At 36.2% G+C, this 123,498-nt stretch overlaps 3 protein-coding genes across 7 annotated transcripts; 2 read left to right on the forward strand and 1 right to left on the reverse strand.

Moving 5' to 3' along the window:
• The first annotated feature begins 764 nt into the window (after positions 1-764).
• Positions 765-14,703, forward strand: LOC138375057 (UDP-glucuronosyltransferase 2B17-like). 3 transcript variants are annotated; one of them, XM_069458400.1, is made up of 7 exons: positions 765-1,115; positions 1,467-1,528; positions 2,856-3,004; positions 6,144-6,275; positions 8,315-8,402; positions 9,269-9,488; positions 13,501-14,702. In XM_069458400.1, the coding sequence occupies exons 1-7, from the start codon at positions 805-807 to the stop codon at positions 13,778-13,780; spliced, it is 1,242 nt and encodes a 413-aa protein (XP_069314501.1). In that variant the 5' UTR covers positions 765-804; the 3' UTR covers positions 13,781-14,702. The 3 variants fall into 3 exon arrangements, with proteins under 3 accessions (XP_069314501.1, XP_069314500.1, XP_069314499.1); XM_069458399.1 differs by lacking the exon at positions 1,467-1,528 and having other exon boundaries at positions 765-1,276; positions 13,501-14,703; XM_069458398.1 differs by having other exon boundaries at positions 765-1,528; positions 13,501-14,701.
• Positions 14,704-19,068: 4,365 nt separating this feature from the next.
• On the reverse strand, positions 19,069-80,284 carry LOC138374276 (transmembrane protease serine 11E-like). Its single transcript, XM_069456985.1, has 15 exons — positions 80,139-80,284; positions 67,876-68,075; positions 62,343-62,506; positions 39,525-39,635; positions 38,390-38,445; positions 37,692-37,802; positions 37,394-37,518; positions 33,172-33,293; positions 30,989-31,056; positions 27,311-27,474; positions 24,473-24,511; positions 22,998-23,175; positions 21,367-21,626; positions 20,632-20,774; positions 19,069-19,230 (listed from the first exon to the last, which is right to left on the reverse strand). Exons 1-15 carry the CDS (start codon positions 80,282-80,284, stop codon positions 19,069-19,071), a joined length of 2,049 nt encoding a protein of 682 aa, XP_069313086.1.
• On the forward strand, positions 80,250-117,343 carry YTHDC1 (YTH N6-methyladenosine RNA binding protein C1). Of its 3 annotated transcripts, none has more exons than XM_069457191.1 (18): positions 80,250-80,596; positions 86,523-86,558; positions 91,703-91,804; positions 92,139-92,467; positions 92,584-93,001; positions 96,301-96,390; positions 96,856-96,909; positions 97,512-97,606; positions 99,443-99,551; positions 99,634-99,751; positions 105,726-105,810; positions 106,781-106,947; positions 109,514-109,596; positions 110,857-110,893; positions 110,966-111,029; positions 111,137-111,199; positions 112,519-112,653; positions 116,368-117,343. In XM_069457191.1, the coding sequence occupies exons 1-18, from the start codon at positions 80,569-80,571 to the stop codon at positions 116,590-116,592; spliced, it is 2,238 nt and encodes a 745-aa protein (XP_069313292.1). In that variant the 5' UTR covers positions 80,250-80,568; the 3' UTR covers positions 116,593-117,343. The 3 variants fall into 3 exon arrangements, with proteins under 3 accessions (XP_069313292.1, XP_069313293.1, XP_069313295.1); XM_069457192.1 differs by having other exon boundaries at positions 110,990-111,029; XM_069457194.1 differs by lacking the exon at positions 86,523-86,558.
• Positions 117,344-123,498: the final 6,155 nt, after the last annotated feature.

Raw genomic sequence — 123,498 nt, forward strand, 5'->3', positions numbered from 1 at the left:
TAAATGAAGAAATAAAATATTTATATCCATACTATGGAATGCTATTTGGCAATAAAAAGGAATTAAGTCCCTGTATTAGGCACACCATGGATAATCCTCTTTAAACATTATGCTAAGTGAAAAATGCCAGTCACAAAAGACCACATATTTATGATTCTATTTACCAAACTGGCCAGCAAAAGCAAATTTGTAGACACAAAAATTAAATTAGTGATTGCCTAGAGCAGGCAGGATGGAGAAATGCAGAATGGGGAGATAAAAGCAAAAGTGCACAGAGTTTCTTTTAGGGAGATAAAACTATTTGTTGTAGTGGATGCACAATTCTGTGAATATACTAAGAAATATTGAATTTTAAACAAAAATGGTGAATAATATGGTATGTGCATTATACATCAAAACAGTTTTACAAAAAATATTTGAACCATGTTATGTGAGAAATACTGACTCAGCTGTATGATTACTTTATTTCTAGTTCTGTGTCAAGGGACTGCAGAGACAAAAGCCTCTCACTTGCCACTATTTTTGATAGTGCTCTAAGATATATTACATAGGACATATTACTTGCACTTGCCAGGTCACCAAAATTAGCTGGATTAATGCACTTTTAAACACACTTGAGTAAACACGAGGTCATCTGCCTTTGTTTTGTCCATTTGCCAACCACATTCTCAGACTGCTCAGAGAATGTACTTACTTTTAGTGTAGGAGTTAAATTTTACCTTGATTGATTTATCCTTACTTATAAGCATGAGAAATGACAGAAAGGACCAGCAACTGGAATAAAAAGCATTGCATTTCACCAAGATGGCTACGAAATTGGCTTCAGTTCTCCTGCTCATACAACTGAGTGGTTACTTTAGCTCTGGGACTTGTGGAAAGGTGCTGGTGTGGCCCACAGAATACAGCCACTGGATGAATATGAAGACAATCCTGGATGAACTTGTCCAGAGAGGACATGAGGTGACTGTACTGGCATCTTCAGCTTCCATTCTTGTTCATCCCAGCAAAACATCTGCTATTAAATTTGAAGTTTACCCTACATCTTTAACTACAAAGGACTTTGAGGATCTTTTTATGACACTGATCAACAGAATGATATACGATATTCCAAAGGATGTATTTTGGTTATATTTTTCACAAGTAGAAGAAATCACGTGGCAATATTCTGACTTTATTAGAAAGCTTTGTAAAGATGCCGTTTTAAACAAGAAAATTATGACAAGGCTACAAGAGTCAAAGTTTGATGTGGTTCTTGCAGATGCCGTTGGTCCCTGTGGTGAGCTCCTGGCTGAGATACTTAAAACACCCCTTGTGTATAGTCTCCGCTTCTCTCCTGGCTACACATTAGAGAAGATTAGTGGAGGACTTCTATTCCCTCCTTCCTACGTACCCACTGTTCTGTCAGAATTAAGTGATCAAATGACATTCATGGAGAGGGTAAAAAATATGATGTATGTGCTTTATTTTGACTTTTGGTTCCAAACATTTAATATAAAGAAGTGGGATCGGTTCTACAGCGAAGTACTAGGTAAGTCATGTTTTTAATTCGTGGTTGTTAATTCCTATCTTTCCTTGTGAATTGGAAGGTGAGCTTGTATGAATATGAAGTCAGAGGACTGCATGTTTTATAATTAAAATGATTAATGGAAAATATAAGATGATCTATCAACCGCACAAACATTATGGAAAGATTATAGGATCACTTAGAACCTTGTGGCCGGCACTCCTATAGGACAATCCATGAAGTCATAAATGTGCAAATTAAAGCATTTAAGATTTCTTTAAGCAATCCCATATCCATTGTACTATTCATTTTTTTCATCTTTAATAAAAGTTCATAGATACACCAAGAAACATCTTGATGAAGGCAGATGTGTAGACTGAGGAATTACACATTGTTCTAGCACAACTATCAATGTAGCATTGAAGAAATTGTTTCTCCTTGTATACCTTATTTTCCTTATTTATAAATTAAAATATTTTTCAGTATATCAGAAGAATTCCTTCACAGTTGAGAGATGGCTGTATCCCAGAAACAGACACCTAAAATTTGAGGTTTCTAATATTTCTACATTCCTTCACTAAGATCTTGGAGATTATTTATTTTAAGGCCTAAAATCTTATTGGCACGTGAACATCCAAGTTTTTATCTATATTTTATAAAATATACCTCTACATTGTGAAAAATAGGAGCTAAAAGAAGTGTGAGCAAAAATTATCCATTTCTATAACTTTTGAAAATTTCCACCTGTCATTTCCAAGTATATTTATTTTTAAAATACTAATATTATTAAGATCTTCACATGAACCAAAAGCAGTAATAGGTACAATGATTTCAACCATATTTTCGAAAAACTCTTGGTATACTTGGAGAAGCAAGGATCATGAGACTAGCTTCATAAATTGAAGAGAAAAAAATGAGTACTTATTAGAAGGAAGTTTTTATCAGTTTGGTAGGAATAATTGATAGTGGAGCTCAAAGAATTTTTAAATGTATATTTGTTCCTATGGCAGCTTTAGAAAATAAACAAATGCATGGGTAATTCTATAGGGGCTTATGTTACTAATTACTGATGATTGTGAATATACTGATGTGATATTAGAGACATAGTCTCCTCTAAAAATTCTCTTAGCACTTTGCTTTTCTTATACAAACCTATGAGCAACATATATAGTACATGGGAATTAAATCATGCCTATGTATTAATACATGTATATGTTTGCTTTATCAAAGCACAAACACTTTATATATCTTTGGCTACATTATTCCAACTCCTTTCAGAAAATTACTGTTATATTCTCATGACAACTCTCTTGTGTCATCTACCTTTTGTTTTCTTTTTTCTTCCATTTAGGCAGACCCACTACGCTATATGAGACAATGAAAAAAGCTGATATGTGGCTTCTTCGAACCTACTGGGATTTTGAATTTCCTCGCCCATTCTTACCAAATATTGATTTCGTTGGAGGACTCCATTGCAAACCTGCCAAACCCCTGCCTAAGGTGAACATATTCCTATTTGTTTTGTTTCGTTTATTTATTGTAAGAGTTGAGGCTCTTCACCATTATTCTAGCTTAAAAAGAACACTGTTCCTCACCAATAAAAAGGTGTGCCCAAATATTGACAGCAAAACTTGTTTACTTGTTTCACTCCAGCATTTAAATCATTCCTCACTGAGATCCCAGAGTTTTACCTCTTAGAGCATAAAAGGGATGGTTTACCTCATCAGAGCAGGTGTTTCCTGCCTTAGGCCAAGTCTATAGGATACCTCAATAAAGCTCCCCAGGAAAACTTTTGTCTCAACATCATAATTGCCTAACAGAGCAGCACAAAGAAAATGTACAGTCCACATACGATAAAGACCAACTAAATTCTATTACTTAGATCTAAAAAGTGACCTTAGATTTGATTTACAAAAGAATTCTGCCAGCATTTAAAATAATATTCCTTATGATGGAAACTAAGAATCTGATATATTTTACTTTAATATCATACTTTTAAGATTAAAGGAGAAAATGGGCTTTTTACTGCGCTATTATATGATCTTTTACAAGATCTTTTTTGTCTACCTTCTTATTAGCACCAACATAAAACTGAAATCTTATTCAAAGATAAAACTCAATATCTGTGTTGAATGCAAATTGTTTATGATAACTTTCACAAGAGACAAAAGGAGAGGTAAGATTAATGAAATTCTATTCAGCCTAACCATATTCTCAATAAATTCCCCCATTCACATTAAGGGAAGGTGACAGTGTCTGTAGGAGGGGGAAGAGAGTAAGAGGAGGACAAGAAGCAGGATGAGTAGTAGTGCAATAGTGATCATTACTAATACTAGCCGTTGCTATTAACTTGCATAATGATTTGAAGTCAAGTCAATAGTTGTGAAATCTGTTCTCTAATTATTATATAAAGTAATTGTGACCCCAAATTGCATACTTTTCCACTAAATATTAGATTCTCAGATAATGCCTGTGTATTTTATTAATAAAATAGTAAGACATTTGGCAAAATAGATCAACTGTTTTAAAAATGCATACAGCTGTTGGTTTCACAGTATACTTACATGAAACTATACAGAGAAAAAAAAATAAATCAAGATGGGCATATTTAATATTTGTGGCAGATATTCATAAAATAAACACTGGAAGTAATTTAAATATCTTACATAAAAATGATTAAAAACTCATACAATGTGCATACCATACCAAAACAATAATTTTACCATAAAATAATTAATCAGCAGAATGCAAGATTAGTTGGAAACTGAGGGGCAAAACAATGAAGAGAACAATATCACACATTTTTGTAGGATGAAAAGAATATAAAATAAGATGAGAATTTTCTAAATATATGTCACATAAGTATATTGTTATATGAACAGAATAAAAACCATAATCAAAGAACACGCATTTAATTGGGAATATCTCTGGAAAGAGAATATGGGTGAAACTCATTATCTTTGTTCTACATTTTCATTCCATTACAAAATTTCTTACATTGATCTTGTATTATTTTCATAAAGATATCACAGAATGAAATCAGTAATGAATCTGTAAAAAGAGGTTGTATTACTTCGATACTGAACGGATGGATGAATAATGTTTTGGGGGGCAATTAGCCAGTAAGACAAAACATTAAACACAAGTTACATGAAATGTGGAGTCAGGGAACTAGAATTACACAAAATACCCTCTTTTCCCATGTATTATGTGGAATAGTAACATGCTGATTCTGCTATAAAAACCGATGTCATTTGGTTAAAACTATATTTTTCAAAATTGGAATTTTTTTTTTGTAAACACAATTGTACACAGAACTTTTACTCCAGGATTAATATATGAAAGTTTACTTGTTATGTTGAAGGAATGACTATTTCACAGAGAAGGAAAAACAATATATGAATTTAATATGAAAGGAGCAACAACAAAAAATGAGTATATGATTTTGATGTAATATCCAGGAAATGCTTGGCTCTACGTTTATTTTTTTTTTCTCTTTGATTTGTTTTGTGTTTGTTTGTTTTTTTCTTTTGCGGGAGAATACATTGAGCAATTTGGAATTATTCCTGTATAGAATGTATTTAAATTTAAAATTTGGCACACAATGGAAAAGAGCAGTCAAAATAATTCTCAACCAACTCCAAGCAAGCACATAATCACCAGGAGTTTTATAGAGTGCAATAGAACTCCTCAAGACAGTAACCAGATCTCCATGATACAAAGCTTGGTGGTTCTCTCCAGTGTGGCAAACGTGCTCTCTATGGGACACAGTGAGAGAACAATGACAGTCTCTCCCAGACAGTTATAATAGCACATCAATTTCAAGTGTAATTTCAGGATAAAAAATGTCTCATACCTAAACAATGAATTGGGAAATATGATCATTCAATTATGTAACTATATACCATCTACTTCTATATATAAATGGAAACTTGGGACTACTTCACTAAAATTCTAAACCACAATATCATAATCCTGAATATCAGTGATTATTAACCTTCACCTATTGTGTGTGGGGGGGGGTGGCGAGGGGTGGGGGGCGGGAAAATGAGAAATCCTGACAAACTTTAAGTGAGGTAGAAAAGATTACAGAACTGAAGAAATGTAGATGTAAAATCATTCCAACTGTTAGTAAGATTTCCTCCTTGTAATACTCGGAGAATGACTCCAATGGCTCCAAACCAAAGAGAAATCTATAGAAAAATACATGAAATGAACAAAAGTGATTTAGAACTACAACCATATAGAATTAAAGTCAAGTGAAGCCACCTTTAAAAACGTATACTATAATAGTAAATATAATAATAGAAATGAAGAGTCCGGGTATAATATTTTCTAGCATTATTTCTCCCAACTATGTTGTAATAGCTCTACTTCATTTCTTCCTCCCACACACATACATACATGCATACACATACAAACACATATATGTAGAAATACCCACAACAGAAGCCATCTATTTCATAACACATATTGCTTTCCAAATAAACTTAGTGATTAGTGCAATTAAAAAATAGTCCTTGCTCTAATAATTCTTGATAATACTTGATTTTCTCTTCTTAGATGTTTTTAACAATCTTTTCAAGTATGTTTCTTATACTGGTACCCGTTTGTGATGGAACACATTCTTTCTTCACAGGAGATGGAAGACTTTGTCCAGAGCTCTGGAGAAAATGGTGTTGTGGTATTTTCTCTGGGGTCCATGATCAGTAACATGACAGAAGAAAGGGCCAATGTGATTGCCTCAGCCCTTGCCCAGATCCCACAAAAGGTTAGATAAAGTGCCTGATGGTGGACAGCTACTGAATCACTCTGTTAAACTTTGTAAAGAGTACAGCTGCAGAAATTTTCTGTCCTAAAGGTTATCTGTTAGGGTAGCTCTACTTATCTCAGATATATCAGCTCAAACACTAAAATAGATATGGAAGGTGCTACAATAGTAAAGAGGAGGGATTTCATTTGTAATAACTTTGACATTAACATTGTGATCATAACAAATATACTGAAAAGGTGCAGTGAAGTTTTGATATTATTAAATCTCATGATATTGAAAGCATGTACACAGAAATCACCCAATTCCACCCTGTCATTCAATCCTATTGTAACAGACTTCCTGAGGGCACCATATACACTACAGATATTATCAGAAAGGAGTTAAATTTTAGTGAGTGTTTGCACTAGCACAAAAACAATAAGCAGGTATTGAAAAAAGTCTGCACTGCATTGCAGTTTAGCCTTCCCATGTGATCTGACCATTTATACCTCCTATAAATTTGGAATAAGCCTATTTGGTGTGCTGTTCAGGGTTCTACTGAGAGAAAGGATGGCTTGGGCTGAGAAATCACTACTCCAGGTACCTGCCTAGCCAAGTAGAATCAGAGAAAGAAAAACTTGCCTGCCTTGCTGGACAGGGCCTGGATGGAATGTAAAGATGCAGATGGGATCCTGCCCTTACAGTAGAACCTGTGCATTTTAAAACGTGGCCCCACAAGACTCTGATCAAACCACTAGACAAACACCTCTTTTGGATTGAGGAAGGAGAATGCAATAAAGGAAGGGGTCAATCAGAATGAAGGCAGGAATGGGAAGAGGTTCAGATAACTCTTCCATAAGATATATAGTAGGAAAGTATTTCCCATTAATAATATATACAATACATTTGCAGTCTATGTGTATTTGTGAATTACTTTTTAAGTTTTCTATCTGACATAGAATTCTGCTAATGATCTGTGCTACTTTTTTGCTGAAAACTCAAAATACTTCAACACTCAAATAGCAAGTGGAAGGTAAACACTTCTACATTTTCTTCAGGTTTATAAAGATTGCCTTGCAAGTCTACAATAAGCTTATTTTAGTACTGGGCATGGAAATGGTTAGTTACAGCAGACCATATGAATCACTGCTGTAGCCTATTATCTAAGTGTTAATGATCTATGAAGCAAAATTTAGCAAAACAGAATTTTAGACTTTTTCAACAGCTGTGTTGTTATTCATAAATTGACCACCAGCTCTATTTTTCTACATTGAAAGAATTTTCAAGACTACAAATAGTAATAACACTCCAAGATTTGTCTAAAATTGCCAGTTAAAATTTTGCTTGGGAGAAGTGCTTGATAACTTATTTCTAACAGTAGTTATGCATACTACCAATGAAGCACTGATGTATTTTTGACAAGTAGCTGATCTTACTGATTTGCTTTTTTGTTAATCAAATGATGTCTAACGCTAATGAAATTATTTATAGGACAAGTAAATATAAACAATTATTCATATCACTCAAATGCTTGATGTGACAGATACCACAATTACCATGATTTGATTATTACACATGGTAAGCCTGTATCAAAACATCACATGTACCCCATACATATTTTGTGTCCAAAATAATTAAAATAAAACATTTAGAAAAACAAATAAACAGATTAATATTAACTTTATAAGATGACAGCTAGTATAAAATAACAAAATAAATGTATAGATCATTACTAATGTATGTTTTTATACTAGAATTACCTTGATTGTCAAATGATTTCTTAAATATTTGCATTTATCATTGAAAATATAATTTTCTAAGTTACTTAGAATTCCTTATATACCAAATTAATTATAACAGTAAGCACAAGAAATCTGGTTATTCTATTTACCTCAGAGTTTTAGTAGTTCTCATTACTGAACCACCTTGTTCTCATTTCTTCATCTTTTATATGGAAAGGGTTTAATAGATGACTGATAAAACTCTTTTTCAAGTTCTAACATGCCATAACTTTGGAGTTCCACTCACATAACAAGGTATTTTCTTTACCTTAATAGGTTCTTTGGAGATTTGATGGCAAGAAACCAGATACCTTAGGACCCAACACTCGGCTGTACAAATGGATGCCCCAGAATGACCTTCTCGGTAGGATACTGGAGAAAAAAAAAACTGAATATATGTGCAACAGTCGATTAGAGTGAGAGTAGGTCAACAGCAACTAACATATTCAATATTGATTTTTGAAAACACAAAAATAAAACCTAACTACTTTATATTTATTTTCTATTCCTGAGGGAAAGAATAAACTATAACAGTTAGCATTTTGTTACATGCATTCATATTCTTTATGTCCAAAAACAAAATATCTTTATATGAGGTGTAATTGCCTCTTAGAGAATTTTTCAATAGCTTGCTGGGTTGTCTCTCTGTCTCCTATTTCTACAACTTCACCCTTATCGTTTCCTCTACTGCAGGATTATTTCACATGACACTGAAAAATAACAGTGCCTCTTCTATTACTGGTGACTGCATTTTCTATGGGAATAAATATCCAGTCCTTATTACAGTGTGACAACAGCTCCACAGTGAAGTGTGGCCTGTCCTTCCTCTGATTTCAGCGCTGCTCCCATCACACTCCCTGCTGCCTTGGACACCTGACATGTCACATTCAGTGACTGCACTGTTTCTTTAAGAGAACATGTTCTTACATGCCTGACCCTTTACTTTTTCTTTTCCATTTTTTTATTTGCACATTTTATTTCTTTTATCCAGAATGTGCATTTTGCCCCCCTGCTAACCTTGTATTCATGTTTGCATTCTCAAGTCACACACCATTTTTCCACAGCCTTCACTTTCCTCTGAAATCTGAATGCAATTTCAGGGCAGTTTCATGGCTATTCTAATCTGTTATCTAGAAAACATTACCCCTGTCAGTGTCCTGTAGTGTGCATTTCTCATTTTATTCCTAAGACTTGTAATGAATAATTTTGCTGAACTTCACCCAATTCTAGGTCATCCAAAAACCAAGGCTTTTATAACTCATGGTGGAGCCAATGGCATCTATGAGGCCATCTACCACGGGGTCCCAATGGTGGGCATTCCTTTGTTTGCGGAACAACCAGACAACATTGCTCGCATGAAGGCCAAGGGAGCAGCTGTTAGAGTGGACTTCAACACAATGTCGAGTACAGATTTGCTCAGTGCTTTGAAGACAGTCATTAATGACCCTATGTGAGTATATTAATTTTTTTTACTAGGTGGTATTTATAGATAGGTTCTCTTGTCAACAATGAATGAAATTCATCCCTTTTTTAGATTAACTTTGAAAGAATTTCAATTATTTAACCAATGTAAAATCTGCTTTTATTTCCACTAGACTGTTATTTCACAGTTGTGTTGAACCTAATAAATTTAATGGGTAACTAATTAGTACAACAATTTGCTACATAAAAATACCCGTAACTTCAGATATACAAATAAGTATAAAATGATGAATTTTTAAAAATAAGACAGAATCCACATAAAAGGAGTAAGGAACTTAGAAATATGATAAAATATTTTAAGTCAATTCCTAAAATTTCTGAATGTATCACTTTTTCTTGCTCAAAAATTTATTTTTATATTGTCATTATATTAATAGATTTGATAATGAGATATAATTGACATAGAATAAAGTTCATATATTTAAAGTGTAAAATTTAAATATATTTATTATGTTTACAGATTATGAAGCCATCACTATAACATAATTTTAAAACATTTTTATCACCCCAAAAGAAACTTTATAAGGCATTGTAGTCTCTTCCCATAAACACTTGACCCTTCGCAAATACCAATTTACATTTTCTTTATGGATTACCCTCTCTAGATATCTGATATAAATGGAATCATATAATTTATGGTGTTTGAGAAATAGCTTTTTTTCACTTAGCATATTGTTTTTTAGCTTTATCCATGTTGTTGCATGTATCAGTATTTTGTTCCCTTTTATTGCTGTATAATAATCTTTAGTATGGATATACCATAATTAATTTATCCATTTATCAGCTCATGGACATTTTCCTTGTTTCAAATTATGGAGACTGCTATACATGTTTTTGCATGAAAATATGTTTTGATATTCTGGGAGTAGATATTATTAATGGAACTGCTGGGCCATATGGGAACTTTTTATCTATGAAAACTGCCAAATTGTTTTCCAAAGTACATGCACAATTTTGCATTACCATAAGCAGTATAGGAGGATTCCAATTCCCTCACAATGTTCCCAACACTTACCATATGTCTTTATGTTACAGCCATTATACTGGATGTAAAGCAGTCTCTCTTCAGTCTTGATTTGTATTTCCCTGTGGCTAAAAACATTTAGCATTTTTCATGTGACTACTGGTCATTCGCATATCTTCTTTGGATATAGTTCTACTTTAATCTTTTGAACATTGTGCTATTTTTTAATTTATTTTATTAATGAATTATAACACTACTTTATATATTATGGTTATAATCCCTTATCAGATGATTTTCAAATATTTTCTTCCATTCTGGATGGGTTGATTTTTATACATTCTTGATGATATTCTTTAAAGCACAAAGTTCTTAATTTTGATAAAATAAATCTTTAATAATTAATTGTTTCCATACTCCATAGGAAATAATTTGGAAAATTCTATGCCTAGTCCAGCTACTATCAATTTAGCATTTATTACTACTATCAATAACATTGTTATATAAGGAGGGATCACTTAAAGAGATACTTTAAAAACATTTAATCAAGAAGAAAATAGTAGGACAATAAATGATAAAAATACTTTAACAGAAGGCAGGAAAAAATTAGAAAAGTAACATAAAACACATTGAAAAAATAGAAGAATCAATTCAGAATAAGATGTTAGATATGAATGTAGATACACTAGTACTTATATTAAATTTAAACAGATAAAGAAAAAACAAAACAATGATTAAGGACATAAAGCATTTGGAGAACACAATTTAACCAAAACCTTTGTGGTTAGGGCTTTTTGTAACCTGTGTAGGAAACTTTGTATTCCCCAAAGTTATGATATCCTCCTATGTCTTCTTTGGAAACTTTATAGTTCTAGACTTTAGATTTAGGTTTATAATCCATCCTGAATAAATTTTTGTGAATGGTAAAAAAAAAAATTATCTATGTGATATACATACACATAATTATGTGAAGCAAATACATATGCAATATATATATGTACACATATATGTGTGTATGTTTTATGTATATACTGGGAATATATATTTTTCAAGAGTATATAGAATTACATATACTCTTGAAATTCAGTTATCTGAATAGACCATATAATGGGTTGTAAATCAAGAGTCAATAAATTTTAAAAGATTCAAAATCATAAAGATATATGATCTAGCCATACTATATATATGAGTTAGAAATAGCCAAAGAAATGATCATTTTTTTACATTTTAGTAATTAAAAACAGACTCTGATAAAATTCAGTCAACAAGAAAATCATAATTATACATGTACCTTCATCTCAGTAATTCCTTCCCAAGTATATAAGAAATAAAAATGTATAAACACATAAGCCTGATAATATATATATTAGAATTTTTATACCAGAATTATTAGTAGTATTCAAAAATGTTAACATCACAAATGTCTATCAATGATAATATGAAGAGATAATTTGTAGCATTTGCCAAGCAAGGAATACTACATGGCAATGGAATTAGCTAGTAACTGCTATAAAAAAGACAGACACAAATAAGGACACACTATGACTAAATTACAGAAATAAACAAAGCTAATCTATAGTGTTAGAAGTCAGGATAATACTTAATGTGAAGATGGGGGTAGTGACTAAAATGGTCTACGAAAAGGGGATACGACTAAACAGGTGTGATACCAAATATCATGATCTGAGTAATATGTACATGGTGTCTTCATAATAATTTTTGAGTTAATTTTGAACATTTGAGCTGTTTACTTAGAGTATGTACATTTATCTTACATATTTCACATTTAAGGGTTTATTTGAGAGGATATACAACATATTTTAAAATTCTAAGATCTAAAAGAAAAATAAGCATACTAAAAAGCAGGAAATCCTAAGGATGGTTACCATACCAGGAGAAATCTCTCTGAGAGATAACATTTAAGTGGAAGTGTCAAAAGAGATAGAAGCAAAGCTTTTGTTGTTTCAAGGAGGAATGCACCAAGACAGAGAGAGAAGGGACACAAACCTTACAGGTGCTAAGGTGAGAAAACATGTGGTCGCTTAAAGGACAATAGAAGGCCAATGTACCCAGAGGACAGTGTACAAGGGGAAAGTATTAAGAGAAGATGTTCCAACGAATGGTGATGTAGGAACCTACAGGTTCCTAGAACAGAGACCAAAGAACAGAGTTGGATTTTATTCTTCATGTGATGAGAGGCCAGATGGAAATCTTAATCAGGGAGCATAATTTATATGACATTTGTTTAAAAGAAATTCATTCTGAGTACGAGGTGGGAAACAGAGGGTAGAAGACAGAAGAGTAGAGTAGAAGCAGGGAGATTGGTTAGGAGGCATTTCAACCACCATGACATGATTCCCTTTTAAAATCAAGATGACCATTCTCAGATTGCATTTCCGCTACCTTACTTATAGCTCTTAGAATGGCCCATAATATTTTCTCTGCTAGAAAGATATTAACTTTCCATTTTTGATCTTAAAAATATTTGTTGGCTGGGTGTGAGGGTTCATACCTATAATCCCAGCACTTTGGGAGGCTGAGATGGGAGGATCACTTGAGGCCACAAGTTTGAGACCAACCTGGGCAGCACAGTAGGACCCCATCTCTATAATAATTTAAAAATAACCTAGCCTGAATATGGTGGAGCACTCCTCTAATCCTACTACTCAGGAAGCTGTGACAGGAGGAACACTCAAGCCCAGGAGTTCGAGGTTACAGTGAGCTATAATCATGTCAACAACTGCAGCCTGGGCAACAGAGTAAAACTTTACCTCTGTGAAAAATAAATAAACAAACAAATATATATATGTATATTCTATATGTTTTTATGTATATATTTGTTAATGAGAAAATTTCTATTTAAAAGCCAAACTTTCCATAATCACCCAAGTATAACTGTACTCTTCTAAGGCAATTCTATGGCATTTATTTTGATCCTTTTAAAAAATCTTTCATGGATTTTATATGTTTAGGCAATAAACTTACTTTTGATGTTGGAATGTTGATGTTTTTCCTTCAGGTATAAAGAGAATGCTATGAAATTATCAAGAATTCAACGTGATCAGCCAGTGAAGCCTCTAGACCGAGCAGTCTTCTGGATCGAGTTTGTCATGCGCCACAAAGGAGCCAAACACCTTCGGGTCGCAGCCCACGACCTCACATGGTTCCAGTACCACTCTCTGGATGTGATTGGGTTCCTGCTGGCCTGTGTGGCAACTGCTATATTCATCTTCACAAAGTGTTGTCTGTTTTTTTGGCGGATGTTTGCTACAGCAGGAAAGAAGGAAAAAAGGGAATAATTAGATTTAAGCTTGAAGCTGTAATCTCTGATAGATGGGGGTCCTTCAGTTTATTCCCGCAAGAAGGGATTATTACGGAGAATTCTCTTCCTCCTGTGACAAAACATCTTTTCAGTACTTACTTTGTCAAGTTAAAATTTGTTTTCCAGAGATTTAGTACCTATTTAAAAGTTAGAAATGTTCAATGTCAAATATTGAAAAAAAACTAGGAAAAAGTAAAAAATAATGTAAAATATATGAGTTTATAGCTAAATGTATTGTTCTAATTCATAAGTTGTAGCACAAAACATTTATTGAACTTAACTATGTTTCACACATTGTACATGGACAGAAGAACATTGAGAAGCCCGCTCACAGTATCAAGACTGTTTTGCTAATACTCAGGAAACTTTGGCTTCATTTTGAGCAAAATTTTGTTGTTTTAATTGTTACTGAAGAAACTATTCGATGATTAATTTCTGTAAAAGGTCTCTTCTTTTCTTTTGATATTGTGACACCAACGATGCTACTTGGCTTTTACTGGACATGCAACCTCAGTATATCTTCTTTCCTAAAAGACCTTAGAACTTAAGGTATTTCCCAGGGGAATGTATGTGGAATTAGAAATATAGCGACTACTACCTGTTTACTACAGTAAAATTGAACTATTTTATAAACTCTTTGTTTTCATAAACCAGTTTTTAAGGCCATTTTAAAAGATGTACCAGAATGGTTTTCCAATTCAAGGGTCTACTCAGAGTCCACGTGGATCCTTGGCTGAAGAATTTAAGAACAAGTAGACACTTAGAAAACACGTAGGTGAGCCCAGCTAACACCCAGACTGTGAGAGATGATAATTAAATAATTATCATTCTTTTAAGGCCCTACATTTGAGGGCAATTTGTTATGCAATAGTACCAATATTTCTACATATTTTAAGTTATACATTTACAATAAAATTATAATTGATCAACACTTATGTGCACATATGGGAAGTAACATTCACAGGATGTTGGGCAGGTGGGAGGGGGTAGGAGGGGATGGGTAAATCCATACCTAATGCTAGCAAGTTCACTTTAAAATATATATATGTACAGTTACAAAATGCAAACTGGGGGGGGGGGGCGGGGAGGGGGGATGACAGATTAGTAGCAACCTCCTGGCTCTCTGCTCCCAGAGTAGGAGGTGAAGTAGACCTACCATTTGACCCAGCAATCACGTTATTGGGCATATACCCAAAGGAAAAAAGGTCATTCTGTAACAAAGACACATGTACCCGAATGTTTATAGCAGCACAATTCACAATTGCAAAGATGTGGAAACAACTCAAATGCCCATCAATACATGATTGGATTAGTAAGCTGTGGTATATGTATACCATGGAATATTACTCAGCTATAAGGAATAATGAAGATACGACATCTCTATGGTTCTCCTGGAGAGAGTTGGAACCCATTATATTAAGTGAAGTATCCCAAGAATGGAAAAACAAGCATCACATGTACTCACCAGAAAATTGGTTTCCCTGAACATCACCTAAATACACATCTAGGAAGGACACCAATCGGATATCAGACTGAGGTGGGGGGTGGGGGAGGGGATGGGGGTATGCCTACACAATGAGTGCATTGCACACGGTTTGGGGAATGGTAACACTTGAAGGTGCTAACTCGGGAAGGGGGGCGTGGGGGGGAGGGACATATACCTACATGATGGGTGCAATGCGCACTACCTGGGGAACAGACACGCCTGGAGCTCTGACTTGGGGGGAAAGGCGGTACATGGGCAACGTATGTAACCTGCAATTCTGTATCCCCCATAACAATAAGATGAAAAAAAAAAACAAAAAAAAAAGAACGCGGACAGCTACACACCAGTGCATCGCTCTCCCACGCGAACTGCTTTGTGAATCTGCAGAGAAGCAGCGCCGGACAAGCAGCACTGGGGAAAAAAAAAAAGAGTGAATTGGAGAATCGACCACTAAGTTTGGAGGGTGTGAGATACACAATAGGGAATACAGCATGGGATGGCCCCGCTGGCTGGCGGGGGCAGTGTGGTCTGACCCACAGGAGGACGACTCTTCCTCCATTGACCTCCACATCCACTTCCGGCAGGGAAGTGTCTGAAGTCAGTGGGAAGTTGAGGCACGGGCTGACGGGCAGTGTGGAGAAGACACAAAGTCAGGGGACATTTTGAACTCTCCGGTGCGCAATGCTAGGACCGCACTGGGCGGGGGAGGGTCAGATCTGAGCGGACACTTTCCAGATCCGCAGGAGGGAGTTTGGAGACAGGCTTCTCGCCTGGGCGCTCTCCCGGGTCCAGACCGAGGGAGGCGAATGCCAAGGGAGAGGCTCTGCCCCTGGAAACCACCGAAGACTCGGCCAGCGTAGGGTGGGACAGGGTTTGTGGGACTCTCTACTGGATGGGCGTGAGTCAGTGTGTCAGGGAAGCGGTTTTGTCGATATGCTTTATTGTTTTTTATGCTCTATTTAGGTTCTTGCAACACTAATTTATTGCAGTATGCATTAAATTAATAAGATTTATCATTTTTTAAAATTGAAATGAAAAATTAGAATAAATCCTCACGGAGATCACCTGGACAAATTTGTTTTGGAATGATCCCAATGAAACTTCTTTTGTAGAATCAAAATTAAGCAAGAAACCAGCACATTCTGTAGGTCTAATTTTCTAGTCATTTCAAAAAAAATCATTAAACTTATGATCAAGTACCGTATTTTTGAAAACAAGACTATAGTTTCATTACAGTAACTGTCATAACAGCTACCATGTCTTGAGTACCTACTGTGTTCCAAGAAAGTGCTAAGCACTTTTGAAACATTCTCAGTTTTATCCCAACAACAATCATTTGAGCAAATATTAATATTATCTTTTTCATAAAGGTGAGTAAATTGAGGCTTAGAATATTTAAATCATCGATCTGGTTTAAGTCACCCAGTTAATGTAACATCTGAGATTACTTTTTAAAATCAATGTGTAAATAATAATAAAGCTATGTTTTCTGTGTAATGCAAAGATAAAAGTCATTTAACAACATTTATTGAGAGACTTATACACAGACCACTTTACTAAGTGCTATGGAAGAAAGATAAAAGATACAGAAGACGAACTGCCTGCCTACCCTCTTGTACAATTAATAAATATCACAGTCATGTCTTCTTAACCTTCTCCAATGAAATCGTTACCACATAATGCCAACATTACAGACTACTTTTCAAAAGAAGTTACCATTTTATAAATATGATAGTGTATTATCTATTTCTATATGCACATAAAGTCTAAACTATTGCTTATATGTTCACTGTGATCCAAACCTTTTATTTCTCAAATCCTTTGTAAAATCAACACGAATTAATTTTTAAATGCCATTTTCAAAGATGAATTGTATTCTTTGGCTTTGCAAGATCCTTATGCAGAATTTAGAGTACAGTTTTCATTATTACTTAAACATCCAAACATCCTTCCTGAATCCAGATGGCGGGCATCCCTTTATCTTTCTACAGCTTGAGGGTTCCACCTAGAGGCTCAACTGCAGAATATACTGAAACAAGGGAAATTAATTTTTAACAGAACACTTAGAGTCATTTAGTTTGAAATGTACTTATATCTTTACTTAAAATTCAACATTTCTCTCAATATTGTTTTTTCTCAAAGGATTTTATTAAATGGCACAAAACAGTTTGTGCAAAATATTTAACACTGTCAATTCATGTCAGTTTTTGTATCTTATTTTAGCCAAGTGCCTAAATTTTATCAGTTTATATGCCAATGTTATTCAGATCAATAAAAGTCAAATTTTTCCTGCTAATATTGGTTTTCAAAGTGGCTGTTGTAAAAATACAGAACTTGTATGAGTAGCTATATACAACAAGGAAAGGGTAAAAGACTCAGTAAAATCTACACCTGCACATGCTATATGTCTTGGCACCAGTCCTAACTTCGCTAGGGCCTAGATCATTTGAATGTTGTGTCTCTAATAGCTCAGTCATAATTTGCCAAAACCAAAATTATAAAGATGGCCAATATTATGCATTTACTCTTCAGTTTTGTATCCAGGCAGTTAGCAATTCAGTGTCATACTAGAGTCAGCAGGGAGGCAGCTTCCAGGATATCTTCCCTATGATATCTTCCCATCTCAGCTCAGATGAGTCTAACAGGACCACTAGCCATGTGCAGACTGTAAACACAGCAACAGGGGAAGAAGAATATCTGCAAGCATCTCAAAATGGAGGTCCAAGACCCAGCTTCAGTTGCATGACTACAGCTACACACTGACACCTGGACCTTGTTCCCTTCAAGGATTTGCAGTTTGGGAAAGCGTTAGCTGCACAAACACTTCGTGATAATCCCACTGCAATCAATAGTTTGGACTGGTCCTCTCTTCATTCCCTGCCATTCAATCGCACAATTATTTTACTACATGCTGATTGTTCTTAAATGAATTTTCATTCTAGCCTCCCATTTTAAAAGAATTTATAATAATAAATTAACTAGTAACATTTTCCCCATCTTCCCTTTCTTCGTGGATTATCATATTATAATGTCAAGCAAATGGGTGATTTATGTATCTTTTATTGTTGCATATTGACATCCTCAGCAGTGCAATGGTAAATAAATATGGTTTGCTTTAACCTGTTTAGAGCAAGTACATTACATGGAGTTTGTATAATTATTGTAGGTCACAGAAAACAGAATCTTCCTTACATTTTCCTCAGTAGTTCTTTGGAAATAAAAATAAAGCTAAATCTTAGTTTCTCTCTGGACTTCCTTAACTGGGTTTCTATTCTTTCTCCATCGTGAAGCAGTTGGAATTCTGCTGTCTCTGTCTTCTTAACCTATCCTAACAAATATGATCATTTTTCACATTGCACTAAGAAAAAAAGCAATGCTTTTCTGTACACAAAAAAATGTAGGTTTTTTTCTTTTCATATTTTCTTTTACTCCTTGCCCTGTATCTTGAAAGTAGAAATTTACTAAGATGAGAGAAGCCTAAGGAAATCAAGGAAGGGATTGCTTCAAACTGTACATAGGCATGAGAAATTTATATCAACAAGTCAAAACTGTGATGACAGAAATCTTCTAGAAAACAAATGAATGCAGGTTGGGACAGACGATCTGGAGAAAGCAAGATGCTCATATATAGAACAGAGCTAAGAAGGAAATATATGCATCAAGCTGACAGTTTAATGAGATCAGTCAGATCCGGGTGATTTGCAAGGCTTCTTCTGCAATTCTGTATCTCGAAGAATGGACGATACACAAAAAATGTGTTCCGTTCTACTAGGTTTTTCTTAGATACCAGTTTTGGAAGCGATCCAGTCCCGGAAGGCAGTGACTCTAGTGTAAACACCAGGCTTATTGGGTTTTGCGCATTCATCTCCCCAGCTCACTATTCCTGCGAGGTACCAGATATCTCTAACATCTGCACTGACCAGTGGTCCTCCAGAGTCACCCTAAAGGAGAAGGGAGAGATTAGGAATTCATAATTCAATTCATCGCAGAGAAATTTGCTATTTTTCTAACTTAAAAGTGTAATAAAAGGAGTGATTTTTAAGTCTTCAGTGTGTTCAAACTCAGAAGTGATTCTGTCCATCTGTGTCAGTTATCCAACTAATGGAAGAGCTCTAATACCTGGAAAATTGATTTAGCCTCAGGGTTCGGTACGCTGAGATTGAAGGCCCTATCTCTTTGGGGAACAGTACTCTTAACTTATCTGATACATCTGACAAAATAACTTCCTATACAAGTTACCTCTTTATTAATGTGACATAACTCTAAAATAAAGGTGGGAGGAGCTGGTAAAAAGTCTATTACTGATAAGAAGCACAGAAATTAGAGTCAGACACCTGGATTTCTATCTCAAGTTTGGCCCTTCCAAGCTGGCAGACCTTTCATTTACATACTTGTAAATACTCCTAATTTGTAAATCCTCTGATAATTACTGTGACGATTATGTAAAACAGTGAATGTAAAGTGCTTAGTCCAGCACAAAGCAGAATTTAGGGAATGTATATATAAAAAGATAAATTCTAATTGTTTCTATCCTGCAAATAACAGAAGTCTGTTTCTTCATACAGGTCATACAAACAAGGTATTGACTGATCATTACTGGGACGCTAGTTATTGATTACCCATTTAAGTACTCAGCACTCTATGAAGCTCTTAACTAATATATTATCTCATTAATTCATATAATTCTTGCACAAAAATCCAGAGAGTTAGATTTAATATTCTCCAGTTTAGCAATAAGGAAACTGAAACTCACAGAAATTAATTAAATTGCTTGAGATCACATGCTAGTCAGTGGCAGAACTGGAATTTGAATCCAAAGCTATCTAACTGAGAAGCCCATGCTTTTTTCCCTATATTACACTAAATTCCTTGTGAATTTTCTTTTGTCCATTTACAAATATCATAAATTCTATGAAAAAGTGACTGTGTAATTCCATTTATATAACATTCAGAAATTACAAAATTATAGAAAGGTAGAACTACTTAGTGATTGCCAGACATTAAGGGTGGCAAGGGGTGAAGAGAGTTATTCCTGAGGTAGATTTTTGTGGTAATAGAATAGTTCTCCATCTTAACTACAGTGAGGATTACACAAATCCACACACATGACAAAATGCCATAGAATTAGACATACACTTTATACCCCTGTCAATTTTCTCAATTGTGTATTGTACTATAGCTATGTGAGATGTAACCATTGAGGAAAACCGGGTAAAGGGTACATGTGACTTCTCTGTACTATCTTTGCAGATCTGTAAATTTATAATTCTATAAACCTATCATTATTCCAAAGAAAAGTGAACAAAAAGTTATGCAGCATATTAATAGGTAAAAGCATTTACCTGGCATGCATCTTTTTTTCCTTTTAAGAAGCCAGCACATAACATTCTAGAAGTTATAGCACCATTGTAAGCTTGAGGTTCATTGCAGGTTTTAGTGTCTATGAGAGTCACCTGTACCTGCCGAAGGTGATTTTGACTAGTACCTAAAGGGAAAAAAGTCTTTATATTTGTAGATATACATATATTTTACAAACCTGAAGAAATTCTTTCATAATTATTGGATAAGATAGTAATATAAAATCTTAGAATATATATATTTTTAGATACAGTAATATTTCAGAAGAGAATTCTTTCCTAACTACTTTAAATGAAAAGTTAGATGCCTAGGAAAGAAGCTCAAGTTGTTTAACTCCATTCTTAAGATTAGAAGGAAATTTTGGCAGGGGAGAATGGTGGCTTTATGATTCTCTGATCTTCACAATTGGATATATTAAAGATCTCTAATCTCTTAAGTGGCTAATTCCCTAAAAAAAAGTTCAGTGGCTAGAAGACATATTTGCTCTTTCAGATACCTCATCAGCACCACTGTTATAGTACTAATGATGCACTGAATAGTATCCTAAGGAGGAAGGAATTCATGTGTCTTCTAAATGACTTACTTCATTGGTAGGACCTGACTTGGCCTGAGTCCATATGACCAAACAACAAACATATTTTGGCAGAATGGCGTTTCATTCTTTAGATGCCATAGGATAACAAATTAGATTTGATTTCAGTTTCTTTTCAGATGCTCACCATCATTTTGCAGTGCTCCAAATCCTGTCACAAACATCTCATCACCTGGGTGGAAGTCATAGGATGCATCAGGGAGACAAACTCTATGTACTGCATTTGTGTAGGACACAGGGCTGGAAAGCTCTGCAAGTGAAATGTCATAGTCATGTGATGGGTATTTGTATTTTTCATGGACAATTATCCGCCGGAGACCTCGTTTCATTTTCGCAGGTCTTAGCGTTACTCCAAAGGAAGTGGTCCATCTGGCCGGGTCCTTATATCTGGGGAGAAAAAATGAAGAATAAATTCCAGTCTACCATGCTACCAATCAAATAATTTATATTAAATAATTTAGTCTATAAGTATAGAGGTTTTTTTTTTTTTTTTTCTTTTTAAAGTTATAGTTTCTGGCCGGGTGCAGTGGCTCATGCCTGTAATCCTAGCACTCTGGGAGGCGGGAGGATCGTTTGAGCTCAAGAGTTCGAGACCAGCCTGAGCAAGAGCAAGACCCTGTCTCTAATAAAAAAATAGAAAGAAATTAGCTGGACAACTAAAAATATATAGAAAAAATTAGCTGAGCATGGTGGCGCATGCCTGTAGTCCCAGCTACTTGGGAGGCTGAGGCAGAAGGATTGCTAAAGCCCAGGAGTTTGAGGTTGCTGTGAGCTAGGCTGATGCCATGGCACTCTAGCCTGGGCAACAGAGTGAGACTCTGTCTCAGAAAAAAAAAAGAAAAAAGAAAAAAGAAAAAAAGAAAAAAAAAAAAGAAAAAAAGAAAAAAAAAAGGAAAAAAAAGAAAAAAGAAAAAAGAAAAAAAAAGAAAAGATATAGTTTCTATGTATAGAAACAAACTCTTTCTAAACTGAGAATCAGGCTCAGGGGTCAGATCAGGTGGAAAAGCCACTGTTTCCTAAGACATACATGCTACTCCTTGTGCCAAGTCAACCATTCCACATCCTAGAAACTTTTGACATTTCTGTACACCAGTGATTCTAAGGGACATATGGAAATAACATCCTTTACAGAATGAGAGAACTAAACATATTCTATGTGCCTCATGTCCCCTACTCAAAAATATATACATATCTCTGAAAACCATAAAGGCCACACAAAGTAATTTAACAAAGTAATAATGTAATTTTATTACTCCATATTCTCCTGCTGCTGCCCATGGTCCTCCATTTCTTGTACTATTAATATAACTATTTACTCTATTCAGTTGTACAATTTGCTACTTTCAAATTTCTTCATAATCTATTATCTTTCTTACCATGTAGAATTTCCCCCTGGGCTCAAACCTACAACCTACTCAGCCTCCATCTCTGATGGAGATACTCAACAGAGAGATACAGCGCTTCTCTTTGACATCAAGCTCAAAGTGCAAAGATGATTTTAAAATTCCTGCTTTCCTTGACAAACTATTGTGTATTTACCAATAAATAATTTATCTACATGTACTCTGATGCTGTTTCCATTTCCAGACTATAAAACCTCTTAGTAAAGTTTATGAGTTTCCCATTCCATTTGTGATGTACACATTATCTTTAATTTATGCTAAACTCACCTCTTTCAAAATTCATGAGGTATATTCTTTTGGCCAACACCCAATGCACTTTGTTAAGCCCCAGTCATTCACAAGGTTCAAGACTTACGTTCTAAAGCAGTGAGCGGCGCTCACAAGCCACGTGGCATTAATCAAAGTTGCTCCACAGCGATGAATCCCATCCCACTGCAGGCTAGCTTGCCACGGCCATTCACCCTCTTCTACCTCTGTCCCACCAACGATCCTGAGACTCTGTCCTGAAGATTTACTCCTTCGTGTCCCACAGCCTGCCAAAGAGAGGGTGCATTAATTAGCTGTTGTTTTAAGCATCAGATTGTGTTACTTGGCCCAAAATTGTTTATATTTTGTGCTTCAATAGTATCAAACATTTTCTCATGCTCTTACTTTTCCATAAATTGTAACGTTTCATTTAGTTGAATCCTATGCATCTTGTAAGACTCATATCAGTTGTTTCCTCTTCTAGGATGTCTTCTCTAACAATTCCTATGTCTCCAAACTGGATTAGTTATAACTTTCTTGATGCTTTCATAATAATGACAATAATAACAAATATTCTCTCTCTCTCTTTCTCTCTCTCTCTCTATATATAGACACATACACATACACACAAAATGCAACAATGAAGCATCATATCTAGGGTATCAAATTTGAGCTTGGTTGAGAACAGTTATTTTAGAATTACATGTTCATGCATCTAATCCCATTAGGGTATCAGCTGCTTTAGGCAGGGATTATATCTTGTCTATTTTGTATCCCTATTGCTTTACACACTACTAGCACACAGTAGGTTCCCAATAAATATTGGTGGTAAGAATATATGCCATTTAGATAATGGGATTATCTCTGGATTTTTGTGTTTAGTTGAGTTTATAAATTAACCAACATTCTGAGCTGATGGGTAGCACATTTTCTTCCATCTTTTAAGATAAATGTAGTACGAAATAATCCTGTAACTATTAAATTTATTTTCTAAATCATGATGGGGTACTCTGCTATAGGGGAAGGAAAGTACTAGGCCTAGAGTCAGCACTTTTAAAATGCAGGTAAAGATATTATCTAGATAGACCTTCAGTAATTTCATCAAAATATATCCAACCCCATAATTGCCTGCAATTTCCACGACATGGGATTAACAACATCAAGAAGATTTTATTTAAGGTAAAGCAACAATCAAGTTTCTGCCCCTAGCTAAAAAAAATCAACATACAGATTGCTTTTATATACTCTTTACAAAACTTTTATGAGAGTATATTATAGACATCTACAAACAGAACATTGATAAGTGAACATTTTTTGCCTCTTTTTTAACAGTTGCACAACTCACTTCTACTACACATCTGCCACAGGCACCTATATGTCCACTCCAAAGTTCTCCCAATTTTACTATTTTTTACTAATAAAGGGTGCCTCAGAGACCAGATAAAGCATTAGGAACTTTGCACAAATAAATCAAATTTTATTTGTTCTGTCCCTATAAAATCAACACAAAGTATGCCTAAATGATCTAGAGCATTAACTTTTTATATTCAGGTAATGCCATTTTAATAAATATATTAAACTTACAATTGTTCAGGTAGTTGTCGGTTTCTGTCTTGTTGATTTCTGAAATACACAGACACGGTGAATAGAACAGGGTCAGCACATCAGAACTGCACTATGCCTCTGAGTATTTCAAATACTAAAAAGCTGCTTGATTACATTATAAGATAATATCTCCAGATTATAAGGAAAACAACATGGTTAGTTTATCATACACATAGTATGTTTGTTGTCTTAGGAAGGAGGGTATACATGAACAGTGTTCCTTAAACTCCAATGTGGGTAAGAGTCATACAGGGAGTATATTTATAATGCAAACTCCTGTCCCCCTTCCCAGTAATTCTAATTCAGTAGTTTTGTACTGAAGCCCAAGAATCTAAATTTTACACCAGGAAATAAGATACAGCTAGTTCAGAGACCCTCTTTAGGAAATACTGATCTAAACCATAGTATTCATTACCTAAATGTTTACTGACCATTATTTTTACTGACCATTACTTCAGATCATTTCACTAAGCTTATAAACATAGTCCCATTTGTATAACACATGTGGGTCGCATATCCATAAATTAGTCCTCACTCATATTTAAAAACAATGCTATATCTAAGTCTTCTTTATGTTACGTTTTAGGACAGTCTGTCCTCAAACTGTCATTCAACTCCAGCCAATGACTTCTTAGCTTGTTGACTTCTCAACAGTCAGGCCTACGCAAACACTAACTCAGCCAATAGATACCTCAAACTCTAAACTCAAACTTTACCAACTCAGTAAATTTCCAGGGACCAAACTTTTTTCTTTGAACATGGCAGGTTGGATGTCCTTAATGCACAAATAATCTGTCAATTTTTCTTTTAGTATTGAATAGTATGGATTTACTCGAAATCTGTATTCTAGAAAGTATTCTTTCTGGCTTTATGTATTGTGGGCTATTTGTGGGAAAAATGGCAAAAATAAGGAATAATTGGCCCTTTATTCTCAAGTAACACTGAAAGAACCACCTCCGTTCTCTCTATTTCAAATAACCTGTTCTTCTCTATCTCAAGCTCTTCCTAGGGAAAGTTCTGGCTTTGCATGTCGATACAACTGAGAAGGCTGACTTCACGTAAGTGTGACTTATACATCCACAGGGTCCCACAGGCATAATTTGGCCCTGTGCTTGGTAAAATGTTCTGCTGTGGCTGACTTGAAATTCTCAATAATTTTATCTTCTAACTTCTGAAAATGAAGTCCACTAGGATAATGGAACATGATGTGAGCAGAGGAGATACATACAATATGTGTTTCCATGATTTCTCGCCACCCCGTTTTCATATATCATTCACAATACCTATGAAATCAGAATTCCAGTGGACCCACAATGTGTGAGAGTTCCATAAGACTCAAAACAAATATAAGACCAGTCTGTTACGTTTTCCACTGAGTGAGCAAGGGGACTCTGACAGTCTCAGGAGGCCATGTTTTCTGTTTGAACCAGAGATTGCTTAGAATCCAGAAAGAGGTCAATGGCATTCTAATAAACACAAATGAATAAGAGACACTATCACATGCTTTCTTGCTCCTGTGACTTCCTATTAGCCAACAGCTTTTGCTGAAAATAATGACATAGAAAGAGAGAAATAGGGAAATCTAGAGCTCCTTTTTATTTCAGTCTTCCTCACTCCTCAGTAAGCTAAAGGTAGAGAGCATTGGTAGAATGTGTCCATGTCAACAAGGGAAATATTATAAAAAGAGTCAAGTTGGCCTTGTGTACTATTTCCATTGATCTGGCAAAAATGAAAAACGTGTTTGAGCTATGAAATACAGCTCAGTAAGTAGGGTGGCTGACCATCACTTTAGGCCTCCACTTAGATGTAGCAGGTCTTATATTAGCACTTTATATTCATCGTTTCTACTTGTCCCCTATTCTCTAATTTCTAGTGTGCCATATCTGTCACCATATCCATCAGCCACATGTGGCCAGTGAGCTCTTGAAATATTGCTAGTCTAAATTGAAATGTGCTATCAATATAAAATGTACACTAGATTTCAGAGCTTTAGTTCAAAAAAACAATGTAAAGTATCTAATGAATAATTTTTACATTGACTACTTGTTGAAATAATACTTTGGATATATTGGGTTAAATAGACAAATTATTGGAATTAATTTCACATGTTTATTTTTACTTTTCTAATGTGACTACTAGAAAATGTAAGATCATACTTGTGCCCACATAGCATTTTTATAGACCTGCACTGTTCTATAGCACATGACTTGGCCCTTAACCACACCTTTATTTCCACTGAGGGTCTCGTATTTCTTACTTTCTCATAATAAGAACCTATCACCACTTATTTTGTCCTCTGTGGCTCCACAAACAAGAACAAAAAACAAACACCACAACAAAAATAATCTACCTCCAAATTTTCACTTATAGTTGAAAATATATCAAAAATAAATATAAGTAAATTATAAATTTTTCATTGGTAAATGATCTAAGGCAAGAAGCTATAACAAAGTATATTAATGACATTTGAAAGCAAATGTGTGGATGGCATGAACCTTTCATATATCAAACTCTCAGAACATAAAATGAAAGCAACAAGAAAAAGAAGAGGAATATACAAAGCCACTTCTCCATTCATAATTGGATTCTATAGCCAAAGTATAGGGCCCAATATAGAAGAACCTGTCCAAGAGTTAATGAAACTATACCTCTCATACGATAGTTTTAAAAATTAAAATACTTCATTAGGACCAATTTAGTCCCAAAGAAATATTCAATTGGTGGCAAGACCCCAGAACTCAAGAATATTTTTTTAAAAAATTAAAAATAAGCTGTTCTATGTAAGAAGAATAAACTACATAAGGGCAATCAACTTACTTTTAATTTCAACTGATTCAGGATCTACTTTAGGGGGTCCTACAGCATCTCGCAGCTTTTCATGTAGAACATGTTGAACAATTTTATTTACTGTTTCAGGATCTTCAGTAGTGCGAAATTTACAGATCAGCAGCATATGAGCCAACACTCCATGTTTTTCTTGACTGTGGACAAAAAGGAAGGAAGGAAGGATTGATTTATGGTATCACAATCGGGTTTTTTTCTTTGTCATTTATTTGAAGCACATAAAATCTATGAATGCTTCTTTCTATATTTCTATTGTTTAATATGTACAGAACCCCAAACTCAGCCGCCCTGATTGTAATCTAGTATGTTCATGTGGTTTCCCTCATCACCAACGGGTCTCATTAAGGACACGGCTATTCATATAAAAAGACATTTATCTTGTCAACCACTCAAAATTACTAAATATAATGTGTGTTAAATATGAAATCAACTGTGCTTTTGGCTTTCAGGTTTCATTCCCATGACTCAAATCCAGTGATCTCTCCTAAGCAATCTTCCGGTTCTCCTATACAACTCCTAACCTAAGGATATGAGAAAGCTTGACCAAATTGTATTGACCTCATGTGACTGTATTTTCAAGATAGAGTATTAATTAGCCATAATGTTATTTTTACGAATTGCTACCTTGGAATCATTCTGCCAGCTATTTTACTCCTGCCTTTTCATAGCCAGTTTTCAAAGAATCTTACCACTCACTATACACTGCATCAACCCTAACTCTCATAAACTTTAAAGGGGAATATAAATTGGTATCTTATTTTTAGAGGGCAGTTTTGTTTATCTATTATAAATTTGAATCTCCATCTTCTCTGACAGAGCATTTCCACTTCTAGAAATTAAATCTTCAAATGTACTCTCAAGTGTGCAAAGAGTATAAACATGTTCATTATGACCTTCTGTTTATAACAGGAAAATAAATAACAACCTAAGTGTGCATTAATAGGGCAAATCAACAGTGTCTAAATCAACACTGACACATACTTGTAGTGAAATACTATACAGCCAGCTAAAGAACGAAATAGATCTATATGTAGTCATTGGAAAGATGTTCAAAATAAATTAAGAAGATGTGTTATTTGTGAGAGTGGAATTATTGGACAGAAGGCTTTCTTATTCTACTTTACATAATACTGTGTTATTTGAATTTTGTATAGTTTTGTATTACTTTTGTAATCTGGAAACAATAGGGCTTTAAAGACATTATTATTATGTATCTCAAGTCTTTTCACTGCCTCAACAACTCAGTACCATCAATTATGTATTATTCTTTCTCTTAAACTAGTCCTATACCTGCTGGCTGATAAAAATAAAAGCAAATAAAACCATCTCTCAATCTTGCTATTCTATTCAATGCAAACCTTCTTATCATAGAAAACCTTCTTGAAATGATGAATTACTCTCTACCTCACACTGGCTTTCTCACAGTCTGCTTCTCTCCTTCATTTTCAGAGTTGTTTCTCTGCTCAGACACCAATAGCCTCCTGGTTGACATACCCAGTGGATTGTTTTCAGTATTTATATTACTTGGTCAGGAGTATTGGTCAGTGCTGGCCAATCCCTCCTAGAAACTCCTTGTCTTTAGCACAAGTGTTGCCTCGCTCATGATTTTTCTTTTTTCCTGCTCCTTTCCTGTTTCTAAGGTCCCTGTTTTTCTTCCATCTTCTTAAATATTCTTGTTCTTCAAACTTTCTTCATCATTCTTTTTTTTTTCACCTTGCATTACCCTTTTCCTGAGAAATTTACACCCATGCTTTCCAAAATTTTGATTTGATGATGAACGTATTTATGTCTTGCACTCATTTCCCTTTCCCTCCACCAAGTCACATTCGTTTGATAGTCCCCTAGTATCTTAGCTCAACCTGTCTAAAATGGACTTCATCTTTCCAATAAACTTGCTTTTCTTACTGTTACAGCAACAGAAGAAAGAATAATGAGTAGCAGTGGCAAGATCACTGGGATGAAGAGGTAAACAAATTACAAAGTGATTTGGAAAACAGAACTGGTAGAACTTAGTTATTCATAAAGGGGCCCAGAAAAGGGAGAAGTATATGATGATTTCCAGGTTTCTCATTAATGTGACCAACTCCCTTGAGTTAGGGAATTTTCCCTGGAATTTGCATGTGGAGATGTGCATGGGCAAGCATATAATTAGAGAAATTGAGAAAATAATCCAGACTGGAGATAGAAACCTGGATTTCAATAGCACATGAAGCCACGTGTGTGGAGGAGGTCCCCTTGAGAGAGTGGAAATTTAAGGATGGAAGAAATAGATGTAGATCCAAGAAAGGATACCATCTCAAACATCAGAGAACACAGAATTTTCAGGAGAAAGTGGTATAAGTAATGCCTCAGATGTCAGCTAAATAACTGACTGGGAAGTAACTTTCAGAGTTTTGTCTTTAGAATAATATTGGTAACAGTTCTTATCTTTTTGAAAAATACAAATAATTTGTATTAAGACAATATATTATTTAAAATCCTTATATAGTATTTTGCTTAAAATGTTAAGTTATGAGCCTATTTATTAATGGCTGATTAACAGAGGAGATCTTCTTAGCTAAATATTTGAAATGTAAAGAGGTGGTATAGAGAAAAGTAAAGAAAATTGGTTGGAGCCAGGCACGGTGGCTCACGCCTGTAATCCTAGCACTCTGGGAGACCGAGGCGGGTGGATCGTTTGAGCTCAGGAGTTCGAGACCAGCCTGAGCAAGAATGAGACCCCCGTCTCTACTAAAAATAGAAAGAAATTATATGGACAACTAAAAATATATACAGAAAAAATTAGCCGGGTATGGTGTCGTATGCCTGTAGTCCCAGCTATTTGGAAGGCTGAGGCAGAATGATCTCTTGAGCTCAGGAGTTTGAGGCTGCTGTGAGCTAGGCTGATGCCACGGCACTCTAGCCTGGGCAACAGAGTGAGACTCTGTCTCAAAAAAAGAAAAGAAAAAAAAAGAAAACTGGTTGGGTGCAGTGGCTCAGGCCTGTAATCCTAGCATTCTGGGAGGCCGAGGCAGGAGGATCACTTGAGTTCAGGAGTTCGAGACCAGGCTGAGCAAGAGCAAGATTCCATCTCTATTGAAAAATAGAAAGCTTAGCCAGGCATCATGGTGTGCACCTGTAGTCTCAGCTACTCAGGAGGCTGAGGCAGAAGGATCACTTGAACTTAAGAGTTTGAGCCTGCAGTGAGCTATCATGACGCCACATGATGCCACTGAGCACTAGCCCAGGCAACAAAGCAAGACTGTGTCTCAAAAAAAAGAAGAAGAAGAAAGTAAAGAAAATTGATAAGGAGGAGAACCAAGGGCTCAAGACAAAACCCATCTACCACACTATTTTACACAGGGCACTACTTACTATTAAACCCAGGATGTGTGTAAGGTCCCTATTCGTACTAGATAGAATTTCCCAAAACAATATTATAGGATAGGCACTAATTATACTTTTGTCCCTAGCAGTCATCTTGCAAATGCTTACTTTTGGATTTAAAGAATGAATAAGAGACTTTGTAACCTGTGACTTACACAGAGCATGTATGTTTACTGAATTGAATTACATCATGCCATTAACACTTCAAAACATGCTTATTGCTGACCAGGTTAACAGCTTCAGCTTTAAATTAGATCCAGAGGTCTGCATTTTAGATTTACATACCTGAACTTGATAACATGAGACTTGACAAATTCTCTCCTTAATGGAGATTTATAAAATGCATTTTTCACCTGTTTGAAAAATAATGAACATATGTCAGCAAGAACAACTCTCTGAAATTCCTCAAGTTAATTCAAAGCTCTATGGAAAATTAAAAAACAAAACAAAAAATGTTGACCAATATTTCACAATGTGCTGAACTTGAGGAAGATTGAGGAATCGTTTTTGGTATTCTCAGGGATTCCAACTGAATTCTGCCTTAGGAATGATAAGAGCTGGGGAATTATAGTGGGGCCAAAAGAAACATGTGCCGTTCCACACTAAGAAAGAGACCAAAGGGAATGAACATGCTACGTCTTGAAAAGTAAGAGTGACCACTTACGCCCTGAGATAAGGATGCATAGCCTTACACATCTGTGTTACTTTGATAAAATGAAAGGAGGTATTTTGTAAAGCTATTTCTTACTATAATGAAATAAGAATAAGAATTCTAGCCAACTTAATGTCTTAAATTAGGAGTTTAAGTAAGGAAACACTTCAGGTGTTTCTTGTTTTCAGTATGTAGATATTTACCAAACAGTTACTACAAGGTGGTGATTGATTAACAGAAGCAATGAGCCTTTTTATTCTTTCTTATGTTTTATTGACTCCTGAGTTTTTATATGCAAGCGTGATGCCTATAGTTATGAGACAAATCAGCACAGTTCAAGTAAGTCCTCTAAATAGGATGACAGTATTCACCGGGCAATTTTTATGTAAGGGTTTATTTTTATCAAGTAATTTAAAAAGTATTATTAACTATAAAGGTATTAAGGAGTCCTATCTATATTCCTTTAGATTTAAACTCATCTGGCTTTCACTTATTTAAATAAATAAAATTTATTTGGATGAATGGAGCCATGCACAATGGCTCATGCCTGTTATCCCAGCTACTCAGGAGGCTGAGGCAGGAGGATAGCTTAAGGCCAGGAGTTCAAGGCTGCCATGAGCTATAATCATGTCACTACACTTTAGCCTAGGTGACAGAGTAAGATTCCGTCTCAAAATATATATATATATATTTTTACCAAATATATATAGATATATATATTGGTGAATGGTACAAAGAATTAGGAAAATAATTGTATGTTTTCTTGAACCTTTTTGGTTCCATTTCCTTTCCTTTATTTTGCATATGTATCTATCCTTAGAGAAGGGCTTCTTCACACATTTCCCTGATTTGGTGTTTCCAAGTACAATGTAACCAGAATTCGATCTCTGCCTCAGCCAGGTGGCCAAATCCTCAGGCTTCCAGTGTACTAGGCAATCTCTGGGAACAGAGGGATGGGCAGGGGGCACTTACACTTTGTTATTATCCTGAATATTGGAACTGGAAGACAATTTGGAAATTAATCTAATTTCTTATTAATTTTCATATTAGGAAATTTGTCTAGAATGATAAAATGATATGCCAAAGGATACACCCTTAGCTAGTAGATGGTACTAGAACTAGGTGTCCCTCCCAATTCTTAGCTCAGTGTTATTTATAGCACATTATACCGCTAATTACCTCGCAAGCTATCAGAAAAAGTTAAATATTCTTTAATCTGACCTTGATGACAAGTCATCACTCAGGCCCTTGCTCTTTTGGCCTATACTGCTAATTTTTCGTTTGTTAAACATTTGATTCATACCTTAGGATTAATGTTGTGATGCCTTAAGGATAGAGATGAGTATCCATGGATTTCCTATAGACTTTTGCACCAAAAACTGGTCGAAGGTTAGATATTTAAAAAAAAAAAACTAAAATGCCATTTAGGTATGTGTCTGAATAATTTCAATTTTGGCAATCTTTTGCTTGGGGTCTCTTTTTTAGGACGTCTAGGATACAATAACCACATTTGGGGCCACCTTCACAGTTCTAAACTTTCTGGACTCTGCTGATCAAGAGTGTAGCACTAGCTAAGCGAGAGTCAGTAGGAGGGACATCAATGAATGGCTAAAATTGCCTTCGTTCAGTCTTGCGAGGCTTAGGCTTCTAAGCCACGTAATTGTCAGTTTTGCTTTACATCCCTTAGACAGGGCCTCTTCCCATTTTGCAAAGATACACAAGGATAAGTCTAATGGATGTGTTAGATGCTAGGATACTAAAAAACATGGTAAAAAGTGACAGCAAATGCCCTGGAAGTAGAGGGAAAATTGCTTACCATTAATTCAAGTCTGTGGCTCATTTCTGTAAAATTTTTAGAAGCCTCTCTTCCAAAGTCAGCATACAGTTTGTCACTTGTGAATGACAAGGTGCTATAGTAATTATAGGTCTTCCTTTGGTCTACAAAGAAAGGGACAAAATCTCATCATAATTTTTATCAGATGTGTGTAAAGCATCATTATTTCTCTATTTGGTGGTTGCTAGAAATATTGAGACAAGAAAGAATACTCCCAGTCCAGGTCATCATCTTCATCATCATCCCGCCCCAGGCTTCATAGTTAGCTCAAGATAAAGCACAACAACATTCATCATGATATAATTTAGGGTATAAAATCTATAAGAAATGCCTGGTGTTCCTGCAGCATTGTTCAAATACTGCGGTGGAGCTGTGGGCTGATTACTCACGTGTTATCCATTCCCGAATATAAGCCACAGGGATAGCAACTCACGCTATCTGAGCACACAAACAGGGACGGATTCAGAAGCTTCCCAAAGGTGAGTGCATTTTTATATTCCAAAAGTAGATTTCCCTCTTCAGTCAACTACACATCAATTCTGGCCACTTAGAATTCTAGTATGAGAAAATTTATTTTGGCTAAAGAGGGAGATCAAGGTGGAAATTAAAATGCTAGGGATTCAGTAAGTAGAAGTTTCAGGAGCTAGAGCTGCCACCTGGCATAAATTCCAGGGACACTATGTCATTTCACCAGGCTTCCTTGTTACTGCATTTATTTTTTTCCACCAACCACAGGGGTTGGTTTGGTTTGTCTGCTCCTTAGCCACTGTCTCCACTCTCTGCATTCAGTTTAAGCAACCCACAGTTTTGGCAGGCTGAAGAGTTAATGCTATATACTTCTAGCCTCTAGCCTCCTATTCCTGAAACAAGAACAGAGCCATCAGAAGATTCATTTATTCATTCAACAGATATTAATGCTACTTTTCTGTGAGTGACACTGTGCCAATCATTAGGAATACACTGGTGATCAAGACAGTTGTATGTGGTTATTATCGGAAAATGGAACATGGCTCATCCAATCTTAATCTCCCTTCCTTCTCGTTCTTTCCCTCTTCACCTAAACCCCAGAGGAAAAGGAAACTAACACTGAGCGCCAGCATCTCAGGCATATACACATAACTCCTTTAAATCACAATAGCCCTATGGAAAGGCAGTATTACCCAGATTTAACAGACTACATTCTCAGAAATATAAATAACTTGGCTAACCCTGACATGGCATAGCCCAAAAAAAGAGTTGAGCTTCCAGCCAAGGCCTAACTTCTAAAGCACAGACTAATCTTTTACGTATTGCTTCTTGGGATGGGGGGAAAAAAACACACAGAAAAAAAAAAACCAAAGCCACTGATTGAAGCTATAGGAGAAGTCTTTTGTTATATAAAAGTTATGCAAAAAATTACCGGTAAATTTCAAAAGAGCACCCTGGACATCCAGAGGCCAGAGGATTTGGTGGGAAAAGAGGAAAGTTGCTGTCAGACTCTAACAAGGCCTAGGGAGGGGTTGGTGATGAATAAAAGATGGATGGCAGCCTGGAGACGCTGAAAGTTCAGGGTATCCTGAGCATTAGGGACCTAGGTGGGGAACTAGGGAGGTTTTGCCCTTCTATCTTTTCTCACCTCCCTTGCCCTGAATGGCCAGGGTGACATAAAATGCAGGCAGGTCCCTGGCAATATACATCATTTCAAGTAAGGTTTTAAATTTATCGAAATATTGAAAAATAACTCATAGCTATCTTTGTAAATGACTGTTCTATCACATTTGCATTTTTTAACATCTATCTAATGGTTAACTACAACTTTCTGTGTGGTTGCATCCATTGTTATAGAATGCAGCTTTTCAAACTTTAATGTGCAAATGAACCACCTGGGAAGCCTGTTCAAATGCAGATTCTGTTACATTAGGTCTCAATGTGGACCCAAGGTTTTGCATTTCTAACAAGTTCCCAGGTGATGCTGATGCTGTTGGTATCTAATCACATGATGACTAGGAAAGTTCTAGAGAGGAGAATAATAGACACTTTTATACCCTTAGACCTGGTTTTTTTAAATTATTATATTGATTCATTTGAAATTGCCATCAGTATAGGTCAAAAATGGTCAAATATTGGCAATTTCATATAGTTCAACCAAATTAACAACTTATGATTTATATTCAATATTTTACTTAGCTCTATAGACTTAAACAGGCCACTAAGTGTTGAAACATATTCCCAGCTGCCAGAAATATATAGTATGTATAGTTACTGAAAAATATTATTGGAGACACTAACAGAAAAGTAAAATAAATAAGGATGAATATGAGTTTGTTGATAATTTTCTAACAGGTTTGTGATTCTATAATCTGCAATGATGTTGCTCCTAAGAGATTCACCTTCTGACATCCAAATCACAGAGGAGCAGAAATGCAGCCCCAAGGCCCTAGACACAAACTACACATAGAATTCTATGCTATCTCAGGCTTTATGAAATGACAGTCAAAATGATGTTTTGGCCAAATCCAATTACGTTCATCTGTATCTATCTCTGTGACAGATTTGTTTGGTTGTTTTGCCATGCTGGCTCCTAATTGCTCATGTGCTTCTTACCTCCCCAAAACAGAGGGCAGGTCACAAATATAAGACAGAAACACACATCACAGCAATCACTGTTTATTCAGGTGTACGGTGTAGGCAGTAGAAGTTGTGTGTTCCATATTACTCAACTGATCATCACAAGAGGATCCAACAACAGGTTACTGGAAAAATTCTGTCAGGTTTTCACTGTACACTTATGAGTAAGATGTATAAACCTTATAAAACTTGGCTCGGGAAGAAGTAAAGGAAAAATAGTAAGGAACATTTTCTTTCACTGAGATAATCAGGCCGCTAGCAATACAGGAATTCCTTGTGAAGTCAGACAATGCCCCAGGAAAATATCATGAATATGAGTCATTCATTTATATCACCCAGTATTCAATAAACATTGATATAGAACTTAACAGGTGCCAGAATTCTGCTAAGTTCTGGAAATACAGAAGTGAGTAAAACATAGTCCTAGGCAGCAATAATGATGCCTAAAACACAATGGGACTCAATATACTCAACAACTGTATAATTGTAAAATTATTTCAGCAATTCTTTTTTATTAAAAGCATACTCAAGAAAAATCTGTCATCAAAACGCAGATACCCCAAATTTAAAGAATTTAAAAAATTTAAAAAAAAAATCTTTGCTTTAAATAGTTTTTTAAAACTACCCAGGAGTAATCCACCTTGCTTTGGAAATCAAGATTGAATTTTTATGGATAGTGGAGGAAGATAATCAGTTTATGGATCCCTCTTTCTCTTTACAGGAAAGCAACTTCAGCAAATTCCCCATTAAATTAGAATCAAGTGATTAGTTTCTATGGTTACAGGGCCTTGAACATCCAAGTATAATCTAGTCACAGAGGGAGATATTAAACTAACAGGTCATAGTTGAGTCAACTAATTAAAGCTGGAGGCAAAGTAGAAGGAAACTTCAGAAGCTTTGTTCTACCCTAAAGAACAGCCTGAAGTACCCTGGAGACCTTTCTAATAACATAGCAACTAGCAATTCATCTAGCAGTGAAGTAGCTGATAACCTCAGAGTGAACCTTGTTATAACTAACCTCCTCAGCATAACCTATCCTCTTTAATCACTGACAACATATCCCAAGATGAGCTTTAAATAACAGAAATAGGCACTTATTCAATAATATGTCACTGTGAGCATTTTTCCAACTTACTCGTACAGAAGACAGCCTAGTTCTCTATGACCCTTGATTGTGTAACTGATTTCTGGGAATGTCAGGATTTCAGTGAGTTGGCATTATTTTGAATCAAGGTGATTGCCCTGTGACCTCAAACAACTCAAGACATTAGGTTCTAGTTATCCTATGGTTTTCTCCTATTTACTCTTGATTATTGCTTATTAATGAATACGAAAACTAGCATGCTATTATTCCCAGCAGAAAGCAATGCAACATCAAAGACAGAAGAAAGAATCCTCCTTGGCTTATTAAATAAGATTAAATAAGAGATTAAATAAGGATTACATAAGAGACAAAGCAGGTAAAGCGTTCTTTGTACCACCTATGCAAATGAATCATAGTGATGAATAAACAAGCCGGAAGCAAATCAAAACAGGAAGGTACAGCGGGAAATATATTTGCAGTAAATCACAGGACAGCAGAGCAGTTCCTACTTACTGTATCTGACATAATGAACAATGAGTCCGATGCACACTGCCAGGACAATCAGGGATATAAAGGTGATGAGGCCAATTACCCAGGGCTCCAGACACACTCTTCTCCTAGCCCTCACCACAGCTGGCCTACGGAAGAAAGTAAATAGATGGATTATATCAGAGCTCCCACCACGTCCACTGCTTAGGCAAAACATATTTCTGGGGAATAAACATTCAGTTAGATGGTAGTGTACTATCTTGATTTGGAACACACCCTGGTCCCAGGCTGCTCAAGCCAATCCTGGCTCTGGCTGTCTGACCTTGGGCGAGAAACTTGACTTCTCCGTGCCTCAGTTGCCTTCATCCGTAAACGGAAGATGATAATGATAGAATTATTGTGAGGGTTAAGTAAAGTCTTCTGTGTAAAGTGCCTGTACGTGGAAAGTGCAATGTAAGTGTTAGTTATCACTTGCCGAGCTTGCTATGAACCTGGAACAGAGTTAGGCACTGTAGGAGCTACAAAAATGTTTCAAGGCTGTTCTAACACCCTGGAATCTTAAATGGCCTGTGAAATGTGTTATAGCTCGAATCATATCTGGTTCCAGCTAGAGTCCGAATTCTATTCTTCTTTTGCTGATTTATTTCCAAACCAAACTTTGAGGATATACGTAAGAGATAACAAGAAGCCCCCTTCTAAATCACCTGCGTTTTTGAGCTAATATTTACCTCTAAGCGTCAGGAAATCCTTTCTGCCTGGGATTCCCTTAACCCCTTCCATTTGTTCTGCCTCCAAAAACACATGTTACTGAAAAATATTGATCAACCTGGTTTTCGTTTAGTTGTTGAAGCTGTTGTTCCCTTGGGTTATGATCATTGGGAAGCAAACTCAAAAACAAGAGAAAATGAAATATGTAATAATAAGTCAGAACTAAGGAGCTCAAATATGATACTGTTATTTTAAATTTTTTTGAGGCATTTACCATGGTGGTATGTGCTGTACTTTTTTCCAAAGCCCTACCTGTCTGGTCCATGAGGACTTGGGGGAAATGTGATGTTCCCCTGGAGGAGCACTGGCTGTTGAATCAGAATAAAGAGGACTCTATAAGTCCAGCCCTTCCATTACCAGCTCTGAGACTTAAACAAAGCATTAAAACTCGGAGTTAAGTTTCTCCATCTATCAATAAGGGGCAGGATACCCATTCTGAGATCGTGAATGTGTAAATTTCTTGCAAACTGCAAAGCATTTCACAATAATTATTTTTTGCTTATAGAAATCAAGAATGTTAGATCCGGTTCCCCTTGGCCCCAGGAACAGAGAGGCAGAGTCACTGAGGCTGCAAAAAGGCAAAGGAGTTTATTAACTAGCCCCGGGCCAGGGTCCAAATTCCAGAGCACCAACGCAGTGGCCTCTCCAGGAACTAGGACCCCGCCCTGGGGTAAAGATTAGGCTTTTATACTTTTCTGTATGCTAGTTTTCACACGACACGTTATTTTGTACATAACACGTTAGTCTGCACATGACATACCAGTCTGTACACAACACACTAGTCTGCACACGACACACTAGTCTGCACTTTATCCCCCTTCAGTTTATTTGTTCCTTTTGTTTAGAAGTGGCTGATCGCGTTGGCTTTAGGTTTGTTGACTCTAAGTTTCGGACTTTTTGCACTGGCGCCAGTTGTAGTTAACATCATCCAGGGGAAGAGGAGGGTCTCTGACGGGGGAGGGGGGCTGTTGTTGCATACCTTCTAGTTTTTGGTTACAAGCGATACTGGGAACACACGCCCTGCACAAGCTATTCATGTGCTGATCATGTCTTGCTCTTATTTACTTAGTTGGTTGGAGGGCACCTGGATTCTCCAGTCCTTTGTCAGAAAGCAACTTGCAGTTACCTCCCCGGGGCTTTGTTTTCCTTTACTTTAGTGAAGCCTGCCATGGCTCCACTTACGCTAAGCACCAAGCCAGCAAGCCATATATACAGAAGCAGAACTAGGCTTCTCACATCCAGGAAGCCTAGCCTATCATGGAGTTACCTTTGTTCTTATCTCTGTTTTTCATTCTGATTAACTATATTTATTAAACAACTAAAAGCAAGCATAGTCACAGAAGCGAATAGCATCAGTTAGAATCAAAGAGAGCACATATTTTCCTACTATCAATTCCTGTTCTTCAAAGAAGACTCTGTTTCCTGGTGATATAGGACCAGGAACTGATGGTATTATCATACTGGTCCCTGCCACGCCATCATTGCATCCTGGCTCTGCCTGGACACAGAACAGGAAACATAGTCACAGAAGTTAATGGTGTTATCATTGCTACATGACTCTGCCCGTGCTAAAGGTGCTAGGATGTAGTGGAAGACTCCAGGGACTCTACTTGGTCTCCTCCCTTGTTTCTAGGATTTCCCCATTGGGCTGTAGCCAGGGAAACCTCATCTTCCTCTCCCCAACCTTTCCTATCTCCAGTTTTCCCTTGAGTGGGATTCCAAACACCTGTTCCTAGAATGGCAGTCACTGCAATATAAAGAGACTTATCCATGAGGAGGTTATTTCTTTATGTGGAATTGTACCTAAGAAGCTCTCAAAACTGACTCCTGTTTCTTCATCCCTAGATGCTTGCTATTCATCTGTTGGAGAAGAAAGGAGATGTGTATAGCAGACGTAAGCAAAACTTTGGGGGGAAACGGGGAGGGAAGGGTTTCTCAAGTAATGTCAAAACATGCCATTTGAAGAATATGAATGTGTGCTTATAAGAAATAGGATAATATTAAAGTATATGATTGCTATGTAAACTTGTGAAATGCAAAACAAATTCTATTTGTTCTTTAATAACTTTTTTCCCTAAAAAAGTATCAACTAGGACTGATATAATAGCTTTTAATCAAGACAGTAAAGTAAACAATGCAGTCATTAAATTGAGGAGGTAGATCTCATGTATTAATATGAAAAAGTTCAATGATACATTTTAAGGAAAAAATTTTCAGATAATATGCATTTTATGTTCTAGTTTTTATAAACAATAAAACTACATATATGGGTGTACATTAAAAATATATAGAAGGAGACATACCAAATTGTTAACAGTAAGAAGTAGAATAAGAAATAAGAGAGAAACTTTCATTTTAATTTATGTAATTTTTTGGTTTCATGGTGGATTTTTTTTTTTAACAGCAAGCATCATAGCTTTTGAATTAGATGAGAGGGAGAGAGAGAGAGATTTTTAAAAGAAGAAAAAATAAATGAGGAAGATTAGACATGTCTTTTCATGGAGTTCACATCACCACTGTGTTCAAGGTACCACGGTGCCCTCTCTCCTGACTCCCACCTCCCACAATTATTTTAATGACATGCTCTTCTTGGTGGCTTAGAAGCAGACAGGAGGGACAGCATAGAATAAAGAGAAAAGAGAATACAATCAAAAACACTTTGAATAAACAATTAAAAGTTTACATTTCTGAGCCCTGTAACCAAGTTATTTATCATATATTCTTATACCAGCAGATTCAGTTCTCTCTCTTATTTTCTCCATATGAAAAACAGGGATAATAATTCCTGACCCCTCCCAACCTAATGAGCCATGTAGAGATAAAAATGACAAGGTGTTTTAGTACTTGGAGATCCCAAGTAGAAAAATCACTATACGAATAATAAGGATGATTATCATCATTATTTTAATTATTAATAATAATGGTAATGCCCACATTACTAACTTGTTTGTCATTTGAAACATTATCTTCTCCTTACCCAGTCTGTATAGCATTGCTTTTCAAACTGATTCACTCTATTCTTTTTCAGCTTTATTGAGGTATAATTGATCCTGTTTCTTACTTTTTTTTCTTAGCAAGTGATTCAACACTGAGTAACTGCAAATTAGATGTGGTAGGCAGTGTGCTCCAAAAAATTCATGAAATGGAGGAACAAATTAATGTTATATATCAATAGATACTTGTGTAAGTAACCTTCTCCTGAACATAAACACTTATCCAATGATTATTTCTACCTGTCTAAACTGAACTGAATCTCCTCATATAAAATTACCTTCATATAGACTGGGTGGATTTTAATAGCTTCAGGGGTATTAAATTGCTTTCTATGATCTTTTTTTCCAATTTTGGGATGTGTGATTAGTGACAAGCCAAGTGACTATAGCAGTTAAAGTATATGTACGTGTTTATTGGCCCCAAATTGTCAGAAGAGAAGCAATATGTCCAGACATATTAAATCATTATTATTTAATATGTCATTCTTCATAGTAGTGCTAAAAAGGAAAAGCAGCAACAATAACAAAAAGGCAAGGGGAGAAAGGTGCTAATGCAAATAAACCTTATGGCAAGTACTGGAAAATGCTAAGTCAAGGTGCACAGTACTTCAAAGGAGAATTTACCAGAACAAGCCCCTACACACCACCACCACCGTGTACTGACCAACAGTGGGTCGTCTCGAACTCTCCTCGTTCTTCCTAATGATAAGCAGCACTGATATTCTCAGTTCTCATGTTTTACCAGCTTAGTCCAGCTGAGCTGTTTTGAATGAACACATTCACGATTTATATAAAATTGGTGGTTCCAAAGCATTTTTATCAGCTACTTAGGGGATCGGCAGACTTTTCTGTAAAGGTCTCTCTTAGCCTAAGAGTCCCCTCTTCCTGAAGAGCTCTTTGCTTTTGTTCCTGCTGCCTCCTATGTGTAGTAACTTGGAGTCTATTTTTCACTTGTATCATCAAGCCCTGTGTGCACTTAAGAACCAGTTCAAAAATCCCCTCACTCTAGTCAGGTCTATTCACTCCTGAGCATCATGTTGACACATGCATTTTGAGCTCCTAGAGGATGGGGTCTGAGCCTTATTTTTCTCCATATTCTTTGACCACATGCTCAAGAAATGTTCTCAGAAGAAAACTGATTTGAAGTTGACTAAACCAATAGAACTGACTGTCAATACCACAATACGGGTCAATCTCTCTCAATGCACTTGGAGTCCACTTTAGTCCTAGTAAAAGAACTTTGACTGTGGGCCGGGCGCGGTGGCTCACGCCTGTAATCCTAGCACTCTGGGAGGCTGAGGCGGGTGGATCACTCGAGGTCAGGAGTTCGAGACCAGCCTGAGCAAGAGCGAGACCCCGTCTCTACTAAAAATAGAAAGAAATTATCTGGCCAACTAAAAATATAAAAAAAAAAATTAGCCGGGCATGGTGGCACATGCCTGTAGTCCCAGCTACTCGGGAGGCTGAGGCAGTAGGATTGCTTAAGCCCAGGAGTTTGAGGTTGCTGTGAGCGAGGCTGATGCCACGGCACTCACTCTAGCCAGGGCAACAAAGTGACACTCTGTCTCAAAAAAAAAAAAAAAAAAAAAAAGAACTTTGACTATTACCCACAAGGGAAGACAGATCAGGCATGATGAAGAACAACTGATATTTAAGTAAAGCCTGATGCAGTAAAATACTTCATGCAATGATCAATCTTTATGGTTAATATTTCTATTTAACCAGTATTTAAATTATACAACTTCCCAACTATGTGTTCTGTCTACTGCGAAAATGTTATAGCACAGAAAGTGCAAATGCATATAAGAAGACATTAATTTCAGGTGACACATATTATACGGGGTCATTGAATGTATGAACAAAAGCACAAAGAAAGAAAATCATTAGAATAGAAAAATGAAGTAGCAGCATACTACTTTATGATATTGCAAGTTTCCTAAGTCAGTGCTTAAGATTTAAAATATCAATTAATAAATATATTCAGTATTTATTATGCATTTGACACTAGCTTTGCTCATAGGATTGTGCCTGCTTGTGCTATCCACACAAATTTTTTTTTTTTTTTTTTTTTTTTTTTTGTTGAGACAGAGTCTCACTTTGTTGCCCAGGCTAGAGTGAGTGCCGTGGCGTCAGCTTAGCTCACAGCAACCTCAGACTCCTCGGCTTAAGCGATCCTACTGCCTCAGCCTCCCGAGTAGCTGGGACTACAGGCATGCGCCACTATGCCCGGCTAATTTTTTCTATATAGATTTTTAGTTGTCCATATAATGTCTTTCTATTTTTAGTAGAGACGGGGTCTCGCTCAGGCTGGTCTCGAACTCCTGACCTTGAGCAATCCACCCGCCTCGGCCTCCCAGAGTGCTAGGATTACAGGCGTGAGCCACCGCGCCCGGCCTCACACAAATATTTTAGATGTTTTTTACTTTGTGGAAATCTCATACCAGCAGACATTGATGAGATCTTCAATTTTTCTCATACTTTCTAGAACAAGACTATAAAAATACCTACAGTAGAAATAAAATATAATTTTGTATATGTGTGCATGGACCATGTTTTCATTGCTGTTATTTAAAAAAAGAAGAAATACAAGCAAATTACTCCTCATAAAATTACAGGGCAGGCATGGTGGCTCATGCCTGTAATCCCATTGCTTTGGGAGGCCAAGGTGGGAGGATTGCTTGAGGCCAGGAATTTGAGACCAGTCTAGACAACAGAGTGAGACCCCCATCTCTACAAAAATAGAAAAATTAGTTGGGCATGGTGGTGCACACCTGTAGTCCTAGCCAGTCAGGAGGCTGAGTTAGGAGGATGGCTCGAGCCCAGGAGCTTGAGATTGCAATGAGTTATCATTGCACCTCTGTAAGTGCAAGACTCTGTCTCTAAAAAGAGAAATTACAAATAACATATTTCTTTCCTTTCCACTGATAAACAAAACACATTTGTAAAGTATCTAATAGTATCTGCCAGGTCCTTACAATGTGCACATCCTCTAAAATAATAATTATGTATAGTTCTCATACAGAATTTACAATTATAGTGGCTGGGAGTGGTGGCTCAAACCTGTAATCCTAGCACTCTGGGAGGCTGAGGCAGGAAAATCACTTGAGGTTAGGAGTTCAAGACCAGCCTGAGCAAGAGCAAGACCCCATCTCTACTAAAAATAGAAAAAATTAGCCTGAAATTAGCCTCGCGTGGTGGCACATGCCTGTAGTCCCAGCTACTTGGGAGGCTGAGGCAGGAGGATTGCTTGAGCCCATGAGTTTGAGGTTGCTGTGAGGTAGGCTGACGCCACAGCACTCTAGCCTGGGCAAGAGAGTGAGAATTTGTCTCAAAAAAATAAAAATAAAAAAGTTACAATTATAACAAGATGGGGGTACCAGACAATTATTTCCATTTTCTTTTTATAACACCAGACAAATGATGGGAAATTCATTGTTTTTATTATAAATGTTTCTATTTATATCCCAACTTGTACCAGACTAATTTAAGGGTGGCTTATAAAGACATTATACACACACACACACATATGGGAGTGTGTGTAAGGTATTAAATTAAATTTAGAAATGTAAGATGAAAGCAAAACATAAGTGAAAACGTAAAATGGGAATAGTGCTAAAACCACATATTATAATTCCCATCTAGACATTTACTTAAGTCAGGCCACGATACTGGTAGGTAACCTTCTAGTAGCCAACTCAGAAACAAAACTAAACAAAAGCAAACAATAAACAATGCTCCTGAGCCAAACCCTGCTCAGGAACATTCTTCATGCCAGACATAAGATAAAAACAGCAATACAATTATTTTAGGTTGTTATAAAAAGAATACTATGTAATGTGACAAACTATATTCTCTACAATATTCTTAGCATGCAAACAAAATGAGTTTTTTAATACTCTTAGTATATTCTTAAATACTGGTCAATGGCATCAATTACTACTCAGTCAAAGCAATTTGCTGTCGGGGTGGGGGAAGGGGGTTATGTGAAATCATTGAGTCACCAAGCTCTGTGATAATTTTTTTAAAATATCTGATTACCCTTTCTTAATTACTGTTGAAATGGCTCCAGAAGGCATTTCCACATTATAAAGATTATCTAAAGAATATTGAAATAGTAGGCATAAAACTGGACTTTTAAAAATATGGTATTACTTAGCATAGCAGTAAGTTCTTGGTAAATATTGTGAGTGAGAGAACATCCCACCACTTATTAACTGTTAACTTTGGCAAAACCCAGAGTTTAACTATTTCTCTATTTAACCAACCGTAAAACTCAAGTGATGGTATCTTTCCTCCCACCTTCTTTAAAAAGAGGTTGTGAAGACTGCATATGATATCATCAGACTGTGTTAGGTAGGTGTATTATGTAAATATTAGTGGCAACTCAACAGCAAGGAATGTTTCTCATCTTTTTTGTGTAATCATCTAGGTCTTTGTTAAGTTCTCAACCAGACACGGTGCTGCATAAGTTACTACAAACTGATATTTAAGCTGACACTTTGACCTCTAGGAACTTACAATTACAGATAGATGGGGTGCATAATACTTAAAGTTATGATTAAGTAATAAGGTATGGATTTATAGACTTATAAATTGAGCTATTGTGAGTTTTAATTCCACTAATATATTTGCTTTGTTTTCTTCAAACTCTTTGCAGTTTGAGATATAATAATAAATTGGTATGATCTGAGTTAGCAACTTTATTTTAATTTTTTTTTTTAGACAGAGTCTCACTCTGTGGCCTGGGCTAGAGTGCCATGTCAAACTCCTGGGCTCAAGCAATCCTACTACCTCAGCCTCCCAAGTAGCTTGGACTACAGGCACCTGCCACCATGCTTGAGCTAATTTTTTCTGTACATTTTTAGCTGTCTGGCTAATTTCTTTCTATTTTTTTAGTAGAGACAGGCTCTCGCTCTTGCTCAGGGTGGTCTCAAACTCCTGAGCTCAAACGATTCACCCACCTTAGCCTCTCAGAGTGCTAGGATTACAGGTGTGAGCCACCACGCCCAGCCTGAGTTAGCAACTTTAAAAGCAGCAATATCCTACAGAGAAGTTAACGAGGGATGCCAATGCAGCCAGTCTTAGACATTTGAACACACTTAAGAAAAATGGTTAAGAAACCTGAGCTAAAGACACTCTTGTGACCGCTAATATACAGCTTCAGACTTTCAGAAACTTTTTGTAATGTTAGCTGTCTTCCTACGAAATCTTGCTCGTGACTTTGTCCCGATGTGTTCTATGAGAGTTGACATGATACAGTGGAGATAGCTCTGAACTGCAAGACCAGTGACCAGTATCTTAGTCTCAGTTTCAACATCACACAAGTTCCAGCATCCCCTGGCCCCAGTGTGTATGATGGCATGTGTTCTCATTTTCTTCATTTGTTAAAAACCCAATGGAGATTTGAATTGATCTAGAGATGCACTTTAATTTTTACCAAAACTAATGTCCCATGCCTCAAATAACCCAGAATGCTTAATATAATAATTAAAATTCAGCATTTATTAAACATTAGCCTTCATGTAGTTTTTCAAATGCATCATTTTTCTGTTGACTACAATGTTAGAAAATTTGGAATAATTTGTAGTCAAACTAAGGGACTGCAAGTTATTTGAAATAATCCAAGTATACTCACTTTAACTGAATCATATTCTAATAAATTGTCACTTTAATAACATAGTGAAATAAGCTCAGGTTCATATTAGAATAAGGTAGAATTTTCTGTGTAAATTAGCACCATAAAAATTATAAGAAAAGTAATTATTTTATCCAGAAGAACCAAATATTTTTAGTTATCAATGTCTGTGGATTTACTTCATATCTATATGCTGATGGCTACCAAATCCATAACTGCAGCTCAGCTCATTTGCCTAAACTTCAGACCCATATATCACCCACATACTGTTCATCACAATGGGATGTACCTCTTATCATTGATATTTAATATATCCATGTTAGAGATGTTAGAGATTCCCAGATGGTTATCCCAGATATTTATTCTTTTTTTCTTAAGAATAGAAACTTTGACATTTGGTTAGGCATGTTGACACCTGGAAAATAGAATAGTGTCCCTTGTTCATACGAGTCACCATATGATTAAGTTCTGACCAATGGAGTCTCTATTTTGGTGGCTAGAATCCTAATGTGCACTTCACATTTGCTAACCACAGCTCAGACAGCCACATTTCCCCACCAACAAATAGAGACAATGATGGGACCTAACTCATACGGTTCTTTTGAAGGTTAAATAAAATAACACAGAGCATCTGGCACCATGCCAAGCACACAGTACTCCACAAATGTTGGCTATTGTCATTATTTCCTCCTTCCTAATGAGAAATTAATTTTCAAGTGAGTTGAAAAACCTGTCCAGATGCCTCACGTGTGCCCGAGGGGTAAGAGGAGGGAGGGAAAGCAGAAGAGGTTTCCAGCCTCTGTCCTACCCGCTCCAATAGCAATTCTGCTCCAAACATCAGGGGTTTGTGTCAGGCCTTCTGTGCAAAAAGAGATTCGACTAGTAAACAAACTGTAGAAAAGCACTCATCTTTGGACCCAGCTGGCTCTAAGAATTTATGAGTCAGGCAGCTGCCGATTGTCAGCCATGATGTACATAGTTCAGTGCAAGGATTTAGAACACTTCCTAAAAGGCCACATCCAGCTTTGTTGTTAAATCCAGCAATTTATGTGCAAGTGCTTAATAATGGCTTGAATGTACCATATAATTTGAAAGATTAGTGTGAAACATTTTAGATGTCTTCGTTTATCATCGGTGGTATTTTCTTGATTAGAAAAGTTGAGATATTAAGATTAAGCCTAGTTGTCTGAAGGTCAAGGGAAGTTAGCTCTGCTTAACCAAGGGAGCGTCTGTGATTCCAGGGATCATGACCTGGTATAGGAAGCAGAGACGTCTAGAAAGTACAGGGCTGAGGTGAGAACATGTGTGTTCAAACTCAAGCTCTATCAACAACTTACTCAGAGATTTGGAAGTCTGTCTTCCTAACTTTTGGTTTTCCTACCTGTAAAATCAGGGTAATATTAAAATTATCTGCCTCACAGGGTTATTGATAAATATCAAATGAGAAAACATATGCTGGAATTGTATATATAGCATATAGATACATACATACATACATACACACACACACACGAAAATATGCATACCCACACACATATATATCAAAGAATATTTTTATTCCTACTATATGTACCCTCTCTAAATTTTACTAAATGTGACCTGACAAGCTTTTAATGTGAAATAACTAACTTTAAAAGGACCATATTTTTTATACAGGCTCAAATGATCATAAGTAATAACAATATTTCTTGGGTCATGTAGTCCTCTGTGTTAATTTAACTCTTCACTTTACTATATGGGACTCAGTAGACAGGTGCACTGGGAGGACAGATTCTACGTCTGGTATTGACTGACTCACCCATTCCTGTGGCCACATGCAAATTATCTAATCTTTGAGCATTTTAATCCCTTACTTTATAGAATGCACATGGCAATGCTTCATGTCTACCAGCTCCAGAGGTCTATTTCAAAGATTAGCCATTGAATATAACATTGTTCCTTGAAAATATAAATTTTATATATTTTAACACAATAAGACAGTTAATCAGAGTAGTAGAAGAACCAGCTAGGCAGACAAAGAAGACATGGTGGGAATGGGATAGCATTGTGATTAAGAGCATAGGACAGGCTTTGAAGTCAGGTGAACCTGTGTTAATTACCAGTCCTGCCATTTATTACCTCTGGACAAATAATGTTACCTGTCTGAGCCTCAGTTTTCTCATCTGTAAAATGGATATAATAATATAACCATAGGTTGTTATAAAGGTTAAACACACATGATGTTTTAGGACAGTAGTTGGCACATAGTACATGAGAAACAAATGATAGCAATTACTATTTTGTCTTGCACTGACTCATAGTTCAACTTTTAACAAAGTGCTAAATCCTCTGTGGCTGCTTTTGCAGCTTCAAAAAGGAGATATATCATTTGGCATCTTCAGATGAAAGGTTACAAGATAGTATGGTACTTTGGATTCCCCTAAGATTTGTTCTGTTATCTTAGAATCACCATCCTAAAAAATCTCAAAAATTAACCAACCACACAGGCCATGTACGTACCTGGGAGAAGAAGGTTGGGCTTGCAGGTTCTGGCATGAGTTGGTGTCTCTGCAGCCCATTTTTCTTTCTCAACCTTTTAAAACCTTCCCACTCTCTAATCCAGTGATTTCAAACCTGTTCAATTATGTCTGAATCTCTGAGAATATTCTTCACAATTCTCATACATTATCTTCAGTGAGAGCAGGTCCAAAAGAGTGTACTGGAAGAACTTCTTAGTGCAGTTCCTCTAAACCCTAACCCTGATAGAGCCATGAAACAAGCCAGAAAACTCATTTCATCACCTACCATCTCAAAAGACCTGCTCCACAACTGCTCAACCCACCCCATTCCCAAGCTCTAAAGCCATCAGGCACAATTACAAACCTCAGTGCTGATATTGAAGTACACGATAGTGCTATTTTTCTTGAACGTTTCTATTTATTTACTCTTTATGTTGAAGCAATGACATATTTTTAGAAGAAATCAGACAACAATGACAGAATTATAAAGGTCCATTTGACAGTTAGTTACTACAGACCAATATATAAATTAGTTCCCTAAAATGCTGCACTAAGGTGAACTTGATTTTCACAATATAACAAATGTAATCCTTTTTAGAAAACAGAGATGATGCAATTGAAGCATGACACTCTCGGTCACTGATCACCTTTTAAATAATATGGAAAAATTAGGTCACTGCTTATCTTATGTAAATACAAAGACAGTTTTAAGAAAATTAAATAATGGTAGCCAGTGAATTCTTTAAATGTTTCTAAAACCTATAAATAAAAGCAAAATTGTATCTCCACCCTTCCTCCCTCAACATAAATGTGCATGATTTCATATTAATCTTTATAGTACCAGGCGTTTTTTGCCAATACAGTCACATTTTCTCCATATGTGTATATATGTGTGTGTGTGTGTGTGTGTGTGTGTTTCATTTCTGTATTAGAGCATAAACTTTCCAAAGATTCTGCTTTGGAAATGCATTATAGGGAAAAGAACATAGACTCTAAAGGCAGAAAGACCAGGGTCAGATTATAGATCCAAAACTTAATAGAAGCCTGGACAATCTGCACCACAGTGACTTCATCTTTTAAAAAGGAAAGAAAACAATACCCATTTCTCAAAGTATTACCAAAATTCAATGAAATTGATTTTACAAAATGCACAGTATCTAGTAGGTACTCAACAGATAGTTTTCTTCAACAGAGGACTTATTACACAAGAACTCACTAATAGTTGTTGTATGGATCAGGGCTGGCCTTAGATGAAGGAGAATTGTGAGCACATGTTAAATACTTGCAGAGCAATCATACATTAACTCAAAGCCTAAACTTCAATGGAGTGTCCCTTCAGTATCACAATTGACTAATATCAGGGGGTGACATGGGTAGATTAATTTTGCTATGAACAAACAGATTTTCAAGATTCAAATAAAAGCACCTTCTCTATTTGACACAAACTACCCCAAAAAGGTCTGTATCCTCCCTTTATTTTCCCATACCTTCTTACGTTATCCTGTCCTCCTGAATCATCGCTCTGTTGCATAAATGAGTACTCTTCTACCTCGGAGGGAAAGGTGACTCGGGAGACAGCACCTCCCATTAAGATATAATTATACCAATTTAAATAAAACAAAGGGTCACCTCTTTTCAAATGACCTATTTCATTTATGCTTTAATTTATTTCAGCCTCACAAATTCCTTTCTTTTTTGTCTTTGCACAGTCAGTGCTCCTCAAACTTTAGGGAGAATAAGAATTATATTGTGTAAATTTTCTCATGCCTCAAATTTTCTCATGCCTCATGCCTCAACTAGAGATTCATTAAAATTTCTAGGATGAGAACTGGCCTTACCTATTTTGAGTAAGCACTCATTGACTCTACTGCAGGGGGTCCATGGGGCACCCTTTGAGAAACAGTGCTTACTCTATTAAGTAAACATTAAAATTGTCCATCTCGTTTCATTTCAATATTACTCATCGCACCTTCAGCTACCTAAATGTGTATAGATGTGAATGCCTATAAATTCAGTCTGCTTACCTTTAATTCTAATCAGTTATGCCATTGCATATAGTGAGCATATACCCCCAACAGCAATAAATATATTTGATAAATATGATGTATGGTCTTCTCTTCCCAAACCTCTTCCTGATAGTTTTCTTTAACCTTCTGGTGTGTGTCTGTGTGTGTGTGTATGTGTGTGTGTGTTTACAAAATTCATGTGTTGATCATTCCATGCTCAAAGAATAGTATAAAAGAAGAGTATGGAGAAAATGGCAGCATCAGAAGAATAATGTTTACCTGCTCCAAATTTTTCTTACCCTTAAATTCTAAAAAAGTGATTCTCATTCAGGTGAAATGGGGGAGGAAGCTATCAGAAATGTGACTGAAGAGGGATGAATATGCTATTTAATAGAACTTCCTGCCTGTTTCTTATATGTTTTCCCAGTTATAAACACAACATCCTTAAAAGGAAATTATCTACTTATATACCATTATTTCAATTATAACTCTTTTCTCGAGAACATTCCTGTTGGCACATTTACATCAGCAAATGTGCATAATAAACTTAATCTCTTTTCCACTCTAGCCCATTTTCTTAACATTGCATCTCATCTAGACCTACTTGAACATACATGTGCTTCATCTTTTGTACAATCTTCAGATCAGGAAGATGCTTTTGTTCGTTGGTTGGTTAGTTTTGTGGTTTTGGTTTTTTTCCCTGAAAGGTAACTTACATTTTCTCTGAAGTAGGACTTTGAAAATTAGGCACATCATTTGCTTCAAATTAGAGCCTACACTCAGAAAAATTCACTCCGATATCTCTACATTATTACTCCTCTATACATTTAGAATTAAATTCTGATTTACTCAGATCTAGCATAGACAAAGCTTGGAATCTATTTAGCATGTTGAGTTTGTTGGAAGCTTTCTTGAAGCACTGTTTTCTAAGTAATATTCTCAAAGAAAATGAGGGAAAGAAGGTAGGATACAAAACCATCACGGATTGTAAAGAAATACTTGAGATGTCTGACTAAATTTGTTAATATCTATAGCTCTTAGTGGCTTCACTGACATTATAGAATAATATTAAACTTCTCATAATAAGTTTGTAGAATGAACTTTCTACCAATGATAAAACCCAACTGTTTTTCCTTATTAGATGAAGACCACAGATTTTACTGGAAGTTTAATATTTTTCAAACTTTTCTTCTCAAAGTAGAAATTAATCAAAAATGAGATGCCAATATGTATATCAGAGAAAATAAATTTTAATCTGAAGATAAGATTGTTTTCAGAGTCAAAACTGGTACCCTGAAACCCTGTTACTAGTTGGTTTCAAACTCTGAAAGAAAACAACCTAAAAACGACTATGAGAAGTTGATTGTGACCAGGCACATCACTGGATTTATTTTGAAAATCCTACTATAATAATTTAGTCATACTAACTTCTTAAATTGCTTCTGAGTCTTTAAACACATCTACAATTTTTAAATTTTAAACCACTTATGGAAATAAACATAATTTTGATCAGCATAATTTCACATTTTTTTCACTTGTATACTTTCTGAAATAAAAGTATTTCTCCATAAGAAAGATAAAACCCAAGCTAAAAATACATTCTGTTTTTCTTGAAATAAACAAACTAACTCAAAGACAGCTGTCAAACACCAGGTACATTTACATTTTGTAGAACTCCTCTAACTAACAGTATACAGAAAAACACTGTGGGCTAGAACACGAAAGGACAGGGAGGACTAATACAGAAAAGGTACAAATCTATGTCTTGACATAACTTCATGTAAAATCTCAAACATATTTCTCTGTATTAAAAATACCAATAAATTGAAGATGTACACATTCCTAGGTGGGGCTTATGCCACTTTAAACTACAAGTTACCTTAAGACAGAAAGGCAAAGGGACTCACCGATACATTGCTGACCAGCAAGGAAGAGTCTCGTGAAGACTGAGGTCTACCACCAAGCGTGTGCATCCAGGTCTATCAGTGACTTCGCAGGCTGGACTGAAGTGAAGAAAGAAGTCACTGATGATCTGAACAGAACCAGTCTGACAAGTCTTGACTAGTGTGGTGGGGACTGTTTGTGTGACTATTAGGACAAAGACAAATTTTACAGGGAGCCAGAGCAAAAATAAATGATAAGCACTTTCTAGGAGTGGAGACTTAAAAACTTTTGTCTTAAGATAATTTTTTAAAAAAAAAATACTAGCATAAACCAGATTTTTTAGAAGTGAGATGTATAAATCTAGAAAGAAATTTTAAAACTATCTTGCTTAGCCTCCTCATATTTCCAGTGAAGAAAATGAGGTTTAATTAAGTTAAATGGCTTGGACAAAAATCACATGGTTAATGAACTGCCAAACCAGAACTAACACCCTTATTTTTTCAACTAATCTGACACATTTTCCACTTTATCTGCATTATAATAAATGTTTTCCTTTGGTATTAACTATGTCAGCTCTTGAAAATGCATGAGAGATTAGAAAAGCATTTTCATCTTAAAATTATGTGGCACCATTTTTTCTAGAAAAGTCAAGTAGTTCACAAATATTAAGCCTCAATTGAGACAGTATATTTCTTTCATTATATGGGAGACAGGCATATCAGCTAACATTGGATCACTACTATCTTATTTCTGGAAAGTAAATAATGCATATTTTTTAAATGTGTGTTCACACACTGTATGCAAATATCTGTGTGTTTGTGTTAGGTTTAATCTTTAAATTGCCTTCTCTACTCCCCATAAACCAGACTAGGTGTTTCTCCTCAGTGCTCGCATGGTGTCATAACATTTACCTCATTATTCTGTAATAGAATTTTTGCTTAATTGTATCTCAACTCCACTAGGCTGTGAATTCTTGACAGACAGGAATTCCTAGCATATATGGGCTCTCAAAAATATACATGAAAGGGACAGAAGGAAGGAGGGAGAAAGGAGGGGTTATGTGTGATCAGTCTTAAGAATCATCATAAAGAAAACAAGTAAATCCTATTTAATTCCACTACACATCCATTTTGCCAATGGCTCACCTGAACAGATGAAGAAGTTGGGATTTATGGTAAAGTGTGGGATTAGGCTGCCAAGAATTGAAATCCATCACTAGCAGTAACCCAAGAAACCTCTGTGTTAGGGCAGATTGTGCTGGGCTCTAGAACCATATATCCTTTCATTCTGGTCAATATATCATTTAACAGTGATGTATAGCAGGTATATTTATTCACTTGGAGTTATGCAATATACAGTTCCTGTCTACTCACTTGAAAATTACAATTTAGCCAAAAATAAAGATGTAACAACATAGTAAAAACTTCCCGGTTATGAGATCAAGCTGTTCTTCTTATGCAGCCTTAAAAAAGTGAAATCTCTGCCAATGAAATCTCAATGTGGCTTAATAATACTATATTCTATTTTATACTCACATTCTATGAAAATACTGATTTTTCTCTTGCTTTCAAAGGAAAATAGATTGTTCTTCAGTGTAACTTTGGGCTAAGACTTGTCAGACTCATTTTACAAAAGTCTCAGGAGATTTTGTTTTCTTTTACAAAATCCAGTTTCCAAATTTAGGGCCATATGGTCCTGTGTACTTAGGCTTACGTATAACTTAGAAATGTAGATGCAGAAAATGAGATGGCTCCCATGAATTTTTTTAAAAACCCTGTGAGTATAAGCTGTAATTTGCAGAAAACCAGAGATTAAGGGTGTGTAAATAGAGGATAAGTGGATGTCAGCCTAAAGATAATCATGTCTGTCTTTTAAATATTAATGGCCTTTGCTCCAGGTTGCTCAAAGGTTATTACAGTATATGTCATTAAATTTCATGATATATCTCACACTTTAGTAGATATTTCAAGAATGATGGGGAAAGACAGAGGAATGAAACATCAGACTAAATTATACACTGAGTAATTCATGTCATGTATTTAGGCATTTCTTTGATAGTTACTCTTGGAGCAGTAGGATATAAAAGCAAAGTGAATCATTTCAAAATTAATTGATCTATAAGAGAAAAAAAGAGATTTTAGAGTAAAAGTTTGTCTTTCATTCAAATATTTTTTCCTTTGCTCTTTTGTTGAAATTGTAAATTTTTTTTTCTTCAATCCTTTTGTCCTTAACTATGGTGCGAAGAAAATATCTTCAAAAAGTTACCCTTCTCTCTTGTTCATGAGTCAATTGGTCTGTCTTCCCTGTGCCATTCTGCGCAATGCTAAGAGCAGAGTTAAGAGAAATATATTTGTAGACTTGAGTCTCTTGGAAACCCATAGTTGATATGTTACACTGCATAACAAGGAAAATAGCAACTTGACCACAGGCATTTTTATCAGCCAACAAATTATTCCTTAGTCCTTTCTACACTTAGCAACGACGTCATAGCAATGCGCCATCTGATGGCCTTAAGCTGCAGAAGTATAGCACCAGTGTGGCTAGTCATGAATGATTTTTATCATTGTTTGAACATCTCCTAGCTTGTACCAAGTTCTTTTATGCCTGATAATACATAAATGCCTATGTTTAATAATCTGATTAATTTAAGGAAGCCCTTAAAGTTATATCTGGGTTATGTCTCTATAATGCTAAAGCAATCATTTTATTGGTCAGTTTATTGGTATGTACATTACAGACTGGCCAATGTTGTTAAACTAGTGAATGAACTAGTTGCATAAATACAGCTTTTGTCATTGTGGATCCATTTCCTCTTATCATATACTGTTTTGAACGTATCCACATACCTTAATTTTTTTAACCTGAGAAAACAAAGAGCATCAATATAATTATTAAATAATTACCCTTTGTCTTTATCTCATCAAGGAGAGATGGTGTAAAAGTGCTGCTGGAGAATAAGCCATCACTATTCTGTCATTGACTCTGCTTTTCTTTGTCTTTGATTCTTAGCTAAAATGTGATCTGTTTTCTCTATTCCTTTATAAGAGGTTCTGCAACTGCTATAAATGTCTTCATGATGCTGTGTATAATTTTTCTGGACATTAATGTGAGGATCTGCTAAGCTTACAATACATTAGTGTTATATATAATAAAAACCAGAGATAAGGCTTTTAGAATTAACTGACAATCATAATGCTAAAACACTTCCTTTATTGTTCAATTTACTGGAATATACGATACAGACAGGTTAATGTTGTTAAACTAGTGAGTGAATGAAGATAACACTTTGGACCCATTTTAAATTTCAGTTTTTTGCAATTAGTCTTGAAAACACTTATAAGATTAATCAATTTCTTTTTTTTCCTTATTATCTTTAGTCCAAAGTCAAGATTAATCAATTTCATTAGGATGTATCATCTTTCATTCTTTGAAACAGACTCTTAATGTGATATGAAAAAATTATTTACATATATTTATCTCTTTACAAATAGACATTCCCCCACAATATACAATAAATTGGTAAAATAGGGATCAAACTCAAGAAAAAGTAAAAATGCAAATATCATCGACATACTGTTTAAGGCACTTGCTCTAATAGATCTGTAAATTTGGCTTTGAACTTCCTGGCAGCAAGGATAAAAAAGGAAACTTAGAAAGTTTTACAATTATCATTATTGAAAAGAAAGGAACATATCAAGAGAGAATTCTTCCTGCCACTAAGTTGAGGAAGAAATTTCTCAGAGATTACACCCAACAATGCATTGAATAATCAGCAATATGTTTACCAAAAAAAAAAATAATAATTTTATATAACTATTTCTCATGAATACAGTCATCCTTTTGTGTACTCAGGGGATTGGTTTCAGGATCCCCTGGCATATACCCAAATCTGTGTACCCTCAAGTCCAGTAGTCAGCCCTGTGGAACCTGTGCATGTGAAAAGTCTGCCGTCTGTATATGCAAGTTTCACATCCCTCAAATACTGTATTTTCCATTCACATTTGGTTGAGAAAAATGATTTTGATTACAATAAAGGGAAAGGCTGAGATTGCAATCTCTTTTTTAAGTGATATATCATAGTTGTACATATATTTTGCAATCTCTACGAACTTTCCTCTCATTTATCTTTTATTTCTCATAGCATCTGGCACAATGCCTAGCACAGCAGGGGCACTCAAAAGTTGCTGCAGAATTGCTGGAAACATTGCTGTAAAATATGTTGTTCTGCTTGTTTAAAACTGGACCTATGTGAACACCTTTTTGGTTTTCCTCTAAGACCATAAACAAGACTATTTTGATCTCTGGAAGCCACGATTTCCTATCTCTATCCCAAATCCTAGTTGACTACAGTAATCTGTTTTCCTACCTATTAGTGGTTTTGTTTGGGCCTGGTAATGTTATAATTAAATACATAAGTGATAATAAGACCTGCCCTATGTGTGGAATATCCGGAAATAGGAGATACAAATTATTAAAAACAGAATCCTCCAACAGTCTGTCAGAATGAACATGCCATTTCTTTATCATTGGAAAAGATTTATGGGAGAATATTCCATACTGAGTCACTTTCTATAGCATTTCATATATACCTGAAAAAGAACAGAAAGGATGGCTAAAGCTGGGAAAGAACAAACTCAGATAAAACAGGCTTTTGTTTCAATAACTCGAGGTGCAGAACTACGTATCCATAGGAAGACATGTGAAAGATCAGCACAGGCCCGTCTTCATCTGTTTTCCCATCCTTCTCCATTACTCAGCCCTGATGAACTGTGTGTCCTCTATCTCCACCTTAGAGGAGTTCACCAGTGCCTGGGTGTGTCTGTTTCTGAATTACTCAGTGGGAAATGAGTCTCACATCACGTTTCATCTTCTAGGAGAAATGCTAACATCACCACCACTATCCCATTCTTTTATTGAGAAACAAGAAAGAAAAAATAAACGTACACTTTCTGAAGACTGAAGAGTATAATCTTTTAATGATTAAGTAAGCAAAATAATCAGTTGAATCCGAAAATAAAATTAAATTTTAATCAATTTAATCTGTAGATTTTTTTAAAATATCTATTATGTTTCAGTACAATAGAGAGTTCTGAGGTAAGGAGGTGGAATGGTTAATGTCCTTCTGCTAGTAGGAAGGCGTAGGAAGAGACACACGTAGGGATGTTCTGCATGAGCTGTGGAAATGAAGGACTAAGAGAAGAGAAAGAATGGGGCGATGGTTCTGCCCAGCAGAACGACGGGTTTCTGTGAAGGGAACACAGTTACTGTCCAATCCACAGCCACAGGTAATCAAACTCTTCACACTTGTCCCCTCTAGATGCGTCAATGTAACAAGCTCCCATACTGAATGCTGTTTTTGACAATCCCTTTACTTCTAAGAAACCATCCTTCGTGGTGGAACAAGAGTAAGATTTTATTGAGATGTAGAAAATTACCACCGTTTCCTTTTCTTTGTTCTCATACTGCATCACATTCTTGGAAGACCTCCCTAATCCACTGAAGGGACCCTGCATTGTACTTCACAGGAGGCAGTACTTCACCCAACTGAGCACTTATTCACTCATTTAATAATTGTCTAAACATTTTTTTTGTGACCTTCATGTCTTTAGTCTCCTTAAAGAGAAGGTTTCTGTCCTTTTTAACCCATGTATCACCAAGGCCTAGCTAATTGCCAGAAACATAGTTGGCACTATATAAAGATTTAGTCAATGAATGAGTACCTTACTCCTTGTGGTTTATGGATTCGAGGCCCTCTTGCAGGGTGCTGGGCCAGGCCTGGCCAGGGCAAGCGTCTACAAGGCTGAAAAGTGAGGATTAGTTCTAGGGTAGGGCATACGAACTGAGGAGGTCTCAAGTGGAAAAAGCAAGAGGATTGAATTCAAAGCAAAGTCCTCAAAGATAATGGGGTTTCAAAGTCAAGGAAACGAAGCCAAAGGGCAGAAGCAGGGTCTTAAGTGGGGAAAAAATCTCTAGGCTGTGCCACTTAAACTGGGGACCTTGTGTTCACAGGGGTGTTTGTGCCTCGGAGGACAGGAAGCCGTAAGACCAACATGGACCGTCTTCCTACAGTGTCAAATTTATTTAATGGTGAGTAATTTAAAACATCCTATTTCTATTAAACATTGGTAGATAAAGTAAAATGAAAATTTTACAGATTTTAAAATAAAAATGAGATGTTAAAACAACTGCATGTTTTCAGTGAGCCACTTTATTGCATACATACAAGCCCCCAGGTTTATATGCTTGTTTCACTACAGTACAAATTTTTGAAAAGCATAGGTAGGGTAAGAAACTAAGAACAACCAAACTTTCAAAGAAATATATGTCTTTGCCGGTTGCAGTGCTGTGTCCCTGTAGTCCCAACTTCTCGGGAGGCTGAGGCCAGACGGTCACTTGAGTTCAGGAGTTCAAGTCCAACCCAGACAACGTAGAGAAACTTCATCTCTAAAAACTGTGTGTGTGTGTGTGTGTGTGTGTGTGTGTGTGTGTGGAGAGAGAGAGAGAGAGAATACTATTTGAGAGGAATCTTGGGGCAACTGACAGAAATGATATTGGGCTATCCTTAGCTAAATTCTACTGATTTGCTTTAAAGATATCCTATGGATAAGAGAAAATGTTAAGCAGGTGACTAGATCTTAGCTTCTTTTTGACTAAAAATCAACTGTTTTTCTTATTACAAAGCAATGCATAAAACAATCTTTTTTTACAAGTTGATAATGGTTAAAGTCAGGTGATTAATACTTGAGGGTTAATTATATTATTCTCTTTATTTTTGGATTTACTTGAAATTTTCCCTACTAAAAGGTTAAAGAGACAAAAATAATGCATGCTTATTTACAGAAGACTATTACACACAGGAAAGCAAAAGGAAGAAAATTAAAAAGAAATGTAATTCATTGTCCAGATAAAATCATATTATAGTATTAATTTTCTAGAATGTTCATAGATAGAGATTTTTAAAATTATGTTTGACTTGCCAAATGCAGTCCACCCTATTCTCCATAGAATGGCAGCACTCTGATTTTGGAAACTGATCTTAGCTCAATGGGTGAGACTGGCTGATCTAAAGATAATCCCATTCCCTTTGTCAACTATCAGTTGAGAAATCAGTATATGATGCAATTCTAGCAAATAATAAATGAGGAGATGGTTGCTGCAGACTTCTGGAAAAGTTCCTCTTTGATCTTTACAGAAAGTGATAGGAAGCCATTCTCTCCTTCTCCAGCAAATGAATGAAGAAGCAAGTAGTTAAAGCCAATTACACCAGGAATGTATCTTACAGTTATTTGGAGAACCAACTGCAGGATAAAGCAAATATTTTAGGTGACAGAGCAGAGAGATGGAAAGAACCTGGTTCTCTGATAACATTGTTGGGTCACTGAATCAACCAACCCTGAACCTGCCCTACCTTTGCAATCGATTAATTAGATTAATAAATATGATAATTATAGTTATAAAAGTAAATGTCTTTCTTTAATTAATTGTTAATTGGATGCTCTTTTATTTGCTCCCTAAACTGTCCTGACACCACATATTAGTTGACTCTTTTTGACCACTCCATGATATATCGTAAACATCTTTCCATGTCAATAAATTCAGTTCCACAGTCTCATACTGAATGCCTGTGTACTCCGCTGTGTCCAACGTCTACTCTTGCACAATCTTGTCAAATGAGTGAAATTTTTTAGTGGTGAATCTGCTGAAGACATGGTCCCATTATGAGTACTCCTTCGATGACAGAACTGTTCCTCCATAAAATGATCACTATAAATAAGATAGCAATTATATGTTCAAAACCATTTTATCTAGGTTCCGATCTAACATCAAGATAACCCTTCATTCTGATGAACCTGTGAAAAGTTTTCCATAATACTGTATTCTCTTCCACTTCTAATTAAGGAAAAGTTACTACAACCTGATACTAAAACAATAGGATGCTATGCAAAGTATCTCCTCTCTGAGCTCCAGGCAAAGGTAGGGCTCAGTGGCAAGAGATTTGTTATGATTGTTTTCCTGGCATACTCATGTGTCACTCAGAAGGATCAGAAAGTAATGAAATTCTGGCTATGGTAGGGAAAGACAGGTTTTGAGAGATGCATTTAGGGGTTTTGAAGTTTAATATGCCATGTTAACCACATAACTTGGGCTGCAATCTTCTCAAAAAGGATATTGTAGGATTAAGAGTAGGGTTATATAAGGAGAATGCACAGTGATTTTTCTTTTAGCTATAACATTCTTATCTGTTACTGAGGAGCCTCAATATGGGTAGAGAAAATGTGAAAAAGGTCAATAATTCATATATGTATAGTCATTTCAATAAATAGCCATAGAAGATACTATATCATGATGAAGCGAACATGACTGTGTCATAAATATCACAAGTATCAGTGTTTTACTAATTACAACTGCCTCTGCATTACTTTCCTGGCTACTGGCCTCTTCTTAAGGTGAATTTCATGTCAAAATCTTAAATATGCATATCATTTTGTATTTCATGCAGAGGCAAGCCTATTTGTTTTCCATTATCCTCATCTGTCATGATGAGCTAATTGCTGCTGAATTGGTAAAGGTCCTAATCCACATTACTTTATGAATGGAAACTTAAAAGAAAAATTACGGGCATAAAATAAAACCACGGTGGATACTTACTGCAATCTACTCTTCAATTATTAATACCTAGCACATATCCAAAGACATACCTACAGTCTAAAAATTCCCCCACCCATCATAATCCATGTGCCACCTAAAATCCCCACCTCCCAGTTGGACCTTTTCAGATAATGTCTGAGTGCGATGCTGCAAGCACCTGGATGGAAGGGCTTGAGGCTCTGACTGGGGGGGTGGGGCAGGAGGGGGGGGCAAGAGCAATATATGTAACCTAAACTGTATTATGTTGGGAGACTCTTAGAACTTGACCCTTTGGGCCCATCATGACAACATTCAAGCATTTTAACAATGTGCATATTAATAACTGGTCGCCTGCATAATTTCTCTAGGACTTTGCCTACTAATCTCACCACTCACAGAAACAGTTGTGAAACTGTTGATGTGTGTAGGTCATTTTTTAAAAGCCCCAAGATAGATATTAATTATAGTATAAAGGTGAGTGGATGTATATAATTTGGAATTTAACTTGGAGATCCCTATCTAGAAACTCCCTGACGACGAAACTTAGTGATGCCTTCGCACGTGCAGAGAGGACTCAAATGCCTGGAAAAGAAAGGGTGTAGTAAGCTGGGTGGTGCTTTGGTTGCAAAGCCCTGGGGCGATGCTGAACACTGGTGTTCGTCTTTGGCTTTCCTTCCTTTGCTTTTCATCTTCTAAATGCTGAGCAAGCTCATTCACAGTAAAGTCTGAAAATGTGAAAGTGCTTGAAAATAAAATTGAAAAATTAGCAGTTTCTCATTTTCAGAAAGCAAAGAATCTCATCGTTGCAGGGAAGAGGAAGTTATTTTCCAGTGGATTGGGAAATCCTTCCATTTTTCCCTGGAAAAGACCTCTTAAAAGCTGCTTGATCTTCTATACCTTTTTAGCTAAAATTGTCAGTTGAAAGTATGATGTGTGATTTAGAAATCTTTTGTCCTGTCATTAGAGTGGTGTCATGGACTCGTTTCTAAAAGACTATCATGAAACCCTCATTTGAGGAGCCACTACTTTTTATCACTAAGTTGAGCAAGTTTTAAAATTAGTGACATGGAGAGACAATCTTTGAAGTATGAGTCAGGCCTCTTCTTTCGGATGAATAAGGATTTAAACAATGTAACTATTACAGGGTGCATCTAACAAAAAGAAGGGAGGGAGAAAGAGAGAGGGAGAAAAGAGGAACTGGCTTTCTAGACCAAATCATAATCATTAAGACATCACCTCCCCCGCCCCCCCCCACACACAGGCATAAACACTCATTTGGGATAGAGTCATCCTTCAAATGATGAGTTAATGCTAAAGAATTGTTAACTAAAAAAATTAACAAGTTTGATACTTTGGAAAAAGGAGAGCTTTATTTCTCATAAAGGGTGCAGCCTGTTATGTCCATTCCAACAGGTTAGGAAGCAGTGGCCGACCAAAAGCCAGGCACACATGCTTCAAAGGACAGAAAAAAGGAACAAGATTTTATACTGAGCGGGGTGGTCAAATATTCAACAAGCTATAGGAGGAGTCACGAATATTTATGAAGGAAAATCATGCCCATCAAGTCCCATCATGGCTGGGAACTCAGTTTTAAGGTGTTTCTGGCTCTCTTTGGCCATTTCTAAAAATGGGCCTCTTGGCCCTAACAGGGGTCCATTCAGTTAGCAGAGGGCTTAGGATTTTCTTTTTATTTCACAGAATTTATACAGACCAGGATTCATGGGGACCACACTGTTTAAAGACTGACAATTTCTAGTGTCCCTCAAATATGATTTAATACCCATCTCTCCTCCTTGTTCTGCAAAGTTCAGCTCTCTGAGGTCCTTCTGCACCCTGCAGACTAAGTTAGCTACTCCCTTCTCTTTGCCCGCAGAGTACTTTATAGATTCTTCTATTGCAATCAAAGTATGTAATTTACCATATGCTGGACATTGTTCTAGGTTCTTTAAATATGTTAACTCATTTAAATGTCAAGTAACCCCATGCGGAAGGTTCTATTACTATGCCCACTGAGGCACACAGATGTTAAATAACTTTTCAAAGGTCATGCACACTTTAAATTGAATAACTGATTGTGAACGAAGGCAATCTGGTTTTGATTTCATGTTCTTAACTACTGTACTATTTCATTAAATTGGATCAGAATCTTTACATATCTATTTCCTCCTTAGGGACTGACTCTTCACTCATTGAAGATAGGGTTTGTAACTTACTCATCTTTGTATCTTAAGTACAGTACAGGAGCTTAATAGTTTTTGTTGAAATGAATTACAAACTCTTTAAAGACTGGAATCTTTATTCTTTCAACACTCATACTATTCAGTGTAGTTTGAATGCTCTGTACACTAGGAATAATAAACATAGTGTTAATGGGGAAAAAATATCAAGCTCTGTAAAATTATTCAAAGAGGTTTATTCTGAACCGAATAAATTGATGGCCAGGAGATTCATAAACCCAAAAAGCCCCTCGAGGTGGTTGGGTTACAGTTTGGTTTTATACATTTTAGGGAGACAGCAATTGCACGTAAAATCATAAATCAATACAAGGAATGTATACATTGGTTTGGCCAGAAAAGAAGGGACATGGGGCATCTCAAAGCAGTGGGGGGCAGGAGGGCTTAGGGGACTGAGTGTACTTACAAGTCATAGGTGAGTTTAAAGATTTGATTTGTAATTGGTTAAATAAATAAAGCTTTGCTTGAAGACTTGGAGTCAGGAGAAGGAATGCTTGAGTTAAGATAATGGGGTCTGCTACCCGTCATGTGATGCTTGCTATGCCAGAGTGAGGTTGCAAAGTGAGCCACATTACACTGGATTAATTTTTTAAAAATTCGTTTAACAGGCTTTTATGGTTTGTAAGGCCCTACTTAACCTTTGCCTTGCATGGCCTTAGGTCCTGTTTGCAATTTATTATAGTACCTATTGCCACAAAGAGTCTGTTTTGTCAGTCTTACGGCCTCTGTTTTATCACTGATGTTGGTGTGTCTAAACTCCAAAAGGCAGGGAGTACAAGGGGATGTCTCTGACCTCCCTGTCTGTCACGGCAAGGAACTCAGTTTTAAGGTTTTTCTGGGGTCACCTTGGCCAAGAAGAGGTCCATTCAGTCAGCAGGGGACTTAGGATTTTATTTAGTTTACAGTAGATAAAGGAACGAATTTCTCTCCTTATGAATAAGATAAATCTTATCAAGGGGAAAGGTAGCAAATGCTGAAAATATAAAATATAAATACAATTTTTTTAAAGTGGAAAATGTTAAAGATTAAAAAGTCAGCAAATCTGACTCCTCTTCAAAAAATTCACTTTTCTTTCTTCTCTACAAGTTTCGCAACAATTCACTTCTCTTAAAACCAGATTTGCATCATTGTGTGCACTAAGTTTTTCCTTGGGAATTCTTAACCACTTGTCTTAGATGAACAATCCTGAGCCTTTTTTCCTTCTTGACGCAGAGGCTGTTCTTCCAATAATACAAGCTGTGTGTAACACATAATTCTCATACACAGGACTAGCTAAAACTTTATCCTTTCCCTCCATGATGTTTATTCATATCGCTTGTATGCCTCCCACTCCTTCCTAATATTCTATCCTAGGTGAGCATCCAAACTCCCATTCCTAGGCTTGGAATACCACTTCTTAACTTCTTGTTTGTTTCTGGGTTTTATTCTGTTTTGAAGAACTAGTTATTCATTCCCACTTTTCACCTATTTCTTCACTAATAATCCTACTTAGGTATGGAATATACTTTGCTTTTCAAGAATTCCTTTTTATATGATCCCCTCTCTTTTCCAACAGAACAACAGATAAAAATCAGATTGTACAGGAGTATTGATCAATCATATATACAGATTTATTTAATCTAATAAACATAATTTCTTCTACATAGTATCTTTGAATATGATAGTTATTTTATTTGCCATGGTAGGACTTGCTAGCCGCTATAAACAAACATCCCAAAATCTCAATGACTTAACAAAATAAAGTCTCAGTCCAAAGTTGGACTGGCAGCTCTCTACAGCATCTCTCTTGCAAGTGTTGACTCAGAAAGTGCCACTCTCCCAGAATCCTTTGCTTATACTCATAGGACAGTAGACAAAAACCTCCTGTCTGAGGACCCGATTCTTTGTTTTTTAATTTTTAAATTGTTATGGGTACATAATAGTTGTATATATTTATAGGGTACATGTGATGCTTTGGTACAGACATGCAATGTATATTAATCAAATCAGGGTAATCACCTCAAGCATTTATCATTTCTGTGTGTTTGAAATATTCCAACTGTACCCATTAAGCATCCCCACTTTATGGCCTCTCCCTGCTACCTTTCTCAGCCTCTGGTAACCATCATTCTACTCTCTGTCTCCATGAGATCAATTGTTTTAATATTTAGCTCCCACATATGAGTGAGAACATGTGAGATTTGTCTAATGACCCAATTCTGATGTTGATTTGATTGAAATCGGTTGGCAACACAATTTCTAAATCTTCTCCCTGCAACTATTAAAATATAATTAACGTTTTATTAATATTTAAAGATAATATTTTTATGATCAGAAAATAATTAAAATAAGACAAAATACTTCCCACAAAAGGCCCGATGTGAATATTCTGTTCACTGTCCAGCATGGGTATTCTTTTTCATTTCCAAATTAGGTAACTTGACACAATTTTGGATTGTTTTACATAGTTTGTTTATATATAAAAATTTAACAAAACAATGGTGAGATGTGTTGATATTATAACGTTGTTTTCTTTTTAAATGAGTACATTTCGGGGTCAAAATATTTCTTCTTTGGAATTTGCTTTCAATTACCCTGTGTTGCCACTAGATGGAGATCTATGACAATTTACAGTTTTGTGGTCTACAGTGCCTTGGAAAATAGCTGTTTAATTATAATACGCCTGTACAGGGTCTTGTCTTAATGAGGTGAAAAATTGATATTCTGGTTTAAAAAGTGAATTTAGAAGAAGCCTTTTTTCCTCTAAATCACTAAATATGAGCTTTTTAAAAAGCCTTCTTTGTAATGCATCCTCTAAATCTCCCTTTTCTTATTTGGGAAGAAAAAGGAAGACCTTTAGCCCCGGGAATAGTAAAATAGTAATAATAATGAAATTCTCATGGGCTGGGTGCTGTACCTGCTACCTGCTAAAAGAAAAAGATCTGAAAGATGTTACCCTGACAGCCTGAGGGGACCCTAGGAATTCATTAGGCCTCATTAAACCAAGGAAGGGATTCCAGCAGGTGGAAGGCCAGCTCTGGATGTTTGGACCTTCCTGGCTTCCCTGAGTCATAGAGCTCTTCTGTACAGAACTTACTTCTTCCACGGCTCTTACTGTGAGCAGCCAGACATTCAAAGCCTGGGCCCACGCACAAGTAACCCTCAGACCTCATAAAATTATACTGATAGATATTCAGAGGCTTACATTTCAAGTGTAGCATTTGCACCTAAATTCAATTTGCCGCATTATAATCAAGTTACATAATCTTGCTCATAAGGCCTACAGGCTTCAACTAAGTTTGATTTTAGGGATAGTAAAAAGAAAATTTCCTTGGTATTTACTTGAAAGACCAAGAGAGTAATGTCCTTTTATCGATACAGGGTTACAGTAAGAACTCCCTAGATTTTAAAGTTATCTATGTTACTAGTGATAGTTTTACATGTATGAACAAAACAATCATAAGTTTCCCACGATATGAGATAATTTATAAATGCATTGCTGAGAAATACTGAGAAACAGGTAGCTGAAGACTTGCAAAAGAAATTCAAAGTTTTTAAGTGATTTGTCATTTTCCTTTTGAAAATTACTTACAAATGTGTTAATCATGATTGACACTATGGAACGAGGATGGCTGGAAGGAGTATAAACTGGTATTGGTTTTCAAGAGGGCAATTTTGCAATCATTATCAGAAACTTGAAGAATAGTCATACTGCTTGACTCAGTAATTTATTTTATTTATCATAGAGAAAAATATGTAACAACCTAAAAGTCTAAAACTCAAGGAACGGTCAAATAAATTATAATACATTGCTCTTTTTCCGTTCCAATATACAACTAATGCGCTTTCTGTGCCTTGGAGGTTGGAAGGTTAAAAACTACGTTTCCCAGAAGCCTTCACCACTAAAGTTGCGGACGGGCCTGGGTTCCGCCAATCAGATGCACGGGATCCTTGCGGACCGGAAGAGCCGCGGTGGCCCTTTTTGATGCTGCGAATCCAGGCGGAGGTTGCTTTGTTCTGCCGGACGCAGCCTCGGAGTTTGACGGCTTCCCAGGGGCAGCGCTGGCTTCGGATCGCGGGACTGGCGGTATGATTTTTGGAGAGTGGAAGTTGTTCCTAGACGCTCACTTAGCGCCGGCTCCTACCATTCCAACGAGTTTGTAAGCCATCTCATAGCCAGTAATAAATTCTTTTATGCGTAATTATTTATACTCTAAGACATGTCTCTAACTGAACCATATCCAGTTGAGTGTCCAAACGATAAAATAGGGCAAACCAATTTAAAAAATCACATTGTAAATAATATTTAATGATACAGGAATAAATTCTGTAACTTTTTTTACTGACTCTATTTTTCATTGATGTATAACTTGATCATGATTTGATGCCAAAAACTATTTATTTTCTTTTCTTTCTTAATTTTTTTTTTTTTTTTTCTTTTGAGACAGGGTCTCTGTCACCCAGGCTAGAGTGTAGTGGCTCCGGATCATAGCTCATTGCAACCTTAAACTCTGGGCTCAAGCAATTCACCTGCCTGAGTGTCGGGAGTAGCTGGAAGTACAGACACGCGCTACCAGGCCTGGCTAATTTTTAAAATATTTTGTAGAGACCAAGGGTGTTGCTGTTTTTCCCAGGCTGGTCTGGAACTCCTAGCCTTAAGTGATCCTCCCACCTGGGCCTCCCAAAGTGCAAGGATTACAGGAGTGAGCCACCACAACTGGGCCCAAAACTATTTTCATAAAGGGCCTCTGAGTTTGTTAGATCAAACACATATGAGTAGTTCCAACTCTTTGTAGGGAAAATTAAAAATTATTTTTTAACACATCACTAAAAGGATTTCCCTCCTGGGCTTAGCCACGATTTTGTGGCTGTACTAACCCAATTTTCTTCAAAAGCATTTTTTTTTTTCCTAGGTGTAAGCCATGTATCAACTAAGGTAGCCTGATTTAGAAATTGAAGCAAATTTGACTCAAACCTCTTTCATGTAAATAGTAGACTTCCTGCATTCTTTGTGGTTTCAATTGTTCAACCTATTCCTGGGAAAGAGAAGGAAGATGAGAGGGTGATTGAGATTTCTTTTCTTAATTAATTGAGTGATTTTTTTGCTTGCTGTCTCCATTTTTTGCAAAAGGGGAAAGGAACTCTTCTTTTTTCACCTCCGATGTGAATTACAACACTTCCCATAACAGGTAGAAGCAGCACAATTTTAGTTTCAAATGATTTTTTTCTGCCTTCATTTCACAAGACTACTGAGTCATCACCTTTTAATTTGAAAACTTTGTAAATCTGAGTACACACCAACATGTTCTGCATATGTTTGGAATAAAGAATTTTCAATGTGGAACAAAGGTACGGTTAGTCATTTAGAGAAAGGACTGCAGGACATTTTCTAAAAATGTCCTTTTTTGTATTTTTTCTCAAGATCTTATGAAAGAATTTTAGGAAGAAGCATGCTTCAGACTGCAGTTTAGAGCTAATTGTGTGATCTTTGTTGCCCTACTTAATCTTCCCAGGATGCCACACTCACTTTAGACCCCTAAACTGCAAAGTGTCTGGGAGGCAGTTTAACACATTAACTGCCATGTAAGTTGTATTTAACTCATGCTAGTTTTGAGCCTGGGGCCTCATGAAGCATATGTAAGTCACACATCTCTTTAACTTGGGAGCCATGTGAACTATTTTTCAAGTTGCATATAACTCACACCAGAAAACAATAAAAAATAACAAATTGTTCATTAAATTAGAAAGGATAGTTTTGTTTTCAAAGTTTTTATTCTATTTTTGTAATAAAACACCTTGGCCCCAATGAAAAAAAATCTTTTTCTAGTGTGGCAGTCAATGTGTTAATATGCAGGCTAAAATGGGATTTAAGATCAAATAGTTCTGGATGCAAGTTTGAGTTCTTCCACATACTTTTGCTTGGGTAAATAAGTGAACCAACATTTCATTTTTAAAGACATCTTTAAAACTGGGCTTATACGTAACTTCCTTATAGGATTATTATAAAGATTAAATGAGATAATGAATGCATTTAAATTATAGCATGTAAGAGTATAAGGCTCTAGGTATATGTAATTGGTAAAGAAATTGACCCATACTGAATTCCATATCTCCCTTCAATGCTGATTCTTTTTCTATATTCGTTACCTGTGTTAATAACATCTTTTAGATGCTTGTCAAGAGCAGATGCTATTTCCTTCTCTGGGCTGGGTATAATTTTGGTTCTTTTAAAATAAGCAATGAGAAGATTTCAGAACAGCAATAATAATACCTACTACTCGGGGATTTAATAAGTATTAATGAATACATGGAAAGTGTAAAATGATCATTACTAACACAACACTTTCTGCCTCAGAGGAAGGAATACAAGCAGTCAGAACACTTCTCTATTTTGAAGCAATCATCTAATCATTCTCCAAGAGCCTGATCACTTACTGTGGGCAAAACTTTATGTCCTGCCTCTCTTCCCTCTAAAAAATGGAGCCATGGTAAAACTACTGCCAATAATAATGATTATTGTATTATAATAATTATACAATTACTATTTTTATAGTTACTTTTTTTTGAGCACTTACTGCCATATGCCAGATAACCCACATGCTTAACTTGGTAAATCTGCATAGTATCTCTCTGAGGCAGATACTGTGATTCCCATGCACCCTAACAGATGAGGACACAGAGTATGATGAGGTTAACTTGACCAATACAACCAGCTGAATAGCTCCTAAGTGGCAGAGTTTGGATTCGAACAGAGAGCCCAATTCAAGAGTTTTTAAAGAGAGACATAAAAATTTTCACAGTTGGGTTGCCCACCAACCTAATCACTAAGCATTCTCTTTATTTCATAGAGGTTAATGGAATTATCATTTAAAAATATAGGCAGGTACGGTGGCTTGTGCCTGTAATCCCAGCTACTCGGGAGGCTGAGGCAGGAGGATGGAATGAGGCCAAGAATTTGAGACCAGTCTGGGTGATATAGCCCAATTCCATCTCAAAAGAAAAAAGCATATGTGTGTGTGTGTGTGTGTGTGTGTGTGTGTATATATATATATATAAATCTAATCATGTTATTCCCTGAATCACTTGAGTTACTTGTTAAAATGGTAGATTTTCAGGCCCTACAACAAGCCTCAAATCTACTTAAGACCAGCAATCTGCCTTTTCAACAAATTTTCCTTGTGAATCGTATATGGAACATAGTTTGAGAACATCTGATCAAGAGGATCAGGTTCAAACTCTCTATTTTGGCATAAAAAACAATGGCTTGGGCAGCGCCTGTCTTACAATAGATGTTCAACAAATACATGTGGGAAGAAACCCAAGGAGGCAGAGAGGGAAGGAAGTGAGGATGATTGATTAGGCTACTTAAGTTTTGGGTAAAATTAAGCCTTAAGAAGAAGGAAAGGAGGACGGACTAGATCCTCTACAGAGATTCTGCACATACTAATTTCAAACTTCAGTTGGCTTTCTGCCTTGTTTTTCTTTTTTCTTTCTTTCTTTTTTTTTTGGAGACAAGTCTCACTCTGTTGCCTGGGCTACGAGCTAGAGCGCCGTGGTGTCAGCCTAGCTCACAGCAATCTCAAACTTCTGAGCTCAAACAGTCCTTTTGCCTCAGCCTCCCAAGTAGCTGGGACTACAGGCGTGCACCACCAGGCCTGGATAATTTTTTCTATATATTTTTAGTTGTCTGGCTAATTTCTTTCTATTTTTAGTAGAGATGGGGTCTTGCTCTTGCTCAGGCTAGTCTCGAACTCCTGACCTCGAGCGATCCTCCCACCTCGGCCTCCCAGAGTGCTAGGATTTACAAGTGTGAGCCACCGTGCCTGGCCTCTTTTTTTTTTTAATATTTGAAAATTATTGTTGTTTATTTTGAGCATCTGGGTATAGATGAGTGGAGGCCAAAAAAAGCAGTCCACCTCTGCCTTGTTTTTCTTTCTCCAAAAGGTTAGGTAGCCTTTGAAAAACAAATGCAATGATTAACTAAGTATAAATTTAACTACTCAGCTTTTAAATGCCTCTCATTCTTTCTCTCTTTATTACAGCTTTCTCCACTTGCACTGGCACGTAAACTGGTTGTGCTGGGCAAATGAGTCAGTTTAGATGAGTGTATTATTAATAGTTTATAAGAGTGTACTTGCATTTGACATCTCTCAGAGGGATGCACAGTTCCAAATGTACAAAAGTAGTGGCTGTGCATCTGTGTTCCAGTTAGACCAGATAACTTTTTTTTTTCCTTTTCTTTGAATAGCTCAAACAATTTTTAAGATATTCCTAGAAATTTGTCCTAGAAGCTGCTTTAGAAAGTCTGGCACAATTAAGTCCATACTTACCTAAATGAGGAGTTTCCTATTGATTTTTCAACCATGTCCCACCCTTCAGCCCCACCATTGTTCAAGAAAAAGAAAAACAACGATGCATAATTCTACCACATACCACATTAGAATAATTGGAAATTAGAGCTAAAAAGAAACTTGAAAATACTAGGACCCATACTTAAAATTTTTTATCGCATTTTATACTTGTAAATGTACTTTCACATGCATAGCTCATTTGACCTTCACAATAACTCTATGAGGTTGACAATATCTTTATTTTATAGATGAGGAAATTGAAACTATGCAATGTAAGAGCAAAGGCCCTTGGCCCCGTTTGCTGAAAGTTGCTGAAGGTTTGCTGAAAAATCACTGGTATGAGGCAGATTGATTAATAGCAGAAAAGGCATACAAATTTATTTGACTTGTGTACACAGTAGCCTTCAAAATGAAGACCCCAAAAGACAGGAAATTGTCCATTTTTATGCTTAGTTTCAACAAAGTGTGGACAGTCGTGTAGAAATATGATTGTACAAAAAGGGTATGATCTAAATGCTAATAGGCTGAGTGGGGAAACCCAGCAAGACCTGTATGTCTAGATTCTTAACCTCTGAGCATGCCTTTATCCCCTCTGGGTATGGGGCAGGACCTTTTCTGGAATGGCGGGGTCTTATGACCTACAGACAAACAACATAAGTCAGATAATTTCTTTATGGCCAATGTTTACACAGAAGGGCAGAGGGAAAGTTAGAGGAATATTTTTAGGTTTTATGGCTGGCTTTGGGGAAAAAGGATTCTGGTTTCTATGACCTGCCTTGATTGAGGAAGAGGGATTCTAGTTCCTGTAGGTAGGTACTGGGGAGAATGGGACTGAGAAACAGGAAGGCAGGAGAAGGTCAGAGAAAAACTTTTGCTGCTGAGGCAGCTGCTGAGGCCTTCGTTATGGGTTGTTTTTCTTCTGAGCCCCAACAGTGACTTTCCTAAAGCCAAGGAAAAATTCAAATCCAATTTCTTATTGGACAAATGAGAAAATGAGGGCAGAAAGAGAACTTATACAGAGTGTTGAATCTCGTCACTGGCAGAATCCAGACTTCCTAATACCCTCTGTTTATTCTTTTTCTTTTCTTCTCTTCACTGAATACTTGTTTGGTACTTATGTGCCAGGCACTCTGCTGGGGCTCCATAATAGCTTATAATTTATCTGTAATTACAGTTGTTACAGTAGAGACATGTGCAAATGTAGTGGGAACAAAAAAGGAGCACCTAATTCTGTTAGGGAGAGGTTGTCAAGGAAGAATTCCTAGGTGAGATGCAGAATGAGCTGAAATCTGTAAGGTAAAATACTGTTTTTCAGGTAGTAAGTACCAAGAGAATATTCTAGAAAGAAGGTACACATGAATAATTGATAGAGTTATTCCCCTGTTTTATGTCTCTGTAGTATTGTATATTATTCCTGTTGTAACTCTTGCCACCCTGAGGAGTAAATTAGCCATTATCCATATCTTAGCTCCCTTTCCCCTTCATTCCCACTCTCCCACTGTACTGCAAGTGCTGCCGGTGTGAGTTGAGGGAGGATAATTCCCAGATCCCTTGCATGAGTAAATTGGTGGACAGTGGGGGGTGGTAGGAGATTAAGCGGGTACTGTTGAACTTTTAAAACTTGAGCTACCCATGAGACATCTAAGAAAAGATATCAAGGAGACAGTTGACATGAGATGAGAAGTATGGCTGAAATAATCGTGACTACATAGATGACAATTAAACCATGGGGGCCACTGGGCTTGCAAAGGACTTCTTCCTTCTTCAATCAGTGACATTGGCCATAAGGCAATTGAGAGGGGGTTGTGGAGGCCATGTCTCATTGGAAAGTGCATGCCCTGATTAAAAACTTTTTTAAAAGACCCCAATAAAAGCACACAAAAACCACCCTGTGTTAAGGAAAGTCTTAGGTTAGTGGGCACCAGTTCACAACCTGTGATATGACCTGACCTTTGCCAGATTAATAATGAATATTGTGAAACACATGTTTCATAAACTCTAGATTTTCTTGTTTTCTTAATTTGTTTTCTGCTGCTATAATAGAATACAATAGAATAAAATAATAGACTGGGTAATTGACGAAGAAAAGAGATTTATTTGGCTCACAATTCTCGAGGCTGGGAAGTCTAAGACCAAGGGGCAGCATCTGGTGAGGGCCTTCTTGCTTCATCATGACATAGCAGAAGGGCCAACAAGTACCTGAGACAGGGAGGAAAAGAGGGCCGAACTGCCATGATAACCAGCCCCTATGATAACAGCATTAATCTAGTCATGATGGCAGAGCAACAACCACACCAACACAACCACAAAGGTAATCAAGTTTCCATCACATGAACTTCTGAGGGATACATTCAAAGCATAGCAGTTATCTTCTTTTGAGGGGTGCTTATCACCTCTTGGAGAAGGCTTCAGTTTACATTTCACAGGTGTGGATCCGTGGGAAGCTGGAGGTGTTTTCTGTTCCCATCTTCCAGTGGGCTCAACCTCTAAATTCTGTCTCCCTGAAGATCTTGTACTGCTTTTGTTTTAAGTCAGGTCATAATTAGGTCCTTACTGCTAAGGTGTGCCTTGTCTCTCAAACATTATCTCAGCCACTTGCCCTCTCACAAATTATCTGGGTTCCAGCTCACTGGTGTTCTCCTTGGACCCTTGACCACATCAAGGTCTCTTTCTCTCTCAGAGACTTTACGTGTGCTCGTCTCTGTCTGGAGGACTTCTACCTCCACCTTTACTAGATAGCTCCTTTGTACCTTTATGTATCAATCACAACTTCTCCTCATAAGGTCTTTATTAGTTTGTCTACATAAAGAGCCTCTCCTCTCACTGTATCAGCCTCTTATTTGTTTCTTTCATAGAATCCATCATGATTTTTCATTTTCTTACTTATGCCTTGCTTTCCTAACTAGAATGTAAACTCAAACTTCCTTGAGGACAAAGATCAGATCCTATATTTATATATACTATTGTTTTAGTCCAATTTGTTCCTCATAACAGGATACTTGAAACTGGGTAATTTATAACGACAAGGAATTTATTTCGTGCAGTTATGCAGTCTGGGAAGTCCAAGGTTGAGGGTCTTTTTGCTGGGGGGTGGCTCTGTGGCATCCTGCGGTGGTTCAGGGCAACACTTAGAGAAGGAGCTGAGCATGCTAATGTGCTAGCTCAGGTCTCTCCATCTCTTCTTATAAAGCCACTAGTTCCCCTCCCATGATAACCCACTAATCCATTAATGGATTAATCCTATTGTTAAGGGCAGAGCCTTCATGATTCAATCACCTCTTCAAGGTTCCCTCTCTCAGTATTGCCACATTGCTGATTAAGTTTCAAAATGAGTTTTGCAGCGGGCATTTAAACTATAGCAACTATATAAAATATATTTTTATATATTTTAACCCCAGAGCCTAGAGCAGTATTTGGTACTAACTAGAAACTTAATAAATACTAGTTGACTGAATTAATAAATAAGTAGATCATCACATAACAATACTCTTCTTCATTCATCCTCTTCTTACCTAAGCCAGGGGTGGGGCATATTTTCATGTTGGAAAGATGAATTAATTTAGTTATAATCCAATAAGACTGCATTCAAGAAATTTCAACTAGATATACTTAAAAATGTACATAATTTTGTAAAAATCTAAAAAAATGTAAACTATTTGTTAATTTTAAAGTTAACTAACCTTCTAATGACTTTGTCATGTCTGCTTTTTGTTGGAAAGCATTTGAATATTTGGTTGCAGCATGGAGGTCCACAGTTTCAGTTGATCCTCTAGATGGGTGTCAGTCATTTGTAACCTTCAGGGCAATCATGATTTGGGTTAGGTAGGAGAATGTAGATTCTCAGCAGTAAGTGGCTGAAAAGCAAGAAAGCATTTGTCAAGCATGTTGCTGAAGTCATGGGTATTCTACTGCATTTTTCCATATTTCAATTGGAACTTTCTTAGCATCAAACAATGACTTTAAAATGTCATCTACTGAGAGCTCAATGAATTCCATCTGTAGTTCTTTAGGTGCCTTGGTGATATCGACTAAGTGAGACCAAAATGCTAATTTGAGTGTGATGTCATGATTCTCAAAGTCAGTGAACCCTTCATTGTATTCTCCAATTAATAAGTCTACAACAGGTGTGTATTCTCCAAATGATTCACATGTATCATCCTGCTCATCAATGACCTTTGCTAACTGGGGAAGATGATCATCCAAATTTCCTTTTGAAGAAGTATTTTGAAAGAAAGAGAGCTTTTTTCAAAATGCTTGGATTTTTTGGCCACATATCATATATAGACCTAGTTTTACCTTGCAAAGAAATATTCAAGTGATTTTGATTTCACATGATATCACATAGAAGTGCTGCATTCCTATAGAAATCTTCTTTCAATAATTCACATTGCTGATTATGTTCTTCATAAAACTTAACTATCTGTTCTTATAGAGATAAAATTTTGGTTAACATCTGTCCCTGCAGTAGCCAATGCACTTTAGAATGTATACAACAAATCCACACCGAATACTTCGTTGTTCAACTTTAGCCTGTTATGAAACTGACAATGCTGTGTTGCATTTGCTCAAACATGTTAATAGTTAACAATATTTATAACTTGTTGCAAAGTATCACTTAAAATTGTAGCTTTAGCAGAGAGAGTTTTCTGACGCAAGATACAATGAAAAAAATGAGAACATCTGGACCTGTTAACATTTTTCTTTTTTTTTTTTTTTCTTTTTCTTTTTTTCTTTTTTTTTTTTTTTTTTTGAGACAAGAGTTTCACTCTCTCTGTTGCCCTGGCTAGAGTGCAGTTGCATCATCATAGCTCACAGCAACCTCAAACTCCTGGGCTCAAGGGATCCTCCTGCTTCAGCCTCCCAAGTAGCTGGGACTACATGCATGCACCAACATGCCCAGCTAATTATTCCTATTTTTTTTTTTTTCATAGAGATGGGGTCTTGCTCTTGTTCTGGCTGGTCTTGAACTCCTCAGCTCAAGTGCTCCTCCTGCCTTGGCCTCCCAAAGGTGTGAGCCACCATGCTCAGCCTTCTTAATACTTTTTTTAAAATCTGTGCAATAAACCCTTCATGTTTTCCTGTCATGGAAGGTGCACTATCTATACATACACTTACTAAATTTACCAAATTCAGTCCAACTTCACATTTATCTTGAAAGTTGTTGAAGATATCTATTCCCCATGTTTTGTTTGCAAGAGTGCCCGAAGCAAGTAACTCTTCATAACAATGAAAACCTTCTGTTATGACCTGAATGAAGTATAAAACCTCTGTGGAGTCAGTAGTATCAGTTGATTTATCCAAAGTGATTGAATAATATGTATTTTCCCTTTGAAGTATTATTGCATGAAGTTGTTCTCTTAAATTGAAAGCTAATTCATGCTGCTGATCAGTTATGGTTCTCCTTGAAAGAGGCAGTTTGTATTACTTTGGAACATTATCAGGGTCTAAGCATCCTACAACTTCAACAATGCTTTCTTTCACAATTTCTATATCACTGGATGGCTTCCCTTTTCTTCCTGAGTATATAAGTTACTTTATAAGTTGCTTCAGTGGCATTATTTCCAGGTCTTATTGTTGCTTGAAAGAATTGTCTTTGCTTTTGCTTTTCATCTTTTAATTTCTGCAATATGACCTTTCATGCCTCTCTAATTTAAAATATTTGTGTTCCTTACGAGTGTTATAATGCTGATGAGCATTGAATTTCTTTAATGTTGATATTGCAGTATCACAAACCAAGAAAATCATCCTATCTATAGCAGAACAAGATAATATTGCAATTCCCAATCCTTATTTTAAAAAAATCTGTTTTTTTCCTTTAGCATTCTCTTGGTCTTCTTTGACATGATGGGCTGTTAAGCAGACAGAATTAAAAAATACCGTGGAGCTATGCAACTATTCACAAATTCCACTTCAAACAGATACACAGTGCACTGTTGTCAAAAGCTGATAACAGACTGGCATACTCAACCCCCCTAAACTCTCACCAACCAGCCTTATGTGGTAATGGCGCCAGTGAGGTAAGGGGAAGTTAGAATTAAATCACGAGTGTAGCTGCCATCTATTTAGCCCTTCTGGCTTACTAATGTTCTAATTGTGCCAGTCAATCTGGAAGGATTATTTGGTTGAAAGTTATTTTATTCTTTGGTATTTTAGATACGTTCATTTCAAAAATAAAATAAAAATACAAAAGGCGAACAAAAATGTATTAATACAAATAAAAGGATTTGTTCTATAAAATGTGGATTCAGTCAAAAGGCTGCACTTGAGGACCTAGATAGCCACAAGTGGCCTTAAGGCTTCAGGTTCCCCACCCCTGACCTGACTATTCAGTATCAGTCTGAATTGAACCAGGGGCAGCTCTGCCAGTTAGGACCTTTTCACTTAAAAACTATCCCTCTGCTTTCCCTTCTTGTCATTTTTCCCCTTCACCTCAGCTAAGTCTTTTCAGTTTACAGTTAGGGTTTATTTCCCTTTCTGCAGAAAGCCTTCCTTGACTCAGCTCTTTATCCTCCACCAGTCTAAGTGACATGCCTCTCTGGGTTCCAGTAACACCCTGACCTTACTCCACAGAAGACAATATTATCAAGAGTAGGCAATATTATCAAGTGGGTGGGGGCTGGAGCCAAGTTACATGGATTTGAATCATGCCATGTTACTTACTACCAGCCCTGTGAAGTTGAGGACTTTAATTTCATATTACTTCTCTTTCCCTTTATGTAAAACAGAGCAAATAATATAATAGGGTTTTTGGAAGATGAAATAAAATTGTGGAAGCCAAGTATTCAGAACAGTATCTGGCACCATTATGCCAGTATCTGGCATAAGAATACACCATTTTTTGCTACTATTCTTACACAATAATTTCCTGATAACTTGCCTCTTCCCTATTTTACATTGAAAATTCCTTAAAAGCAGATATACTATCTTGTTCACCCTTGATTCCCCAGCATCTGACACATGGCTGGTTGTTTTATTTACTTAATTGTTTTTCCTACTCTCACCCTTTCCCTCCAAGCCAACCTCCCCATGGCTCCAAACAAAGCTCTGTGTTTTTCTGCTGCTTACGATCTTCTCAGTCTTCAGTTTGGCCTCAACTCTTGGCCATCAATGACCAACACTCTAGACTACTTGTCTTTCTTTGAACGTGAAGTTACCTTGTTACCTTTCTTCCGAATTTTCTTTCCCTTGTAACTTATTATGCAGTGAAGCAAAATTACATCTTCATTCTTTTGGGCAATGAACCTTATGCAAGTTTCTCTTATGGGCTTTACCACATTATATAGTTACATAACTATTGGTCCACTTCTGTAGTTTCCTCAATGATGTGTTTAAATCAACAGTGTACCGTAAGGCCTCAATAAATGTTTACATTTTTATGTGAATTCCAAAGCCATATTAAAATGCAGTATAATTCCTTTCCTCAATTACAAACAAAACAAGTAGGCTTTTGTGACTACAGGTGAGTCGGATGCATGCTGCACTACCTTTGGGTAAGCCCTGGGACCCCAACTAAGAAAGTACATCTGGTACACAGAAGGGACCACCCCAAACCTGTCCTAAGTAAGACCCGGATTTCCAGAACTGAATCGGGAGTCCTGTAGAGCGACACGAAGCATGTTTGCCTCCGGGTGACAGGGTCTCCACGGCGTTTCAGATGGGAAAGCTACGCCATCTGCGCGTGCACAACACAGCAAGCCATTCAAAAACAACCTGGGAAACCTAATCACACAAATTAAGACTGTTCCAAGGACGTCTGGGCTGGGGGGCGGGTCGACGTGCTGACGTCACGTCACGTCCCCTTGGCCGTCCCGCCTCTCCGCCTCTCCGCACTGTGACGTTCCCAGAGAGGAACGAAGCGTAAACAGCGCAGGGCATTTCGGGAGCAGGATTGTTTCACGCAGGAAGCAGGCTCCATTTTAGCGCCGCCCGCCGTCGCCATCTGTTTCCCTTCCCTCCCCCTTACCCTCGCCCGTGGCTGAGTCCCAACGGGAAGGCTGGGCCTAGGTTTCTGGGGGCTGGAGTGAAAGGAAGGAAGGGGGAAAGGGAAGAAACGGGAAGAGTCAAGAAGGGTGAGTGTTAGAGGCCAAGTGCGAAGCGCGCAGCCGGGCGGCCGGACTGACGGACGGGCCTGTGCTACTGCTGCCGCGGCTGCAGCGCCCGCGCGAGTCGCATCTAAGCGGCGGCGGCGGCGGCGGCGGCGGCAGCGGCAACCGGAGGGGAGCAATGGCGGCGGACAGCCGGGAGGAGAAAGGTTAGTGCGGAGAAAGGTGACGGGCGGAGGCGGGGCTCGGGAGTGGGGTGGTGGAGCGGTGGTCGTCGTTGCGGGGCGGGGTTGGGGGTTGGGGAGTTTAGCGTGCCTCGCGCCGAGCCGGTCGCCCCCACCAAGACACTTGGACTCATTGGCAGAGACCAGGCCTGTCCTTTCGTCCTCGGTCTCCATATGGCCTAGCGTTTCATCTCGCCTAGGGTTTTTCTTTGATCCAGATTTCACGCTTGACTTTCCGTTTAGCTGGCGAGAGGGCCTGTTCTGAGTTGCAGGGCCCTAGATTTATTTCCTGGTAAGATTATGCGGATGTGATGCGTATTTTGAGGACCTTTGTTGTTAGGCTAAATTTTGGAAGCCTTTAATGTCGCGATTAACGCTTTTAGTCTGCTGACTGAGCATGTTTAAGCAGTGGTACAGGTAGATTATTAATCTCTAGAAATACCTACAGGTAACTTCTGGCTGTTCCCATTAAAATGGCAAAGTGACAAGAATTGCCCATTTTGTTACTCGAATACTTACTTTGGAGCATGGTATTTGAAAAGAATTGTGACTTGGTCCTGGCAGAAAAATCCTGGGTACTGTTCTGCCGCATACACGTTGTGTGTAGCTGCTAGAGTGTGCAAGTTGTGGAGAATTGGAGGAATAAAATTTCAGTGAAATATGGGAAGAACTGATGTTATTAGAATGGAATGTCTTTTGAAATATCGAGCTCCTGGGCTCTGGAGATGCCACTGTAGATCCTGGATCAATACCTGTCTGGAACGTAGTCTAAATTGGATGCTACCTGAAGATCTATGTCAACCCCAAGATGAACATGATAGTCTTGGAAAGGTTATAGTTGATGAAAATATGACACAGTTGCTGCCTTGCATCTATCTCACAGATCTCATCTGTATGGCTAATTAATTTGGAGTGAGAATCTGTTAAGTGGGCTGCATTAGGCTTGTAATCTTTTTTCCTTCAATTTTTCTGATTTCTCCATCAGGAGAGTCTTCATGCTTCGGTGACCTGCTGTAGGGTAGGGGCAAGCTTGTGAAGTGGAATGGGAGGGGGAATATGCTTAAGATACTGCCCTTATCCTAAAGCAGTCCGTTGATTGGGTTATAGCAGTTTTATTTTCCATGCTTAAACTGAATCCTAAAAATCTCCCCCACCCTTTTTTTTTTTTTTTGAGAAATCCAGAAGGAATGTGGACGTAAGGTTGTGTGGTGTTAGTGAATAAAGGAAAATGCCTTTAATTAGTTGTAAGCTTAGTTATTAAAATACATGATCTTAATCAGTAAGAATTCAGTAATAAACATTTGATTGTGTAATTTATGAGCTGTGTGTATGGGAGTCTAGTGGTTGTGACAGGTGAGATGAACCAGATACAAAAATGAGTGAAATTCATTACTTCTCAAGAATTTATTGTCTGTTACGATGAACATACTTAGAAGTCAGGTAATTAGTAGCGATGCAGTAATGCACATGAAAGAAGAAAACTAGATTTAAAAGTATTGTTTTTGACATGGATTTAGTGATGATAATGGTTGGGAAGTGGTAATGTCACCTATTAGTAATACATAGGATAAATTTTCCAACTTTTGAAAAGTTGTTTGGTTTTTTTTTTGCCTCACATTTGTTTAGTTTTTTAAAAAACTTAATTTCCATAACTGAACTTCTCTGTTTCAAAAATTATGATGTGGGCTGGGCACAGTGGCTCACACTTGTAATCCTAGCACTCTGGGAGGCTGAGGCAGGAGGATCACTTGAGATCAGGAGTTTGAGACCAGCCTGAGCAAGAGCTGGATCCTGTCTCTACAAAAAAATAGAAAAAATTAGCCGGGTACAGTGGTGTGCACCTGTAGTCCTTCCTGCTTGGAGGCAGAGGCAGGAGGATTGCTTGAGCCAAGGAGTGTGAAGTTGCAGTGAGCTGTGATGACTCCACTGTACTCTAGCCCAGGAGACAGTGAGACCCTGTCTCAAAAAATGAAAATAAAAAAGTCCTGATACAAGTGCTTTTCTTTATAGTTTAGAACAGAAATTGTCTCTGGGCTACATGGAAAGCTAGCAAATACCTACTGGAATTGGTTTATTTAATTTTGGAAGAGTTCTGGAATAACCCACAGAGTGTATCACTTGCTTGAGCGTTGTCATTCCCCTAGAATTGTAGAATTGGAAACAATACTTGCCGATGCCTCTCTTAAATAAGTGGGAATCTAAGCACTTTATTCTCATCAGTTATTTTATATGAAACATTAGGAAATTATAAAGATAAACTGTTAGAATCGTAATCATGTCACAAACCTTAAGTCCCTTTTTATTAGGATAATATGAAATATCTGATTTCCTTAAGTATTAAGTTTGACAGTTGATACCTCTGACATTTCCCATTGACACTTCTTGTTTTATTTTTATTGTGAAGATACATCCTCAGTCTCCCAAATGCACATTTGGCTTTCAGAGTTTGTTTGTTTGTTTTGGAGCAATTTTTGTGAAGCCATGGATAAGTCAAAAATTCATGTTATTTTTGAATATGAGTTCCATCGTGGAACCAGTGCAGCACAGACAGCTTGAAATGTCAACGAAGTGTTTGGGAAAATGTCTCTAATAAACACATAGTACATCGATGGTTTGAGAAGTTCTGTTCTTGTGACTTTAATCTTGAAATGGAGCGATGTGGGTGACCCAAGTCCAAAGTTCAAAGTAACATGCTTTCTACCTTACCAGACTGGAAGCTGATGGGCATGAAGGCCAGGAGTATGTCTGTCTTGTTTATCAGGGGGTTTCTGGTGTACAGTAATTTTATCTCAGTGCCATGAATATTTATAAGGTTGAACTTCATTAATAACTGACTATGCAATATGACATCCAAAGCTAAGAGTTTCTCAGTTTAAGTTATACAGTACCCCCCCACCCCAATCCTTGGGAGATATGTTCCAATACCCATGGTGGATGTCTGAAACCATGAATGTCACAGAACCCACCCTAAATATACTGTTTTTTCCTAAACATACATACTTATGATTAAATTTAATTTATAAATTAGGCACAGAGATTAGCAACAACAATGATAAAATAGAACAATTATAACTATGATAACATGCCAGCATTCCTACTCTTGTATTTTGGGACCATTATTAAGTAAAATAAGGGTTACTTAAACATAAGCACTGTGATAGCGTGACAGTTGATCTACTAACCGAGATGGCTACTAAGTGACTGATGACAGGTAGCATGTATAGTGTGACTGTACTGGACAAAGAGATGATTTCTATCCCTGGTAGGGCAGCGTGGAACAATGCGAGAATGCTAGGCAGAATGGCATATAATTTAATATTTACAGGTTATTTATTTTTGAAATTTTTTATTTAATATTTTTTGATCATGGTAACCTAAACCTTGGAAAGCAAAACTGCAGATGAGGGGGGGACTACTGTATGTATACATACACACATACGCACACACACACACACACACACACGCAGTTACATGTATACATACATACACAGTTAAGTGTTGCTTAACCATGGGGATACATTCTGAGAAAGGCGTTAAGCAGTTTCATTGTGTGATCGTCATAGAGTGTGTTTATGCAAACTTAGATGATACAGCCTATTATAGACCAAGGCTGTATGGTATATATAGCCCATTGCTACTATCATATACTACAGCACATGCTATATAGCATGTTGCTGTACTAAATATTGTAGGCATTTGTAACACAGTCGTAACTATTTGTGTATCTAAACATAACTAAACGTAAAAAAGGTGCAGTAAAAATATGGTACTATCATCTTATGGGACCACGATTTTATATGCAGTTCATTGGTTCATTGTTGACCAAAACATAGTTATGTGTACTATACATATTATGGCACTCACAATAGTAAGTGTTTCAGATAAAATAGCTTTTTCTGATTTATTTTAGTTAGGACTCTGTAAAGCATAGAGTATGTAATTGGTATTCCTATGTGTTTGTTTTACCTATAATAGAAGTAAGGTAGAAAATTAAAAATGCTATTCTTACACACTTCAATTGTATGCTTTTTGGAAAACAGGGAGTTAGACTGGACTGGGAACTCCAAGTCTCTTAACTTCATTTAGAGCAGCAGTCCCCAACCTTTTTGACGCCAGACCATTTTCATCGAAGACAATTTTTCCAAGGGGGTTGGGGTGGTGGGGTTGGTTTCTGGATAGTTCAAGTGCATTACATTTATGGTGCAGTCAAACCTCTCTGCTAATGATAATCTGTATTTGCAGCTGCTCCCCAGCTCTAGCATCACTGTCTCAGCTCCACCTCAGATCATCAGGTATTAGATTCTCCTAAGGAGCACGCAGTCTAGACCCCTGGAATGCACAATTTACAGTAGGGTTCGTCCTTCTGTGAGAATCTAATGCCATTGCTGATCTGACAGGAGGTGGAGCTTATGCAGCAATGTGAGAGATGGGGAGCTGATTGGGGAGTGGCTGTAAATACCGATGAAGCTTCCCACTGCTCACCTCCTGTTGTGCGGCCTGGTTCCTAACAGGGTACAGATCAGTACTGATCTCTGCCTGGGCTGGGGGTTGAGGACACAGATTTAGAGAAATGACAGTTTTGAATGACGAAAAGTAGCCGAGAAACTGGTAAAATGTACATTGGAAGATAACAGAAGGGGAAGTTCCAGGAAATCTTGCACCATTGCCAAACCCCGCTAAAACTATATTAAGTGAATTAAAATAATAAAAGTGTAATGTACTTTATTGCCTTGGCTGTTGGGAAATAAAATGTGTAGTATATTTAACCTTTCTTTAAATACTAAGTCTGATGCTGGACCCTGAAATAAATAATACTTTATATCTTCTGACCCAGAGGCTTCTGGGATCAAAAAATGACTGATAAAGTTTAATTTTCTACACTGATAACCCTGGAGTTAAGGTTTGTGACCTTCCTGGGCCTGGAATTTAAAGATTAACGTAGATTTGGGTATAATGGAAAAAGCACTGAATTTGGATTCAGAATTTGGAGATTTTAGTCAATTCACTTGAATTCTGTGGGCTTCATTTTGGAATTTTTGCTGTGTACATAACCTTCTATGGTTAAACTACTTTGAAAGCCAGTTAGATTAAGTTCCCATGTTTACCTAAAACAAAAACCCCAATCAAGCAACAAAAAATTAGGATTGTTACTTTTAACATCTTGTCAGTTTTTGAACAGGCTTTAAAAATAATGACTGTCATTCTTTTTATATCCCTCTTTTACCTCATATACCTTGGGAATCTGTACCTTTACTTCAAAACTCAGTTTGTGGTGATAACTAAGATTGTGCTAGTTTACATCACTGACAACATTACAGTCCATATACAGAAGATAATGTGAATGCAAAACATTCACCCATGATTGTACTTTCACAGAGGAATCAAGCTAGCAACCAATTGTTTTTGTGTGTGTGTGTGTGTGTGTGTTTTAATTGAAGCAACATTTAAAAGTTAGACAATTCCAAATAAAAATTAGTTTGGGAATCCTCTTGAAAACTTGGAAGATCTGACAACACTGTGCTTGCATCTGGAGTTGAGTAGGTGTGTCCCCTTTAGTGTTCTGCCTTTTTTACCTTACAAAGTAGTATATACTGAATTCAGAAACTGGAGTTTGATATCTCTGTGCCTCAGTGTCTATTGAACTGAACCTTTATTTATATGAAGTTGTTTAACATCATTGTTATTCAGGGATTGCAGACATATATGGATGCTAGGGTCAGACAGATTAAGTACTTGCTTAATATAATAGGTAGTAGTATTATGGGTTTGTTTGTTTGTTTTTTTTTTTTTTTGAAGAGCAGGCATGGTGTATGTTCAGGCAGTAATAGTAAATACACTGATTCACCAGGTATAAAGTCAGATTGTCTCATGCAAAACCTTGACATATGTTACCTTCTCTGTGTCTTGACAGAAGACTATCAGGACTGCTCCAGCTGGTTGTTTCCAGGTGAGAATCTGGGCCCCTTAATGGTCAAATAATCCTTTTAAAAAGTGGGGTTTTTTTAATATTAAATCCTTGGAATTTTCAAAAACAAAGCATCCAAGAGCTGGATTTATCATGTAAGTTACTACTGTATAACTTTTGGATGGATTTGAATTTTGGCTCTAAATGGAAATGAAGTATTGTTTTATTGAGCACTGGCACATTACGAAAAATCTACATTGTTGTGGCATCTTAATTTTGAAACAGTTTTAGAGATTTAAAAATGATTTTTAAAGTCTGTATAGTTCTATATAGACATCAAAAAAATTTTCATTGTGAAGTACCTTTTTTGTTTTTTTTGGAGGCGAGATCTCACTTTGTTGTCCTGGCTGGAGTGCGGTTGTATGATCATAGCTCTCTGAAGCCTCGAACTCCTGGGCTCAAACAGTCTTCCCACTTAAGCCTCCTAAGTAGCTGCCACCATGCCTGGCTAATTTTATTTTATTTTATTTATTTATTTTTTTTTGTAGAGGCTAGGTTGCCCAGGCTGGGTGTTTAAACTTCTGGCCTCAAGTGATCCTCCTGCCTCAGCCTCCCAAAGTGCTGGGATTATAGATGTGAGCCACTGCACCCAGCTGTGAATTGCTTTATCCTATAGAAATTAGGATTATTTTTGTAGTCATGAATTGTATGTTTATAGAAGTTTTCTTAATCTGGCATTTGCTAACCTTTGCTCATTATACTATTAATATTCTTTGATTGGGGTGCTGCTGCCAACTACTGTGAAGTAATTGAATGTATACATACCTTTATATAGGATATCAGTAGTATTATATTTCAAGACAAAGAAAGTGATTTAAAACATTTATTAAGGGAGTTTTAAAAAGTCACCCTAGAACTAGCAGATGTTACTTTCTTTCTTAAAGAGATAATTATTTCTTTCCAAAAAAGATATGCCAACGATAATTATACTCTTTAACAGCAATAGCTTGTGAGAGTATTAAAATGTTTCCTTTTTTTTAATAACTAATTCATTCTAAATTGAAAAGTGAATTAAAATGTATGTAAAGTGTACTTTTTCGAGCCAATGAAGGAAGTGGCCAGAGGAAGCAGCTTATGTTAACTTTATAATCCAATACTATAAGCACCAACATTGGCCTTTGATAGCCAGTTTTTGGTTTTTAAAAATGCACCTTACATGTATAATTAAAATTGTTACAGTTAAGTAAAACTAACTATATTTGGTAGCTGTGAAAACCTCCACCACATATTGACACTTCTCCCAATAATAAGTGTAATATGTGTTCCCTTTGAGCCTGGGTGGGCTTTTGTGATTGCCTCTGAATAAAATATTGTGGTAGTTGCTGAGTTTCTCCATGGTCCTTTGTCTGGAAACACACGTTTAAGAGTCCTAATCCTCCATGTAAGAGGTCTGCCTAGCCTGAAACTGCTGTAGTGGCGAGTGACCACAGAGAGGTCCAGTGCCTCTGAAGCTCCAGCAGCTTTGAGTCTTCCCAGCCTAGGTGTCAGCCAGGCTTGTGAATGAACAAGCCTTCAGATGATTTCAGCTCCATGCATTTTACTGCAACCACATGAGGGACCCTAGTTGAGCCCCAGAGCCAAGAGCCATAATCAAAAATAATTGTTATTGCTTTAAGCCATCAAATTTTGGGGTGATACACAGCAGTAGCTAGTACTTGTTTTGTTGAAGAAAGGATTGTTTTAAAAAAGGATTTTGTTTTATTTTCTGGACCAGATTTTGTATATTAGGTCGCCTAGTCATTAGTAAAAGTGCTGGGGCAGGTAGGGTTTATTAGAGTCTGTTAGTCATAAGAAAAGACTTAAAGTTTGAAAAATTCATCAGGAAATTCAAATAACTGTCCTCCTTTTTTTTTTTTTTTCCACTAACACTCATCTTTCTATTCTATAAATGCCTGTGATCAGAGGTGAAGAAACTTGAGCTCAGAAAAACTCCGACTTTCCTAATACCTAGCTCTTAAGCAATAACCTGCATTTTCTTGCCTCCAAATGTCTTTCCTCTGTTTATCGTATTTCGGTAAATATATAAATACTTTCAGTGGTGGAGAAAAGTAACTTAAAAATGTGATCATTTATATCAGGGTTTGGCAAGGTTTTCTTATTATTTTTTTAAAGCCTTAAAAATATAAAAGCCATTCTTAAAGCCATACAGAAACAGGCCGTGAGCCACATTCTGCAGGTTTTAGTTTGTCTATTGTGATAAAACCAACCACACAGTTTATTGATGTCATGGACTATAATATAGATGAAAATGTGTACATCATCAAGTGAGGATATTGTAGTTGATCTCAAATATCCAAATAAATTTAAGACGTTTTAATGTTGGAAATACAGAACTTTCTAGTGCACTAATTTGAAATTAATCTACATGTATACGATCTTTTAATGTTTTGCGTTTGTGTTGTGTTCTTTATGCTTAAGGTGTTTTTAATGTTCTCCATCTAATTTAACTGTAGATTTGGAAAGCCAGAACGCCAGACAAATATCCACTGTTATTAGACAAATGTATTTGGTCAACTTGAACTTATGTTTCTTTATCTTCAAAGTAATGGGTGATAAGACATGCCTTGTTTATTTCGTATCGTATGTATATATAATACATGTGATGGTGATAAAATGTTAAAGTGGCAAGGTATTTTATTAAGGATTGGTTAATATTTGTCTTGCAAAAGTTTGTAGGTACTTTTATAAAACTGCAACTAATATATAAATTTGAATTCATTAACACTTTTAAAATAGTAATACCCCTTTCTATAGGGAAACCATGATTTAGACATGTTTTTAAAATTTAAATTGATTTAAATTTACCTCCTGCATAATTCCTTTCTATATTTATTAAATTTGGCACATATAAAGTATGTAATTTCATGTAAATATTCAGGCTTAGGAGTGATATTTCTAATTAAGATCTAGTGACTTTATGAAAAGATTTGTGTAGCACTATATTTACTTAATTGCCTATTTTGTTGTGATAGGTTTATATTTTTTCTTTTTGTCTTCTGCAAATATATTTGATTCTGGCCAGGCATGGTAGTTCATGCCTATAATCCCAGCACTTTGGGAGGCCGAGGCAGGAGGATGGTTTGAGGCCAGGAGTTTGAGACTAGCCTTAGCAACATAGAGTGAGACACTACCTCTACAAAAAATAAGAATTAGCTGGGCTTGGTGGCATGCGCCTGTAGTCCTAGCTACTCTGGAGGCTGAGGCAATAGGATTGCTTAAACCCAAAGCTGCAGTGGCCTCCCAAAGTGCTGGGATTATAGCCATGGGCCACCACGCCCGGTCACTGTTCAGATCTTGAGGGAATTTTGTCTTTAGTGAAAACATAAATCTAGAGGATGAGAGAAGCTTTTTTGGTTGGCATATCTTGATTTTAAGTGACATTTAAAAAAATAGGTAAACAAAAATAAAAATCCGTTATAGTATATTTTCATTTTAGGAAAATGGTAAAGTACAGATCAGCATTGATACTACCTAACAAAATTAATTGTTATGCCATTCCAGGCACAGTGGTTTTCAAATATCCTTCTTAAATAGAAACTGTGTCTGTCTCCAAATACAGAGGAAAATGTTACCCTTTCCATTTCTTGTTAAGTTTATTTCCCTTCTTACGTCCTATGTTAACTGTTTCAGTCTTGTTAGGCACTGATTCTTACCCTTTTGGGAAAATTTGAATCCCATCTAACCTGTTTATAGACCCCAGATTAATTAATAAACTTTGCTATACTTGGAGTGGGCTTTGCTTTTTGCTTGGAACCATAAATACAAGTTTTCTGTCTCATCAGTTTTCATGACTTTGTACTTACCCTTTGCTACATCTTAAATTTGGAAAGACATTTTTGGTACTGGAATACTTTGTGCTTAAAAAAAGTACAAAGCTTTTAGTACATTATTAAAAAATGAGCTTTTTTTTTTTTTTCTTTTTGGAGAGAATCGAAAGGGAAAAATCTAAGATTTATTTTGTCTTGTTGGACAGGGCGGTGGTAGGGAAACAAAACTTTGCTATTTACATGATCCTTGAATGTCAGTATAGTCATAGTTACCTTTTCTGAACAAGTTAAACTTCTATAGTCCATACCAGCAGGTTGCAACTTTTTTGATTGTGTAGCACATCAGTGATTTTTTTTAACTTTTTATTTTGATGTAATTTCAAATACACAGAATAGGTACAAGAGTAGTACAGAGAATTTTCTTTTACTCTCCAACCACATTCTGCAAATATTAACATTTTATTGTGTTTTTCTTATCCTCTTTCAATCTATGTGCACATGCACAATTTTTTCTTTTTCAGAACCATTTGTCAATTGCAGACATGGTGCATCTTTGCCCCTAAATACTTAACTATTTCCTAAAAATAAGAACTTTGTTTTACTTACCTGTAGTATTGTCAATTCAGAAAATTAACATTGATACTCTAATCTACAAGCCTTATTCAGATTTCACTAGTTTTCCCAGTTATATTTCAGATTATGGGTTGTGTTCAGTTATCATATCTCTTTATTATGGAATAGTTTGTTAGTCGTGTTTCATGACAGTGACATGTTAGGATGCTCTTTAATTTGGGTTTGTCTGATGTTTCCTCATGTGTGGGGTTAGATTTTGCACTTTGCATAGGAATATCACAAAGGCATTGTTCTGTTTTTCTTAGATCATCATAACAGGAGTTCTGTGTTACTGATTTGTCCCATTATTGATGATGTTAACTTTGATTACCTGATTAAGCTAACATTTGCCTTATTTCTGCACTGTAAAGTTACTAGATTGTCCTTTGTACTCTTGTGGAGAGTACACATTTTGAAAAATGTTATTTGTAAATTGTACACATGTATTTCTAGACTGATTTATTGTGTACATTTTAAAGCCATCACAAGTTAGAAATTAAAAGTTGAAATAAAAATCCTTTTGTGTGCCCCAGTATATCTTTTTATAGCCTATGGGATGTATACTCCTAGCTTTGTAAAAGATCTCTGTGTATATCCTTTACCTTGTATTGTTTCATAGAAATGAATCTTGTGTCATAATTCTGAAATAAAAACTCTTTGGGGCTTATGATTTCACACAGTAAATACTTAAAATAAATGCATAATGATACTGATTTTTTTCCTATTAATTCTTAATTTTATTTGCAGATGGAGAACTTAATGTTCTAGATGATATTTTGACTGAAGTACCAGAACAGGATGATGAACTGTATAATCCAGAGAGTGAACAAGATAAAAACGAGAAAAAGGGTATGTAAGATTTCTACTATTTTTGTTAAATGACTGTAAATAGAGGAGATGCAGTTTCTTAAGAACTGTGTTTCTACTTGTTCCTTGAAGGTGGTTAACACCAAACATGTAACAAACTGTGTTGTTCTTTTTTTTAATATATGAAACTTATATGGATTTGTTCCAGTTGTCAAAAGCTATGTTTTCTTTCAGATTAACTCTGGAGTAAAAATACTTCAGAAGACATTTTAAAGAAATGAGGCTTTATTCTCCCTGATGTATATTATCTGTTAATCCTTGGTGAAATAAGTGGAATATTACAAATACTTTGTGTCTTTTAAATTGTATTTTAAAGGATCAAAAAGAAAAAGTGATCGAATGGAATCTACTGACACCAAGCGACAAAAGCCTTCTGTCCATTCAAGACAATTGATTTCTAAGCCATTGAGCTCATCTGTTAGCAATAACAAAAGAATAGTTAGTACAAAAGGAAAGTCAGCCACAGAATATAAAAATGAGGAATATCAAAGATCTGAACGAAATAAGCGTCTAGATGCTGATCGGAAAATTCGTCTATCAAGCAGTGCCTCGAGAGAACCTTATAAGAGTCAATCTGAAAAAACTTGCCCCCGGAAAAGGGATCCTGAAAGGAGGACCAAATCCCCTACGCCAGATGGTTCTGAGGTAGTAATATTATTGCAGATATAAAACAGCAGTTCTTTTTGATGCTTTAGAACTATTCATTCACTCTGACCTTGTCTGTTACATGACTGCTGATTCCCTTTTTCTTTAAACATCAGAGAATTGGGCTTGAAGTGGATAGACGTGCAAGCAGATCCAGCCAGTCTTCTAAGGAAGAAGTGAACTCTGAAGAGTATGGCTCCGACCATGAGACTGGCAGCAGTGGTTCTTCGGATGAACAAGGCAACAACACTGAGAATGAGGAGGAAGGAGTGGAAGAAGATGTAGAGGAAGATGAAGAGGTAGAAGAAGATGAAGAGGTGGATGAAGATGGAGAGGAGGAGGAGGAAGAAGAGGAGGAGGAGGAAGAAGAAGAGGAGGAGGAAGAAGAAGAAGAAGAATATGAACAGGATGAGAGAGACCAGAAGGAGGAGGGAAATGATTATGACACTCGAAGTGAGGCCAGCGACTCTGGTTCCGAATCTGTTTCCTTCACAGATGGGTCTGTCAGATCTGGTTCAGGCACAGATGGATCAGGTACTACTTTTTATGTAAAAGTTTGTCTTTGGGGGAGAAAAACTTTGATTGGTTTAGTTCTTGAAAATGTTCAGGTTGTACAGTTTTTGAGAGATGGGGGATATTAGTAGGATTGTCTTGTGATCTTTTATAGTTAATTATGTGATATTGTGTGTTGTAAATACATGTGAATAATTTGAATGAGATTTGCGTATTTCAGTAAAGGTATTTCCCAGCTTCAGGTTGATTGTGTGTGTTGTAAATGAACACAAATCCAGGCTGGGTACAGTGACTCACACCTGTAATCCGAGCACTCTGGGAGGCCTCGATGGGAAGATTGCTCTACCTCAGGAGTTCGAGACCAGCCTGAGCAAGAATGAGACCCCATCTCTACCAAAAATAGAAAAATTAGCCAGGTGTCATGGTGCGCACCTGTAGGCCCAGCTATTCAGGAGGCTGAGGCAGGAGGATCGCTGGGGCCCAAGGAGTTTGAGGTTTCAGTGAGCTACAATGATGCCACTGCACACTATGCGGGGAGACAGAGTGAGACTGTCTCAAAAAAAAAAAAAGAACACAAGTCCAGTTGTTTCTCTATAAGGAAATATATTTCAGATTTTTATGTTGTAAGTTCTTAAGTTTCCATACCAGGCAACAATAGCTTATTTAAAACACTGATGTACTCGAAGTATATTCATAAGAAACCTGTCCACTAGGTATTACAATATTTTCATGGGAAAATGCCCCTAGATTTCTGTCATGTGACAGCAGAACCAAAACAAATTCTTTCTTTTTTACTTGGGAGCACAAACTTTTTTCTTAATTCTGTACCTGTGAGTTGACTGGCTGAGACAGGGTCCACAGAGGGCTGGGGTGAAAAGTTACAAGATGGAAAAGAAGAGTATAAATAAGATTCTTGTGGAAAGATTGGATAAGAGCTTATCTTGGGTCATTTTTTTCAGTACTACATGTCCTACCTCTTTTTCCCTGTCTCATCCATGAGAAAAAAAATGTATGATTATTGGGTAGTTGCAGTCACTAGGCTGAAGGACCCTCTGGTCAGAGGAAACCCAGAGAGCACAGCAGAGAGACTTCAGGGTACTTACCGACCACTGGCTACTTTATGGTGATTATAGTCTCATAACTGTCTTATGTAAAAGTGCTACCAGATTGCTACATAAACAAAATGTAGTAAAATCAGCCTTTTGTTTACTAGAGTTGTAGGTTTGGGAGTTGAAACAAGTTTTTTAAGGACGTTAAAGAGTTAAATAGATGAGTAGTTAGGTTTGATGTAAAACCTAGATGCTTTAATTTCATGCTCCCATTATGCTTTTTGCAAACTGATGGGACATATCTTTTATAATTTATAATCATGGTTAAGGAACAAAAATTGCATTGGCAATATGGATTGAATGTTCATTTACTGTGGAGGATGTGTGAAACCACCCATTGGGGAAGGGAACATTTTGTTATAAGAATCTTCTTTTTGATATCTGTTAGAAACATTCTTAAACTTGAATGTTTGTGTAAGTCAAAGGGGACTTATTTAAATGGATAGGGCCTGAAATAATCTGCATTTTTAATAAGCTAAATGAGATGATGCCAGTACTGTAGTACTTGATGATACTTTATTTTTGTGGAGAAGACATTTCAAACTGAATGGTAGCCTGTATTTTTAAATAAATTTTGATATCAAAACTGTTAATAGAAGTTGTTCATTGTTTTAAAAGAGATACCTGGAACCCTTGTTTTCCTTATTAAAGGAGAATTTCTTATGTGGAACATCCTTTCAGGTACTGTTTTTAGTGTGCAGCAAATTATTTTTTTCATCTGGTAGTTTGTTTTTATAATTCATGAAAGAAAAATGGGATGGATTTGGAACTCTAATTAGGAGATGTCAGTTTGGGGTTTTCTTTTTTTAAAATAGAGGAGTCTCATCACCTAGGCTGGAGTGCAGTGGTGTTATAGTTAGTTCACTGCAGCCTCAAACTCCTGGCCTCAAGCAGTCCTCCTGCTTCAGCCTCCCAAAGATCTAGGATGACAGACGTGAGCCACTGCACCTGCCTATGGAAATGCCAGCTTTTAAATACCAGGGATCTCACAGTTTAGTTAGTAACATCTTTATAAAAGCAACATGCTGGTTGATAAAACTTTTATTAGATGACTTTCATTTTTTTTGACCCAAGGGTAATAGTTGGGGGAGGGGACAATAAACTTGAGAGCAGTGGGAGTTATTAAAAAAAGAAGAAAATTCCTTTTAGATTTTTCATACTAATGCTAGGTTTAGCATTATATAAAAACAATTGGGCAGGATCTCTGCTTCTATTTTGTTCCCTGCATTATCTCAGTGAGAGATCTTTAGTACTTTGAACCATAAAGTAATCTTTTTTTAACAGCCAAAAGAGATGCATTATCTTTTTTTAAGACAGAGTCTTACTCTATTGCCCGGCCTAGAGTGCCGTGGTGTCAGCCTAGCTCACAGCAATCTCAAACTCCTGGGCTCAAGCGATTCTCCTGCCTCAGCCTCCCACATAGCTGGGACTACAGGCATGCGCCACCATGCCCGGCTGATTATTTTCTATATATATTTTTAGTTGTCCAGCTAATTTCTTTCCTTTTTTAGTAGAGACGGGGGTCTCGTTCTTGCTCAGGCTGGTCTCGAACTCCTGAGCTCAAACAATCCACCCGCCTCAGCCTCCCATAGTGCTAGGATTATAGGCGTGAGCCACTGTGCCCGGCCAAGATGCAGTATCTTTAGTGTGATCAACTAGTAGTGCTTAGACTCCTGAAAGGAATATCCATGGAGGAAAGTTTAAAAGAGACATGTGAGAACTTTTGAAGGAAATAATAATTAAAGCCTCAAAACTAATTAGACATGTAGTCCCCTTTCAAGGACAGTAGTAAAATATCTTTTGCATTCACTTGATAAGAATAGAGCTCAGGGCTTGTACTCTCAACCCAGGGGACCTGCCTTTGAGTCTAAGTTCTGCCAACCAGGAACCTAGACCCTGGCCAACTTGGGACCCTGGCCAAGTTGCCTAACCCCCCTATAAGCTGAGGTTTCTTCATCTGTAAATGAGAATAGCTCATGAACTTGTCCTGAGAATTAAGGGAGAGAATTTATTTAAAGCTCATATAGTTTTTGAACAATGTCTTTAAAATGGAACACTTTCTGAGAAAATTGAGGGATCAGGAGAGAGGTAAAGATTGACTAATATAAGGACCATGCAAAAACCAGGCACATGTTAGTACATTCTTGTTTGATTACTTGTGTTAATGTCTGTATTGTGATATTTGAAAACTGTTATTTGGTTTCTCTTTAGATGAGAAAAAGAAGGAAAGGAAGAGAGCTAGAGGCATATCTCCAATTGTTTTTGATAGAAGTGGAAGCTCTGCATCAGAGTCATATGCAGGTATTCTCATTTTACCTTTATTTGTGATCATATCTGACTGATTCTAATGTAATCTGCTTTAGAAAGTGTGGAGGCTGTAGTTTAGTGTGAACTTGTTGATGTCCATTAGTACTGATTTTGGCATGTTCAGTGTAATAATTCTAGAGGAAACTAAGCTTTTTCTTATTATTTTAATCCTGTTCTGTTATTGCTTAAGTGGAATTTTTACTTTTTTTTTTTCTTGGAAGATGATGATTCAGTGACTAGTTTTCTGAGTGGGAAACTGTTCAAATATATTTTTTAAAAAATCCAAACAACCCAAAAAGCAAAACACTCGTACACATTGAGAAGTATTTTTTTGTGTGTGTGGGTGCGCCAGGAGGAATAATTTGTCTTGAATGAGAATTTTATGTGACAAGACTGTAGAAATTTTGTCTTATCTCTATTAAAGCTCAATCTGAACAAATGTACTTTGGCTAAATACAGGTTCAGAAAAGAAGCATGAGAAATTATCATCTTCCGTTCGTGCTGTCCGAAAAGGTATCATTTAAATTTGAAATTGTTTCCATTGCATGCTGCATAAAGTCATTATTTTGCCTTATTAGTTCTCCATTAATAGTTGGTTTTAATGTAGTAATGTTCTGATATATTAAGGGAAAAAATTAATACGGTCTTACATAGAAAGCTCTGTCCACTTCTTATTGCCTATTTCTTAGAGCCATACCAAACATTTCAGGATATTTTAGTTTTTGGACAAAATGGGATGGGGGGTGTGTGTGTGTATATATATATATATATATATATATATGTATGTATTTTTTTTAATAGCATAATGGTCCATTATCACTCTTTAAATTAATCTGAGACAAATTCTATAAAACTTGTAGCCATTTTCATTCCTAAATATGGATCTGATATATCGGAACATCACTAGATTAGATTTACCTTCTTGCAAAATGCTGATTGTCTTTTTTTAACTTCACTTTATTACATGTTGTGGCTTAGCTTTCCAGGTTGAATGGGTGATTGTTGAGTTTTAAAAGTTTAGCTGGGTTTTGGAGGGCTAATTTCAGTTAATACAGTTTACACCCCTTTATATGGTAATGGCCTATGATTAATCGATTTGGATGTCTTTTTTTCAGATCAAACCAGTAAACTCAAATATGTCCTTCAGGATGCAAGATTTTTCCTCATAAAGAGTAACAACCATGAGAATGTGTCTCTTGCCAAAGCTAAGGTATTATGAACATCAGTTCTGTTGAAACTGTCCTAATCTTGGGAAATTTTTAAATGGGAAATTGGACTTGAGTTATTTTCAGTAACACAAGATATTGTGCTTTTCATTGTAACTTTAAAGATCCACAACCCAGTTGCCACTTAGAATCTGGTTTGTGGCCAGTTACTACTAGGCAACCTAGTAGGAATTTGGGTTTTCTTTTATTTTATAGATGGATTTTAGGAGTCAGAATATTCAGTGTTGAAGACTATATAGTTTATGCTGTAAAAGATCTGCCTCTGTTGATTTTTGTTTCTATACTTTTCAGTTGCTAATTTATTGTGCTAATAGTTTTAAATTTCTTTAGGTAACCAATTTTTGTTTTATGTTGATGCTTGTTTTACACTTTAAGATTCTTTTGAAAAGAAATCGTTCCTTTGTGGAGAGTTTCTTTTATTTTTTAGAAGTAAGATTACTTGGGGTTAAGATTACTTCTTCTTGGGTTTAGAAGAAAAGGGAAGAATTAGCTTACTGGTCCACTCCAGACTTTACAAAAAGGATATGCCCAGTTGCTGTAGGATGTTGTAAGATACTAATTTTCTTTTTATGTTTTTGCTACAAAAATAAATTTGTGTGTTACACCAGCTATTATAATGTTTTGCTATTCTTGGTTTAAATTGAGTAACTGGTATAGTTTCAACTGATTTTCAAAAAATTAAAACTAAAGTTAATTTTTTTTTAACCATATTTCTGTCAGTATGCTATATTTCTAACTTAAGTCAAGGATTACCAATAAAACTTTACAAACAGAAGGAAACAATACACCAAATAGCCTATGTAGTGGTAACTTATTCTGTTATCCAGCTGAAGTGGGTGTAGGCAGAAGTACAGTGGCCCTCTGTATCCATGGGTTCCACATCTTTGGATTCAACCACAGCTTGAAGTGTGAGGGGAAAAAATAATGCAACAATAAAATATAACTCAAAAAGCCAATACAGTGTAACAACTGTTTACATAGCATTTAATATTGTATGAGGTATTGTAAGTTTTCTAGAGATGATTTAAAGTATACGGGAGGATGTGCATACATTATACACCAATACTGTGCCATTTTATATGAGGGACTGAGCATCTGGGGGTTTTGGTATCCACAGTGGGTCCTGGAACCATCCCTCACAGAAACTGAGGGATGCCTGTAAATTACAGGCATGTAATTACAGGTAAATTACAGGTAAATTACAAGCACTTAGTGTGAATGAGAAGATGTAGTTTGTATGAACAGATTGATGTGAGCGCAATTAGCTTCTGCCTTATCTTACTTACTGTTGCATCTCTTTTTATCTTTTATGAATAAAGAAATTGATTAAAATGCTTTAGAAATTATTAAATTACTATGTTCTAGCTCTAGGTAAAACACAGGCATCTTTAGCCAAACATACTTAAAAATTTGAACTTAAATAGAAAAATTGCTTAAAAAATAAAATGAACTTAACTATAGAAAAATGCTAGAATCTTGACAGAAATTTTTCACTTAGGAGTTTACTAAAATAGTAATTTTTGATTATTTGATTAGGCACTGTTTCTCAGGGAGATAAGCATACAACTTGCGATTAACCTTCAACCAGCATGTATTTATCACAGTAAATGGTTGATTTTAAAATAATTTTAGCTGATTGGTTTTTTATAAATTATTACATTATTTTGACAGCTGATGAATTAGACCTTTCTTCGTTATAGCTTACTGAAATTTAAAGCATACTGAAATCTTTATGTGGCCTTGCTCCTATGCAAATATTAGTGGAGATATGATAGATTTGCAGTTAATTTTAATTTGTGGTCTTTATGTTATTTGTATAGGGTGTATGGTCCACGCTCCCTGTAAATGAAAAGAAATTAAATGCTGCATTCAGATCTGCAAGGAGTGTTATCTTAATATTTTCTGTCAGAGAGAGTGGAAAATTTCAAGGTAAGAATAAAAATAATTTGAACATATAACAACATTGATTATATTAGCATCTACGTATAATGTTGTGATATGATTCCCTTAGGATTTGCAAGGCTTTCTTCAGAATCACATCATGGAGGATCTCCCATACACTGGGTGCTTCCAGCAGGAATGAATGCTAAAATGCTGGGAGGTGTCTTTAAAATTGATTGGATTTGCAGGTAAGTTATACCCTTCAGTATAAATAAAGTTTCCCTTGTTTTGAATGGGCTACCAGTTGGAAATAATGTATTAAAGTAAAAACGACATCATATGCTTATCTTATCTTGTTCACTGTCTTTATAATCTAATATAGGCTGCAAAGGGCAAAGATTTATTTAGTCAAGAGTTTTATGTATTCTGTGTGTTAGTAATATAGCAGTAAATTGGACAATTGCTTAGAATGTTGTCTGGCATATCTGTGTAATTTTAGTGTCAGTTACTGTGGAATGGGAAAATAATTACTCTTTGACTTGGCTAACAGTTTTGGAGGTATTTACTTAAGTTGTGGACAGTTAGTGTATTTTAAGGAGGTTAGCAAACAACATTTAGTTGGCATTGTGATCTTAGGGTTAGGATTTAACTATGTTTATTAGAAAAATAATTAGACTTATTTTGAAAACTGAGTTTTACCGCTATTGTTAGTTTCTTACCAAATCATTGTACATGAAAAGCTAATTATTTTAGTGAATTTTACATGGCATGCATAATTTATTACCCTATAATATTAATTTTAGTTAAAAAATTATCTGAAAGGATACGGATACTTTGAGTTGTAAGTTGGCTTAGGATGTTGAATTTTGATGAGCATGAAAGAATTGGTTAAGAATAAAGAAGAAAAAAATGCTGTCCATATTCAAGAAAGCAGACTAGCACAAGGAAGAGCATGAAAACAAACCACTGGGGGTGTATGGGTTTGTATGAGTGGGACAGAGTCACCTTTTTTTATGAAGCAGATGGTTAGTAAAAGAGAAGAACAAAAGACAGATGAATAGTAATGAATGAATGTGGGGCAGCCTAAACTTTTACTATAAGATAGTGAGGAATTATGAAGATACATAGGCAATGATAGAGTGGAAACAGCTTATATTCATGTGTTGCATCCGATGTTTCTGTCAATAAGGAACCACATAGATGACCATGGTCCCATAAGATTATACCACAGTATTTTTACTGTACCTTTTCTATGTTTAGATACTATGTTTAAATACTTCCCCTATGTTATAGTTGCCTACACTATATAGTAACAAGTTGCATGGGTTTATAGCCTAGCTGTGTAGTAGGCTATATCATCTAGGTTTGTGTAAGGACACTGTGAGATGTTTGCATATTAACAAAATCACCTAATGACACCTTTCTCAGAATGTATTGCCTCCCCCACCCCATCATTAAATGATGCATAACTGTATTAGGCTGATTGTCGCAAAAAGCTATATGCAGAAAAAATAGTCATCCCATCATTACCTTCTATGGGGAAAAATTGGAAGCCATCAGAATTCTTTCAGAGAGAAAGTTGATTAAATAAATTACGGGTTGTCTCTTAAATATAGTATGCAAAAATAATTATCCATGTAATAACATGGAAAGATACAGCAGATGAAAAAAATACATACTATGTCAGAATGCAACATTACAGTGATGAGACTGTCAGTGATATCCACCCCCTTCCATTGTTGCCAGGGTTTTAAAATTTACAGTTTGTTAGAAATTAAAATTGTAATTGTTAAATTTAAGTCTGGTGACAATTTCTAGGAAGAACCAAAGTGACAGTTATTTTTTAGCAGAGAGACATTTTTATTTATTAATTTTTATTTGTGCATATGCAACTGATTGTAAAAGGCCAAAGGAAGTATTTATGTTATTGTAAAGTATTTGGAACTGATGCTTCTTGGGAATAGGATAGAAAATAACTTCCCATTTTTAGATAGGTTGCGGCAGATTTTATTTTGAATGTCAGTTCTGTTAACCTTCATTGTCACATTACTGATAAGGAAATTTGTTTTTTAATTTTAGAAGGTGAGTTTAATTCAGAAATTATTCAGTCTTCATATTCCTCTCCATTGACTTATTGAATATTTTACTAACTTGTTTGAAATGAATATAGCAACAGAAGAGGTAAAGAAAAACCCAAATAGTCCATCCTGCTAATACCAGGTGTAAAATTTTGAGCAGTCAAGTGCTTTTATTGTTTTAAAATAGAGTTTAGGTTTACCTAGAAATATTTTTAAATGAAAATACTATAATTTTAATTGTTTTAAATACCTATTAAATTCTGTTAAGAGTAATTTTATAATACTTCACAGTTCTGAAGGCATATGATATTAAGTGCATTGATAATTTCCCTGGGTAAGTGACTTGAACTCTTTGAGTTTAAGTTTACTGTATAAATGAGAATTACATTGAACTCTCAGAATTAAAAGGATTTGATGTTTATAAATGCCAAGACTTAGCTATTAATAGCAATAACTGCTATTAATATTTTTTCTTTTCAGATGTGATAGTCATTAGACTTTTGTTCAGGGATTCTTCAGATTTAATAATAACTAGACCCAATTTCTTTTTTTAAAAAACTGCTTATTTGTAAACATTTTTTAGCAACAGTGAGCATGATTAACTTCTGCCCATCATATTTTTTCTTCTTTTTTTTATTTTAGAATATTACAGGGGTACATTTTAGTTATATGAATTACTTTTGTACAGTTTGAGTCAAAGTTATGTGTGCCCATCACACATAACTTTGTGTGCATTGTACCCAGTAGGTGTGAATTAACCCATCTCATCCTCCCCCCTCCCAATTGCTTGATTTCCATTGAATTTGACTACCATGTGTACACACGTGTTTACCATTTAGTTCCAATAATAGTGAATACATGTGGTGTTTTTTTTTTTTTTTCCATTCTTGCAATACTTCACTTAGAAGAATGGTCTTCAGTTCCATCCAGGTTGTTACAAAAGGTATTAGTTCACCTTTTTTTTTATGGTTGAGTAATACTCCATGGTATACATATACCACATTTTATTAATCTACTCATGTGTTGATGGGCCCTTGGGTTGTTTCTACATCTTTGCAATTGTGAATTGTGCTGCTATAAACATTGGAGTGCCAGTTTTTTATAAAATGTCTTGTTTTTCCTTTGGGTAAATACCCAGTAGTGGGATGCTGGATCAAATGGTAGGTCGACTTTTAGCTCTTTGAAGAATCTTCATATTGTTTTTCATAGCGGTTGTACTAATTTGTAGTCCACCAACAGTGCATAAGTGTTCCTTTCTCTCTGCATCCATGCCAGCATCTGTTGTTTTGCGACTTTTCGATAAGAGTCATTACCAAAGTTAGGTGATATTTCATTGTGGTTTTGATTTGCATTTCCTTGATGATTAGAAACGTTGAGCATTTTTTCATATGTTTATTGGTCATTTGTCTATCTTCTTTTGAAAAGCTTCTGTTCATGTCTTTTGCCCACTTTTTAATGGGGTTGTTTGATGTTTTCTAGACTAAGTTTCTTTAGGTGTGGTCCCTAGTCATTTATATCAGTAGCATCTGGTGGTTAAAATGTAGAATCCTGAGACCAACTTTAAACCTGTTGAATCCCTTATGGCTCAGGTACTTTGTAGGCAGAAGGAAGTTTGAGACTGGATATGTTGCATGTTAGCTGATAAGAGAGAGGCGTAAACAGTGACTTACTTAAGTTGCTACCTGTAATTAGCTCAAAATAAGGCTATGATCATGACCTATGAACTATCATTCATCCAGAATTAAATCTGTTAACTAGATTTTATACTCACTCGTTTCATGTTTATTTCAAATAACTCATTTCTCTTTTTTTTTTTCCAATCTCTCCATGATTCCTTCTAACGTTAATAAACAAACCACTGTGCAGTACATAAGAGCCTCTGCACAATTCTGTGTTTTGTTAAATTTGCCCTATTTGCTAAACTGCTTAGGTCAGAGAGTCCCTTCTGTGTTCTCTAATACAGCACTCACGTAAAGGTAGTTGTTTCTGTAGGCTTTTTCTTAGCACGTCTGCTCAGAAGGTAACTGTTGGGATGCCTGTTCCATAATTGTGATCCAGAGAAGAAAAGATAAAGAAAGGATGATGCATGGACCACAGACTCTACAATTTCTCTTAATTTATTCTGAGCCCTTAGACAGACCTAAGGCTTCATAGTTTTCTATGATGCTCTGTCTCTGAGATTAACTAATATGTTAAAATAGTAAACAAGTATCTCTTTAGTTAGAGTCAGTGCCACCAAAGAATCTCAACCCCAGATGATGCATCTAGCTCAGCATATGCCTTTACTTAGGCCTTTACTTTTACTTTAAGTCTTGGATATTCCATTGCTAATATTTAAATTACAGTAACGCCATTAATAATTTGTAACCTCCCTGTATTTTGGTGGCTGTAGGTTTTTTCTTTTTTTCTTTCCTGTAACTGTTTTAAATTGCCAATTTAGAAGAAAAATCTAAAGTATTGGACAAAGAAATAATGAACTAGAGCTCTGCCTCTGGATATTCTAAGCTTTTGGTATGTGCTTGTTCTCGTCTTTCCACCTCCAGTAGCCTGAAAAGGAACTGAAAACCAATACTCTTGCATCACTGCTGATGGATGAAGTAAGATGTGTATTTTACTAAGAAATTAAGCTTTTAAGCAGTTCCTAGTGGGCATTTCCGTTACTCACTACACACTCCCCGCCATGTATACATACCACACCACCACAGAGCATGCCACCCTGTTAATTGAACTCTAATATACTTAGCTCTCCCTGTAAATGTCAGAAGTTTTTCTGAGGTTTAAAACAAGTTACATAAAATCTGAGCATTCATTATTCACCCCTAAGAAAACTTGTATAAGGTTAGACTCAACAGTTATGTAGCTTGTCCACTGGACCAAGTTACTTCTGTTTTTCCTTCTCCATTATGCCTGTGCTCAAGCCCTTCTCTTTATTTTAAATGTAACCTTGCTTTACCTCTCAACATACGGCTTTACCTGAGTTGCTTTTCTTTCAAGCTTATCTCAGGTACAACTTCTGATTGCTTTTCTTTCTGTCAAAATATATGAGCCCACCCCCATTAAAAACAATACAAAACTTCTGTATTCTGCATATGGTGCCCATTCTCTTACAGAATAGTTGTGTGTGCCCATTTATTCTTTGACTGATGGCTGTGGAAGAAAGGTTGAGGATGCAAGCTGCTTTATCTTACTCATCTTTGCATGTCTTTTGAATAAATGCTTCATTTGTATTGTAGGTACAGTGAATAGTTCTTTAAACATTTATTTATTTTGGCATTTGTTTTATATGTAAGTAGATAAAAACCTTATGAAATGTGGTTAATTTCTGATGATTTCTTGGCACCTGGCAATTGTTTATTGTGTCATCTTTGTGTTTATCATTGTGTTAAGTTGATTAAAAAAACCTTAAAAATACAGAATATCTAAAATTTAGTGAGACTGTTTCACCTTGTGGTTCAGAGATCTTAGAGACAGGTTATTAGTGTTTAAATTGTAATGATACTGCCCTTGAGTTTAAGTAGAGGGCATAATTAATACAAATACATGAATTTATAAATGAATAACTTATTGTACAACTCGAGCCATTCCATGGTGGTGAAGCAAATTGCCTGGTTGAATTGGGGAAGACATTTGAATCTGCGAAAGCAGCCATGAATTAAGGATAGGGGACACTTCTGTCTCCATTTGTTGTTAACAGCCAGGTTAAAGTTCAGCTACTTGTTGGTCAAACAATTACAATTTTTTTGAGTATACAGAAGCAAGGGATATGTAAATATTTTGTGTCATTTTATTGTAAACGTAAAACAACTGTGAGGTAGATGATGATATCCTTATAGGATGAAGAAACTCAGGCTCAGAGAAGTTAAGAGGGGGCACTGGGGTTTAAGCCCCAAATTGTTTTGGTTTTCAAGCCCATTCTCTTAAGCACGGTATTATTTTAGTTTTTTTTTGAGAAAAGTGGAGAAGATGGAAAGAGCTGTTTTGTGAAAGGGCTTTCTCCATAGGGAATAAGCTCTACCACTATAAGTGATTTTTAAAATTTAAACATGTTTAAATCCCAATTAACATAGGAATTCACTACTAAAGGTAGTATAAGGTCCTTAAAGGATTCTGCAAACTAATGTAATTGATATTACTTTGTATTTAGGCGAGAATTACCCTTCACCAAGTCGGCTCATCTCACCAACCCTTGGAATGAACATAAGCCAGTAAAGATTGGACGTGATGGACAGGTTTGTTGGTTTAATTCTTTAAAAAATACATATATTTAATTAACCCTTTTAGAGATCTTAATTGAAGGACATCTTTTAACCATTTCTGAAAGAATTCATATGAAAGTTTAGGAGAATACATTCTTACTTGGAATTCGTGGTTACTGTGATTAAGACTGATTAATAAGATGTCCATAATGTTGAAATATAGGTAGCTTTGTATGGTACTTTCATGTAATATAATTGAAGGAAAAAATTTTAAAGAGAATTGACCTGATTTTAAATGATTTTTCATGACACCACTGTCGAACAGGTTTTGTACTTTATATAGTACATATTAGAATTGCTCTTTAACATATTTACTGAAGTTTTCTAAGTAGAAATCACTATATAGTATATATACTGAGGTTTCAGAATCTACAAGTGAAATTGAAAGTGTGTAGTAACTTAAAATCTTTGACCCTCATAGTTCCCACACATAATTCTGAGGCAGAAGTAATACTGTATTTTCATTGCTCATAAAATGTTGGTACTATAATTGAAAATAAGACTTAATTTTAAAAAGCCCATAGGTTAGTCTGCCTTTGTGGTTAACCTAACGTATTTCAGTGCATTTAGCAATTCTCACAAAGTTTTGGGCACATACACTAACATGTATTTTTCCTTCTCTGTATTAAGATGGATGACTTTGTCCTGGTATTTTGTTTTTTTGCACAAAGAAGTATGATTTTAGAGGGTGATTGTCACAGAATTTTAAGCAACTGCATTTGTGTATTTTGCTTTGGAGATCCTACAATTCTAGTTTTTACCCTTTATATAAATAAATGAAACACTTTTGAAAGGTTTATATATCTGGAAGCTTTTGAAATCCTGTATGATCATCAACCTTGTGAAGGAAGCCTCTAAATCAGTTTTTGTTCTTGTACATCAGGAAAATATTGTGAAAGGTTCTCCTGTTTTTGTCTTGTAAATTGCTACTTTCCTATTCTAGGAAATTGAACTTGAATGTGGAACCCAGCTTTGTCTTCTATTTCCCCCCGATGAAAGTATTGACTTGTATCAGGTCATTCATAAAATGCGTCACAAGAGAAGAATGCATTCTCAGCCCAGATCAAGAGGACGTCCATCCCGTCGAGAACCAGTCCGGGATGTGGGAAGGTTAGAAACGTTCTTTGGACTGATAATAGGCACATGTGTCAGAATAACATGATGGAGGAATGTGATTCGTCAAAAGTTTGTTCTGCGGTAAAGAAGAAAGAGAAAATCCTCAAATCAAGCTGCATGGACTAGTTTGTGGCTTCATTGAGGATTTCACATGGTCACCTTGGTCTCAGTCATTTTTCAAGAGGAAAATGGGGATCTTTCCTTATGCAGAGAAAATTATTTGCTAAAGAGTGATAACCAGTTTAAATTAAATAATACTCTGATAATACAATGTATACAATTGAAATGAGGTAGGCATTTGTTAACTAAGAACAGGCTAGAAAGGAGGAAGAGGAGGAAGTCTTTATTTGCAAAAATTGTTAATATTTTGTAAAAAGCCTTTTCTTTCAGGTGTGTCTCTGGATAAGCCTTATCAGATATGGGACTTTTATAAAGGATCACTAATATTTTTTCAGAAGATGACGCCTCATTTAGAGGATAAAATATTTTAAGTTATTTTGATATTCAAGAGGAGCAATACTGGGACTGTTTCAAATTTTATCACCGTGATGTGTTAACCCTATTGCCAGATATTCTCTAACATGTACCCAGTGAATTCACACATCTTGCTGAGCTTCTGAAAACAATAGGTTCTTTCCAAAGGGGATGAAGTGGCCCTGGGAGACCCGGCAACAAACCAAAACGAAGGGCTGTTGCTGTGTCTGTTTACAACTTTTCCAGATGCTGGCAGTACCTGTGGACTTAAAGTGTTTTTTAGAGGATCGCCATGGTTATTGATCACTGCTTTATGAACTAAACAGCATTTTCCAGAAAAAGGGGGTTTAACTTGTTACAGAATTGGAGAAGTCTTTGCAAAGGACTGATTTAAGCCCTTCTATCCAACACCTTCCCCCTAGATTTACGTACAGCTAAATCTAAAATATTCTGCTAAAGACTATTGGATGTATGGTTGATGGGATGAAACCTTTGGTTAACAAAGTTTCCTTTTGGTGGAAACATCCTGTGGTAGGTACAGATAATACAACAAGAGTCCCCATTTCTTTGAGCTTAAAAAGGACACTGTCGAGTAGGTAGGAGGAAACCTGGCAGAGCCCCTTATTTTTGGCCTAAAAGGACTGAGCACCAAGATGTCTTTTGAAGTTTTAAGCTAAGAGATTTCCAGTGCAATGCAGTATACACAAGTGAAGTTTTACCTCAGTTTTGCAATGGACTGCAAACTATACTTATTACACCACTACACCTTCTCTCAAGCCTGCCAGGGCCTTCCTTTATGTATGTGGCTTACAGCTTAAAGTCAGTAGTTGGACTACTATATGAACTGTTACTATCATGTTTTATACCGGTCGTAAATGCACTCCCCAAACTCTACAAGAAAGCGGTATGTTTATTTTTTAAACCAGCTTTTAATTTTCTTAGTATTATTTATTGTAGATGCAACTGTTTTTATTCTGTTGGGGGGATTGGGGTTATTGCACTTAATATTGCAGTTTAAGTGAACTTGTCTTGCAAAAATTAATGAAAGCAGTTGTTATTCAGAGAAGTAGCTGAAAAACTAGTGCTGTCAGGTTGTAATAGAGTTTTAATTTGACATTAAGGGTAAAAAGATAAATTTTTTATCTAAGTATTTGGGATTTTTTTGTTTTTGTTTTAATTCTTTATTATCTACTAAGAAAATTGAAGTGTATTTAATGATGTGTTACATTAACCCTTAAGATTTCTGGAAGACAGTAAAGAGTAGCCCTCTGTAGAGAGTAAAATTTCACCTTCTAAAGAATACACTTTAATTAATATGAACTTTGTTAAAATTCTGACCTGTTACTTGCTGATTTATAAGAGCTAATTTTATTTTGAGGCATTGTCTCTGGAAAAAAATTTCCCTAGTTCCTGTTATTAAGTATAGAAAGAAAAACTAAATGTTATTAAGAAATACTAAGAAATTAGTGTTTCCAAGTATTAAGATTTTTTAAACTTTCTTGTAACTCGCTTTTAATAAGTATTGAATTTTCTGTATTATCATCTGAAAAGTATAATTTTGTGCAAAGCAGAGGAAAAATATTTAAGAAATTCTTAATTTTGTTTAGACATACTTAAAATGACATTAATAAGTTTAAATATATAGATTTTAGAATACATGTTGTACAATATGGTAAAGGGGTTTTTTTTCCCCCTTTTTTACCCGGAGACTTTATTTGAAAAAGTGTATTAATTGTTAAACTGGATATTTACTTTAGTTTGAGGAAGGCTCATATACTTTTGTTTAGACTGCTAAAGTGTGATTTTCATGTTTTGATTAGATTACTTTTCCTGGTTGTCTCATAGATAGCATGAGATTGCAGAGAATATCTACCTTCAGCAATTAAAGGTTTGGTTATTTCATAGGGATGAATTTGAGGATTTAAAAATTAGGAATTTTAAGACAATTTGTTCATCAAAAATTAAGATGTTAATTTAAAGGAAATAATAATTCTTTGTAATTATTTCTGTCAGAAACTACGCTTGCTTTACTGTTTATTCTCCCAGCAGTTTTTGGTTTAATTTCTAATGTGTCTAATTTGTGTAGGCGTCGACCAGAAGATTATGATATTCATAACAGCAGAAAGAAACCAAGGATTGACTATCCCCCTGAGTTTCACCAGAGACCAGGTTAATATTTTATAATCCTGCAGATATTTGACTTAAAATTATTTAAAACCAAAACAACTGACTGTAATCCTATAGTTTTAAAAGTGAGAAAAATTCAGGACGTGACTCCTTAAACCTTGGGAAATCATTAATAGTTCTCATTAGTAATTCTTCCCCCATTTTGTTGAAGTTGTCTAATCTATTCCACTGTGACTCATCATAAGCTATTAAAATTACCTGAAATTGCTAATTTTGCAAAAATGGAATCTGCTCTGTACATGTGTTTAAGTTTAAATGTAGTTAGGTAAAGCAATGACCATAATATTTTTTGTTCCCTATGATACTTAGTGTTTCATGTGGTATATATCTTTAGTTGGAAAGTGAAATTATGCTATTTTTTACAAATGAAAGTCATTAACTTCGTGTTTTTGGAGAGGAATAGGAAATATTTTATTTGTAAGCTAAATGCAGCTTTTCAGTTAATCTATCCCTTACTGGAGTTTAAAAAAGCAAACTACATTCAAGAAACAATACCGTGTATTTAGAACAGAGTCAGTAACACACTTGTAAAACTTGCAGTTTGAAATTGGTGTCAGTGGGCTTCATAGCACCATTGTGTAACAGGTGGCTTGATAGGTCTCACTCATTTCCAAACTGGAAAATTCTGTTGCAGAAAGTGAAAATAGTTTTTCCTCAATAACATGGCCACTCAGATGTTTTATGTTTTAATTTGCTGGGTCCCAACAGAAGGAAGAAGAGGAAAGAACATATTTTTTCTATCTCCAGGGTTCTTTGATTGTAAATGTATACATCTTCATTTTTGCAACTTTTGCAATTTTGTTTCCCTCCCTCTTAAGTTTACATTTTTAAAAACTTATGTATGGTTTACTTAGCATGGCCTGTATATACCTTAGGTGGAAGGTAAACATTTGTTTTAAGGAAGTCTTACTACAGTATCCTCAAGATAGTTCCTCTGCCCTTACCTTTCCTATGGTGCAGAATGAAGAAATTTCCTATTTAGCAAGATTTGAAACGTGAACTAGAAGATACATTTGAAAGCTTCTCTAGCTGTTTACAATTCTGTTTTATTATTTAGTTATTTTCTCGATTATCATGTCATTTGAGAAGAAAATTTGAAAATGGAATAATACAATAATAGCATCACTTAAAGTACATATTTCATGGAAAAATTGAAACAAATGGTAAGGAAGGTTTAATTATAATGCCGTAATAAAAAATATATATAAATTTGATTTACTGAAGTACTTGATGTTTGAACAGGGTATTTAAAGGATCCACGATACCAGGAAGTAGATAGGTAAGTCGGGTTCACTCTTGCTTAGCTTTGAATTACATTCTTGGAACTAGTTTATGAATTACCTGAATTTAGTTTCACAAATCTTATTCCCAACAGACGATTTTCAGGAGTTCGCCGAGATGTGTTTTTAAATGGGGTAAGCATTTAATTTTATATATTTAATGTAGATAAAATCAGGATCTGATTATTTTATAGTTCTGGGATGATTTTTATTTATATTGACGTTATCATCTTTCATTTTAGTCCTACAATGATTATGTGAGGGAATTTCATAACATGGGACCACCACCACCTTGGCAAGGAATGGTTTGTATTATTCTATTTTTGCAAGTTATTTAACTTCATTTGCGGTTCCTAATATTTTGGGTACTTAGAATATTCATTAAGAGACTTAAAATATAAATTTTTGGTGATTGATAATTGCATGCTATCTTTAAAAACTAAAGACTAATGAATAAGTTGATTTGTGTTAGGAATACAGTACTGACTTAGTTGAGAAGTGTAATAGTGGATTATAGCAATGGTGAGTAGTGCAAGCTGTACCTGGGTTCGGATACATTCCTTTCTCTTCCTAATTCTATGACCTTGGGTAAGTTTCACAATGCAACTCTTAGTTTTCCTCATCTGTAAAATTCAACAGACATTCATTGCTTTTTATGGCTAATCAAATACAATATTTATTATGTTCCCTGTGCGAGGCACTGTGCTTGTTCTGGGTATACAGTGGTGAATGAAATGGACATTACACCTTTCCTTGTATAGTTTAGAATTTAACATGATAGTGTCAGTCTCATAGGATTGTCAAGAAGACAAATTTATAAAATGCATGTAAAGTATAGCATAGTACCTATGTAATACCTAGTAAATTTAGTTCTCTGTGTAAAATAAGACTAAACACTGAGTAGTCTTGATTTTAAATTATTTCCTTTAAGAAAGTTGGATATCCTTTTTAGAGTATGTTTTAGATTTATGAAATTTAGATTCTATGAAATTTTTAAAAATGTGTGATCTTGACTGTAACTATGAAGGTAATTTTTGATTTGCCCTTTCTTCATTTCATAACAGTATTTAAAAGATCATTGGCTCCTGGATTTTTTTTTAATAATAGATTTGTGCATAGTGGTTAACCAGCTCACCAATTCTAGAACCAGGATGCCTGATACTATGTACCCACTTTACCCCTTTAATAGCAGTGTGACTGTAAGCAGCTTACTTCACCTGTTGGTACCTCAGTTTTCCCTTTTGTAAACTAGGAATGTAATAGCACCTATCTCATAGGGTTGATGTGAAAATTAAATGAAACTTGTAAAATACTTAGAATAGTGCCTGGCTCATAGCATTTTGTAAGTGTTTGCTGTTTCTATTAATATCTAGATGATATGAGTAGAAAAGTATAAACATGTTAAATTTTAGAAGATGTGTAATCAGAGAATTTGTTGCACACATTTGTTTTCAACAAACAAAAAAGATACTTTGAAGAATCTTAATGCCATCAAAGGAAATTACTAGTACAGATTATTTTTTGGGGGGGGGGGGTGTTGGTGGTTTGGCTAGGGGAATGCTAAGAATGCTTTCTTTACAAGGATATTTGGTAGATTCTTATGAAAGTGGTTTTCCTTTTTTAGCCCCCTTATCCAGGAATGGAACAGCCTCCACACCATCCTTACTATCAGCATCATGCTCCTCCTCCTCAAGCTCATCCCCCTTACTCAGGACATCATCCAGTACCACATGAAGCAAGATACAGAGATAAACGAGTAGTAAGTTAACAAGAAGGCAAAGGTGTGAGGGAACTACTTAGAATTCTATAGGTATTAGGTCATTAAATATGAAATGTCCGATTTTGAATAAAAATGTAGTGTATTATATCTCAAACAAGATGCAGTACACTTAAATCAAAGTATGCACCTAAACTCTTGACATAGTTCTGCCCTCTTAACAGTAGCTTGTTCATGTAAGCAGGGAAGAAGCCTGGAGAGCAAGTAGCTATGAAATCATGAAAGACATTTTCCACAGCTTTTGAGAATTGAATATTCTTCCCTGGAAGAAGTGGTAGTCAGTTGGTGCAAGGTCTGGTGAACACGTTGGGTGACAGAGTTTCCAAGTTCTAGCTTCTGTAGTTTGAGCAGCATTGTTTGTACAACGTGGTCAAGTGTTGTCTTGCAAGAGGATTGGCCTGTCTTTATTGACCAGTCTCGGCTGCTTAATCACAAGCATCCTCATCATTTCATCCAGTTGGTTGCGGTTGACATCTGCTATAATGGATTGACCAGGTTTCACGAAGCTGTAGAGTGGATAATGCCAGCGCTGGACCACCAAACAGACACCATTAGCCTTTTTTGATGAATATTCAGTTTGGAACTGTGTTTTGACACATCATCTTTTTCTAGCCATGTGCCAAACGCTTGCAGTTGTCAAAAAGAATCCATTTTTCATCACACGAAACAATACGGTGCAGAAATAGTTTGCCTTTATGTCATGACAGCAAAGAAAGGCAAGCTGCAAGACGGTGGTTTCTCTTTTGACACTTGTTTAATTCATGTGGGACCCATCTATCCAGCTTCTTTACCTTGCAGATTTGTTTCAGATGGTCCATTGTTGGAACAGTAACATCAAACCTTGCTGCTAATTCACACATAGGTCAAGATGAATGCGTGTCCGCTACAGCTTTCAGCTCATCATTATCCACCTTGGTCTCAGGTCACCCATGTGGCTCGTTTTCAAGGTTAAAAATCACCGGAACAGAACTTCTCAAACCATCAACATACTGTGCATTCATTAGCCACATCCTTCCCAAAGAATTATTGATACTTCAAGCTGTCCGTACCACGTTGGTTCCATGACGGAACTCATTTCAAAAATAACATGAATTTTTGACTTACGGTTTTACAAAAATTGCTTTAAAAAAAAAAAACCTTGAAAGACGATCACAAGCCAAAACGAGCATTTGCAAGACTGAGGATGTAGCTTCACAATAAAAATAAAACAAGATACATTATCAAAGTGAAATGTCAGAAATACCAACTGTACTTAAGGAAATCGGACATTTGATACTTAATAACCTAGTAGTTTAAATATGAGGATACCAGATTATGTCAAATAATGGACCATTGTGTATTTTTACTGCAGACTGTTTTGGAGTAGATCTCAACTTGTTTTTAATAAAAATGGCTGGTCATGTGTCGTTCCCCGCCCCCCCTCCCCGCGCCCCACCTTTGGGTTATTTAGATAGGTGATACATCTTTTACTGTCAAATCACAAAGTGCTGTAGCAAACTCCTACATATATAACTCCTCTTAGGCAATATCCTAGGCATATAATACCTAGGATATGTTCTTTCTGTACTGAGATCTTAATTATAACTATGTAATTAATACAGTTAATAGATATTTCTGAGCTTTTTGTATAATCTGGTAGACTTAATTTTTGTTAGATAGATGGTGAATATTAAGTTAGTTAATAGATAATTTCCGATCTTATTCAGTCATTTATTTTTGTTTCTACTGAAGTTTATTAAAACTAGTAACCAAGCAAATTGTTTCACCTCTTCTTTACCTCTGGTTATTGTGATGATGCTAGCAAACAACTAGATGTTAAAAAATGTAGTGGGAGAATAATTGTCCTTTAGTAATTGGTTCTGTTAATTATTTGATATGATAGATGTGAAAACTTTTTTTTAATCACTTCAAAGCAAGACTAATGAAAGACAATTTCTACTTTGAGTTCTCTGGGTTTTTATTATACAAGTGAGGCCGAGTTTGTTTATTAAATGCTGGTCTCCCCCCACTCCCAGTAGTACTTTTGTTTAAAAAGTGGAAATTGTCATCTCGCGCTTGTTGGCAGCATAATCTATATGCATGTAAGTTTGATAGCCTTAGAAAGGTAGTTTTGTTGTTAAAATAGGATATATAAGTTGAAATTTCCCCCTACTAGGGTAATTAGTTTGGGCAGGGCCAAATGATCTTCCCACTATGATGAAGAGTGTGTATATTTGAGAGAGCCAGTTAGAACAATAATTTCCTAGCCTGTCTTTGAGACATTGTTATGTGTTGTTTATTTCGTTATCATTATAAAGATAATAATTCTTCAAAATCAAATCGTATTAGGACATTTAACATTCTGTAAAACAATTTGAGATTCCTGACTAATTAATAGACTTTAAATTAGTTTTTTTTTTTTTCTTTCAGTTAGTCACATTACACAGCCTATGTATGATGAAATCTTAGTTGGCGAGATAGGTTGTGGTACCTTAAAAAAATGCCTGTAAATGATCACATAGTTTTTTAAAATAGAAAGTCTTTCTCAAGACTTTCTTTTTCTTAATTGAAGTATACTTGTCTTTTTTTAACAAGTTCTAGGCTGGGCATGTGGTTCACACCTGTAATCCCAGCACTTTGGGAGGCTGAGGCAGGAAGATCACTTCAGGCTAGGTGTTCGAGATTACTCTGGACAATATATGTGAGGCCTGTCTCTAAAAAAATAAATAAATAAATAAAAAATTAGCTGGATGTGGTGGCTCACACCTGTAGTCCTAGCTACTTGGGAGGCTGAGGTGAGAGGATCACTGAAGCCCGAGAGTTCCAGCCTGAGTGAAGAGTGAGATTCTGTCACAATCAACAAAAAAAAAAGGTTCTATTTGATGAATCTTTACATAGTAATTTTTTGATTAGTATATATATATTGTTTGTTTATATAATCACATATTCATGATATATGAAAGGTAGTGTGGAATTGTGTTTTTGAACTGTATGTTCTTTACATTTTAGCTGAATTTTGAAAAGGGACCAAAATCAGTAAATAAAGGTGAGCTGAGAACTGAGAGCAGAAAGCTTACACTAGAGCAGGGGTCAAGTTTAGAAGTAGCCACAACTTTCCCTTGCTCCTTAGGCAGTTGCACTTCTTACCCTTTCTTGTCCTCTTCAGCCTCTAGTATGTTGTTCTGTGTGGAATAGACTTCACAGCTTATTGTAGTACTTATTTTCTTAAAATGCCATCAAATTTCATAAATTAAGTTTGGTTTGAAAGAAAATCTGGAACATAAGACTTCCTAATTTCACCTTAAGGGGGCAGAGTTGGTTCCATTTGTAGAATTGAAAGTTGTAGAATTGAAGGAGGAAAAGTAGGGTTAAACTGTTGTAGAATAAAACTGATGACACCTAGCATAATTGGCAGCAGGTATGCATAATGGTTGATGGTCATGACTAGGCTATTACTTTGGACTAAATCTTCCTAAGGGGTCAGATGGAAAAGTCACTAAAGTTGAATAAGAAACTACGTGCAAAGATTTGAGTAATCTTCTGTCTTAGGTATCTAGGGAGACATCAAAATCCCTTCTCTAAATAATGTGAAAATTACGATTTGAATTAATTCATTATTGTATTTCTCTAGATTCTTCCTCTCTCAGACAATTATTATATAGAGACTCATTCCATTTGCATTTTTGACATACCTAACCCGTTTCTTCCCTTTTCTAGCATGATTATGATATGAGGGTGGATGATTTCCTTCGTCGCACTCAAGCCGTTGTCAGTGGTCGGAGAAGTAGACCCCGTGAAAGAGATCGAGAACGAGAGCGAGACCGTCCTAGAGATAACAGAAGAGACAGAGAGCGAGATAGAGGACGTGATAGAGAAAGAGAAAGAGAGCGATTATGTGATCGGGACAGAGACCGAGGGGAGAGAGGTCGATATCGAAGATAATGCGCTTTTTGCAAGCACTGATTGTTTAAAGATAAAAAAGAATCTTGTATTTTTTTTGTGTGTGTTTACAAGTAGTAAATTTATTTTCAGCTGTCTACATAAAGTTCATTGTGTAGAAGGATTTATTATGACCCCCTTTGTTCCAAGCATGCAGTATAATAAGAACTGGAAAAATTCAAATCCGCCAAAAATACACAGTTGACAGTTGACTTGACACTTATTGGGGCAGAATGGAACAGTCCAGGAATGTAGATATTGATTCATTCTTCGTAAATGTTCATCTTACAGTGTGTTCATCCTAGTTATTTTTTGTTTGTTTTCTTTCTTTTGGATCTTGATTGATAACTGCCATGATATGTTGCTTTGATGTGTTTCTATATGTAGTTGCACACGGTTCAGTAAAAATGCTGCTATCAAGTATGCAAATATTGAAGTATGATGGTTTGACTATATGGCAGTGTTGTAGCAGCCTCTTGGTTTTTTCCTTTTCCTGTTTTTTTAAACTTATAAAGTCACTTTTTATTTTTCTTCAGTCTTCAATGATGAGAGCAATATTAAGAAGACACTGCTATCTAATTTTTAATCTTTTTAAATAAAAAATTCCTATGTTCAGTAGCATGGTTGATGCTATTGTTTATCCTCCCCCTCCAAACTGTATACATTGGCTTGGAATGTTCACAACTTGCGTGTGTGGCAGCAGAAGATAATTCCCATATTCTACATTGCTACTGTTTTGTATAAAATAAATTGGTAAAGATTGACACTCATCTTTTGTATTTCTTGTCTGATTGTAAGTTTGTTTTATTATGCATAAAAGAATGCTTTTTGTTTAGGAAATTTTAGGGAACCTCATTTGCTTTTTTTTTTTTTTTTTATTTAATTTAATTAATTAATTTTTTTTTTTTTTGAGACAGAGTCTTGCTATGTTGCCCAGGCTAGAGTGCTGTGGCGTCAGCCTAGCTCACAGCAACCTCAAACTTCTGGGCTCAAGTGATCCTGCCTCAGCCTCCCAAGTAGCTGGGACTACAGGCATGTGCCACCATGCCCGGCTAATTGTTTTCTATATATATTTTTAACTGTCCAGATCATTTCTTTCTATTTTTAGTAGAGACAGGGGTCTCGCTCTTGCTCAGGCTGATCTCGATCTCCTGACCTCAAGTAATCCTCCCGTTTCGGCCTCCCAGAGTGCTAGGATTACACTCGTGAGCTACCTCGCCTGGCCCTCATTTGCTTTTTATTTATTTTTGACATACTTGAGCAGAAATGATTGACCTAGGCCAATTAACAGCTTATTAACAAAATGTTGGTATGTTTATACCATGGAGTCCTACTCAGCCATAAAAAAAAAAAAAAATGACAGAACTACCTATTGTATTATCCTGGATGGAACTGGAGCCCATTCTTCTAAGTGAAGTATTACAAGAATGGAGAAACAGCTTGCTTCTATTTCTAATATAAGAACGGGTGGTACACAAGAGTTATGTTGATATTTTGGTTAAGTATTTGTATATCCAATAAGACTTTTGGGTCTACTTTAATCACAAAATTGTTTTCTGACTCCTTTTAGTTTTTCTGTTTCAGTCTTCTGTAAGTGAACTACTTTGTAGATATTTTCTATTTTAGTTATAAATGGACTTTTAAAATTTAATCCTCTTACAGTTAGTTACATATTTTAAGTCAGTCTCTCTGTACTAACAAGCTAAAACATAGAAGTAGAGCTACACAAGAAAAGTTTGTGAAAGAATTTTTTTGGGGATTTTAATTTCATGAGTTATACTTGAAATTATGGCCTTTATAAAGTTGAACATCTAAACATTAAGGATATTTGAATGTTTGCATACTTCTAAAAAATTTTTTCATACAGTATCATAGTTTCACTGTGTACCAAATCATAATACACAGTTTTACTTTTAATCTATATTGGCCTGAAAAGGAGAACACAGGAGCATTCATCTTAAAGGATATTTAAAACTATAATTTTACTGCATTCATATAGTAGCATTTAGAGTATTTTTTCATACATTCACTACGAGTAGTTTTATTGCCAGTCTCAAAAATTAAGCCTAAGGATTTATTTTAAATCTGTGCAGTGTGGGAGAGAGGAAAGAACATTCAACTCTGTTTTAGGAAACCTGGGTTCTAGTTTTGATGTTGCCTTTGGTTAAACTAAGTCAGTTGGTGCTTGTCTTTGAATTTTGACAACTAAAATGTATATATACAAAATAAATCAGTTGGTGATGTAAGTATGTCAGTTCACTTACATTTTGTATTTAGCAGTAAGTTAGACAATAATATCTAGTTTTTTCGTGTTCTTAAACACTGAAGAATTTCTATGATTTAGAAAAATTGCTAAAAATATTATGAGATAACCAGTTACACAAAACCGGTTGATAATAAAGTTATTTGCCAGAAATAACAGTAATAAATGTTATATAATATTGAGCACTTGGTAGGCAACACTTTCATGTTTCTGTATACTGACTTATTTCATCCTCACAAAACATCGTGATCTGTATTTTTGTAGAGGGGAAATAGGCTCATAGAGGCTAGAAAACTTACCCACAAGTTAGTTAGAAAGGTGGTAATTGATGGGGCCAAGGTTCAACCCATATTTTTATCCAATTTGGAGTTTCCTGAGAAGCCACTTCATCACTTGAAAAAACAGAATATAAATTAATGTTTAAATTGATGGTAGGCGTTCTGTTGAGGATTTTGAACATCAACATTTTCTTCAGCCTTCATTTAAGCATAGAGTTCTGAAGTGTCCATCCACGTAGATATGTTGTGTTTTGTATTTTGGATGTTAAGGAGCTTAGTATTGAGTTAATCTTCTTACTAAGTATCGGGCATTATTCTAAATACTTGAGTTAGGTCAATTAATCCTCAGTAATTGTTTTCTCCCTGAGTTTTTGATGGAAAAAGTGACAGGAACATTATTTAAAAGATTACAAGATAATTTTTCTGTACAGACGAGTCGATATATAAAGTTAGACTTTTTGATTTAATATTTGAAGACATAACAGCCTTTGTCACCATGAGAGACATGGTTTGTTCCCATGTGCTCTACAATGTTTTGATTCTAGAATTTATACGTCAGCATCATGTGTTCATTTGAAAACAGGAAATTCAGTCGTTCAGAGTTTAGAAATCCAGTTGAGTGGCCAGAGTAAAAGTTGAAGGCAGTGAGAATGAATTCAGGCATGCAATTTTTCTTTTTAATTTACTTTGCTCTAGTAAATGATGGCTTCTACTCAAGCATGGTCTAAATGTCCAGGAAATGGCCACTGCCATCTCCAAGCTTCCATTATCCACAGTTATCAGCGTCAGAAGGAAAGAGACTTTTCCACTCAGCAGCTGTGTCAGTTCTACAGAAGGACTGAATAGCCGTATGGTTACATGGAGCCAGTGCTAATCTAATCTGTGTGTCCAGGGAAACGAGTTTCCTTGTCTAGCCAGCTTGGGAGGCAAGAGAGGCAGATGATGTTATGGTCACTTCCATGGGGATTACATCAGGAGGGACAGCTTCCAAAAGACATGGACAGACAAAATCAACAGGTGTCTGTCAAGTGCATGATCTAACCAACACTTGAATGTCTGACTTACTCAGTATTTTGTCGTCATAGGCATGGCCTCCTGCTCTTAGATATCTCTGCATCCTTCCGTAGAATGCCTTGGTCACTCTTCTGAAGGGCACATCTTGCTTTGCTATAACGATAAAAATTATCAGTCCTCAGACATGTTAGGTGTATGGAATAGAAAAAGGACGAAGGAAATGGAATTGTTTCCGGTATTTCCCTGACCATGCTAGAGTTCCCTGACACAAGGTAAGGGTGGTTGTATCACACATGGATCATTTTATCCTGATCTTTAAAATGTTTGATTTGGGTAGGAAACATTCCTAATGCAGTTTGATACACATTAAAGTTGAGGCACATGGGATAAAACCGGCCCAAATTTATACCCCAAGTTTTTTATAGCAGGAATAGGAATCTTAAGGAGCAAACAATTCATAGTGTTCTACTCTCTGTTGTGAGTCATTTCATCTCTGTTTTTTGTTTGTTTGTTTGTTGCTTGTTTCTAAATCCCACTTTGTGTTTCCCTTTCAGTTTATTCTATGCCTTAAATTTGTGACATCTGAAAAGTTTAGTCTTTACTAATGATATTCAGAGTATAACAGGTCAGTAAACCATTCCAGATCTTAGGTCCCACTGAAGTCACTAAAGGAATTTGCCTTCAGATTATGTGGTGAGGGAGGCTCCAGTTAGCCTCAGTTTCCGGGGGACTGTTAGTGATTTTGAATATGATCTCTGTTTAAGTAAGCATACCTGTGATTTGGCTGGAAATATTAAGTTGAAAAACAGCTGGCTTATGGGATGCAACAATGCCTGCTTCCCACCGCATTTATGGTGGTTTTTTGAAATTAATGAGAATTTGGTACAAAATTAAGAATCAAGTGGTTTTTATGAAAGCATCCTCTTCACGTTAAAAAACATTTTCTGTACTATGGAAATAATCATGATTTTTCCTCTGTAACTTGTTAGTTTTTAACTGAAATCTATGGAGACAGAATATTATTGGGATTAATTTTAAGCTGTGAACACACTTTTTTTCTTAATTAAACCATTTAAATCAAGTATATGAACTTTCTTCTTGGGATTTTGGATAAGGTTAAATCCCCATCCTTTAATATGAGTCCTTCTCACTCCTTTCATCAACCCCCTAAACGCTGCTGGGGTGTTCTTTGAAAGTCACAGCATGTTTTCGGCAACCTCCTCGTGTCCTCAATCTCTTCTCCAAGCATCCTCTTCATCTTCTTGCTCACACTGGAAACTGGCCTTCCTCCAGTACGCAGATTTCTTTGCCAACATCTTATCTGGTGCCTCTTCTTTCCCCACCATCGCTTTTACTACTGTCCCTATAGTGGAGTGGGTGTCCTCCGTACTTATTGTCCCCCTGCTCTGGGAATTCAGACCCAGAAGAGCTATTCCAGAGTCCCGGCCATTGCCTGCTCTGGTCTTCTTAAATATTCTGAATTGCTACAGAAGTGTTAACTTAAATAACAAGAGACTAAAAAAAATTTACAAGGGGTCTCTGTCAAGAATACAGCATCTCTAGATCTCTAGAGCCCCATCCCCAGCCAGACTCCAATACCGTTGTTCTGGGTGAGCCTTGGAATCTGCATTTTAAATGATCATTTGCTGGTGGGTCACTCTTTATTAAACATGACCGTAGAGGCAGATTTGGCACAAATCAATGTAGTATACTGGAGGGGTTTTGACAGGCCTGGCTGTCATCAGTTATCTTTCAATTTGATTTTTGTAAAAATAATCACTACTAGTTTGTTTGAGGTCCTAATATCCATACAATCAGTTACAAGTTAATTACTTTGTTTTCCATTTTACAGGGTGTATTTTCTTTCTGTACATAGGTCATGCAGCCATGAAGTCATCTACAGCCACAGCCAAAATGGCTGAACTGTAGCTAACTGGCCAGCTATAGGCCCTGGATTTGCTGGATTTACTGTCTAGGCCGTTACAAAAGGTAGTATCTGTCTCTCAGGTTAATTTAATCTCCAGAGAGAACCGTTTATAAGGCCATCTATTTTTCCACATCCATTCATTCTCCCAAGTGTCTATTCATGCTCCCTGGTAGGCATTTATTGCCACTCAACAGAATTACCTATATTCCTCATCTCCTCTTCCACTCTAAAATGAGGGTATATAAACTTCTGGACCCTACTGGGATATTGGGTAATCACTCCATGCTTCTTCCCTTGTTTACAGTAAATAAATTTTTAATCTCTTTCTCTTATTAATCTGCCTTATTGTGAGTTAATTTTTCAGCGAAACTTCCGGGGATGGAGGCGAAGTTTTCCTTCCCTCCACCACACACACCAACTAGAAGTGCACACGAAGGCCATCAGTTGCCTTACTGCTCACCTCCTTCACCCTTCCCGTTATCTTGTGCACTCCCTTTGTCCTTTAAATTCAAAGGTCTCAGCCTGTTCTATGAAGAGCCCACTCCACAAAAGATACTTTGTGGGCTGTGCTTTTCCTGGCACATCCTTCAATTTTTGGCTTAATAAACCTCAATTAAGTATGACTGTTGTCAACTGAAAAGTAGCCAAACTCTGTAAAATAATTCAAAGAAGTTTATTCGGAGTCAAATTTGAGGACCATGACCAGGAGCTATGCCCAAGAAGCCTTGAGCAAGTGGACTTGCCGTGGTTGGGTTATATTTTGGTTTTATACATTTCAGGGAGATGGGTTACAGGTAAAATCATAAATTGATATGTGGAAGGCATACATTGCTTTGGCCCAAAAAGCTGGGTCATCTCGAAGTGGGGGCTTACGGATTGTAGGTGGGTTTAAAGACTCTTTGACTTGTAGTTGGTTAAAGACATGAAGCTTTGTCTATAGACCTGGAATGTTTTAAGATAAGGAGGTCTGTTAATCAGAGACAAGCCACCAGACATATATTTGTTGTGTAAATTGACAACTTGCAGGTTTGTCTTGCATACCCTTAGGCCTGTTAATGGGTTACAAAGGATGTCCCCAAGAAGGGAGGGGGGCATGATGAGGCATGTCTGACCTCCCTCCTCATGGTAGGAAATTTAGTATTAAGATATCCCCTTGGCCAGGAGGGGGGGGGGGTTCATTTAGTCAACTGGTGGGTAGGGGGACACTTAAGATTTTATTTTAGTTCACACTGTCGTTTTTTTAGTCTGTTATTATTTAAATTAACACTTCTGTAGCAATTCAGAATATTTAAGAAGACTAGAGCAGGCAATGGCCAGGACTCCGGAGTAGCTCTTCTGGGTCTGAATTCCCAGAGCAGCAGGACAATGATCCAGAAGAGACAATGAGAAGTACAGAGGACACCCACTCCACTACAGGGACAGTAGTA

This window comes from Eulemur rufifrons, chromosome 24, assembly GCF_041146395.1.
Source record: "Eulemur rufifrons isolate Redbay chromosome 24, OSU_ERuf_1, whole genome shotgun sequence".
Lineage (NCBI taxonomy): Eukaryota > Metazoa > Chordata > Mammalia > Primates > Lemuridae > Eulemur > Eulemur rufifrons.

Coding starts and splice junctions, on each gene's coding strand:
- LOC138375057 (XM_069458398.1), top strand. CDS start 805: ATGGCTACGAAATTGGCTTCAGTTCTCCTGCTCATACAACTGAGTGGT. Junction 6,276..8,314: donor TTGCCCAGATCCCACAAAAG/GTTAGATAAAGT, acceptor TTACCTTAATAG/GTTCTTTGGAGATTTGATGG. Junction 8,403..9,268: donor GCCCCAGAATGACCTTCTCG/GTAGGATACTGG, acceptor ACCCAATTCTAG/GTCATCCAAAAACCAAGGCT.
- LOC138374276 (XM_069456985.1), bottom strand. CDS start 80,284: ATGGCGACGGCGGGCGGCGCTAAAATGGAGCCTGCTTCCTGCGTGAAA. Junction 33,294..37,393: donor TGTTCATTATGTCAGATACA/GTAAGTAGGAAC, acceptor CTTTCTTTGTAG/ACCAAAGGAAGACCTATAAT. Junction 23,176..24,472: donor CGACAACTACCTGAACAATT/GTAAGTTTAATA, acceptor TCTCTTTGGCAG/GCTGTGGGACACGAAGGAGT.
- YTHDC1 (XM_069457191.1), top strand. CDS start 80,569: ATGGCGGCGGACAGCCGGGAGGAGAAAG. Junction 99,752..105,725: donor AAAATTGATTGGATTTGCAG/GTAAGTTATACC, acceptor CTTTGTATTTAG/GCGAGAATTACCCTTCACCA. Junction 110,894..110,965: donor CGATACCAGGAAGTAGATAG/GTAAGTCGGGTT, acceptor ACCTGAATTTAG/TTTCACAAATCTTATTCCCA.